Source organism: Siniperca chuatsi, linkage group LG14 (genome assembly GCF_020085105.1).
Source record: "Siniperca chuatsi isolate FFG_IHB_CAS linkage group LG14, ASM2008510v1, whole genome shotgun sequence".
Lineage (NCBI taxonomy): Eukaryota > Metazoa > Chordata > Actinopteri > Centrarchiformes > Sinipercidae > Siniperca > Siniperca chuatsi.
The window spans coordinates 15,001,314-15,123,209 of NC_058055.1; the positions used below are offsets into that span (position 1 = coordinate 15,001,314).

General features: G+C 40.5%; 9 protein-coding genes across 28 annotated transcripts; 3 read left to right on the forward strand and 6 right to left on the reverse strand.

Annotated features, from left to right (window-relative positions):
- The first annotated feature begins 5,293 nt into the window (after window positions 1–5,293).
- Window positions 5,294–20,130, forward strand: supt20 (SPT20 homolog, SAGA complex component). Of its 3 annotated transcripts, none has more exons than XM_044222315.1 (24): window positions 5,294–5,411; window positions 5,915–6,010; window positions 6,183–6,218; window positions 6,384–6,509; window positions 7,057–7,183; window positions 7,292–7,395; window positions 7,693–7,809; window positions 7,975–8,028; window positions 8,398–8,537; window positions 8,729–8,885; window positions 9,335–9,391; window positions 9,526–9,603; window positions 10,524–10,693; window positions 10,790–10,822; window positions 10,933–11,044; window positions 11,406–11,511; window positions 12,237–12,392; window positions 12,991–13,303; window positions 13,386–13,498; window positions 14,147–14,202; window positions 14,670–14,780; window positions 15,981–16,071; window positions 17,837–17,925; window positions 19,221–20,130. In XM_044222315.1, the coding sequence occupies exons 2-24, from the start codon at window positions 6,008–6,010 to the stop codon at window positions 19,365–19,367; spliced, it is 2,496 nt and encodes an 831-aa protein (XP_044078250.1). In that variant the 5' UTR covers window positions 5,294–5,411; window positions 5,915–6,007; the 3' UTR covers window positions 19,368–20,130. The 3 variants fall into 3 exon arrangements, with proteins under 3 accessions (XP_044078250.1, XP_044078248.1, XP_044078251.1); XM_044222313.1 differs by having other exon boundaries at window positions 5,295–5,411; window positions 13,383–13,498; XM_044222316.1 differs by lacking the exon at window positions 17,837–17,925 and having other exon boundaries at window positions 5,296–5,411; window positions 13,383–13,498.
- exosc8 (exosome component 8) lies at window positions 20,117–23,931 on the reverse strand. Its single transcript, XM_044222320.1, has 11 exons — window positions 23,844–23,931; window positions 23,336–23,372; window positions 23,115–23,178; window positions 22,940–23,013; window positions 22,796–22,841; window positions 22,226–22,331; window positions 22,056–22,101; window positions 21,863–21,959; window positions 21,455–21,575; window positions 21,259–21,365; window positions 20,117–20,332 (listed from the first exon to the last, which is right to left on the reverse strand). The coding sequence occupies exons 1-11, from the start codon at window positions 23,858–23,860 to the stop codon at window positions 20,214–20,216; spliced, it is 834 nt and encodes a 277-aa protein (XP_044078255.1). The 5' UTR covers window positions 23,861–23,931; the 3' UTR covers window positions 20,117–20,213.
- alg5 (ALG5 dolichyl-phosphate beta-glucosyltransferase) lies at window positions 23,220–30,480 on the forward strand. Of its 3 annotated transcripts, none has more exons than XM_044222317.1 (10): window positions 23,220–23,408; window positions 26,677–26,845; window positions 27,310–27,356; window positions 27,612–27,680; window positions 27,817–27,909; window positions 28,006–28,119; window positions 28,223–28,282; window positions 28,382–28,533; window positions 29,297–29,382; window positions 29,849–30,480. In XM_044222317.1, exons 1-10 carry the CDS (start codon window positions 23,235–23,237, stop codon window positions 29,962–29,964), a joined length of 1,080 nt encoding a protein of 359 aa, XP_044078252.1. In that variant the 5' UTR covers window positions 23,220–23,234; the 3' UTR covers window positions 29,965–30,480. The 3 variants fall into 3 exon arrangements, with proteins under 3 accessions (XP_044078252.1, XP_044078254.1, XP_044078253.1); XM_044222318.1 differs by lacking the exon at window positions 23,220–23,408 and adding an exon at window positions 25,042–25,370; XM_044222319.1 differs by lacking the exons at window positions 27,612–27,680; window positions 27,817–27,909.
- Window positions 30,481–34,783: 4,303 nt separating this feature from the next.
- Window positions 34,784–41,461, forward strand: smad9 (SMAD family member 9). The gene is made up of 8 exons (XM_044222229.1): window positions 34,784–34,937; window positions 36,790–37,310; window positions 38,135–38,350; window positions 38,603–38,863; window positions 39,028–39,138; window positions 39,429–39,650; window positions 40,289–40,545; window positions 40,863–41,461. Exons 2-8 carry the CDS (start codon window positions 37,115–37,117, stop codon window positions 41,004–41,006), a joined length of 1,407 nt encoding a protein of 468 aa, XP_044078164.1. The 5' UTR covers window positions 34,784–34,937; window positions 36,790–37,114; the 3' UTR covers window positions 41,007–41,461.
- Window positions 41,462–41,544: 83 nt separating this feature from the next.
- LOC122888169 (regulatory factor X-associated protein) lies at window positions 41,545–44,429 on the reverse strand. The gene is made up of 3 exons (XM_044222230.1): window positions 43,735–44,429; window positions 42,837–42,947; window positions 41,545–42,484 (listed from the first exon to the last, which is right to left on the reverse strand). Exons 1-3 carry the CDS (start codon window positions 44,161–44,163, stop codon window positions 42,380–42,382), a joined length of 645 nt encoding a protein of 214 aa, XP_044078165.1. The 5' UTR covers window positions 44,164–44,429; the 3' UTR covers window positions 41,545–42,379.
- A 918-nt stretch (window positions 44,430–45,347) lies between these two features.
- Window positions 45,348–97,003, reverse strand: dclk1a (doublecortin-like kinase 1a). 8 transcript variants are annotated; one of them, XM_044222223.1, is made up of 18 exons: window positions 96,697–97,003; window positions 96,193–96,266; window positions 95,698–96,093; window positions 94,646–94,995; window positions 78,847–78,946; window positions 78,201–78,269; window positions 74,455–74,562; window positions 65,043–65,137; window positions 56,824–56,905; window positions 56,060–56,232; window positions 55,398–55,517; window positions 53,579–53,725; window positions 51,319–51,452; window positions 51,036–51,113; window positions 50,810–50,906; window positions 50,607–50,687; window positions 50,387–50,500; window positions 45,348–48,087 (listed from the first exon to the last, which is right to left on the reverse strand). In XM_044222223.1, the coding sequence occupies exons 3-18, from the start codon at window positions 96,056–96,058 to the stop codon at window positions 47,800–47,802; spliced, it is 2,397 nt and encodes a 798-aa protein (XP_044078158.1). In that variant the 5' UTR covers window positions 96,059–96,093; window positions 96,193–96,266; window positions 96,697–97,003; the 3' UTR covers window positions 45,348–47,799. The 8 variants fall into 8 exon arrangements, with proteins under 8 accessions (XP_044078158.1, XP_044078161.1, XP_044078159.1 ...); XM_044222226.1 differs by lacking the exon at window positions 96,193–96,266 and adding an exon at window positions 50,086–50,159 and having other exon boundaries at window positions 96,697–97,002; XM_044222224.1 differs by lacking the exon at window positions 96,193–96,266 and having other exon boundaries at window positions 96,701–97,003.
- A 3,953-nt stretch (window positions 97,004–100,956) lies between these two features.
- ccdc169 (coiled-coil domain containing 169) lies at window positions 100,957–106,451 on the reverse strand. 3 transcript variants are annotated; one of them, XM_044223319.1, is made up of 8 exons: window positions 106,010–106,451; window positions 105,827–105,909; window positions 105,502–105,612; window positions 104,467–104,507; window positions 103,490–103,588; window positions 102,905–102,958; window positions 102,341–102,417; window positions 100,957–101,449 (listed from the first exon to the last, which is right to left on the reverse strand). In XM_044223319.1, exons 1-8 carry the CDS (start codon window positions 106,084–106,086, stop codon window positions 101,260–101,262), a joined length of 732 nt encoding a protein of 243 aa, XP_044079254.1. In that variant the 5' UTR covers window positions 106,087–106,451; the 3' UTR covers window positions 100,957–101,259. The 3 variants fall into 3 exon arrangements, with proteins under 3 accessions (XP_044079254.1, XP_044079256.1, XP_044079255.1); XM_044223321.1 differs by having other exon boundaries at window positions 105,817–105,909; window positions 106,010–106,074; XM_044223320.1 differs by lacking the exon at window positions 102,905–102,958.
- A 153-nt stretch (window positions 106,452–106,604) lies between these two features.
- On the reverse strand, window positions 106,605–113,560 carry sparta (spartin a). 2 transcript variants are annotated; one of them, XM_044223312.1, is made up of 8 exons: window positions 113,328–113,560; window positions 111,617–112,449; window positions 109,785–109,979; window positions 109,095–109,251; window positions 108,637–108,831; window positions 108,297–108,458; window positions 108,088–108,178; window positions 106,605–107,324 (listed from the first exon to the last, which is right to left on the reverse strand). In XM_044223312.1, the coding sequence occupies exons 2-8, from the start codon at window positions 112,421–112,423 to the stop codon at window positions 107,066–107,068; spliced, it is 1,866 nt and encodes a 621-aa protein (XP_044079247.1). In that variant the 5' UTR covers window positions 112,424–112,449; window positions 113,328–113,560; the 3' UTR covers window positions 106,605–107,065. The 2 variants fall into 2 exon arrangements, with proteins under 2 accessions (XP_044079247.1, XP_044079246.1); XM_044223311.1 differs by having other exon boundaries at window positions 113,180–113,559.
- A 229-nt stretch (window positions 113,561–113,789) lies between these two features.
- Window positions 113,790–117,504, reverse strand: ccna1 (cyclin A1). 6 transcript variants are annotated; one of them, XR_006380754.1, is made up of 9 exons: window positions 117,236–117,504; window positions 115,863–116,021; window positions 115,535–115,754; window positions 115,335–115,450; window positions 114,973–115,199; window positions 114,584–114,788; window positions 114,346–114,459; window positions 114,118–114,273; window positions 113,790–114,011 (listed from the first exon to the last, which is right to left on the reverse strand). XR_006380754.1 is itself a non-coding variant. In XM_044223315.1 (9 exons), the coding sequence occupies exons 1-9, from the start codon at window positions 117,236–117,238 to the stop codon at window positions 113,960–113,962; spliced, it is 1,173 nt and encodes a 390-aa protein (XP_044079250.1). In that variant the 5' UTR covers window positions 117,239–117,504; the 3' UTR covers window positions 113,790–113,959. The 6 variants fall into 6 exon arrangements, 5 of the variants coding, with proteins under 5 accessions (XP_044079250.1, XP_044079251.1, XP_044079248.1 ...); XM_044223315.1 differs by having other exon boundaries at window positions 114,118–114,251; window positions 114,584–114,731; XM_044223316.1 differs by having other exon boundaries at window positions 114,118–114,179.
- Window positions 117,505–121,896: the final 4,392 nt, after the last annotated feature.

The following is a 121,896-nucleotide window of genomic DNA, read 5'->3' on the forward strand; positions in this document are numbered from 1 at the left end:
AAATAGTTTAAATGCATAAAATGAATAGAAGTGAGCTATTTAATATTAATTTGCATTATCTGTGTTTTACATTTAAATTGTTTCAATTTTGTTTCATTTCTATGTTTCCATCTCCTTAACTTTAAATATTTACTTATGATCAGATGTGATGAGCAGATGTTTGTTATTTTGTTATAAAACGGTCAGCAACACGGTGTAACACATCGTAAATTTTTAGTTCCTATACTTGCACCATATACTTTGAAAAGTGACCTCCACCAGATAATTATTTTATCTGATATTCTGCTGATTTTGAGCTTGGGCCGAGGTAGAGGTTGTAAACTCCCACACAGCTGCAGTCCTCATCTCTTCGCTCTAGAGAAAAAACAGACTGAGATGGAAAAGTCTTCTCTCTCACAGTTTCCAGGTCCCTCGTCCATCAAGGTGAAAGAGGCATGAAGGAGAGACTAAAGAGTGGAGGGAAGGAAAGTAAGAGTAGATGTAAGTGCAGTATATTTATGATGATGCCAACTGCTTGTCAACACTGGGTTACGCATGTGTTTCTGCCATCTGCCATTCCAACTGGACACACAAGTTTGTCTGTGCCACACAGACACACGAACACACACCCTGCTATATTTCATGACCCACTGGCACATCCTAATGCCTCATTTATGTCATCTCCCATCTCCCTTTTGCCACAGTGTGTGTGTGTGTGTGTGTGTGTGTGTGTGTATTTTTCACTCACAGCTCATCCTGGACTGGAAAAAAGTAACCAGAGCTCATGGCATAGCAAAGTAATGACTGCATCTGGATAAAGTCCCTCCATTCTCTCTATAAACAAAACAACATGACTCTTATTGTGAAAGTCTTCTTTTTTTAGGGTGAGTGATCTATCACGCCTCAACACTTTTTGAATTTTAATGCCTCAAACAGCTTAAGCTAAAAAGCCTGCCACATGACAGGAATTTGGAAAGTCATTTGATTCTTTTTTCCCTGCTTATTACTAATCTATGATATTATTAAAAATTGAGTTGGGTTTTTTTCTTTATAAAGTTTTTATTCACTTTAACCATTGGCCGATGCCCACATCCAGAGCAACATTTTTGTTGTGTGCGTAGTTGTTAATACAAAGGCAAGTATGATTATTTCAAGGCAAGAGAATATTTAACGACCAGTATATGTGATCTTCACGATATTCAATTTAGGCATCTTTACCGTCAAGCACACCTCACAATATCCACAGCAGATGAGAGAGGAGACTGCTACAAACAAGACCATTTCAAACTGTTAAAAACACAAGAGAATTTGTTTAAAATAATGGTCACAGACAGTATTTGGTATGCATAAAAAAGCATGGTATACTTACTTGAATAAGCACTGCACACACTTATTGTATTCTCTATCTACACGCCCATACAAACTAAAATAGAAAATTCCTGTTCCCCTGAGGTCTTGACTCTGGATGCACTTATGAAAACCAAGAGTAATTTACATTGTAATCAAAATGCTGTTTACATAGATGTCCCAGACAGTAAGCCATCAGCACTGGCCACTTGCCACCTTTACCCTGCCAGAGTGCACCTTGGATGAGCTGAATAATTGATTGCAGGTCCTAATTTGGAAAAAAAGCTTACTTGAAATCCCCAAATCCTGTATGTTTCTCCACATGGCTGCAATGCAGGAATTAGGTTAAGGGTTCATAACTATTCGACTGTCATTTTTAATTTGTCAGGACTGAAAAAAGGTATGAAAAAAGTCTCCACACATTGCCTTGTTCTGAGGACAGCTCTTTGATATATATTGATGCTTTGATCAGTTTGTTAATTTGTCCAGGGCACCTTCAGTACCTAGAAGAAGTAGTCAAAAAGTTGTGCAGACAGATTTTTCCTTTTGCCTTTTCAAGTGTAGTCTCAAGTAGTATCCTTCTCTGTTGTTGATGAGGATGTTAACTGCAGGTAAGGAATGCCATTTGATAAAATCAAAAGAGAAAAGATATAAATGGCTGCATTTATCTAGCACTTTTATCAAGAAGGGCTTTTACGATTTGCCATTCACACACACACACCGATGGCGAGCTAGTGTGCAAGGTGCTGGTCTGATTTGGGGTTCAGTGTCTTGCTCAAGGGCATTTTGACATGTGGTCATGAGAAGCCAGTATGGAAGACTATGTTTCTCAGGAATACTGCCATGCACTTTAGTCTCATATATACTTTTGTTTTGTCTTTTCTCCATTATGCTTTTCTTCAATACAATGTCCAACTCTCCAGCTGTTCAGCATTATACACTTATTCATTCCAGGTTCCAACCAAGCACAGTCTTCATTGGTGAAGAGATAAAGAATGAATTATTGGGAGGGTGTATGTCAGTTCAACACTGCAGCCTGGGTCTTTGGTAATGTCCTGGATGGAAACCAGTCATGGTAAAAAGCTGCAAAGATGATGCTCACTGGCCAATGTGAAACTGACTTTTTTCTTCACTCTTTTTCTTTATACACATAAACCCATCGGTTTGATTATGGGAAAGTGGTGCTGCTATGATCAAACAAGTGATGCCTCATTTCTAGTCAATTAGTTACTTAATAAAGATTTGAGTCAACTGAGAAACTTGCAATACTGAGGCAAATCGAACCATTTTAATTTGCAACACATGGATTCAAACTAACTGTGGCCACATGAAATCCTGTCCTTTATGTACAGAGGAAAAGCTCTTACAAGCTTACATTTTGAAAGGTGACTGACCCCAAGCAAGCCCTGTCATGTATGTGGACTTTTAGCTCTTGAAAGAAAGGATGTGTGTGTGTGTGTGTGTGTGTGTGTGTGTGTGTGTGTGTGTGTGTGTGCGCAGCAGGTAAGGACTGGTCCTAACTGAGCCCCACCCAGAACCTTTCTGCCCTAATGAAGGAACAACTTTTACTGCTGAGATGTTGATGTTGAAAGAACCCTTTGCTTAAATAGCATCTTATTCCTTTTCTGATGATGTTTTCAATTCAAAAAATGTTGTTATTGACAAGTTTAAGCACTTGTTAATCTTATCAATAGGCCTTTGCAGTTTATTTTATTTTTCACTTTCAAAAAGCTAGAAACATTTCTATCTAGCATTGTGGTCAGTGATCTTTATGTTTGGTGCATTACAGCCGCTAAAAAGAGAGTGTTTAAAGTGAACTGCAAATGCTTGGGACAAGTTTAAACCTGTATCATCTAAACCTGTAAACCTGATTCATTCTCTGCTCTCTGGATATTTTATACACACCTTTATGGAACGAAAAAATTAGAGATAATGTCCTCAAAATCTGCTGTAAATGTCTGTTGTATATTATAGGCACAGCGTTTTGTCACCTTTATTTGGAAGTGGAAATTTCAAATTCTTACAAATCTACTGAAGCCAGCTACTACTGGACTGCTGGACTGTGGCATTCAGCCTAATGAATCTGCTATCCTGCTCTTCCCCCTACTGTACAATTATGGGACTTCAATCTACCAATATGTATACATTGTATATGCTATGGACTGAAGTTAAGTAAATAGTTTTAATCAGTTGTTTTCATCTTTCAAATGTGCCAAAACTTAGCCTATATACTGAACAAAAAGAAACACATTGTTTAATAACTATCACTGCTCTCTCCTGGGTCACTTGTCTCCTACCCCATCTAATCTTTTACCACCTTCTTTCTGACACTTCTTCCATAAATTTGTTCTTACATAATTTATTTTATTCATTGCCCCCCTTTAAGTCAAAACTAAAGCCTACAGCATTACTATAACTTTGTGTGGCAGAGGACCTTGCTATTACTGACATCCTCTATATCAACAGTATTGGCTAATCAAAACTTGCAAAGGCTAATGTTTTTATTTTTTACACATTAGGTCTAATTAAGATGCAGAATATGAACATCAGTTCCATTTAGTCATTTATCCTGTAATTGTTGGTGAAGTGTAATATCTGAACTGTTTACACAGCAGTCACAATCCAGCTGACTGGTCTTGGATTCTTCAGGCTATAATATCCATGCTGCTGACTTGGTTACTTTTATTCAGGGTCAGCAGGCCAATTAGCCTCTAATTATTTGCAAATCAATCATTATTCATACTCTGATAGCCAGGCTATGATCTCAATTAATTACCTTTGGCAGTCTGTTTATAGTCAACAGTGAATCCAGGTAGCATGTCAAATACATTAAACAAAAGAGCTTCCCAACAGACCCAATGAGAAACAATATAAAGACCAATGGAAGCTCATTGCTTTCAAAAAGTGAACGTATTGATTGAAGCTTCTGATGTGCACACAGTATCAAAGGCACAGAGCAAAATATGAACATCAGAGTGGTTGTAACAAAACATGCATTACATTATAAAGACACATTAGATGGGTATTCGTGTGCATTACACTTCTTTATGCATGCTCCCTGATGTTCTGTGTGATTTTAGAAAAAGGTGTACTTGACAGAATCTTTACATTTTTTTAAATGAATTCCAGTTGCCTTTATCGTATATTAAGGTCAAGCATGACCAGATTACTCTGCTATGGCCCTGGGCAAAAATATAGCTGCTGGGCCCCCAATAACCCCCCTTTCCCCCTGCTCTTAGTATAATGTCTACAGTTTTTCTATGTTGGGATACTACCTGTCTCCAGATTTGCTGTGTGGTATATGATTAAAGACATTATTTTAGGAATATGCAACATATAAGCACAAAGCTTAGAGATAAAGGTCCTGAAACAATTTTGACACACAGGCCCTCTTCAAGACAGGGCTTCAAGAATGGTTAATAAAACAGGACTCACCCTTCTCATTGCCAGCTGTTATTGTGCTTTAGTGGTGCACATTCCCAAACAAACATTAAATTAAATTAGCATTAACTAGATGACACACAGTAACCTTGAAGCTCTCAGAGGTTCATTTGGTAATCCAACCTTGTGGTCAAGAGCCCATATCTGCAACTTATTCCCTATTACTAAGTACTATCATGTGTTTTGTATTGTTTAGTTACTTTGTTGTTTGTTTTTTATTTAGCAAACTGAACATCAAATACTATCATAATTTAAAATAACAGTAAGTGGTTATGGTGGGGGTTTTTTAATTAAGGGTCAACTGTTACGATTCAGAAGAAGTTACAAAGAGTTTCTAAGCAAAATACCTTAAAATACTGTAGAAATTTGCAAATTCTCCCTGAGAACGAGGCCACCACGTAACTCGCAGTTAAAGTGTACAGAAAATTGTCTCCATTTATCAGGTATGTGTCAACCTTCAGTTGTAAAATAGGCACTTACTGTGGCTCCGCCCACCGCTGCCCAAACCGGAAGTTTAGCTGTTGTTGTCACACTGGAAGAAAATGGCTGCTGCTCCGACTTTTTTTCAATGAAGACACTGATATTTCAATTTCATTTCGTTTTCTGGCATTGGAGCTACAGTCGACCGCTATGCAATCTAGAAGGCAAGTCCATCCTGTTCGTTGAGATTGACGTCGCTTTATCGGTTTGTGTCTCAGACGACGTAACATCATTAGCGTAGCTAGTAACTTACAGCTTGCCCACTAGGAACGGGCTAGCATGCTAACGTTAGCCATGTTAGCCTCAACGGTCAGGCATCAACGAGCTTGTTGCTATTCAGCCACTCTCTTGACTGGGCTCACAGTCATGAGAGTTTACTAACCTGAGCTACGCAGTTTGATCGACTCTAAGACATAGTGTGCATTTATTTATTTTGCTGGAGCATTTGAAATATAACCAACGGATGAAACAACTTAGATTAAACAGTTTCGCTCTTCAGTCTTCTTAGCTGTTTGTGTGTGGCATCTGATTGAGTGCCAGCCAGGCTATTTGGCATCGGTACTGTCTTAATAATCTGCCAGCCACACCGAGTTTATCTGTGTTAATTTATCTGTCTGCGTTTGTTTGGCCGTGCTTCGTGCAATACGTCTGCGGTGTTGCTGTGCAGGGTGTGAATGGTCACTCTAAGAAGGTGACAGTGTGGGGCAGAAAGGACAGCATCGTCTACCGTCACTCGCCTTGCAGCTGGCGGTGGACCACAATGGTAAGTTTCATCTCTTTCAGGTCATTTATCTCTATATATTCAGTGGACATCCACAGTGATGTTTTATACCAGATAAACCTTCACCAGGACTTGCACAGCTTGATCTATTCTTTACCAGTTTGGGAGTTCCCATTGTGACTGATCTGTTTCATCTTGCTCTTATTCCCCAAAGCAACAAGTTTTGGAATATGCATTGGATCGAGCCGAGGTAAAAGTCGTTATTTCAGTTTTCTGTTTTTGTATAAAAGATAAATTAATAGCTTGTACTCACATGTATCCCTGTGCACCCATTACATGCACTATGCACTGTCCATGTTAGTCAGGCACCATCTGTCCCATCATTCATTTAAACAGCGTATTATCTGTTATTCAGTACATTGTTGAAAGTGCTCGACAACGACCAACCAAAAGAAGAATTTCATCCGGCGGGAGGAAGAGTTTGTATCAGAAGCTCTATGAGCTGTACATGGAGGAATGTGAGAAAGAGCCAGTGTTGAAGGTTTGTATTATGCAACCTGACTCTCAGTTATGACTAGGTAATTACGGGAATGCATTAAAACCTTGTTCATTCCAATCTGTAGAAAACGAGTGGGGGAAAATGTGATTTTTGGAACATTAAATTGTGTTGATAATGATTTCTAAACATGCATGCACAGGTCAATTGCATGAAAGTGTTTCAAGTGCATAAAAGTAAAGAATAAAAGTAAGAGAAGCAAGAAGTTATATATAAGCGATTGAACAATTTTCCAGCACTGCATTTTTTACAGCATGTCTTTTTCTAATATATTTGTACATTAGCAAATGCATGTCATATATTTAATTTTATAAAACAAAACAATGGCAATGCCTTGTCTGTTCAGTTGTCTTTTAGAAAAGCATAGTAAACCACTACCTAACAGCTTTAACTCAAGGTAAATGGAGGTGGAGAGAAATAATAACATACTTTTCTCACATAGAGTTGGCATGGTCATAAATGTGTGAGATTTTTGTTGCTAATATGGAGGATTTGTCTCTTATGTGTGTTTTTGTTTGTTGTCTTTCTGAAGAATTTGAGGAGAAATGTGAATCTACTGGAGAAGCTGGTATCTCAGGAGTCTGTATCATGTCTGGTGGTCAACCTATACCCTGGGAATGAAGGATATTCTTTAATGCTCAGGGGCAAAAATGGATCTGGTAAGAGAAGACAATTCAACAAATACATAAGTCTATCCAGTTGTGTGTTTCTAATTTGTGTACCACAATTGTTTCATCTGTAACATTCATGTTTGTTTTGCTTTCTAGATTCTGAAACCATCCGTCTGCCATATGAAGAAGGAGAACTGCTGGAGTACCTGGATGCTGAGGAGTTGCCTCCTATTCTGGTGGATCTGTTGGAGAAATCACAGGTGTGTATGCGTTTATGCACATATACAAATGTATAAATGTGGATAAATCATTTAGTCGATGTTTTGATTTGCAATGATTTGAATGTGAGGTTACAGTAATGCAGGTATTGTGAAGCATACTCAAAGGCTTCACACATGTTTCATATTTATGTCTTAAATGTATAAAGAGACCAAGGCTATGCAGGGTTTCTATTCTTTATATCTTAGAATAGTTTCTTATTGCTTTTTGCTTAGTAATCTATTCTCCCTTTTTGTACTCTCTGTTGGTTGATGTCTGCCATGTGCTATATGTCTCAGGTGAACATCTTCCACTGTGGCTGTGTAATAGTAGAGGTGAGAGACTACAGGCAGTCTGGTAATACCAAGATGCCAACCTATCAGAGCAGACACATCCTGCTGCGGCCAACCATGCAGGTAAACCAATGGAATACATGGGAAAACCTATCTCACACATAGGCCAAAACAAATACTCCAATACTATTTGAGCAAGTATGATTATGACCTGGAATGAGTGAAAAAAGTATTAACTTACAGTTGATCTTTAACTTAAAAATGCTGACTTGTCCTTTTGCCCTGCAGACTCTGATCTGTGATGTCCATGCCATGACCAGTGACCACCACAAGTGGACACAGGTAAGATGTCACATTCACTATCTCAATGAGAAACAAAATAATTAATCCTGCTTCATCTGACACCTCACTGTCTTGATTTGCCCTTTCTTTGTCCCAGTAATTGACACATGTTCTCATTCAACACAGCCTGAAACATTTTGTTGTATCTAGTCATTTACAGTATACCTAAATATCGTATTTTTTTGCAGCAAATTCTAATTATATTGAATGTTTTTAGTAAGTATTAATTTTTATTCCAGTGAAATACATCTACATTGCCTTAGCTAGTAAAATGTACTTGACCATAATAGTATGCAGTCCTCCCCTGTGTGTCTTAAGTCCGTTTAGCATCAGCACATTTTCTGTAGCCTCTGTTTTCCTCTGCTTTAGGATGACAAATTACAGCTGGAGAGTCAGCTGATTTTGGCCACAGCTGAACCTCTGTGCCTGGACCCCTCCATTTCTGTCACCTGCACAGCCAACCGCCTGCTCTACAACAAACAGAAAATGAGCACTCGCTCCATGAAACGGTACTGAATGCACTCACGCACTCTCCAGGGTTGAATTCAGTCATGCCAGGAAAGTAATGCTCATGCATGAATGTTTTTCTTTTTGAAATGGAAGACGTGAAAATCAAAGCTCTGTGATTGTGAAAAGAAAAAGTTAGCGAATGAAGCAACGGCCTTGATCATTTTAAGACACATAGCTTTGTGCATCGTAGGTGTTTCAAGAGGCACTCTCGAGCTGCACTGAACAGGCAGCAGGAGCTGTCCCATCTGCCCATGCCACCACAGCTACGACTCTACGATTACCTACAGAGGAGGAAGGAGAGGAAACCTGCTCCTGTCATAGACCTGAAGATCTCAAAGATCGGAAACGTAAGTTGTCAAATAGTGGGTGTGTTGACAAGCATGTATACATTGTTTATATAAGCAGACAAATATGAAGTAGACTGAGGCTATTTACTATTTGGTAGATCTCCTCCCACATGATGAAAATTGTTTACCTATTTGTCCACCCACCTGTCTTTCTATCACGACACTAATCACAGTGAAATGACACTTGAGGAAATGTTCCTTCCCACGATTGTGTTCAGCCATGTTATAATGTATTCTAATTTCCCTAAGGGAGTCACTAAAATAATAGGTGAAAACAAGCTGATGTTTCAGTTCTGCCTCTTTTCTGATTATTGTTGAGAAAAATCTCTTAACCTACTTCAGCACAGGTCAGTGCTGTCATAGCACTCTCTCGCGTGTTTTTGCTCATACCTCCTTTTTGTTTTTCTCTGCTGCTGTCGTCCTGGCTTCACGGCTGTCATCACTTGCAGTGTGTTGACATGTGGAAGCAGAGCAACTGCCAACTAACTGTACCGAAGGAAATTGATGTAAGTAGCTCAATGCTCCTCTACAATGCTTAAACACTTGAGCCAACACCACTTAAAACCTATTCAACTCATAGTCTGGCAGTTATAATATAGTGCATAACAAGCCAAATGGATTTGTTTGTGTTTTGCTCTAGGTGGAAAAGTATGCTGTGGTTGAGAAATCTCTGCAGTTGGAAGATTCTCAGCCCACTACTGTGATCTGGCCTGCTGAGGTAAGTGTGACAGCAGCATTAACACTCTCTGAGGATGCAGATCAATGATGGCTGTTAGCTATTAGTAATAAGTAGGGAGTAGTTGTGTTTAATTGTGTAATGCTTCATAGGAAACAAAGTAAAATGGGACTTTATTGTCCCTCTGCATTGTGCAAAATTACCACACAGCCTCTTGGTTTTGTACTCAGAAATACTTTTACTTAGTGTAAACAATGAGAAAATGTGTGAACTCAGGAAAGATATCTCCCAAGTGGGTGAATAACCTTAAACTGATTCCTTTTTGATAAACCACAAAACTGCACTAAATGTGAAGCAGTTCTGAATTTCACACATGCCTCTACTATTCTGGAAAAAAAAAGACCATACTAGACTGCAGTTAGACCGTGTTATTTTTTCTGTCCATAAATGGTGCTGGACTCTTGTTGACATATTTCCAACATACTTCATCCCTTATGAAAGTCAATGAGACGAAGGGTAATATTTTCTGGGTATTTGGCCATAAAACAGGTGGTGCTATGCACAGACAAGGTCACAAGGCAAGGCCAGTTGCTAAAGCGAACATTTATGTTTGTGACTGCACATTAAACGATAGTTCGCCTTTCTCTTTGCAGTTACAATTCACCCTTGCCTCTCTTTTTCCTTCCTCCTTTGCCTTTAAAAAATGTCTTTAATGTTAGATAGAGTCAAAATATTCATGGAAACCAAGTCAGGAATACTTTTTCCAACATCTGTCATGCTGTCTGCTCAGTCACCACAGTCTTTTTAGACATTGCCACAGTTCTATGACATTTCTCTCACCACAGGAACCAAAAACAGGTTTTTGCCCGTTAAGCAGAAAAAACATGACACCACTGAGCTTTATTTTGCATGTCATACAAACCTCTTTCATTCAGCTGTCTTTGTCCACTTTGTTTACACAGGAAGTTGTAGATGACTACACGTTTGAGTGTGAGGTGGGGGGCCAAGCCCAGAGGACCAAGGTGTCTATCTTCCAGGCAATGGGAGACCCGCTGGTGTATGGGAAGATCTACTGTGCTAAAGAACCAAAAGCAGAGGACGAGAGCACAGACCTAAAGCTCATACATCCCCCGTAAGGACAGTCTGTGAGACAAATTCAGTGTGCATGTCTGAAATTGAAATGCCACTCTGAATTCACTCGTCTTCGTCTCTTTTGTCTCATTCACAGCTTCCTCATAGGCTCAAAGATAGATGCAGACCGGTGAGTCACCATGTTTGCTTTTGTTGAGAATCTAATCCTGTCAAATACAGTTTTTAGGGATATATTGTTGGAGAACATGGTATAAATTTTGTGTTACGTCTGTTGCATAGGTTTCTTACTCAGTACAAAGGAGTGTATGAAAGAGATGTGAAGTGTCAGGTCAAGATGTCCCATAACTCAGGCAGCGTGGGACAGGGGCCTCCCTCCCCTAGCAAAGATGAGGTAAGTACTGCCTTGCTGGGATGTAAGAGTTCGTGGTTGCTCCGGGATTATGGAATTTACTCAAACTTTTGAATAGAGGTTCAACTTTGCTGCAACTAATTCAGCTGACATGGGGGGGCTTCATCTTACCTTATCTGATAGCTTTTTTGTTGATGAAACAAAGATTAGAATTTTCCTTCATGAATTTAACTTTTAGGGTAAAAACCATTATGTTTTTGAAGTATATTGAGCCCAGTGAGCACTCTGAGTTAAGGACTGACTGTGCTGTTGTGATTTGCAATCAGCATTGGTGAGAAAATTACTTTTGTGTTACTGTCGTGATGCACTGTGGCTAACAAACTGCTTTAAATGCCATCTGCAGGGTGATGGTATTTCTCCACTGGTCCAGACGTCTGTTTTGGGAAAAGGGGTGAAGCACCGACCCCCTCCCATCAAACTGCCTTCAGGATCAGGCAGCAGCTCCTCAGGTACATCTGCTACTTCTGACAAAGATAAAGCACAAACGTGTGGTGGCTGTACATGATTCCTGAGAACAGTGTGGTAGAAACTATACAGAAAGAAAGGAAAAAGGGGTAAATAGCTTCATTTGTGTAAAAATCTCCCTGTTTCTATCTGTGTTACTCTTTTCACCCAAAAGAAATTGAAAGAACCAAATTCACACCCTTTCTCGTGGGGTTAGTTGAAATGAAATCTGGAAATTGTAGAAAATCATAAACCAAAGTAGACATGACAGGTTGTTGGGAAAAGGGTGCAAACAAGCCTTAAATGGCAACAAAAAAACTTATGGACTGCATCAAACATAATAGTTTGATTAACTCTAGCAGCACATTAAGTGTCAGAGGTGGATTTTTCCTTTCATGGGTAGCATTAAGGGTGCTGGGTGATACTGAGGTCAGGTACAGAGGAAGGACTGACCCCACTACACCTCTGGTCAAGGTAAGGCTCAAGTCCAGGAGAAAACCGTATTGTCCAATCTTTGTTGTTTCAGTTTGGTGTGAAGCACAAAATGCACAAATGCCAACTTAGACAAGACTATAAACTTCTTAAATATGAAGTTATACAGTTATATGGTTATAAATATTATTATATTCCATGTGCCTCCTAACCAGGGTGGATCCAGATCTATTCAATACTCCCTGTTTGTTATTATGAAAAAGGTGCAGTAAATATCTCACTCCTCTTTTTTCATCAGGTAATCCATATAGTTCACAAACCACCAGTGGTCTACTCAAGTGCCCTACGCCCCCTCCAGCCAAAAGCCAGTCTCTAAACAGGAAGCACTCTATGGAGCTGGGCCAGGTGGGCCTGCTGTCGCCTGCCTCCCTCTCCCCTATGGGCTCCACACAGAGTGAGTCCTGCCGAGTCTGTCTAACTGTTGGGCTGCTTGCTTTCATCAGTCACAGTTGTGAGAATAAGTTGTACTGGAACGTCTTACATCAGCTCTCTTTAAGCCTCCCAAGTTTCCAGATCTGGAAATATTTCGACAAATTATGAAAAATGAACTTGACAAGGTTCCAGGTCAGCACAAAAAAAAAAGCATAAAACTACTGAGACGTATCCAAAACTTGACAAGCACACGGAATATTGCATCAATACAAGCACTTTTTCATATAGTATTATGTATTCTGACTAAAACTAGCTGCTATGCAAATTGACAGAAAAGGGGGTGAAGTTTAGGCATGACAAGAGCCACATAATTTAGATTAAACTTTTCAGCTGTTATTCAGGAAGATTAGCTTCCATTTAGCCAAGTAGCCGTTGTTTTAAATTTGCAGTGCCAAAACAATTAATCATCTAGTCAAGCACTGAATTGACAGAATGAGTGTATAATTTAGTCATGTTAAGCTCTTCCTTACAAAACTTTATAGGTGTTACCTGCTGAAAAGTACCTCTCGCGCTCTATTTCTCCTCTTTTTAATTGTTGTGTCTGTTTTGACCCATTTAAGGATCGGGGACCCCCAAGCCATCCACCCCCACACCCACCAACACGCCATGCTCGACCCCACACCCCGTCGATTCCCTCTCTGCTCCTCTCTCGGTGACCCCTACCCCATCAGACCCTCCTATGGTTCAGAGCCAGTCGCAGCCTGCCCTCCTCACACCCTTCACCCAGCAGCAACTGGCTCTAAGCCAGCCCCTGCCCGTCATGACCATTCCCCTGCCCACCATGGGTACGTCCATTACCACGGGAACCACCTCGTCGCAGGTCATGGCCAACCCGGCAGGGCTCAATTTCATCAACGTGGTCAGCTCCGTCTGGTAAGAAAATACATCTCATCAACACTGTCACTTGCTGGTCGCTGTCACTATTCATGACAATCCTGTACTGTTTGTGTAGCAGTCCTCAGACTTTGATGAGTGGCTCCAACCCCATGCTGGGTCCAGGCCTTAACCTGAGTGGAATCCTGCCACCTGGAGGGCTGATGCCCACCATGCAGTCAGCAGCACAGACTGGTAAGAGATTTCAATCCCATGTCCCCTTACTGAATGTATTACTATAATCGGTTATGAGCAGTCAGTCTCCATATGACCAGACTAGAGACTACCCTCCAAATGAACTCCCCATGTTCTTTTGCATCCAACCTACTGACATGTCCTTGAGCATAATAGTGAATTCCAACTCAAGGACATTTTGAAAGCATAGAACACACAATAGCTGCTCCATGAATCAAACAAGTGATTTTATATTAAAGAGACTTTATTCTTTTAGTCCTGTATAACAAACATCAGAAGGCTTTACAGCCCCTCAACAACATTTTCAGACCCAGCTCAACCTCTCGATGGAAAACTCTTCCAAAAAATCTTATTATGTAAAGAGAAAAATTGGAAGAAGCAATTGAAAGAGAGATCCACCTTCCTTGACTGGCTGGGTGTGCAACAGGAGTGGTAGGTGTAAAAAAGACATTTACAGAAAATGAACAGTAAGTTGTAATAATAAATGGAAACATGAGAGGTTTACAATGTACAGTAGTTTTAATAAAGTCCAGTACTAATGTATGTTCAAACCTAGTGGGTTTAATGAAAAGAAATAAGTTAATTTAGAAAGTGTCTGTTTGTCTGTACTATTCTGTCTGCTGAACGTAACTCTGACTTGTGTTCCAGGGAGTCCTTTTGGCCTGAACAGCAGTGCTGGGTTGAGACCATTGAACCTACTGCAGGTATGACTCTGCACCAGTCTGTAACACTGTTAGTAGCATGCACTGGGTATTTGTTTGACATAGTGACTGTCCTGATCCTGCACCTATGTTACCACACCTGGAATAGCGTTGAGCTGTGTGTGAATCAACTGCACAGCTCAATTTCCTCACACTTCCTTTTCTTGCACCTCACTGCATATGCCATGTAGTGAACACCGTTTATCAAGTCGTTCTAGTCTATATTCTGATAGTGGTCGTGGTCTAGTTACCCTGTGTTGTTTGATTGCTTTGTTAATTCTCCCGTTTCCCTCTGCTCTTGTCCCTTTTTGCTTATATGTGCATCATTCCTTTCCCTTTGCCTGTCCTCTCTCCATCTCCGACCCTTCCTTCATCCTCATCCTCATCTCCCTGTCTGTTACTCTCCCACTGTGTGTGTGTGTGTGTGTGTGTGTGTGTGTGTGTGTGTGTGTGTGTTTTTACATCTCCAGATCCCCACTGGTCCTCTCATCTTTAACTCTCTGCAGCAGCAGCAACTGTCTCAGTTCTCCCCTCAGCAGAGTCAGTCAGCCACCTCCAGCCCTCAACAGCAGGGGGAGACGGTGAGACACACAGTCACATTTGCATGCACAATGCAAAAGAACCATATTAATATTATTTGATGATTCCTTCATTCAGTAGTTGGGACAGCAACAATGGGATATTGCATATTGTGTTGGATTAAATCGGGTATTAATAATGTTTAGAAAGATTTATAGTGTCCATGTTTGCACATATGTAAACTAGGTAACACAATATAGCAAAATAGAAACTTAACGATGTGTCCAGAGGAATACATCTTGGAAATATCTGACCACATTTCCAAAGTGTTGGGAGTTCACAAAAGCACAGCAATTTATTTCATAGAGAGACCAAAAAATATGTAATTACCTGGACTCTGTATACCTGTTTGTCAACAAAACTGAGCAACCTAGCTTGGTTAGAGCATTGATAAGCCTAGGACCACTGTGACAGAACCAAAGTCAGTCAACACAGACTTTCATTACAGACTTAACAAAACTGGGCTCTATGGCAGAGTGGCCAGAAGTCCAAAAGCAGACTTTAGCCACAATGGAAAATTACTTCACAACTGCTGCGAGACGCTCTTTGTCATACAAGAGCAAGTTTGAACAAATCTGCAAGGAATAATGGGAGAAATGCCCTGAATCAGTGCTGAAGTGATACTAACATATTCAAGAAAACGCTGAGAAGCTGTAACCACTGCCGAACACCTCATAACCAACTAATGACTGGACCTGCTGTTCAGGACCCTCTGATGAGAACTAGCAAAATCAGTATCATCTTTTAAAACATCTTTTCAAAACTTTGTTTTGACAATGTCATTTGTCTTTTTACTTTTTTTGATTTTGTGCTTATCTCTTACTTTTCTCTTTTACTTTTTTCTGAACAATGTTTCAGCAGTTTCTTGCTTTGTAAAGTCCAAAAAGATAGTGGTGTGCTCAGGGTAGGTAAAAAGGTTTGAAATAAAAAAAGTTATGTGCTCGCACATATAGGAGCAGGAGCAATGTGGAAGTTATAATTTAAAGGTTTTTTTTATATCTTTTTTATATCTTTGTAGATTTTGTAACTTTCTTTTGAGAAGTGCTATAAAAATACAGTGTTGAACATTGTGGTGAGGCACTGCATACATTACTGCTAAAGTCTTTGCAGTCCAAAGATTTTGTGATGGCAGTGAACCAGTGTGGGTGGCATTCGTGTGTGATGACCTCACTGTCTTGTGTTACCTTTGACTTTCTTTGCAGGGTGACCAGGGGTCAGATCAAAGTTTAGGAAACCAGCAAACAGCAGTCATCAACCTGGGAGTCGGCGGCTTTATGTCTCCACAGGCCGCAGGTATAACCCACATACATACAGACAGACATACAAATACACATTAAACCCACACAGATTTCTCCAAAACATTTCTCTTTGTTCAGTCCCATAACCTGTTTCAAAACAAATTGACACCATGCCACTAACTAGTACTAATAAGACAAGATTTACTAATGTATTCATTATTGTAATTACTGCACATTAGAACTCATAGTCTGTAACTAAACATGATCATTTTACTGTAGTTAGCCATTGTTCCTCTCAATGGAGCATGTAACAACTGTCTTCCACTTCTTCTCTGCTACATTCTCTTTTTTTATTATGCCTCTGCGTCGTGGCTGGAGGCATTATGTTTTCGGGTTGTCCGTCCGTCCCATTCTCGTGTAGCAATAGGAATTTCTTCAAATTGGCACAAACGTCCACTTGGACACAAGGAAGAGCAAGACAAGAATTTGGTGGTCAAAGGTCAAGGTCACTGTGACCTCACAAAACCCATTTTTGGCCATAACAAGAATTGATGACCATATTTCACAGTTGGTGACACTTTTGACTCATAGGTCAAGGTCACTGTGACCTCAAAATGACCTTAACAAACATGTTTTTGGCCATAACTCAAGAATCGATGCGGTAATTATGACAAAATTTCACACAGATGTTTAATGATGAAGTGATGACATTTTTTACCCAAAAGGTCAAAGGTCAACTTAACTGTGACATCATAATGTCCTGGAAAAACACTTTTTTGCCATTATTCAACACCATAACTCAGGAACAGAAAGGGAGATTGTGACCATATTTCATAGTTGGGCAGACACTGAACAGGTGACACTTTTGACTCAGAGGTTGAAGGTCATTGTGACCTCAAAATAGGTTTTTAGCCATAATTTAAGAATGAATTGGGCCATTCCAGATTTCACACACATGTTGACTGGGAACGACACAATGAGTAAACAATAACTAGCACAGTACAGGCTTTCCTCCATCTCGTCCATTCTGCCTTTCACTTCTGCCTCATTCTGAATTTCGAGTGTCATCGGAATCACATGACTGCAAACAACGTATTGGAGCGCACCTAGCTAATCACGATCCTGTGAGTGAGTTTCACTTACAGCTCATAGAGAGGCTTCGCATCTAACAATGCCAGGAGAAAACAAAAGCACCGCATTTTGTGTAGCTATACTCTAATCAGTTCAACAATGTATATTTACTGGAATCATACATATGTATCATCAATATAGTGATAACTTCCAGTTATCCAACAAATACACTTTATACCTTTTTTATTCAGTTCCTTCCAAGTATTTATTACATATATTATGAGTCTGGACAGACATGGATGTAAACTGCAACTTGAATGGTTGGCAGAGGCAAACAATCGCGGGGCGGTAATTCTAGTTTTTCCTCTGTTGTTTTTTGCCCCCACCCTTATTTCTTTCCCTCCTGCGCTGTCTTCCTGTCCTCCTTCTGAACCTGCCCTGCTCACTCACGCCTTTCCACCCCATCTTTGCTATTTGCCCATAATCCACTTAAAAATGCTCATGCACACGGTCATTTACCTGTGCTGTTGGCCTCCCTGCAATGTTCCCTCTTTTTGTCTTCTCTCTTTAATTTCATCTCTTTGCTTGTGTGTGGTTATGCACCACTGAAACCACTCATCAATGTCCCCCTTTTGCCTGTATGTGCATTTTCTCTCTTCATACTTTACTCCATTCCTTCTTCTGCTTCCCTCTCTCTTGCCGTCACATCCTTCCCTCTGGGGCTTCCTCTCTCCCTCCTACCCCCTTAGTGCTGTCCCAGTTGGGCTGTGGGCTGGACGGGTCTGGGCCCCCGCTGCCTTCTCCAAGGCTTCAGCAGCAGCACCAGCCACAGATCCAAGTAATACAGCAACTTTAACATCTATATACACATATACATGTTTGAAGGACACTGATACTAGATTCATCAGCCAACTCTCCATGCCTTTATTTAGCAGGCAGGTATGTGTTGTGCTACACTATAAACTGACAGGGAATTAGATAAATTAACTTTATACTCTGTGTTAAAATCTAAAAAAGACAATAATTTCTTCATCTTTCTTTACACATAAGTTTAGCATTTTCATCAGACCTGGGTAAAATTTAAATGGATTTTACTTACAACCATGTAAGGCTAATGAAAATATATTTTAGTGTAAATCTTCACTGTTTTATTAAAATTTGCTTTTTATATTCAGTAAAAAAATATCTTAAACATTAACTAAATAACTCTTTATACTTTTTTTTTTTTTTTTTTTTTTTTTTACTTCTAATGAATAGTTGTAGTTAAACTCTTTCACCCCAGATCTGATTTCCATCAAAAGCCTTGTGGAATAATTTTTTTCACTGTTGTAGATCCACACCATTCACTCCATCTTGTGTGTGTATGTTTGGTTAATATGTTGTTTGACAAAGCTCACAGCAGTCCCAGTACTTCCAGCAACCCACACACCAGAGCTTGTGGCACTTCCAATGGCAGCAACTAACAGCGTGTCGAACTGGGAGGCATGTTCTTACAAAGCATTTAGCTACAGGATCTGAAATATTGTCATGGGGTACATACTGTTGAAATGTTGCTGACTGCATCATGACAGGTTAGAGATGATAGGCTGTTACACTGTAAGCATGAATGGTAAGGTGTTAAAAGTTTTTTTTTGCCCAGTTGAAGTTGCTGACTTACTCCAAGCAGAAAGCACGGTTGCTAAGCTGCATGTCTGTTTCTGCAAGGACCACAGCCAATAATTTGTGTCTCCAGAACGCCACTGGTGCTGCTTGACTGTATCCTGCCTCACTCCCCAACACACCCCAACCTGCCCCGAATCTGTATCTCTTCCTTCTTCTCCCTCCCCTCTGCAACCCATTAACCACTCTTCTGTGTTTCTCCGCACACTCCTCCTGTATGTCGTACCAGGCTTTAGCTCAGCTTCACTAACCCATGCCACTTATAGACATTATATGACACAAAGCATTCTGCTGGTAATCTAAGATATAATTTGATTCCAGTTTCAGTGAGAGAGGCTGCTCAACACTGGTGCCAGTGTTAACCATGCAGATGCTTACACATACCTTTAGGTCCACTGACAAAAACATGCTTTATGTTGCTTGTAGTAACGCACTGATATTTTTTGTTTCTCATCTTCCTTCTGCACTGGACAGTTGCAATTCTTGCAGCACCAAATGCAGCAGCAGCAAATGGCTATGGGAGCAGCAGCTCCTCAGGGGGGAGCGCCACGGCAACATACCGCCAGCCAACCAAGAAGTAAGAGGAAGAGGAGCATGCCACAGCCCCTCCCTAAGTCATGACGGACTAAAATTACACTAAAAAAATCCTTCCCCCAGCTACACAAGGACGTGAATGATCCATACTGTGCTCTTTGTCTGCCTCACTGTGGAGACTGCAGACAAAAAAAAGACTTTTTGTCCTTTGTGTGTGTCTTTTTCTAGCTGACAAATTTGTATGTAATGGTTGTCAGATGTTTTGGAGAACCAAAACTGTGTCCACCATAGAGGATGGGGTTTTTAGAACAGGGAGCCCTACACTCAAAGACCCTTAGTGATATTTTTAGTGATGAAACAGAAAAAGATGGTTCTAGTAGGTAGCGGGCAGGAAGACTTTTCTCTATTGGGGGGGGCCCGTGGATCGATAGGATCATGAATGCTCAGAGGATTCCTCATGAACCTGCCTCTGCTCGGTTGACCCCGGTAGAAACTGCCCTTTAAGCACGGATCCCGGCTGAGCTTATTGACACCAAATCCTCCATATAACCATTACATGTGAAAATGCAAATCTGATCTTGGAGTAGTGCCTGGGGGCAGCTCTCTACCTCTGTCTGTTGGAAGTCTTTCTTCTGTTAGCCATCTCGGCACAGGGCTCAACTGGGGACTCAAGATCAACATGCAAGACGGTGTACCTGCTTTTGTACAGCACATTTTGAAAAGGCATTTCCTTTTAATGAGTTCAGGAGCCATGAGCGTATTCTTACGAAACATCAACTGAGTGTGTTAGTGTGTGTGAGACATTTCTGGACACTGAGAAATAATTTTTTAAGCAGTCTTTGTCAGCAGTTTTATTGTTATTAAAAAAAGAATATATATTGACAGTGGAAAATACAGCTTTTAGATAAAAAAAAAAGTGTTGTCTGAGGCTCTTTATTTTGTTGTCTTCACACTATGTATGACTTTGTCAATCAGTTTCTGGATCTCTCTCTGTCGCGCTGTTGCTCTGTTGATACACTCCTGCAGCTTCTCTCCTGACAGTGACGTCCCACCTGAGCCATAGGGAAAGATTGTTAGCAGTGTTGTTTGCTTTGTTTTTTACTTTCCATTCAACCTCAGAACAGTTTTTATGATTTGTTTTGATGCCCACGTTCTGCAGGAGATCCGTTCAGGCATGTTTGTCAGTTTTACAGTTGTAACTGGGATGCAGTCTTCATTCTTCTAGTGGGTGGACTTGACGTTGGCAGTATAGGTAGACTTTGTCTCACTTTACTCATCACACACAACTCAAAGCTAGGTTTATGCAAAATGTATGATGCCAACACTGAAGTTTCAGTTGAGGTTAAACATCAGTAATATTCTGCTGTGAAACAACAAAATGGCTAACAATACCAACAACAAAAAACTCCAAACTTAAATTTCATTACAAATACATCACACAGTTTAAAGGTGCAAGTGAAGACAGAAGATGCATGACCACACACTGCTACCTCCAAAACTCTGAAGTCTTTGGTGTGTGACTTATATGTGCCATTTACTTCATATGAATCTCCATAGAAATTCCAATAGCCTTTAATGGAAAGAGATAGTGGTGGGAATCTAGTCTATAAAAAGGTTTTCAATACATTTAATAATTTTAAAAAGTAAAAAAAAATACATTCTACTACCTGCTTGACTTTGGCTTTTTAACCTGTATTGGCTGCTATTTAATCTCAGATTTAGACTTTTTTTCATATTCTTTTACTAAAAATACTGCTGAAATGCATAATAAATCCTATGATTAACTGGACTAATTGTAGAAATTGAAATACAACCTTTGTATTTTTAAACAAAAAAATTGGAGGGTCGATCAGCTTCTTCAGCCCAGGATTTTTGACAATGGGGAGTTCCTAAAGAGTTTTCCTTTGTGTAATCAATAAGAAATTCGATTCACACAGAGTATTTGCTACACAGGGAATCATTACAGACTGTTTCTAACCTGGTTTGTGTACAGAGCAGAGTCGATCTTCCTCATCTGTCACCACGGTGAGTTGAGCAGTCGACAGACTCTCCTCCTCAGCTGTGGGGTCTACGATCAGTATGGAGCTGCACAGAGAGCAGGCTAAGATTACAAAAGATGCACCTCACACTTATGATCACAGAATATTGTTATTATCCTGGCTAGACAAACTTACTCATCGAAGACACAAAAAGAAGCACCAACTGGATGTTTGTGAATATGTAGCCGTCGTCTCTTTTCTAAATTCACCTCTGGTGTACATGCCTCTGTGCTGATGGTGACCTCTGGGAGTTGTGCTGTGGGGAGCAGGGTAACTGTTAGTTAATATACTAATAAAAAGCATCTTACAATACAGAGATAGATCTCTTTGTGGCCAAGGCCATGAAGAATTAGTTCACTAAAAGCAGGAGGCAGGATAGTTGTGTGCATGAGACTGAGTATGTGCTTGAACAATACTGCAATAGACAAAAATACTACATATACAGTGAAACGCTTAAAAACAAATAATTGTATGTTTTGTCATTTCAGTTACAGTGAACTCTATTGCTACCAGTTTTTTTTTTTGTTTTTTTACAGCACATACTGTTCTTCAGGGCAGCCAGCAGGGCAATGATACAAGCATCCAACACGTTCCCATCATAGTCGAGACACATCATGTCACAGTAGAGCACCCAGCAGAGCTACAACCAGAATCAGCAGAATCAGAACCAATGACCCAACATTTACAACAATCACAATCTAACAGCACCAGTGTATGCGCATGATTCCTGATTTACCTTTCCTCTATCAATGCACAAGTCCTCTGTTTGTATCACTTCAGAGCTGCAACACCCATATAAAGAAAAACTTTGATTAGTAACAGCATTGGCAGGCATTAAGAGGTTAACACACATCTGAAGGTGCTGTGAAATGAAAACTAAAAAACGTGTATTAAAGTCTGTCACACCTTTCGATTACATCAGCGATGAACTGGCTGGCAGCCTGCGCCTGTTCTCCTGGTGGGCCCGGCCGAAACCGAGAAGAACACAGAGGCGGCAGGTCCACGTTGGGCACTAACAAGGATGAAAAGTGCTGCAGTCAGTGGCAGTTTGTTTGTTTGGATCCCCATTAACTGCTGTATCACAGTTTTGGGCAATGTAATCTGCCTACGACATACAGTTATAAGGAAGTATAAGTAATATTACTAGTTTCAATATCTAATCAAGGTGAGTCACACAAGGTGAAAATGAGATTTTCACATCTACTATATTTTCATAAAATATTAAATACAATAATCCAGACGTATATACCTGAGAAAACATGGTATAAATTGCCAGCTATTAAACCAACTCATTTTAAGGAATAAAATGCCAATTTGACAGTGTAAATGCAAATATGTCCAAAGAAAAAGTTACTGAATATCTGATATTTAAATCACGTGAAGTTACATACTAAAATAAAGGAATAAGAAGGAATAAGGGGCATATCCACCTGGTGTACCTTGCTTTAAAACACTTGACACCTACATGGTACTTACCAATGTAACCTTTCCCAGGTGCCTCAACTGTAGGGTTTGTCAGCTCCTGCAGATGAAGAAACACAAGAAATCAGTGGACATTTGTTTACCTGGTCCAAGTTCATTGAAATAAGGTTTTTAACTGCTGTGTTCATGATCATTTACCGCTTTGATCCCACAGATGACCGTGGTGTTTCCAACCTTCACCAGGGCTGAGCCATCTGCAGTGGATATGGACCCTGAACAGAGCAGTCAGACAGAGAAAATGAGCCCATGTAGACACAGTAATATATATATATATATATATATAGTTATACTGTATATCAGCACTGTGTCTCACCTATGTTCAGTGTTGTGGGTCTGAATTCCGACAGCTCCCGTCCATCAGGTCGACAGTTTTCTTTCTGAAAAGGGGACAAGTTTGAATGTTAGATGATTATATTTATATTCTGACACTGACATGAGTAATAAACAGGAAATCATAACCAGTCACTCAGCAGAACAAGCGTGTGTCAACTGTGTGCTGAATGTGGACAACTGTTGTGTGTTTTCATTACTGACCAGAAAGCTCCTGTGGTACTCCAGAGGCTCAGCAGTCCTGGAGTGTACAAGTTTACAAAGAAGGAAGGAGGGGGTAAGTAGTTATTGGCTTACAGAGACTGAAACTAATAAATAACGTTACATTTATCAGAAGTGACAGAACTGCTTATTCGCCTATAATTCAGAATTCGGTTACGTAACAGTGAGAACAAGGCAGTGAGAAAATCCTCATTAAATTGGCTAGTTACTGCTTCTGTTGTGCACTAGCTAACTATTCGGCAGTCAGAATTTCGTAAACTAAATATATCCACTAGCCTACAGCATCGATGAGCAGCACAGGACACAACTCTTTAGCAGGTCTGAATGAAGTGCGCTGTTTAAGGTTTGCCATGCGGATCCTTTATTTTTCTAAAAGCAGTCAATGATGAGATATAATCTAGCGCTACTGATAAATTGATTTCATAGCTGAGAATACAACACATAAAAAGTATTGGTTTCGGTGTAATAGCTACAGTTTAATCAGTCTTACTTGAACCCAGCCGCCATGATGTTTTGATTGACCACGTGGGTTTGGGGTACGTACTACGGTAGCCGGTAGGCGTAAATACGCCGGGGATCAAATGCGATTTTGATTTAAATATACTCCCACTTCAAAATCCAATTTCCACATGCAGGCTCTTTTATTTTGGTTTCTTATTTACAAACATTTTTCTCTCCTTTTTCAAAATAATTGATTTCACACAGTATAAATATCAAGTTTAAGAATTAATCAATTTTGTACTACTACAAAAAAAAAAATTCCTGGTATCCCAATTCCTGACACACTGAATACTTAGGCAAATGTAGTATTCCAGAACCTGCCCAAGAATACATGATGCGATACCATCAGCTTTTATACGGCTTCTGCAATTGGCAATGTATGCATTTAATATATAATATATATGCATACAGTAAATATACTGTATGTGAATCTTTTTTGGATTGATGTGGAACATGTATTTGAAATGCTGTGTGCAATTTACATTCAACTACAAAAAGAGACGTATTATTCTTTTTATCAAGTAAAATGATATTTTTTACCCATATGTAAATAGTCTTAAAGAAAACCAAGCACATCCCTCCTTGTTTATCCTCTGTGATTTGAATGGCTTTGTAAACACATTAGAACATTAGAAAACACTGAAAAACTAATATATTTATTATGAAATTGAAATGAAATATTTTTGTCCGTTTTCCCAGGAGGTTGTACAAGCTTTATTATCTTGATTATTAATTGTAATAACAGTCAAAAATAATGTGTAATGTGTATGTGTAGTTTCTTACTTGTATCATTGATTTAAGTGCCAGTAAAATTGAATATGCTCTGAGGTGTTTCAAAATAATTAGGATAAAGCAGTTATGGAGAAGGCGTATGCCAGTGCTGTTGTGGATCTGACTGATGAACATGCGACAATATAATACTGCATTCTGGTGTGAAAATCATTGTATGTTTCATCTAAGGTTTTATAAGTTGTCTCGGTTTTCCTATACTTCTTAGCCTGTATAATATGAAGGAGACTTAACACTATTAATTTCAAACCCCTCTTTTATCATTTTCATCAACTGATCAGAGTTCTTGCAGTTATTCCCACCTCTGGCCACTAGATGGCAGTGTGTTTGTCACTGCTGGCTGTCACGGGGCTGCTCGGTGTTCTCTTGCCTCCTCAAAATGATGATGTGTCGAGAAAATTGTCACTTCCGCGTCGCCGTTGTGTTCAGTTGTGATTGGAAGTGGAGTTCACTGAACTGCCCACATAGTAATGGAAATATAAGGGCTGTTATTTAGTGCTTCCACCTTCTAAACAATCTCGTAAGCTTGTATTTTCTTGTATATCCTGGGAAGTCAGAATACCGGCTGCGAAGCACGAAGCAAGACAAAGAGAAAGCAAGCTAGCTTTTTAGCTAGCTACTTTGACTGGTGGTCTGTCAGTGGCTGCAGGGTAACTCAAGGAAAATGGATTTCCTCTGTGAAATAGTTCAAGCCTTGGTCGCATTGGCAGCTCTAGGTTTCATTGTGGTAAGTAGTTATAAAGTTGAGTTGATATTGTGTTGGCAGAGATCTGTTGTAGCTTGTTTTAACTAGTGTTTGGTATGCTAGTGTGAAGCAAAAACTTATTTTGCACCCAGTGATTGACAGTATCTGTGACAGTGTGGATTTCCTTCTCTGTGTACCTTTTCCATGTGAGAAGTCCTTGAGCAATGTATTATGTTTAGGCCAGTTGTGAACTTTTAGCCTTATTTCTCCTGTACCTTCCCCTGATTTTATGAGTTTAGTTTTTCTTTCTGCGTTTGTTTATAAACACTAAAATTAAGCTGTTAATCCTGAGGACGTCATGACTTAAATGCTTAAAAGCAGCAGTAAGAGTATCCACTGAAAGGCGGAAAACAATATTCTCAAAAGTAGTAAAGCCTAGCATAATTTACATAATGAAAGAAAGACAAACATTTGATTTGATTCTGTATTACAGCAACATATACATAACACACTTGCCTAAAAAAGAAAAGATGAAAAACAAAAACACATCCATCCATCCATCACACAATCCAACATATGACATGCAAAGACAGCAAATGAAATAAATGAAGAAAAACAAACCATAAATAGTGTCACAGCCCAGGCTCTGGAGCTAGACAAAGAGGGAGACTGCACAAGATTTAAAGTAGCCTAATTTAAACAATATCTTATTTAAAACTAAGACAAAAACAAAGTAATAGATAAATCTGAAGTCTGTAAGTCAGTGGTGATTGCAATGTTAAATGCATGTGTGGTGTTGTATAGGCAAAACAAAAAGGAGAATCAAACCAAAGGGTAGATGATGAGGAGGAGTCAGCCTAAATAACCTAGGTCCAGCCTGTCCAGGTGCAAGACATGGGGTTAGATGGCTCCGCCCATCTCTACCTGCAGGAACCTGCAAAGGGAAAAAAGCACAAGACAGCAGGAGGCGCACTGACAGAGTCAGACAGTAGCATGCAACAAAAAGAAGGTGTACTGTATAAAATTGAAGAATGAAAACACTAAAAGTTGATAAGACTTATTTCTGGCCTTCCCCAAATCATGCTAACAACAAAGACTGCTGTGCCTCTGCTACATTACAGACTTTGGTGGAAGTTCTGACATGCAGATTTAGTTATCATTATTACACATTATATAAATAGTACATGTTCTAAAATATTAAATACTTTTACACAGCTCTCATCTATTCATTTCGTTTAAAAAAAAAAAAGAAGAAGAAAAATGTTTTTACACCTGGGTTTAAATACTCTAAAAAGTACCCGATAGCAAGAGCAATAAGAGCGCCATTCTCATATTTCTCCCATTTCAGGTGCTCGTAATAGCACACGTCACTGCCGGGATGGTGAACCTGACCCGCCATGAGCAGGAGAAATACTTCCTCACCGCCACAGGAGAGAAGAAGCTTTTCCCCAGCCTGCATGATCCCCATTCCAGGCAGCTCTCTGTAGTGATCCCGGCCTACAATGAGGAGCTCCGAAGTGAGTGATGGGGGTGTACACCCAGGTTTCTGTCAGGAACTTCTGCACAGTAATTTCTGTAGTGGGTGACCTGATGAAGTCCCATCATTGTGCCGTTTTGCTTGAATGCAGACACAGCAGACTATAAAAAGTAATAACCTAGTTGGGAAATAGCTATGTAATTGCAGTACACTGCACATTTACAGGATACATATAGACTGTATAGGATAGGGTACATTACAAGTCTGTGGTTTAAGGACCTAATATTTGTTTGCTGCTTCAAAATTCCTCCAGCTTAAAGCCAATAAATGCACAGTTTGTGTTGAATGACAAATTGTGCACCAATAACTGACTAGTAAAGCATTCAGTTACCATCCAGATTGGTGTAGTTTAAATCCCATAATCCTGTTCTCTCAGGCTTCATGTCACTGTGCACCTGCAGTAGGTTATAGGTGCTAATAGTTGTTTTGGCTGTGTGTCATTAGTGCCTGTGATGTTGGATGAAGCTATGGACTACTTGGAAAACAGACAGGTAAGTGCTCAGCCTCATATGGGCGGTGTTAAACTAAATCTTAATCATAAAAGGGACACAATTAAAAGAGTCTATTTTGAATCAATGATCTACAAAGAGAAGCAGTTTTATCATCCTCTGAAAGGCATGGTTGTCTCGACTAAGAGAGTTCTTATTGCTGGATCAGTTATTTTCAAAGGGGCCAGTAGGTGGCAGCATTCAACTTAAAAAGTGCCTGTTGTGAAACAGATCCCTCATGTTATTTTCTTACTGCAGAAACTGGACTCCTCTTTTACCTATGAGGTCATTGTGGTTGATGATGGCAGCAAAGACAAAACCACAGAGGTGATCATTTTAAACCTTTTTTTGGAATATGAAGAGTTCTATTTTTGCTCTGCTCACTTTTGCTTAGCTGAACATTTCAAAGTGACACCAATAGAGCTTTGAATTGTTAGTGAACACTGTTGTGATGTCCTGCCAGGTTGCTTTGCGGTATACTAGGAAGTACAGTGCAGATAAAGTGCGGGTCCTGACGCTGGTGAAGAATAGGGGGAAAGGAGGAGCTGTGCGGATGGTGAGACTGTAGATGTCAAACTACAGTATGTCTGAATGCAGCACAAAAGCAACAGAACTGAATTGAATTGTTTTTCTGTCTCTGTCTCACTTAAAGGGAACTCTGAGCTCCAGAGGGAAAGTCATTCTGATGGCAGACGCTGACGGAGCCACAAAGTTTTCTGACATTGACAAAGTGGAGGCTGGACTTAATGACCTCAACCCTAAACCGGTGTGGCGGCGCTCAGTTGTTGTTGTTCTGTCTCACATACATGTATGAATAATAGGCAGTTAGTGTGTGGCCATCCTAAACATGCCTCTGTCTGTACATTTAGGAGAACATGGCAATTTCCTGTGGTTCCAGAGCTCACCTGGAGAAAGACTCGGTGGCTCAGGTAAGTGTCTGTTTGTCTTTTTTGTCTGCTTGGAGACCAGAGTATTGTAGTCTATATCCGTCTAACCATTAAATAACCACTCTTGTGTCTCTGCCACAGCGATCTGTGTTTCGTACATTCCTTATGTATGGATTTCACTTCCTGGTGTGGTTCCTATGTGTGAGAGGGATCAAGGACACGCAGTGCGGCTTCAAGCTTTTCACACGTGAGGCTGCGATCAAGACCTTCTCTTCTCTCCACGTAGAGCGATGGTAAGGACTCGCACTCCACCATGGACACTTTATTACGTAGCGTAATGATGCAATGGGCTGTCATGTGCCTGTGTGTTAAAAGAGTAAACCTGCTGAGCTGTTCGGCTGGATCTTTGGAAAAAAATATTGTTTTATAACAACAAATCTGTCACTTATTTTGCAATCACTGAAGCATTTGTCCGTATGATGACACCGTCTTGTAATAAAATATATACAGTGGTGTGAAAAGGTGTTTGCCCCCTTCCTGATTTCTTATTTTTTTGCATGTTTGTTACACTTAAATGTTTCAGATCATCAAACAAATTTAAATATTAGTCAAACATAACACAAGTAAACAACAAAATGCAGTTTTTAAATGAAGGTTGTTATTATTAAAGAGAAAACAAAATCCAAACCTACATGGCCGTGTGTGAAATAGTGATTGCCCCCTGAATCTAATAACTGGTTGGGGGCAAACACTTTTTCACATCACTGTAAATAAGATTGGCTTGCCTAAATATTTGCCAACATTTGATTTAAGTCAGGAACTATCTATCTATCAAAAAATTAGCTAACAGTACAACAAATCTGACCAGACATTTGATGCTAGTTTTCATTCCGTGACCAGTTTTAAATACTCAGTGGTATGGACACAATTAAGTCAGTACCAAAAAACTACTGATGTTCCATACCCAGCCCGTGTGACTCCACCACTTTTTTTTAAAGCTGCAAAAAAACAGAGTTTTAATGCAACTGTTGTGGACTTTTATCTTTCTTCTCACAGGGCTTTTGATGTGGAGCTCCTGTATATTGCCCAGTGTTTTAAAATCCCCATAGCAGAGGTGGCGGTCAACTGGACTGAAATAGAAGGTAGGTTTTTCATGGAATATGTGGACATGTGTCTTCCCACTGTGCCACCTATCTGTAGTTCTATAAATATATCTGTTGAGTGTGTTTGCAAGTTTGTGATTGGCTGATTCTTATTTATTTTTTATTTATTCTGGTTATTCTTTATTTTCATTGTAACATTTTGTTAGAAAATGCATAGTGTGGGTGTTTCTAGCCGTTCATCTTTGAACTCTTCCAGTTTTGTTCTATTTTGCTTGATTTAGTTTGTCTGTTTTGACTGACAAATTTACTGTATGAGTGTTGCTTTCCTGTCGATGCTTCGCTCAATTTATAAAACATTTTCAGCTACTTACCTAAGCCTACTTAGTACTGCTGTGATGAAGTCTTTTCTGATGGAATTATTGCATGGCCTATCAGCAGTAAATGTCAACAAACTGTCATATTTCCATCACTTGAGAATAAAGTGCCTGTGCGTTTGCTCTGCCAGGGTCCAAGCTGGTCCCGTTTTGGAGCTGGCTGCAGATGGGACTAGACCTGATTTTCATTCGCCTGCGCTACATAACCGGAGCCTGGACGCTGCAGTCAAAACACAAGACTGACTAGCCAATCAGACAAGCCCTGGTATCATAAAGACAGCCTATGATAGGGCCATCAAACCTTTGGATGAGGTGGGATTAACAACTGTGTCCATCAGTCACTGTAATCAAGAACAAAGAACAAAGTACAGCACATCACATCCTTTTCCTTTCCAGACGTCATTTGATGTGAAATAATGACGCAGTGGCAAGTTCTTCAAGGTCCTGCCTATTTTATTTTATTTTTTATCCGGATTTGGGCTTGTGATGGCCACTGTTAGACGCACACTTCTGTTGCCACGGCTTACAGAATGTCTGTATGACTGATCCGTGTACTAAGTTACTTAATGTTTATTTTGTCATCTGTAAGTGAGAAAGACTTGTAGTGAAATGTGGAGGATCTGTGAATCTGTGTGTCATGATTCTGACAGGTAAAATGAATGTTATATGAGATTTTCAAAAGGCAGGGGTTGTATTTTGGAGGAAACAGGGCCATGGGTTGATGGGCTGGATGACTTGAATCAAAATAAAAAAATGTCAATGATTTGATTATCATTATTAACCTACTAATTACAGCTGCAACAATTTTTAATTAAAAAGAATTATTGATTAATTAGTCGAAATCAAGTAGTTGATCAACAGAAATATAAGTAATTTTTCAAGCAAAAATGCCAAACATTTGCTGATTCCAGGTTCTCAAATGTAAAAACTTTCTGTTTTTTTTTTTTTTTTTTGGTCTTAAGTTGCTGTTTAATGACTTGATTGGATCAAACAAAACATTTGAGCTCTAGGATATTGTAATGGGCTGTTTTCTGATATTTTATAGACCATACAGTTAATCAAGAAAATTATCGTAAGATTAGTTAATAATGAAATTAATTGTTAGTTGCAGTCCCGCAACAGTACAAAAACAACAGCAAACAGAAGTGCTTAACAAGAGGAAGAAAAAAGATAATTTATAACGATAGAGAAAATGTGATGTAAAAACAGTAAGGTAAAGGGCACAAACCACAAAACATAAACTTATCAAATCAAAAAGCCAAAGACAACTAATGGTTTTTAAAAAGTGCACTAATATGGCTTCTCTGAGACTGTGGGGGGCTGTTTTTGAGGGTCGAGGAGCAACAACAGCAAAAGCAATCGAATATAATGTGACAGGAACCCAATAGAGACAAGCTTAAACTGGTGTACTGTGTGATCTACATTTTGTATTTGTTAAAAGCCTCGCTGCATAGTTTTGGACCAGTTAAAGCTGAGCTAGAGAATATCTGCTGGGAAGATCTTACTTCTTTTCCCAAATCTTTAAGCTGAAGGAGTTACTTGCAATGTTACTTGTCTGTTTTTTGTTTTTTAAAAAAAAGCAGGACTGAGCAAGTGATTTCTCACAGAGCTCAAAATTTGCATTAGAATCGGGCGTAATCCAAAGAGTTTTTACACTGTGTTTAACATAGTTAAGTTGTATTATAGGAGTATTCTGTAATAGTATAGTAGCGTTATATAGTATTCTGATCTTCTACCAGTCAGCTTCCTGTCTCTTTGCATCACACACAAAGCCTCACCCTGCTAATGTAATTTTTCATAAAGTGCTTGATATCTTGCTGCAAAATTTAACAGATGCACTTATGCATCTTAACACACAGGGCGCACAGGGTGACTGTGCATGACTGCTTCCATCTTAGGTTCCCATATTGGGGACCAGGGTCTCTGTCAGGCATCCTTAAGAGCAAACTATGCTCAGGAAAATATAAATATTATTACTAGAAATCTGCAGGATCTGACTCCACTCAGTTTATTTAATTTGGTATAAAATTAGATTTAACAGCTAAAAAACCTCAGATGAAGTTATCTGGGATCAGCTGTATGAAATTTTATGGAGGGTAGGGGATTATCATGCATTTGGCCTATCCTTGACATGAAAGAGAGCCAAAGTCATCCCTTTGCCTGTCTCCTAAGCATCATGTAGACATCTTCTTGGAAAGCGTTTTTGCGGTCTGAGCAAATGAAGTTCTTCATAGTGCTGTTTTCTTGCGCAAGCCTGAGGTCTAGAGTTCGTGCTGATGCGGATGTCTCTGGGGCCCCCCGGAGCCCCGGGGAGCGCATCCTGTTTGAGCCCTGTCTGTCTGTCTGCCCTCTGCAACCAGACAAGACACAGAGAGCGCCAATGAATCATTATCTGGCTGCTCTTTTCTAGTTCCCTGCCTCGGAGTCAGCTCTTCAGTGAAAAGGTGACGAGTAAAAGATTAACATGAGGAATGTACTTCTCATGTTAATCTCAAGTCGTACCTTCACTGTGAGGAAGGGGTTTCACTTTAACTTCTATGTGTTGCCAAAAGAGATAACTGTAAATTGTAAGAACCCAAAGAAAGCACATGCAATGCTAGACATGACTCCCAATTTATTGTCTACAGGTGGGGTGGATGACAACGCTAAAACCGCATGAATAAACCAGTCATTATTTGTCTGTTTTCTTGTTATGCTCATTTCTAAAGCTTAAACAAGCAGCTCGTTTATAGTGTTCCTCGTTTTACCCTGGTAACTCCTCGCTCTCGGCTTTCCTGGCGTTCCCTAGACCAGACTTCGGACATCACTGGCTTTGCTAGACCAGCGCCTATTTGTGGCACACCGGCAGCTTATCCTGGTGGTGCATTTTGATGTTGGGGGTTGGGGGGGTCATAAGGTTTTTGACAGGATCCCCAGAGTGGTTTCACTTCGTGTTGGGAGTATTGTTATGTTCCGCAGCAGTTGCTGTAAACTGAAAATGTCAAACTTGTAGACTCACTGTCGCCAGCCGGGCTTGCGTCATTAACTGGACCAGTCACGGCACTCCCAATGAAGGATCGTGTCCATCCGCAATGAGAAAGACCTCTGTATGGCTCCCAACAATAGATGATGAAACAACTTCGATTTTAAGATTGGGGGGGGGGGGGACACCAAGCTTGATTTCACAACACTATTTAAATCGCGGTGAAGGACGGCGGATAGTCCCTCCTCCAGGCCATATTTTACTGTTGGGCTACACATTTTAGACTACAGGTGCACGGTGTGTGCGTGTGCGCGCGTGCACATGAAAGTAATAATAGCCGAAATAGCTATTTAATGGCAGATTTGACTAGGTCCCAGTTGGAATTGCTATATAACTTCACACGCTAATATGAAAGATAAACAATTATAGAATCTAAACTAATTTAAACATAGGCTCCCAGCACCTATAATCCAGGCTAAACACCACTGGCAAACAGATGCAGCCTGCTTTAAAGACAAAAGATAAATCATTAAATGGGCGCATGTCTCTTCCATCATCATTGTACTGGGATCCGCCTCCTTAATCCCTATTAATATTATACTATGATTATAATGTACCGGTATATGAGCAAAGAAATAACAAAGCATTAATAAAAGACAGGGTGGAGGAATAATACCAAAGGACGTACCACAGACATTTAACTTTATGAATGATACAGGTGTAACACAAACACATTGTAAAACGCTATAAGAACATTATGACGACTACAGCATTTGTTGTTTAGGGATTTCCGTCCATTCATGAGAATAGTGTGGAAAAGGGGAACAGGTGTGATAGTTTTTCTTCCCGGCCAACTGTGCCTGACTGGGAGACTGGGCATGGCTCAGGTGGGACCCACATACATACATACATGCGCGTTCGCGTACGCGCGTGCTGCTGCGGGGCCTGAATCTGAAATCCCTGAAATCCTGGGAAAGTTCCAGGAGGAGGAAGGCGGAGGGATCTTACATGCAGGCGCTGCGGTTCCAGCCAGGCTGACGCCGCCGAGGCTGTGTGGCGCTCGGCTGGGGCTGCTGGAGGAGTGGAGGCTCCGGGCTCTTCAAACCTGCGTCAATAACACAGCAGACTGCCAGGACAACACCGGAAGATAGTGCGACTATACCTTCACAATAAAAGCGGAAATTCAATCATTTGTAGTTTAGCTATGCGCGATGGCCCGCACGACCATTTGAGTCTGCCACAGGGAAAACACTGCAGTAGAAATGTAGTGATTGTGTAAATTTGCACGTAGACCCAATTGGTGCTCTGTAAAACTAGGTAAAAATATGATTATCAAATGTGCGATTTCCTGATGATATTCACTTAATAAGGAATAAGTATTGATTCCTAATATAACATTTATTTTATGTTTTTGTTGTCATTCACTAATATGTATTCCGGTGTGCAAAATCTTAAAGCTTTATTAAAAGTAGCATTGTGATTCCATTAAAACGTAAAATGTAATTTACACATAAACAGAATATTGAAGCAGAATTATATTTAAAACTGTTAAGGTTATTTTACTATTTTTACAAATATATATATACTGCAAACTTTATATGCAAGAAAAACAATATTAATTATTAGGCTACATAATTAATATAAAAAGTTTTAAATTATTCTCTAAACTCCATATTAATTGCAGCGTTTCACACAACCGGAATTTCTCGATTTTCTGATAACACACACAAACACAAACACACACACAATATATAGATTTTAAAAAAAAATCTTTATGAAGCTATATTTGGCCATCACCATCTAATGGGGTGTACACAGTAAATGTAGAATCATAGGCTAATATAACATCAGTTGAATTTATAGCCCACACACCTCTCTTATTTAGGCCTATTTATTTTTTGATGGTTTAGCCTATTTGGTAGGACACCAAACCAATTTTTTCTCCTTTTGTATTTATGAAATAATTTAGGACATGAGCACCTATACACCTTGCAGCACATAGCCTACAGTTTGTCAACAATGCTTTTATTTTGAAACATGCGACTGGATCTAGTTTTTATTGAGGCTGACTTGACACTTCAACGTCAATCCACACACGCTCACAGACACAATCCACACACACACACACACACACACACAAGCCTACATACAAACAGCACACACCTTCGTTACTGTAGTGTGCTGGCCTGATCTTCTACAGACAGGGAAGTCTCCACACGCACACAGCTGTCTGCGGTGCACTTGTTACCACAACAGAGGTGAGAAAATAAACAAATTCTGTATATTTCCAGGATTTTTTTTTAATGTCCTATGTTGTTGTGGATTTGTTGCCCAGTTAAATATTTAAGATAGTTGTTGTTAATTATTCGTAATCGTGTGCTCACTGGCGCTGTCGGACAACTTTTTGTGGATTAAATATTCTATTATTATCATACATTAACGTGATGGCTTTGGACAAATATAATGTTATAACTGAGTACAGATCAGTGATCAATAGATAGGTCTGCTATTTTGAGCACAAATGTAAGAATATATTTTAAAAAAATAGTAATTAGGGTTCTCTTTGATACATGTACTTAATTCAGTGGTTGAACTTAAGTTTATAGTGACATGTTGACTGATTTGCTTCTGATCACATATTGTACCGTCCGTCAAGGTGTGCGTTTAGACGTTAGGGCAGAACTTGGATTCTGTAGCGGGAAATTGACTTGTAGTAGTAGTAAAAGGAAGCTGGCGTGTTTACTTTTTTGGGAAGGGGTGTCCTGGTGATAAAGCATTAGGTAATTAGCCTATCTGAGCCTGCAGACTGAGTGACGCCAGGCTGCACAAGCAGCAGCGGCAGACTTGATGCCGCATTGAGCTTGTGCGCTTTTGCTGTCATTGTAAACCTCAGCTGTCTGTTTGTCTGCGGGAAACCAGTGTCGGTCACATTTCTATCAACAAGCTTAGGACATAATATATGCTGCTCACACTACTTATTACCTGTGTGTATTTTGAGATCCATCCATTGAAAAGTAGATTAAAGAAGAAACTAATGTGGTTAGTTCTGTTGTGTATTTTAGAATGATAGCGTGTCCAAGCCAAAAGCTGTGGTTACAAGAGCTTCCAATCCACCTTTATAGACTCTTTGCCTGCCAAGAGGGTTTTTTTATCTGCATTAGATGCGCATAAACAAACAGGCGTGCAGAACGAGCGGCTATAATCTAACATGCACTACAACAATAGGCTACTACACGTAGCGTAACGTTTCTACCATATGTGTCAAACATGATACTCTGTACCGCAGGGAGGTTCTGCTACAGGAGATTTAAAAAAGTAGATCACCACTATTGAGTCTCAGACATACTTTACTGTATGAATATTTGAGAAAAGTTTGAGAGGTGTATCAGTAAGATGGTGCTGCTGGAGTGATAAGTGACTAAAGGGTTGCGTGATTATGATCGGGACTCACCTAGGCTACTTAATTAAAGTGGAATTACTATATATTGCTATATCACCTATTTTTTACATGGACAGAAAGAGTCCAACACAAAAACAAGGAGAGCTCTCTCTCTCTCTCTCTCTCTCTCTGTCTGTCTGTCTGCCTGCCTCCCTCCCCCTCTCCCCTCCTGTCCTGTGATGTGTTCTGGCCAGACACTATGGCTCCTGGGCGTCAGTGGCATGATCATACAAAATAGAGGCCAGAAAGGACATTCCTCATTGTTGGTGAATCTAGAAATGAGCTTGGCCATCTTGCCCTGCTCTTTCTGAGACCGTTTTTGGTACTGTTTCATTTTCTCCATAGAGAATAATAACCTTGTTGTTCAGCTTGTAGGAGATCAGTTTGGTGCAGGCATGGTCTCTGTAACAGTGTCCTGCTGATACAGCCTCATTATCATGGAAATCCACCTCTAATGCCCAGATTGTTAAATATGAGTAGTTTTTGGTTATGTGGTGTTCAGTCTTTGATTTCACTCCAGACCATCTTATCATCTTAGTGACTCTGGCTAAATTCCCCTTACAATTAAATCCCAAGGTCTCTTTTCTGCCCAACCTCTGAACTCTTTCTCCAACCATGCATCTGTTTCTGCTAAATTAGCAGTTAATACTATCTCTCACTTCTCTTGCCAGATGATTGAAACTTGACCTGGATTTCTGACTGTGTGAGGAATAACCTTCCCTGCAGGAAGCTTTGAATCCAGAGCTGCCCGATCCTGTGCCTACACAGAGAGGAGATTTAGAGTTTGCGCTGCACTGGCGTGAGTTCAACTCTTCCACCAGCGCTGCTCGGAAGTAACAGCGGAATACAAAAACCAGCCTCTGTTTACACGGACTCATCGACTTACCTCTGTCCTGGCTTCTCATTATTTGCCTCCTCGCTCCTGTCCTCAAGGGAACTTTAATCCCTTCTACAGCACCCATCAGCTCATCTCGCCACCCATTTATCCGTCTCATAATGAACTCCTCTACCTCCATTACGTCCCTATTCTCCTTCACCAGCCCGGCGGTGAAGCGCCTGCTCGGCTGGAAACAAGGGGATGAGGAGGAGAAGTGGGCGGAAAAGGCTGTGGACTCTCTTGTGAAGAAACTAAAGAAGACGAAAGGGGCGATGGAGGAGCTGGAGAGAGCCCTCAGCTGCCCCGGGCAGCCCAGTGAGTATCACAGTGCCAAACATTCAGTAGTAGTCTAGGCCAGTGGTTCCCAGTCTGGAGGTCTGAACCCATGCAGGGGGTCACAAGATAAACCTGAGGGGCCTTAAGATGATTTACAGGATAGGAAAGAAGACAAAACATCCTTTTGCTACACAAAATAATGCTATTTCTCTGACTAATGTCTTTAATGTCTAATGTTTTGTTTGTTTCTTGTGAAAAACATAATACTTTTACCTCTCTGGGGTAAGAGAGAGAAACTCTTTGGTGAACTCACAACTAATTGACATATTGTGCAACAAAAGGGTGCAAGTAATGCTTTATTTTAGCGGTCATAAGGTTAAAAAGGTTGGGAACCACTGATCTAGTCAGTAAAGAGAATGTTTCAGTCCTGTTGAGGTTTGATTGCAACAGATGCCATTTGTCTGTTATTGCACAAGATCCAGAAACGTGCACTACCACTATTTTGAGCTGTTCTGGGAAAATTGTTAATAAAAGCTTGAAATGTGAAATTATACTAGTCTGATTATCATTTATGTTTCAGACATGATAAGAAAAATCTTATCTAGAGTGGCTTACACTGCCCATTTATTGTTTATATTCAACACCATCAGGTTAAGTGAAGATAGACATTTGGCACAAGTAGATCATCCCAGTAATAAGCTGAGCATAGATGCAGTAGTAAATACTGTTGGACTCAGAAGCTTCAGATGAGCTTCTTGCAGTTGCAGACTTCCATTTTAAAAGTGCACGAGAGGTTGTAACTGTATTAGAAATACTTTTCATACTGCTAATTTCTGTCTAATCACCATGGTAACATCCTTCAGGCAAGTGCGTGACGATTCCTCGGTCGCTGGACGGGAGGTTGCAGGTGTCCCACAGGAAGGGTCTGCCCCATGTCATCTACTGCAGGGTGTGGCGCTGGCCTGACCTGCAGTCCCACCACGAGCTGAAAGCCCTGGAGTGCTGCGAGTTTCCCTTCGGCTCCAAGCAGAAGGACATCTGTGTCAACCCCTACCACTACCGGCGCGTGGAGACTCCAGGTACACATAGAGAACATTTTCTTAATCTTCTGTTAAAAAAAAAAATAAAGAAGGTCATTGCTGAATTTTATTATCATTACAGTAAAGCTTTTGTGGGTTCCAGGATATCTGATCTAATAAAGTGTTCCCAAGCCAAAAGGATTTGCAGTAATATGATCTTTTATAACAGCATCTGGCTTGCTCTGGGTCTCTCTTTGTCTCTGTTCTCTCCCTCTCTACCTTTTTTCGTTCCTTTCTCTCGTCTCCTCTCAGTGCTGCCGCCAGTTCTGGTCCCACGCCACAGCGAGTTCAACCCTCAACACAGTTTACTGGCAAAGTTCAGGAATGCCTCCCTGCACAGTGAGCCTCTGATGCCCCAGAATGCCACCTTCCCAGACTCCTTCCCTCCGCTGCCCTGCTCCTCCTTCTCCTCCTCCTCCCCTTCTTCCTCCCTCGCCCAGTCTCCCACCTCACAGAGTTACCCCAACTCCCCCAACAGCTCTGCAGAGCCCGGTAGTCCATATCACATCACAGGTAGGAATCAAAACAAGCAAGCTGATACTTTTAAGTGTGAAATAGTTTCACCATTGTTGTAGCAGATTCTGACATCAGAGTCATAAACCCAAGTCTCTCATGAGTGTACGTCAATTACTTTCCCCATTTATCCTCTTCCTGTGATTTGTGACATGCTTTTCCAGCTGAGACACCCCCACCTCCGTACAGCATGATGGAGACAAGCCCTCAAGACGATGTGAAGTCCAGCAACTCCACAGAAAGCATCAAACTCACATTTTCCGCTCCGCACATAGGTAAGGTCACACAACCGGACATATACAGAAAGTAGAAATGCATAAAATATAAGTAGTATTTATGCATAGTAAGTAACAAGAAATATATACCATGAGATGATGTACTGAAGCATCTATTCCTTAATGGCTCTGGTTGTATTAGCCACTATAGGTAATGTTGCAAATCAGTGAGCAGGACTGCTTTCTGACAGAACTATATTTACAGGATTTTTTGCATCAATGTGATAAAGTATCTAAAATTAAATATACCATAGGACAGAGTCTTTTATCCATAATATCCACTTGTTTAGATTTACGGCCCGTATGTTACGAGGAACCAGAGTACTGGTGTTCCGTAGCTTACTACGAGCTCAACAACCGGGTGGGGGAGACTTTCCACGCGTCGTCCCGCAGCGTCTTGGTCGACGGCTTCACAGACCCATCCAACAACAAGAACCGCTTCTGCCTCGGCCTGCTATCCAACGTCAACCGCAACTCCACCATCGAACACACACGCAGGCACATAGGCAAAGGTAGGCTGGACGACTCAGTTCATATCAGGACACATTCTTTTGAATCATTTCTTAGTGGGTTTCTTATGAACTGTACCCGACATACATTAGGTGGAAGCAAAAACTGAGGGGAGGGTTGTTTGCAAAACACACAAAATTGTTTTTAAGAGATTCCCAGTGTGTGCGTGTGTCTTTGTAAGCAATCACATCACTTCAGGCTTTACACTCAGCGTGTCTCCTTGTGCTGAATCCTTCAGGCCAAATATTGTTTTTTCTCACGGTAAACGAGTTTGGAAAGCCAGCCTTTGTTGGACAGACATCAAGCGGCTCTGGGTTACAGTAATCTTCACAGACACTACTGACAGAGAGACATTCCTCATTTACAAGCATAGATGCCCTCGTGGTTTTCCTCTGGCATATTATTGTTTACAATGAAGTGATTGAATATGTATATCTTTGATTATATGTTTGCTATGTTTTCTTAGATGAAAGAGTTGTTTTTATGCTCTTTTGACATGCTGTGACATTTTAAGCATTTGCACCACAGTAAAAGGACAAGGGTTGCGTTTTTTTTGTGTGCAAAATTCTATACATTCAAGTTTACTTGGTCCTGACTTTATCATTTAAGACTATAGGGTTTTCTCCTCCATTCTTCTCAGGTTTACACCTGTACTATGTAGGCGGCGAGGTGTACGCAGAGTGTCTGAGTGACAGCAGTATCTTCGTCCAGAGCCGCAACTGTAACTTCCAGCATGGCTTCCACGCCACCACCGTGTGTAAGATCCCCAGCGGCTGCAGCCTCAAGATCTTTAACAACCAGCTGTTTGCCCAGCTCCTCGCACAGTCTGTTAACCACGGCTTTGAGGTCGTCTATGAGCTCACGAAGATGTGTACCATCCGCATGAGCTTTGTTAAGGTACTAAGCTTTTTTGTAAAATTAAATATTTGGGGATATGTGACATGTAGCAGCAGAAATGCAGTTGATGATCATCTTTTTGCCCACATTTCTGCTTGATACCTATATGGCTTAATAAGAAGGGCTGGATATCCACTTCAAGTTTCTCACCATAACCTAACATGCTGTTATATTGACTTTAATGTGCTGCTGAGCATGTCAGATCCTACTATAGACAAGGTGGGATTACACTTGTTCACTTAGCACCTATTCATTTTAATAGTTCACTGAACTGCCAACATGCGCAGCTGAGATTTATGACTGTGTCCTCTCTTCAGGGCTGGGGTGCTGAATACCACCGTCAAGATGTGACTAGCACCCCCTGCTGGATCGAGGTACATCTGCATGGGCCCCTGCAGTGGCTGGACAAGGTCCTCACACAGATGGGCTCCCCGCACAACCCTATTTCTTCAGTGTCATAACATGAACACACACACACACTTTTTTGTGTGTGCTGTTGGTCCTTCACATAGGTAGTCATAGATCTGAATGTTCTGCTATGTCCAGGTATTCTGTCCTATGGTCCCTCTCTTGACATCTCAAATAAAATTACAAAAATATGTTACCCTCAGCTTTGTCACATCCTCATCCTGAATTTCATTTAGCTAATTTACAGCTCATGTAGTTAAATGTTCCTTAATTTCAGTATATGATAAAGCCTTTATCCTCTCTGTTTTCATCGGGACATTAACTGCATTCCAAGATAAGAAAAATTCAGATATATTTGTAGGTACTCAAGGACTTGTGTTTATTATGTGTTATAAATGTTATTATGGTAGTATGTACTGTATTTACATGTGTTGACTAATGTTTGACTGTATGTACTGGTTGCTTTTAACTTGTTACATTAAAGTTGTTTTTTCTTTAAGAATCTAAATTTTTATAAGATTTGAATTTATACAGCTATGTTTCCTCATCTTAAAGAACAAAGCATCACATTGCAATACAAACACACAGAAGTTTCTCAATGATAGCGTCGTCATTTTACTCTCATATTCACAGCTCAGGGTATACACTTCAACTGAAAAACACAGAAACAACATACAGTACATGACTTCTCCCTGCCACTCTTCAACACAAAGCCAGCAGAGCCAGAGTGACCAATATTCATCCCACCAAACTTAATTTGTGTTCCTTTTTGTATACAGTTAGAGGTTACTGTTTGCAACAGTTTCAGATAAACAAGGATATAAAATCTTGTGTTAAAAACAAGTCCTGAAAGCCCCACTTGACAGAGTAGAGGCTACAGAGATGCATAACACAACTGATTGTCACATGTAACATCACTTCATGTTCAAGAGGAAACATTAAAACACACAGAAGATCAATAATTCATTAACAGAAAACAGCCTCAAAAGTATCACATAAGTAAACACACAAAGAAACTGTAATGTTTAACGGCAATTATGATCCAATGCCTTCATTATTATTGCCACATGAAGAAAGATAACAGAAATAATGTAATTTGGCAGAGTAACTAAAAAGTAACTGAAAAGAAATGTTGGCTTGTATTTAGGAAATTATATTTTCTAGGCAGCACCAGCCATGGTTTGATTACATGTTCAGTCTTCCACTTCAGAAATTCACGCCTTTTGAGGGATTTATGTGTGTTAATCTAGTTTAGTCCACCATGCCTTTAAAACATCCCATGATTACCATGTTATTCTTTCTTCTGCATGGCTGTCTGGCTTGGGAAATTCATGTTTACAGTGTATGGTTACTATTCATTTATGCATGAGGTGCCAGTGTTTCTTCAGTGTTCTCTATTCATCACAAATGCACTGACCGGCCGGCGTCAGCAGCCCTGGAACTGCTGCTGTGATTGGCTGCGGCCCTGTGTGGCCAGGAGCTGCTGCTGCTGCTGCAGGAAGCTGATCACCTCTGGACTCCTGAGCAGTGACTGAAGGACACACACAGACATTAATTTTCAGAGCAAAATACAACAACAAATATTTCTGTAGATCCGATGCCTATATGTCTTTTTCTGAATAAATGAGGGGAGAAAAGCAACAAATGCAGATGCTTTCATACAAGATGGGGGCATTTTCCTGTCATGGCTCCACTTCTTCCCTTAACGGGAGGGGTTTGACGAGTATGAAAATGACACTAAACATATGGCAAGCAACACTAACTGTCCTGGAGGGTCATGGTGGCCCTTACAAAGATGCTTTATGTTGTTTTTTCCTGTAATTTGTCACCCATCTATAGTTGCATCATGGCAAAATCAGTCCATCTGACCAGCTACAACTCACCAGTCTTTTCTGGTTGAGGACCTGCTCTATCAGGGAGGGTCTGGCTGGCCGGTCCCCCATAGCACCCAGACGCTGTTTGTTCACAGACACAGGCCGCTCCTCTGAGTTTTCCTGATTAGCACAAAAAAAGACAAAAACAAGCAATTAACTGGGGGAGTTTTGTTTGTGTTGTGGTTCAGTAAAGTCTGGAAAAACAGGGTCAATAAGTTCATCCCTGGTAATGTAAACTGCACTGTAAACTGAGGTTGCTCTCAAATTCCTTTCTCCTCCAGTCATCTACATCAGTGATTCCCAACCAGGGGTACTTCTGCAGTTACTAAGTGGTATGTGGAAAAATTGTGACTCTCAGCTAATTTGAAAAAGATAGAAATTATGATTTGATAACATATATCCAGATATTTGTGTTTAGGAGAAAAATCAACACACAAGTAAGATTACACATTTGTGTGATGCTGATCTTTATAGTTACTGTCACAATAACTTACCAACTATGGAAGTCTGCATGCCTCAGTTTTCCACCAACCTGAATCAGTTTTAAGTTGAGTAAGACTGCAGAAAGACTAGTTAGAAAAAAGACAACAAAAAGGCAAGAGTAAAGATACTATAAATGCTTGAAACAACGACTTTCTGTCACTCCAAACGGCAGTAGTACAAATGCAAACTTGGCCGAAAACTACTAAAAAAATACCATTGAACAATACCATAAAGCCATCCCATATATCAACGGGGTATGATAAACGAGTACGTATGCCCATCTGATAGGGCTGTGGCGGTACGTCGGGCAAAAAAGGTTGGGAACCACTGATCTGCATGTAGACATGGGTTGTAATAAAAGTCTACTTAACGGTTTGTATGGAATGTCTCTAAGTATGAAAGTATCTATGAAGCTTAATCTTACATCGAGTTTTCCACTAGACATGGCCTGATCACTCTTCTTCTTCTTGTACTTGTCTTTGTACATCTTGTTGCGGTGTTTTTTGCACATCCACGGTTTCCTCTGCTTGGCCACCTGCGTTGTGGTCTCCGTGCACCCCTCATAGGTGCACTGTTTGGGTGCGGTGTCGCCCTCCGAGGTCTCCTCGTCGTTGAGCTCCTCCGGGCTGGCGGCGCTGTCTCTGGGATCTGAAGTGTCCAGAACGTCGCTCTCCTCGTCCGGATCGTCCATATCGTAGGAGGAGACGTTGTTGTCTGGTTCGTGTGGCGTTATCACATTTCTGCTGTCGACTACTCCGCTCTTACTCACGTAGTACCTTTGTCCGTCTTTAGTGAGTAGGAGAGTCGACTCTTTGTCCTTATTTGCTGATGCTGAATTGTCATCTTCGCTCATGATTGCGGTGAACAAATATAGTGTAGCAGCAGGCTAGCTAGCTAACTACCATCCCTTTGCAGTCAGCTCACGTTAGCTAATACAGCTATTAATTGACATTTGCCCACCATGTGTCCTATAATATAGGCGTAACTGCTTTATTAAAGCGGTATGTCATAAATACATCATGGTTTGGGAAATAAATCTTTTGATTTCTAGCCCGCTACCGTGATACTTCCACAGGTTTAGCCTGTCACTGCTCTCGCTGAATTTCGATAACAAGGATTTTCTTCTTCGCTGCCTTGGTTCCATGTGTTACAATGACCCCTAGTGGTAAAATAACACATGCATGCTCCTTACAATATGCTCTTTTTGATGGTAATAAAATATTTTACAATCTGACAGGAGAAATTATGCATGCATCATTATATTGATGAGTTTCAGTTAGTCCTATTATAACCCAAATAATCAATACCAAACCAACAGCGACACATCTGCTGTTGGTTATTCAGGCAGTGGTCACATGCAGGGCGACCATGTTCTTTAGGCTCATCACACTGCCAGCAGCCACCACTGAAAAGAGTTCACTAAAATGACTGAATGCATTTTCAAGTGCAACATTTGGGAAAGCTGAAAGTTTAGAAAGGTGGATAGCTTTTCTGGAGGCAGAGATACTTTACAGTTACCAAAGTGTCACAGAAAGTGTTGGCAGATGTACAATGTCTCCACTTGGTATAGTGTTCCTGCAGGTAAGAATAGAAATACACTGTCAAAGTCTGGGAATATGGCTAGCAAGATCATAGGGAAAGCACAGAGACAGCTGTCTGAGAGCCAGTATTTGCTCTGTAACACATTGAAGAGTTCCTTATATTCTTTTTTCATTAAATTTGCAAGCCCTCCTCTGGAAGGGAATATAGGACATAGGGGGACAAAGACATTTTTATTATCTGTTTTTAATGACACGTGCGACTTCACAGTAAGAGCTTTTTAATGCAACCGTGGTGAAGCCAAAATAAATTTCCATGGAGAAATGGGCCTTAGAAAGTTCCCTCCACTCTATCATACCACCCGAGCACCTGCCCTGTCAAGTACATCAAATTTTGGATCCCACGTCTCTGGCCACAACTGTTGTGGGATTCACATCTCAAGTACCACTCAAGTCAAGTGCCACCCCAGCAGATAACAATAGCAAAAAGAAGCCTTAGTGGGATGATGTGCATTTATTTGACAGGACACATTTACAGTTAAATAAATCTGTATGAAGCAAACTCAGATTTTGGGATCCCTAGTGGTCTGTGCCCACATGAGTTGTGCATGTCTGGCCAGTAATCCAGTCATGCAGCAAGAGGACTGCAAAGCCACTGAACTCTACAGACTGAGGTTTAAAAATCTTACACTAACTAAACACATTAAATCACATTAAAGCTCTACAAAAGACACAGACAATTTGTTTTTTGAAACATGTTTTAACTATTACTATTATTATTGATAGACCATTGTTGAACAGAGGTACAGGTATTGGTATTGCAAAAGATTGTAATACTGTGGTGAAGCTGTGAGAGCACTTTGGTAAACCACATGTGCCCATGTGCTGGAGAGAGTGGATTTCAACAGCACAACAAATTCATACTGATCTGGTCAATATGGCGGCACATTACTGTATATGTGTGATGATGAGAATAAATACAGAAACTTACAGACAACAGTGACGACTACAGGGAGATCATCTGTAAAAAAAAAAAAAAAAAAACTGAAATCGCTCTGCATTTCTCTCACTCCTCTGGCTTCTCCTCTCTTTTATCTCACATCAGTTAGTGGAAATCCCTTTACCAGTTGCTTTTGCAAAGGAAGTGACATCATTCCCAGTGTCTGACAAGAAGCAAAGAGGGTGGTCTCTTCTTCTACTCTAGATTTTTCTTTGTAGATTCATCCAGGTGGCACAACGTCAGGTCAAAGTGGTCTTCTTCAACTCAGCTGAATTGTTTCATTTCGACCTGATGATCTCCTCTAGATAATTTTTTTCTTTGCTGACTGACTGATACACATATATGACTGACTGTTATTTTGTTTGATTTTTACAGTTCTCATAGACTTACTACTAGTAAAGAAATATACTGTATTGTGAACTATCAAAATAAAGGAAATTATGTTATTTACATAACATATAAACAATACTTCATCACGAAACTGTTTTTTATAAGAATAGGCTACTGTATGTCTGTCATGCTTCCATCTGAATAAATGAAGCCATGAATGAGGTTGTACAGAGCTGAAATAAATCCTCTTACATCCATTGCTGCTTACTGCTTTCCAAGAGTGCTGCTGGTTCTCCGGCATCCATAATGTCTTTCTCTCAGACCTGTTTGACTGCACTTAGACTGCAGTACTTTGTGCAAATAGACAACCCTCATAAGCTGTTAATTCTATACGTTTACTACCTAAAACATTTCTCCAAACCCATACAAGTGGTACACCTTGCCTGCAACAGTTTTACCTTTCTTTACTTCTGGAATATGTGGATGAAATATGCCTTTAGTGTTGGAAAAAAAATGTAAACAAGGCTTCCTATGTGTACATGAGCATCACAAAATAACCAGATTGAGATGATATCAATACATAATGATTGTGAAAATGTGTGCATTGAGGAAAAAAATGGTTCAAATGTTGAGTTTTGCTACACAAGCACCCGAATGCTGCTGAATTTTGTGTATCAAGATGTCATGAACGAAGCAGTTAACAGAATTACAAGGAGGAATCAAATGCACCATTATTGTCTTAATAGCAGTGTAAAATGTAAACTGTAATACTGCAATCCGACATTACAGGAAGGCAACGCCAGTACTGTGTGGAGCACAGAATTATAGCACAAGTGCTGTCTTTGATTTTCATTTATCTTTTTCAATGAACACTGTTTTCAACACATTTGTAAGAAGAACTCCTTTCTCTACATACTGTAGCTTTCCCACGTTACAATGTTCATCAAGTCTACGGTAGCGTACTTCAAAATTTCTGAGCTCTACTTCTACACACTTTTTCTATTCTTTTCGATCCATCAAGCTCTGAGGACAAATCAACAAAATGATATCCTTTAAGAAAAAGGGAAATACATATAAAAAATGCAGTGAATAAAGAATGAATAAATAAGGTTCAATAAAACATGAACATTGGTCCATATTCTCATATTGCCTTGTAGAGCTGCTCCACCATAAGGAAGTTTCCATGTTGAGCCCGGATCATCACTGTAGGGTAAACAATACTGTCGCCCTTTCTCGCTCCTTGAGCTCTGCAACATGTGCTCAGATGAGAGAACGTTAAAAAGAAATAAATGACCTCATTCTGCCTTTTCCCTCTTCCACATGATCTTTGTTTCTTGTTGCCTCTTTAGTCTTTCTCCCAACCTCTCTACCCTCTTTTTTGTCTCTATGATCTTTGATCGATCTCTCCTCCAGGTTTGGAAAGATGGATTCAGGAAAGCTAAAAGTTTTCTCTGATTTTTTTGTTTTTCCCTCCACAGTTTTTCCCCTGTTCACCCCCAGCCTTAGATGAGAGGCTGTGGGGAAGCTGACGTCTCCTCTTCCTCCTCCTCCATATAGAGGGAGGAGCTGGATGAGGATTTTCCCTCCTCGCTACCTCCTCCTCCTCCCCTCCGCATCCTCTCTAGAAGGGCGAGTTGGGGGAGCAGTCGATACTGGCTGAGCTGAAGGAGATGTCATCAGAGTCAGATGAGAGGCTGGGGTTCGGGGAAGGGTCAGGGCAAGTGTCAGGGGTCAGAGAGTGAGGGGCCACGGGCAAGCCAGGGAGGCAACTGGGAGGCTCTGCCCGTAGTGTTGTTGTTGTTGATGTTTTTACTGTTGTCACCGTCGGCATCATCTGCAAAGGCAGTGGCTTCACATCCGGGTGGCATCCTCGTCTGAGAACCTGCCCCTCCTTATCAAGAGGGGTGGCCTGAATGAGGGAGGAACAGGAGAACATTAGGATTAGATCCCCTGATGCAGGGTGCACAGTGAATAATCCAGTATGGAGGACCAGGAGAGCCTTGAACATGTTCATCTAGTTAATAATTGATATTTAATTGGACAGTCAGAAGAGGGATTAACAAAAGGAAAAACAGTAAATGAATGAAGAAATTAAACTAAATATAACTATCAATGAAAAGATCAATTAAAATATATTTATCAGCACCTAAATAAGAAGTGGAATAAATCAATTCAACATCTTAGTTATTAAATTATTTTTAATTAGCATTTTTATTTCTAATTCTATTCTGTTGTTTCTGCATTAACTTTTCCTTTTCCTTACTTTGCTTTAATTTTAATAGCACGCATCGGGGCGTTTTTTGATTGTTTGTTTGTTTTAAAGTGAGACTAACTTTTGAAAAGAGGAAATAACTTTTTTTTTTGTCTTACATATGAAAAGTCCATGAGCAATAAAACACACCCTTGCTCAATTCAATACACTTAGGGGATTTTCTCCCACAGTGTTACTTGGTCTTGGTCTTACCTTATAGTGGCTAATGTTAGCAGACTTTAGGTAGATATTGCTATGAATCTGACATTACTGAGATTAAGTTCACTTGATTTATTTCCTGCCTCTGGTCCCATTCTACTTGGAGCCTAACTCAAGACAATCTTGGGAAATTAAGGTAAATCCAGTGCGCCGTCATGGTGTAATTGCTACTAGTTGCCACAGTGGCCACTGTCCAGCAAAAGTTACATAGTCTCACTTAAAGTCAAAATTTGGGTTCTTACTGCTTTTTACCGACACTAAACATCAGGATTGGCTCATGATGCCTTAAAACCTGCTCAAAAATGTAGGCTACAAAAAAGTGAGTGATTGTGGCACTCTATAACCAGTTAACGGCTATGGAGAGCTGGCATATAAACCGAATTTTGCCAAAACAAGGCCCCTGGAGCCCTGGTATAATCAATAGCATCTGTAATCGAAAACTAAATGGAAAATTAATATCAAATAGGCATATCAAAATGGAAATGAAAAAGAAAATCCATTGTAGTCCACTGTAATTTCCATTTTGAGTTACAAATGTATTTTAGTATTAATAAATCTATCTTTAATTATATGAATTGCTTAATTTTGTTATTTATGATCTCTTTTTAATACTGGATCAGATCATTAAATGGTTGTGTCTATTAATACATTCCTTTGTTATTAATTTATTCAAGTCTGTTATTAATTCCTCTTGCCAATGTCCAATTACTGTAAATATCAACCAGTGAATTTATAACTATAAACCTTTATAACCATGAACCTCTAGGCCCTTCATAAATCAATGGTGGATAAATTCACACAACAGGAGTTGGGCAATGGGAGCTGAATAGCAAGCCCTGGTGTTAGTAGGAGGCAGCCAGGTAGGGAGCATGAAATCAACAAAAAATCACTGCAATTGACTGCGACAAACAAGGGAGCAGGGTTATTTGTTTGGAAGGCAGCATTCACAAAGAAATTGTGCAAACAAAAAGTGACTGTTACTCAGTGAAATCTTCAGCAACATCAGTTACTTACTTTGCTATCAAAGAAATCTGTTTTGTAGTACATGTTCAACAGAGACATTTAGGAGAAACATTCATAAGGGTAATTTTAACTTGCACTTCCTTATTCACACATTCAGAAATCCAGGAGACACTGATATACAGTGACACAACATAGAGGACAAGGCCTTGGCAAAAGACAGACAACATTGATGCATGTACGGTATGAAATATGTGTTTACAGCGAGTGAGGGATGAAAGGGAAGAAGCAAAAAGCCAAGCACAAAGACCACAAAGCAGAGACAACATGAAGCTGTCAAAGTAGCACAGCAGCAGTCAGTCAGCAGGGCTGCACGCAGGGAGACATCAATTTCAGCGACACTATTTTGGTTTGTTTTGATTTCTCGCTGGTTTGTGACCATCTACCCAGTTGTGTCTCTATGGTAACCTGGCGTACCTTATCCAGTACATGGCCGGGTGCTGGTAGAAATCCAACGACCCAGATCTCTGCATAGAAAAGCTGTCATCCAACTGAACACAAAGAGAAACCAGCACAATCAATCTAAACACCAGTTCATTTCAAAACAGAAACACCAAAAGACATAAACTTCACTCAGAAAGTCGTATCTCTCTGAAGGTTGCAGAAAACTGCAGACCTCTGCATAAACCAATTCAACCTTGCGTGATAGCTACAACTTTAACAATCTGTCAGACGAGTTGGTTTATGGGTATTGTAGTTTCTAGTGGTAGTGACTTACAGAAATGACTGACACTCCTGCAGTGGTGTCGTTGACCTTCGGACTGGTGTTGAAGTGCTTCTTTATCTTCCCTGCTACTGACAACTGATGATCATTCTCACATAGACCCTCATCCTGTATCGAGCAAGGGAGGAGAGGAAAAGGGGTTAATGTTTATGGGAAAATATTGCAACTCAACAGATGTGATGGGCCCAATGAGCTCAGTTAACGTTGCACTTACAGTGACCCAAGGGTGCTCTAGCACCTGGAGGGCAGTGTATCTCTGATCCACCTCCACCTCCAGCATGGATCGAATCAGCTCCTTCAGTAGCAAACAAACATTGGTGAGTTTTTGCTCCCTCTATATAAAGTGGCTTTCCTCCAACACGTGGATCTGTTCACAATAAACACAAACAGACAAAGTCCATACAGACAGATATTCACCTTGGCTGTCTCCGACACGTTGTCCCAGTACGGTAGAGGAAATTCTAGCTGTCCCATTAGTATCTGATCAAAAAGCACTTCTTGATCATCACTGCTCCTGCAAACAAAACATTTCCAAATGAACGTGTCTATATAAATAAAACACTGCTTTGATTAACATTGTTCACAGGAGTAAAGATATATAGTGGAATTTCACTTGGTGGAGTAGCTCTTGCTGTTAGCTTACCCTCGGAAGGGTGGGAAACCACACAGCAGGATGTAGGTGATGACTCCAGCTGCCCAGATGTCCACCTTAAGGCCATACCTGCACAAAGACAAAGAAATATGATGACTTCAAGGCAAATAAAGAAAAAGTTACTATAAACATGCAGAGCAGCATCATTCCTTTTAAGACAACATTTCTTAGCAAGAATACAAAAGATTTAACAGCATTAAGACAATGCTCATACATTGGCCATGGCCTGTGTCTGATTCCTCTGTAACCTTAACTCTGTTACTGATGCTCTTACCCTGTTTCTGCAATGATTTCAGGTGCTACATATGTCGGGGTCCCGCAGACAGTGTAGAGGGGTCCGTCCACCACAGTCGCCAAACCAAAGTCTCCCAGCTTCAGGCTTTTGCTGCCATCTGCATGCTCATACACCTAAGCACATAGAAAATGCACATACAACGCAATGCTGTTAAAAGTAGGATCTTAAATGGCTGCAATGAGATGAGTATGATCCGGACTGTGAGGCGTAACAGCTCCTCTGTCTGCAGCTGCATTAACAGTGCTTGTGAGTCTTGCTGGTGTGTGAGAGTGTTGAATGCTAACTTTCCTAGAGATAATGTGTTTGTAATTCATCTAAATGTGTAGAATTTGTATGTGATTATAGCATGTTTCAGTTTTTTTTGGTAGAAAAATGTAACAATCCCAGGGATGACTGATGCAGTCTCAGTCCTTCATTCTCAGTGTCCGCGGGTCAAATCCATGGGGGGGTTAGGGGGTAGCGCTGTGCATTGCTATCTGCTTGAGCATCTTTTTTGATAGAACCACTGGGGGGCATGAAAGTCTGAAAATGTTCAAATCCTACACATAGTGGCTTTAAACAAGTACACACTTCCAGTTACTTGCAATCAGCAATGCACTGCTGAAAAAGTAGTTCAATGTACTGTAAATGTTTGTGTATGTGTAATAGGGGGTGGACAAAATGATAGTGGCACCTTATAATATAAACAAACTATGACCTTAAAGCTGTTATAATCCATATTTTATGTTAACAGTTGGTCAAATTACTACATGTATGTGAGAGTTGCTCTTAGAGATGCACCCACAGAGAATTATCACCCAACTCTGCTGTTCCCCTCAGCTCTACGGAGTCTTGTTTTGGTTTTATGGCCCACAACTTTACTCTCACCACTCTCATAGTGTTTTCAGCAAAAAGCTCTAATACTGTAAACCAACTTTACGCTACCTGCCCATCACCAAACGACAGTTAGCGACTAGCTGGTGAACACAGTGGATCATTTAGCAGCTAAAGAGCCAGACATTTCCCTCAGGAGTTGGTGGAGACCAAAAACAGAGTTCAATTTATTTTCAATTTTATTTATATAGCGCCAATTCATAACAGAAGTCATCTCATTGCACTTTTCCTATAGATCAGGTCTAGACTGTACTCTTTATAATATTATTTACAGAGACCCAACAAATCCCACCATGAGCAAGCATTTGGCGACAGTGGCAAGAAAAAACTTCCTTTAAGAGGCAGAAACCTTGGACAGACCAGACTCAGACTCGCCGCTGCCGTCTTAGAGCTAAAAAGAGAGTGATTGTATTGGACTTACATTTGCCAGGTGGACACAAACATGACTCCAAATAAATGCTAGTGTTGCTCCGTGTCTGCTGAATGAGTAAATAGACTGATGTGTAAATAAGAGTGTTTGCTAGCATATCCTTGTTGCTTGTTGTAGTGCCCTCAAGTGGCCAAAAAAACAATTAATGCAGGTTTAAAAATTCACTATAATGAATAAATTCCGTCTAACCAAAATTGTGAACATTGCATATTTTACGGAGGTAATACTTACTGTAAGGCTTTCATACCGTGTCAGGTGTTTATTTATTCTATTCTATTTATTTATCTATTTATTTTGTCCACCTGCTACATGTGTTTGATGTGATCTCCATATCAGGCCTTTAAGGATAAAGAAAGCGGACACCATTGTGAAGCTAATTGACAAAGAGCCAACACCCAGAAGGGTAGAATTTCTCTTTTGGCAGCCCGCTCAACCTCAGCACTTCTTATTTAATTGAAACAGTTGGAGAGCAAAGAAGGGCAGACAGAGTAGAGGAAACACAGGCAAGGAAGATATGACACTATCTTAGGGCAGTAGGGGTGAATGTGGCAACAGAGGCCACTGAACTAGCTTTGAAGTGGAACATTTCTAGAGTCTGTCTGGTCCGACCATCACTTGTAATGAGTGATTTGGGATGGTAGAAAGGGAGGGGATGAAGGAGGGGATGAAGAACAGTAGTTGAGGGAAGAGGAGGAGAAGACAACGAGGAGGTCGACAGTAGGGAGGGAAGGCAGAAACGAGAGAGGCTGGAGAAGGAGTGTGCGGGAGGTGTGAGGGCAGCAGAGATGACTCATCTCTCTCCTCTATGAGTCCAGAGTGAGGGATATTACTTCACTGTTCATTCAGAAAGGAGGGAGGACGAGACTATACTGCAGCAAGTTAGATGAGCATGTATACAGAATAGACACATGCTGACCCCACTCTGTGTGAACTCACCAGCAGGTTTTCTGGTTTGATGTCTCTGTGCACAATGTTGAGGCTGTGGAGGTATTTGATGGCGTTGGCCAGATTGTAGAGCATGCCGCTGGCGTCTCTCTCTGTGTATCTGTTGGCAGAGGTGATGGCATCGAACAGATCTCCCCCCTGTTGGGCAAATCATGATGGACAGGTGGGTTGTCAATATTAGGAACAATGTAACAGGAGTTTGTTTGGTGTTTTTACACACAGAACCTGACAGATTCCACTTCCCAGTTTTCACAGTTGCTCATCTTTTCTGCTGAAAAGAGTTTTTGACTAGAAAGTCGATTTGGTAGCTAGGGTTTTCGTGTGCTCCACAGCTGGAGGGGTAAACTGTTTCCTCATTCCTCACCTTGGTTGAAACATCTCATCCCCCTGTCTTTAATATTTCCCTTTCATTTAAATTTTTTCCTTTAATTCGCTTTTCTCTCAGGCTTTTTCTGTTTGTCTCAGTTTCTCACATTTTTCATTCTGTATGAATCTCACCCTCCTTAACCCCCACCCGCTCTCTCTCTCTCTTTCTCATCCTCTCTGTGTCTCTCTCCCTGAGTGGACTAAGTAGAACAGAGGCTTAAAATAGGGCTGAATCTCTCTCTCCCTCTCTCTCTCTCTCCAAGCACAGACTCAGACACACTGTCAGCATCCGACCTGCACAGCGACAGTTATTTAAACATGAGAGCTGACGAATGCCACAGCTCAGCCTCAGTGCATTTGCATTTCTCTCCCTCCACTATATAGCCAAAAGGATGTGGACACTCAGACATTACACTTGTACTGTATGAGACTGTTGAACATCTCGTTCCAAAAGTGTGGACATTGATATGTTGCTATGACATCCTCCATTATTCTTTGGATGCTTTCCACAGGATTTTGGAACCTGGCTGCAGCGAATTTTCTCCCATTTAGCTACAAAAGCATTAGTGAGGTCAGTCATTGATGAAGCAAGGGTCACAGTTGGCATCTCAAAGGTGTTGGATGGGGTTGAGGTCTCTGTACAAGCCAGTTAAGTTCTTCCACACCATCTTTGTAAAACCATGTATTTATGGGTGTTTGTCACATTATAATAGGAAAGGGTCTTGCCAAAACTGTTGCCAGTTTCGCCTTAATTGAAACTAAAGGACTTAGCATAAAACAGCACCAGGCAAAAGGACACCAAAACTACTGTATGTGTATACCATACTTTTGGCTATATTTTGTACCATCTCTCTCCCTCTCTCACCCTTTGCCTCCCCTTTCAATGCATCCATCTATCACTCTCCCTCTCTCGGTCCCTGTCGTTCTTGAAGTTACTCTTTCCACCTCATTCATCCACAGCCTCCTCTCGATCCTCCTACTCTGGACACGCTCACACGTACACACATTTCCTCCACAGATTGCCTCTCATCTATATTCTGTAGTACTCTACACCACAACACCAACAGATGGATCACATTCCTGGCTCCTGAATTATGCACAAACATTTCTTGACTCAGAGAGCGAGAGAGAATAAAGAATGTGAACACACGAGCGCTCAAGGCCACAGACCGATTCTCTCAATCCCACACTGTGTGACTGGTTGGAATTCATTATTAGCTTCACCGGTTGAATGTTGCTGCTCGGTCTCTGTCACTGTTTCTGCCTCCCTGCTCCTCTCTGTCGCTCTCAAATTGGAGATAATGATCACCGGCATATATAGAGACCACATCCATCCATTATCTTAATTTGGCCAAATATCCCAGCCTGTCCATAACAAGAGCAGATGACGCACCAACACATCAAAATAAACATGTAATTACAGTATACAAACATGGCCACACACCTTGACCAGCTCCATGACTAGATAAAGTTCATTGTAAGTGTCCACCTCCTCTATGAGCAGGACGATGTTTGGATGTTTGACCCTGCGGAGGATGGCCACCTCGTTCTGGATCATGTGTTCCTGGAATAAGAATTGAAATGGATTTATAGCCTTTTATTAAAATAATAAAGAGTAACGTGTGCTGTGTTGCACCTTTAGCCACACCCAACAGTGATGTCACAGTGTACTGACACACCCTGGAGTACACTTCTACATCACTGCAGCAAGATGAGAAGTTAAACCACTGGAGGTCAGCGAAAACAAGGTTTTCAGATGATGTTAATTTGCTCTTTACGTGACTCCAGATTAAGAGACATGTAATCCTAAAAATGTTGTTGAAGGGATTTGTTATTGCATCTCCTATTATACTAATCCTGCATAATAAATGGGTGCACCGATGAACTGCAAACTGTATATGTTTCCATCTGCAATCAAGATAGTAGTTTCTGTTTATGGGTTGAGGTCATTTTCGTATGTATTAGGCCAATAAAACAGAATTTAATTATTGAAAACATGTATTGCACAGAGCTTAAAAGAAGGTAGAAGGTAGTCAGTATTTCTACTTGAGTAGGCTAGCCTTGAACAATACTCTTTTGCCTTTGGAGTCATAGTTTGTTGTTTACCTTGCCTCTGCATTTGCCCTTGTTGATGATCTTCAGAGCGTACTCCCGTCCTGTGGAGTGCTCCACACATTCCCGGACGACTGCAAAGTTCCCATCGCCTAACATGCGTCCCACCTTGTAGCGGTCTGATATGTAGGACGGCACAGCTGGAACCTCATCGACTAGAACTTCAGCTGCAGGGAGGAAGCACGAGGTTTAGAGCAGCTGAGAGATTCGAGAATGTAAACCAGTTTACACTTCAGTATGCACGTGTCTTCACTTCGGTTCACTGTTTTGTAAACGTTTTCAGGCCGATAAGGATTCATTGTATACACACAGGTAGGTACAGAGAAGAGCCTTGTTAAAGCATTTACTGCAGCAACTGTAATGGCTAATAAAAATTAAAGTTCCGTGACTCAACTTGAACAATAAAAGAAATTAATAATGTTCTTGGTATTTTTTTTTAGTTCAGATGAGTGGCTGTTTTCCTTCATGAAGTTTGCCAACCTTTACAAAATTTACCAGCACATCATTGTTTGTAGTGTTACAGAGTTTTATGGAGTCAGAGAGGTGAAGAACAACACCAGAGGAGGGGAAAGGTGTGAGAGAATGAGGTGATGAGAACAGGATGTACAAATCAGAAGAACGCAGAGACTGGAGAGATGGGGAAGAGAGAGAGATGCATCAAAGGTCATGAACATGATTCAGACATGCATGATATTTGCAAGTATCACTTGCCCACTGATGGACAGATGGGACATTCTTATAACAATAATTTTCCTCACCTTCAGTAACAAGTCCATCCCCATCTTCCACTGAGCTGGAAACTTTAGTGGAAGACAGAGAGGTAGAAGAACCCTGGGACCCCTGCAGAGAGGGAGAGGTGTAGACAGAGCAGGATGGCAAGAGAAAAAGGGGGAGACAATTATTTCAATCGGTATTATTACCAAAATAGTTTGGAATCCACTCTACACTCAACAAAACACGACAGTCCCCTTCTTCTGCAATCCCAGCTGACACATATCCGTATGTCCAAAAATAGACAAAAGGACATTGTGCAACTCGTCTCATCCTCAGAACATCCTTAAGTCTGTCTTTGTGTTTGCATGTCTGTCTGTTGTATTGTGCTGCCCTGTGTTATGTGTACACTGTGCTCACAAAAATAGCCAGAACAGATTTACTTAAGCTACTGAGCTGAATATAAACCAGTTACTTATTCGGCACCTGTGTGTGTCCACGGTGGACAGACGACTGCAACCCAATAGGCTCTCCTCTCGCCTCTCCATCCACAGAACGTTAGGTAATTCCAATCTAATTGCACCTTCCTTTCACTCCTCACTACCACCCTTAATAAAACATAAAAACACAGATTTTGGTGACACTAATAAAGGCGGATGAATACTGCCTTTCATCTGGTCGGTAAGTAGGAGGTCATTAAGGGGAAAGAGAGTAGCTGAGATGTAGCGTCTGCATCTATCTAAAGACAAAAACTCATTACGCCCTCCACCTCCTAACCTTCTGTCTGGTTGTCATGGAAGCAACGAGGGTGGGGAGCGAGGATCTAGTCGGGACTGTAAATGAGAATCTACCCCTCTGGTATTTCTGTCTTTTCTCCGCTCATGTCCATTTTTCCGTTCTCTTCTCCTCCAAAATCTGTTGTTGGCTTCCAATTTTTTTACTACATTTGGACAATTCAATTATGCTTCCTTTGTGCTAGCAGGCACCAGTCAGGACGGTCGGTCTCTTCATTTGTAAGATGAACATTTTTCAAGTGTTTTCAACATCTATCTTTTCTCACTTTCTTTAGTCTTCTATCTCCTCCCCCTCTGCTCAAATCCTCTCTCATGCCTCACAATCAGTCCTGAGGACACAGCAGTGAAAAATCTTTGTGGTTTGTGGGTTTCCAGTGCTCAAATAAATTCCTCAGGTGCAGCTGGCACGTGCAGCCCGGCCAGTAATGGAAGTGGACGCCATCACAATTTCTCTAAAATATAAGCGGAGCCCCCTGGCAGATGTGAATAATTAACAAGTGCAGTTTGAGCTGTAAATGGTCTGCGCTATGTTTATGAAATGTTGAACCCAAAGAGAGCGGTGCATCAGCAGTTTGTTGGCGACCACCTCTGACTAATGTTGTCTGGCTGATAATACATTTTTCTTTCATCTCTCATTTCACTGCAGGTGTAGTATTTTTGTATGCTCTCTCGTGATGAATTCATACCACATTCACACATTAATATGTCCTGACTCATTAGAGGAGATGAGATCAAGAAAGTGTTGCTGAATTAACGGATGCTGGCCATTGTTATTTCATGGAATTTGAAGCCAACAACAGCAAGCATTAGCAACAGGGTCACGTGTAAAAGGAGGTCAAATTTGGCATCAAAGAATTTGAACAATACATTATTATGGCATGGTAAAAGATCACAAAAACAAAACTTCTTAAAACCTTTGTGTTAAATTAAATCTGATACCATGCTTCTGATTTTACAAAGTGGGTTTTCAACAACAGTGCAGATCTAGTCAATGTAAAAATGCTTGGTGGGAACTGATCTTGGCCATGTGAAGAAAAATATGTGAGCAATAATCCAGCATGCATGTACAAAAAGGGGAGCAGACCATATTCCACAAAATAAAAGTATTTTTCATTTGCTTTTAATTCTTTCACCCCAGCCTCATGTGAACCTCTTATTTCTATGGTGTCCAGTCAGACTGTGATACAGCCTGGAGAGCTCGCTGTCCTGGCAGAGAGGGGAAAAGGCAACCCATCGTAATGACTTAGATCTGAAAACTATTTACAGTGCTGAGCTGCCGTATATCTCTGCCCAAGTAGCTGTCAGCTCTTTTACTCATCTCTACTGCTGTGACCTGAAAGCCACCCAGGTGAATGTAGCTGTGAGTCAGGCTGAATTTGGTTTATGTAATGTTGTTTTTGGCCGGGCACTCATCCCGGAACAAGAAAACCCACTTAATGCCCATGAAGGTGATGACCCTACTGTGCTTTATCTACAAAAACATCCTTCTTCCGCTCTTTTTTTTTTCATCCCGACTCGTATATTTACCTCCCTTGTGTCCTTATCTCAGATCCAGCCCTGTCCTCTACTCGCTTTCTCATTTTGCACCCCTATCTCTCTCTTCCTGCCACAGAGGGAAACAAAATACTGTTGCTATGGAAACTGCTCACAGAGAGGAGAGAGGTAGCTTATGAGACTTCCAGTGTGGAGACAGAAGTCTATATATGGCCATTTCCTGTCTGCGGGCTTGGAGGTGGGTTCAACCTTCTATGAACATTGTGTTTCTCTCCTTCCTGTGTGAAAAACTACGAGACAGATGGAGTGACAGAGTGAGAAAGAGACAGAGAGAGAGAGAAATGGAAACAAAGAGACAGGAAGAAAGATGTATGGAGTCTGGTCTGGTTGATATTGATCATTAGATTTGTCAGGAACTGTCTTGTTATTGTTAGACCATCCAGTTTTCTCCCTGTTGCACAATACGACATACATTATTCCTAGTTCTACATCGCTACACTTTTGCTCTGGCTATGACTCACACCACTAAAAAAAAAAACACACCTTTTACATCATTCCTGCAGCCACTGCTCTTCAAACTCGCAAGGGCAACACTCAGCGACTGAATACTGATCAGTGCATAAATGTGAACTATACAGGATGTCCATGATTGACCTTAAACGTGGAGCGTGATCTCAGAAGCAGATGTGTATAGCATGATTTATTCTGTGGTTGAAAAGAACTGTAGAATTCGGCATTAAAAATGCACCACAGATTTGCAAAACCAACTTAAGCATAATGCGAGCCTTGTCCTTAATGCAACTGTTTGAATCTGATTACGACGCAAATCCTAAAGCCTTCTTTCTCCCCATCCCTCAGGCTGAGAGAGCAGAATCTCTTCTCCAGTAGCATTTCTTGTCACTTTCACTGTCACGCAATATCCAGCAAAAGCAGGATTTATTGATGTTTGCTTCGGAGGAAAAATCTAATAAGATTTGATAGAAACAGGGTACTTTGTTTTGTCCCATGTTCCTACTCTGCCTCTCATAAGGACACAAGGTACAGGAGATAATATTTCTTGGCCCTTATTTTGGTGTCTAGACAGACAGGAAACATAATCTATTTGACTCTCATCTGAGGAGATCAACACTGTTTGGAGATTCTGTCTCTCTGCTCTGCCAGTTGGATACAGGGAAGTTTTCTAATCACGATCCTTATGGACTGCAATCCCGGGGAATCACAAGAACGTGATTAAACGCTTCAGGGAAAATAAAAAAAGAATAAGAGGGAGACTTGGGCTGCCTCACCCAAAAAAAAACCCATCCAGAACAGAAGCAGCGGGACAGGGGAGATGAATGCACGTCTGGGACTGCGTTTGGGTTGTAATCTCTTCTCTGCTCTGCTGAATACAGACATAAGTTTAACAAAGGAAAACCTCTGATAAACAAGTATAAGAGGACAATCATCATCATAATCATCCTCCATCTACTGGAAATGATCTCTGTATTTGTTTTTGTATGTGATAAACATGTTAATCAACACAAATGAGGAGCATGAGAGGAAAAAAAAGAAGAAGTGCAAACTGAAAATGAAATGACAATGAATTTAATGATGACATCAACAAATGGAAATTAATACATTAAGCAAAGAAAACAGAAACAAACAAATGAGCCAAGAAGAGCTGGCAGCCTCACATGACAAAATCACAATGTGTAGATGATGGACCAGGTTATCAAATATAATTTGCCTGTAACTAGAGCCCACAGGCAATTTTTCATGTTTTCATATCTTACATGAATGTAAATGATGTAGAAGAATACCCTAATGCCCTCTGCAAAATGTAATGTTACCGATTTTTAGAAGCATTAAAGATATGTAAATATGAGCCGGATTTGAATCATTTGAAGGAATAAAATGCTCAAGAAACAAGATCTTCCACAGTTTCCTCATGTGCTGCAGCCAGTCTTTTTGGCAGGTATAGGAACAAAAACTGGACAAGCCATCTAATGACATCAACACAACATTAAATAAGAAATATAATACAACCAAACAACAAATACAATCTTTAATAATGACACACTCACATGAATGAGATGAGACAATAATTACCAAGTTCATAATACACACGTCCTCTCTCTCTCTCTCTCTCTTTCACTCTCTCATTTGTCTTCTCGTTCTCTCTCTCTCTCTCTCACACACACACACACACACACACACACACATAATTTAATTATGAATCACCCAACACAAAATATGGACGATAAGAACGAGAGATGGAGCATGCAATTCAATGGATTATGGACACGAATGACTCAGTGGTGAGAGGAGGAAGCAGGTGACATACTACAGTTGACAATTAGCACTTTCTTTCTCTCATACACTCACACTAACAGTAACCTGACTGTATCACAGCTATTGTATTGGCATCATAGACCTTCTGTTATCTTGCCTTCAATCAGTCAGTCACTACTCTCTGCGTATTGTCTGTTTTTTTAAATGATTTATTTCCCTGTCTATGTTTTTCACATCTAATGAGCAAACAGACAGTGAACAGATGTGACCTTGCCAGCTCATTCGATTCATCTATATGTGCTTTAGAGTGGATATTGACAGAAAACAAATGCAGGGTGTGTGTCTGCGTGTGTCTGTAGGTTTAATATAAAATATTAAAGCAACATGAATATGGAAAGCTAGACTGCTCTTAGTGAGGCGAGTGGCCCTGAAAGGACTATTAGAAGTGCAAAGGAGGAGAGGGGGATGCATGACTTCATGAATGTAGACCATTCTTTCATGCTTCTGTTGCAAATTCATAAAAATGGGTCATACTAGCGTGCACCAAATGTATAAAACACATTTTTTCTAAAGCATACACGAATGTATAACTGATTCTGTGTGCAAATGCTCGGTGTGTGCGCGCCTGAATGCTTGCAGCTATGTATGTGTGAAAGGGAAAGGAAAAAAGCCACATTGCAACGCTATGTCTGTATATTCTGCTCAGGGAAATACGCTGTGATGGTCTGAGCTGTGCGAGCAACCTACATCAGGCAGCAAAGTGTTTAAAGTGTTTAAATGCAGGGTCCAACGAGGTGAACTATTTAAATGCAGTACCCATAGTAGGTCAGTGAGGCTCTGTGGCTGCTTAGCAAATAGATTTATGGGCGCTTGCAATGCTTTACTGGCTGAAATTTCAAACAGATTTCAATCATTTTTGAGTCCCAGATGTTCTTTCAAGAATGCAGATGTTAAAATTCCGGTTTAATTTTAACGAAAAAGGGATAATTTCTGATCATTGTTTGGTTAAACTGAGTTATGCATTTTAGGCGCAAGCGTGAGAAAGGTACTCACTTGCCATTGTAAGCATAACAATAAAAGGATTTGTGTGTGTGTACTCTATGTTTCTGATTATTCATGCACATTTACACAGATGTGACACAGAAGGAGAGAAAATGTGCAAATATAGTGTCAGAGACTTGGCGCCTACTTGTCAAAGAAGCTTAGAATTCATCTACAAGGGAAATGATGGAATATAATTTACTCCCTGTGAAGTTAATACCCTTTCATATGGAGAAGTGAGAAGGAGATGGGGGGGCTGGCGGGGAGAGGGGGGGGTGTAATGAGTGAGAATGCGCGAGAGATGGACTGAAATGAGGAATCAGAAACTGTCAGGGAGGGAAAGGACAGAGGCAGAATCGCTAACAGGGGTGGATAGGAAAAGTAAGAAGTGGAGGAGAGAATTACACCATCATATAGCTGGAGTGTGAAGCTGCAGAGTGAAGAGGAGAGATAGTGGCCTCTGAGGCTTCCTCTCTTCCTTCCAGCCAAGCCATTGCAGGCTTAGTATAGAGTGCCAGCAAGTACAAAGAACGGGAATAATCTCTTGTTGAGAAATACACACTCAACTTGTGAAACTCTGTAAAACTAGAATTTAACAGCAGTATCACTGAGGTCAGAATTGCACTACGAAGCTAATTTGTGAAGGCTAATGTTTGGTGAGAAAAGTTGACAGAAGCAAAAAGACAGGCAGTGTGGTTGAATGTGGAGAGGCTTTTTTTCTCCACTCCTTTTCCTCATTACATCATGTTAGCCCTCCTTCACCTCTCTAACCCCCGAAAGAACGGAGCTGCAGAAACTGAGCACTGTAATTGTCTACATTAACCGCCCCGCATGTATTCATTCAGAGAGAAGTAGACAGGAAGAAAAGAGAGAGTATATAAATGTGTGCACTTGCCAACCTTTTTCCCTTTCAACACTGAAACCTATGGTGACCCACTTCCATTATTCAGATGATTGTGGAAGCTTCAGTGCAACTTGTTCTGTTCTCTGTGGCTACAACCCAAATCTGGTATGTTCCTGTTGCCCTGGCTGACCTTCATATCGCATCAATATAACCTCATCACTGATAGATTCAGAAGCCTAAGGGCGAGACTCTCCACCATCCATTAATTCTTCCTGGCATATCAAATGTAGCACGAAACTGAAGTTACTGAGCCTAAGAAATGAATTCTTTATGCTATGCTAATTTTAGCGTAGACAGTCACTCACACACATAGCCATACACACTCATTTATGTATAGAAATAATTCACAAACCATTTTCTTTGTGTCCCATTAAAAGGTATTGACTCCAACCACATTCTTGTCTTTTATTCCTTAAAAAAAAGGTTTGCGCCTGCACCAATAAATGGCTAAATAATTACAAAATAAATCATAGCTACACTCCTGCTGTCAGGTAGAAAATTGGTACACACATGCAGCAGGTCTCAGCCATTAGGTTCACATATACTGCTGTGTCTGAATGTAAAAGGGTGAGGTGAGTGTGTGAGTGTTTGCTTACGAGGGAGAAGGAACTAAAATCGGCAGCAGGCTTAGAGCTCCTGCAAATTAAAGAGCTGCTGCAAGAAAACAGGGTCTGATTAGGATTGAGGCAGATATTTTCAGCTCACCATCATCACTTTCAAGGACTGGATTAACAAATACTTTGATCTTGAACACACACACACACACACACACACAAACACACAACACCCTACACATTAACTCAGCCTCTCTAATGTGGAATTCAAGGTTTTCCGTTTGAGTTGCATGCCCCCTCTCTGCACAGTAGTATTTTCTCTATAGTAACTGCCAGCTTTACAGTGTACATAGTGTGTTTGCATCTCAGATCCTCTTTCTCCCCTGTTAGCTACAGAAAACAGGTTATGACTCTCAGTTTAGATGTTTAAACAGGGATTTTTTTTTAAACCCAGACCAATGACAGAATACATGACAAAAAATAAACAATGGCTGAAATAATCGGATTTACTAGTATAAAATGTGTTCCATTCCTTTCATAGAAGGACATTTACAAAATGACATGACTTGATACAAAAGTCAATACTGATTGGGATGTTTTTTTTATATATAAAATGCAATGCAACACACTGCTTGGTGGCTAACAGAGGATCCAAACCAATTTTTGCGGGACAAAAACAGACTTGAAGAAGCAGGCTGCTCACAAAGCCAATCAGTCCCCATCTTTAGATCAGATATTGAACAAATTACTGATAGAACTCCAAAAGTCACTGATAGCATCATTCACTGTTGATTCACTGTAGCTACCAAAGGCAGACAGAGTTCTCGATGAGGAACAAAGAGCTATGGGTCAGCATATGTGGGAACGTGACAGAAAATCAGCATGAAAGGAGGAACTGCCCTTGAAAACTAACACTGGATAAGAGTTGTAACATTAGAGAATCCTAACATGAGCCTGCCATTCTTGGAAATCCTAGATCGGCACTGCGTGAGGTCAGAAGTCAACGCCCCACCCCCTTCTGAGACACTAAAGACGTTGGGATGCTGAGGTTTCTTCATATTCTAGCGACTCTAAGACGTAGTCGGCCTATGCTCAGTCACGGCTTTGTCCTTTTCCTGAGAACATAGAAGGAATGTGTTATAGATTTAGTGCCACTAAATGTTATGGCTGACTGTGTATGTGTGTGTGTCTGTGTATTCTTGTCTTACCCGGCGTCGGCTGAGGCTGCCTGGGCTGGTCGGGGAGGGGCTGGGAGATTTTCCCGAATGAGGAGTGGACAGCTGACTGGCCAGCGTCCCATTCACTGGAGGGAGAAAACGAGAGAGAAAATGGAGCAGGGTGGGTGAGACGGAGAGAAATATTGAAATAGATGATCCTTTAAATGTGAATGCATGTTTTTTAGAACAGCTATATTTCTGAGCGTCTAGCAGCAGCCCACATTTCCGCCCTCAGCATCCATCCATTCACATGAATGAGGAAGAGGAGGAGGAGGACAAGAGGGGGAGTAAGAAAGAAAGGAAAAGAGCACTTAAGTCCACACTGATCTTTTTTTACTTTAGCCAAAATACAAATCCTGTTGCTTCAAATCTCCCTGAAACAAGCCAATCATACCTAAGCCTTTAAACATATGTGCTCCGAATAATTACAGCGTGTTCCAGGTTTCAAGTGCATGACTGGAAGGCAACATACAACACCAGGCTGTCCTCATTTTCAACCAGATCTTCTATTCAATGCACTTGTGACCTCCGCTCGGTCTACTTTTCCAGCTGCAGCACAGCACAAAAAAAACCTAGCGGCATCACCTCATTAAACAAGAACATTGGATTAATCAACACTGCACCCGAGTCCTGTGTGTGGTCAAGCAAAAGCCAGATTCGTAAAAAGCCTAATGGCATCATTAACCTGCACACAAAACATGAGCCTGTCTTTCATCTTACTGAAAACATGGGTTATTGTCTCTTGGCAACAAGAGACCTCAAGGTTGCCCTAATTGACCTATAGGTCGATGAAACTGCAGTAATTGGAGAATACAATAAAATGGTAACTGAAACAATTGCTTATTTATCAACAGAGATTCAACCACAGTGAGTCCAACTGGAGGTATATGTCTTTTTTTTGGGGGGGGGGGCTCTTGGTGCCTGCAAGAGGCTGATAAGGAGCTCTGAAAATCAGCTTCGATGGTCTGGATGGTTGAACTTCAACTTGTTTTTTTGCTTTTGGGGTGGTGAAAGGTATTTTAAGTACCTAGATATGGCCAATAATGCAACTCTTCCATAGTTTTTAGAGGGGGTCTAAATTAAAAGATCCAGTGCCGTGTAGAATAAAAAATATTTTTTTCATTATTAGATCATTATTATGTCATTATTTTATGACATTTCCCAGCCTTTTAAAAATCATAATCTTATCACTTACTGCCATTTCCTTTGGTAGTACTGCTGCATGTAAATAATATTTCATTTGCAGTCTCCACCTTATTAAATTTTCAGAGACTAACCCTCTTGGTGCACCAGAGAAGTGAAACCTGTGGGAGCAAAGTGGTCCAACCTTCACTGTATAATGTTTATTCCCTTGCCGAGATCAAAGAACTTTCTGAATTATTCAAGACAAAGGAGATAAAGCCCCCAGCGGCCTAAAATAGCACCGGCTGCCACTGCGTTACACAAGTATTTTTCATTTTCAAAACGCGCCGTGAAAATATGAAATAAAGAAACTGCTATTGTTTAAGCAATTCCTGAACATCTTCATTGATGAAATTCAGCATCAGCGTTACGCACACGGACAGAGGGTTGGGCAGACACTCCTCCCAGTTACACAACGACAAGCATGAACATTTAAAGACATCTCTCATTGACTTCATAGCCTACTATGAAATCACAGCACGGCACTTCGCAAAGTCAATGATATTCAAAGTCACATCCGCAGTGACCGGGAAACAACCCGCATATATCCACATATGATCCGAGCAGGAACAAATAAAGTTGGCGCTGTCGGGGAAAATGACAAACGCAGTTTACATAAAAAGCCGAATCAAATGGTTGTGGTTTCAGGTTCCTACCTTCCACTTCCAGCATGATGAAAAACACAGTGATAATCCACAGCGGGGCAAAGAGCAGAAGAAGAAGAACAACACCTCTGAACGCGCTCCTTCCGAGTGTGATAGTAAACTGTGGTGAATGGGAGAGACGGAGCTGCGCTGTACTACACGGAGAGGCGGAGAGGCTGCTTGCGCAAACTGTGACGCGCACCGGGGACAGAGAGAGCGAGGGAGAGAGAGAAGGGTAGAAGTAAAAAAATAAAAAATAAAATTACATCTATAATTCTGATATTTTTGCGTGGCTTTTTTACTTTTATGCCAACATTGAGATTTAAAACTTGAACTGGGAGAAGGAGAGACCATTGCATATAGAAAGAATGAGGAATATAGCCTGAAGTATATAACTCCTGCAGTTAACTGAATGCAGAAATAATCGGAAACATCAGTGGTGCATGTTTTAGAAAAGGTCAATCAACAAAAGTTGAAGCAGCTGTATAATGGTAGAGCCAGTCAGCCATTAATTAATCATAGGGCTTGTGGTAAGATCCTCCTGTCCACATGTGGAGGTGCCCTTGAGCAACACACTGAACCCCAACTTGCTCCTGATGTGTGTATATGGGATGTAAGTTGCTTTGGACATAAGCGTCTGCCAGATGAATGTAATGTCTTTCTAAATGCATCTTGCATCGATGGTGAACATTCACACACAAAGAGAGATCCGTTAAGGAGCAAGATGCCAATTTGACCAGAATGCACAAAATAATGGTGTGTTTCAGCTTCTTTCACATGTGCTGTGTTAAACACTATGGTGGCACAAAACTTCACAAGGTAGCCGTGCAGTGAATATGGAAAAGCACCTCATGTGTCTGCCCGTCTCAAGCTGTGTGATGTGCTGGATGAGGCTACAGACTGTGATATAAAAAAACTAAAACATAGCCTCACAGTGATTGTGGAATATACCGAGTAGATATGCATCTAAAATTAGGCAACTAGTGGCCTACCAGGAGTTCTAATATTTCTGTTTTTATTTAGCCTTTACATGTAGTTGAAGTAACACCCACGAGTCAGTTCAAGCATTTTCTGTTGTAGTTTTGGTATTGTCACTTCCTGGTTTATTTTGTAGTATTCTCTTTCCCTTGTGTGTCTTGTGTTTTTACTTCCTGTCTGTGTTTTTCCCTCCAGTTTTGATTGTTGGTCCTCCCTTGATTGTTGGCACCTGTGTCTTGTTATCTCACCTCCCCTAGGGTATTTAGTCTTGGTCTTTTCTTTGTTCATTGTCGGATCATTGTTGTACACATGGTGTTGTTCCTTGCTGAGCCCTTGTCTGTGAGTTTATCTTGGATTCTTTGTTCTCCGGTGGACCTTGTTTGGATTTTGGATTTTGTCTGCTCATTACCTGTCTGCTCACCTCTGCCTGTTCTTGCCTGCATTCCACCCAACAATAAACACGGTAGTCATCCGGCTACTTCACCCTGAGACCGCTTCCTTGTCATCTGCTTTTGGGTCCACATACCTCCATACAGCACCCCCTACGACATTTTCAATGCCAAAGTAGAAAACAACAAGAGTCTACAGCCATGTTAGTCATACCAGGCACAGTGGTGCTAATCAGCTAACTAACATTTACTCATTAGCACTAACGCTAAACACAAAGTACATCTGAGAATGAGGGGAATGATGGAACATTGCACCTAAATACTGCAATAGTTTTGCAGGTATTTGGTAATAGACCAAAGTATTGCACAAATTAAAACTTTGACATGATGGTGGCTATAGATAAAAGGTAAGGGATCACCAAAGTTATTACCATTCATCCTCTGACAATCCATCCAGTTGTTGAAATATTTCAGTCTGGACCAAAGTGGTGGACCAACCGACAGACTGACAGACCAACATTGTCATCCCTAGAGCCATGATGCTAGCGTGGCTAAAAATCCAATTTATGCAACACTAGCATGATAAAACAATGCATAAACACCGCAAGCACAAATCTATTATGTGCATTTTTTCAAAACAAAATACTGTTAGCGAGTAACACATTCAACACATTAGCTGTGAACAAAAATAAAAGCTACAACTATGGCATATTTAATATTGTCAGAATGACTGACAAATTTTGGATTCGTCTTAGGAATGCAAAAGCAGTTGGCTGTTTTTTTTTCTTCTTCTCTGTCTTGGGAAAGACTTAATTCATAATAACCTTAATGGATCTTAATGATGGCCAATCACATTCTTCCCTGTACATCACATGTGTATATCGTCACACCTTTATTTTAAAGAACCACACCTTATCATACACATACTGTATAGTAAAAACGGAACATTAATAATGACAGACATATGGTTCTTAATATAAACATATGATAACTTGTGGAAGTTCATGCATTTTCTATTAGGGCTGTCAAAAGGTATTCTGGGAAATTCAGCACACAAAATCAGAACTATGCCTCATGACATGTTTTGGTACAATTGCTCCCTTATAACAGACAAAATACAGTCAAACATCACAAATTTATGTTTGTTGAAAGTACATACGAGTGTCAATATAATGCTGTTTCATAAACACAAAGCTACCTGGGGGTATCTCATTATCTTGCCATTAGCGCAAATATCAATACTGCCTTGGCTATGAATTTGTTTTTCTTTCAGCCTCTGTTATTTGGATTGGTCTCTGTTATTGTTACGCTCCCTTTGCTTTTCCGTTTTCAGAAAGTATATTTGTACCCTTCATGAGTAGGTTTTATAAAGCAAGAAAAGTGGTGAAGGCTGCTGACATCATGCAATCACAGTTCGAAGTGTCACAGCTGGCAGCTGATCCTCTGGAGATATACTGGATTTATTTGTGGGTCGGCTGCCCTGCACACTTCACCATAAAGCCTCTCCCGTCATACAGAGTTGGTCATGACAGAATGACAAAGGTGAGACCCTGAAGTATCAGAAGTGATGCTTGCTGACACCATCTGCAGTTCTCTGTTAATTTTAGCTGACATGAGGCATCAGAGGAGAGCAGAGAGACAGATGGCGAGACAGGGAGAGAAACTATGTCTGAGTGCAAATTGTTCTCTCACATTATTTTGGGTCTGTGTGTATAGGGAGGCACTCAGCTGGGGTTGTGAGATCATTACAGAATGAAGCTCGAGTGATGACAATGTCAACCTGACACGCAACAACCTGCCCACACACACACACACACACACACACACACACACACACCAAACAGAGAGAACGTAACGCCACATCAGACCCTCCACAATTTGATCGTGGATACCTTCTTTCAAGATGTCTTGAAAGACATCAGTCACCTTGACTCAAACTGTGCTTAATAGTTGAAATTTAATCACTCATCGATGGTCGGTCAGAAAAAGTCAAGATGTAATTTGTATCTTAAGATTTAATACGTTGAAATTCATAAAAGTATGATGCATTTTAGTGTCACGTTTTCATTCTATTTGATGCTCCTCGTTTATATCAAAATTAATATTTGATAACTGCGTAATGATGAGAAGCAAGCATTAGACCTATGATTCATCGACTACATTAGACTGAGACCTACAGTATGATTCACCTACCAAACATACCAACAACACATACATCTCTGTGCTTTGATGTTTTTCAACAAGAACAAGGAAGGAGAGTTCAATTCTATCCGTGCTGGGAAGCAGCCTGATAAGTTGTTTGTTATTACTGCGTTTCTAAATTGATTCAGCATATTTCTCAGAAGGCTCGTGTTCTTGAAGCAGACTAGATGAGACAAGGTGTTCGTGTAGTCTGATAAAACATTACTAAAGATAAAACACATTGACTAAAAAGATTCACAGTCCTTTTCGTTCAATCACCTGACCGTTTTTGAGTTTTATCAGCAATTTGCAACAGAAATCTTTTCCTTTATTTTACACCTTTTCCTCTCACCTTTGGAAATATATGTAATGTTTTACATTGAAAGTTTTTACACATATGTCACTGTGTTATACAGTAAATGGGCAGAAGTACTCACAACATAACACAAGACAACAATGAGGAGCAGCCAGACACATAGAGGGACACCAGGTGGTGTTTGACAGCACATGTGTTGTGTTACATGCTCTCTCGCTCTCCCCGTCTCGCTCTCTTTCTCTCAGACATAATTCACGCTGCCACATCTTCTCTGTGCAGCTCCTCCAGTCCAGATTATTAGATGTGATAAGGAATATTACTACTGCCTGTGTTGGCTGAATGGAAAATTAATATGGGACTTCAGGGCTGCTTTCAGAACACCTGAAGACCTACAGCAAGGTTTAAAATTAATAGCATTCTTCATTGTGCTCTCTCCAAGTGTGGACGAGAAATAATAGAACCCTCCTAATGCTGGTTTCTAAATATCAATAAATAGACAGAGCTTTCTTCTCTGGTGTCAATACTTTTAATTTCATTGCCAAGATCTCTGATTAAACGAGTGTAGCTGCAATTAAATAACTGACAAATGCAGAGATAAGACAACATTTTGAATAATTAATCAACTTTCATCTAAATGCAGCCCTAAATGCACAGCCCTATTATCATATTTAATACAACTAACACAGTGATGCAAACCAGACTGTACTGTTTTAGGTGGAGATTAGATTGGAGTGTCATCAATTAAGTGAATATCTTGGACCAAAGGTCCATTAGACAACATTAAGATGAAAGGCAACTCATATTTCCTGACAGTAATTTTTGCCTTGATGTCAGAAAGCTGTGCATACTCAAAGAGGACCCAGTGACTCGAGGTTTAGCACCAGAGGACATCAACAAAAATATCAAAATTGCTTGATAAATATTTGCAAGTCACACACACACACTCCAGATGAGGCAGGAAACTAGATTCACTTGTCGTTTAAAACATTTCCACATTTCAAGGAAATGTGTTGTTGATGCGAGATGGAATCCTGGTTTGGTCACAACAACTTTTTTGTGTTAATTGAATAAATGTTCAGTCTATAAACGCTCAAACAATTGTGAAAACGCTCATCAAAATTTCCCAGAGCACAAGTTGCCATGTTCAAATTGCTTGTTTTCTCCACCAAACAGTCCAAAACCTAAACATATTCAATTGACAACAATATAAAACAGAGAAAAGGAGCAAATCCTCCATTTTGATAGAAGATAAAACCATCAATGTTTAGCAGTTTTTCTTGATAAATTATAATCAGTTAATCAATTATCAAATTGTTGATTCATTTTCTGTAAATTAATTAAGTGACTAGTCATTTCAGCAATAGCATGATTTGATACTGTTCAGAAAACACTAGTTCTGGCAAAAGACAATTGTTATATTGTTTCTCAAATATTAAAACCTCAAGTATTAAACTTTTACGTGATAATAAATTGCAAATAAATCACAAGTGTAAATGGCACGTTCTGCTTGTTACATCGAATCATAATACCACTACAACACAGTGACTCTATGAATTTTGTAAATCGTTGCACTCATTTGTCATTTCTTTCTCATATCATACTCATGTGAGATTTCTTTGTCTTTTGTCTTTTAATTTGTCATTATCAGTGGTGAGACTGGACCCCAGTAAGGCCTTCTTGTGAACACATTAAACAACAACAGAATGGGCATATCTATAAGCCATGGGATACAGCACGCAGTATCAGCTGTTGTTGACTATTAACATAATTCTTGGAAAAACTGTCCTCAAGGGAAGGGGGCATGGTGTGCTTTTTAAGTGTAAAACAACTCCTAAGATAATACTGACTGTGAACATTATAGAGTCAAAAGCAACAGTGTGTCAGTCAGGGTCAAACAGCAGATTAATCAATTATTTTTCATTTCCTCCTGTTGCTCCACTCTTTTGGTACAAACTGACAATGTTTTAGGTAACAAATACAGTGTGGTACAAAGCAGTCAACAGCAATGCAAGAACATTTGATGTTAAGTAGCGGAAGCAGGCGCCAGAAGGGGAACATTTCTCAGAAGTGAAAAACGTCGGGACGGTCTGACTCAGGGCTCCAGCGAGGACCGAGCGTCAGTCAGCTCCATTCTCCACTGCAGGCCATTTCGCAGGAAGTCACTGCCATACATGGCTGTTACAGGCTATTGTGTCTGTAGCTACATGTGCCTGACTGTGCTATGTTTCCATGGCAACCAAGGCGAGTCAGTCTTTTTCTTCCCCCGTCTCAGTCTCTTGTTTATTCTCTCTCTCTCTCTCTCTCTCTCTCTCTCTCTCTCTCTCTCTCACACACACACACACACACACACACACACACACACACATTAGTTTACACCTTCATTCCAGACTCGCTTCAGCCAACGAGATCAGATAGTGTATGACTCACTCTCATAACCTTTTTCCCAAAGTTTTCAAGCCATCAGCATCCAGAACTTTCTCAGTTCACCCTAGCTGTTTCTCTCCTCCCCTCTTGCTTTTCCCTCTGCCTCACCTTTCCCTCCACAGCTCAACACAAAACATATTAACAACTGCTGGTTTTCATTCTGAAATGCTACATGGCTGTTTTGAGGTGAAACATACATCATCAAAAAAAGGGTGTGTGTCTGTGCATGCTTGTGTGCTTCAACAGCAGGTGGAACAGCTTCTTTCTGGGGAGTTTCTGTATGTTGCATCACCCATTGAATCATCCCCAACCCAATGGGTCTCTGTGCACTTAATTTACAAAATAATAACAGTGAGGATGAAATGTCAAGTGTGCTGTTGCATAACTAGGTGTTTTACACACAGCCAAAGCTCAATCTGTGCAAGCAGGAAAAGATTGGCCTGATATTCGTTAAAGCTCCAAACTAATCACCAACTCCCCAGCAGCTTTGAGCCAGAATGAATGTTCGCCACATACGCACACACACGGGTGGATGAATGAAAGCTGCATTCAGTTGTTAGAATTAATACTGTGTTTTATTTGAGATTAAAAAAAAACTTTTCCTGTTGCCTCAAAAGGTTATTTTCTTTTTTGAGACATTCATAAAGCATTATTATCAGGCACAAACAAAGCAGCAGGCACCAGTGCAAGCTCTCACCATTTTATTACAATTCATTAGTATGTCAGGTGAAGAACGGCTTGTGGGGAGCTGCAGGATTGAGTCACCAACCCTCTTCTTCCCCTCTCATCTTCACTCCCGCTCCCCCTCTCATCGTTTGCCTTTTTTCTCTACTCCCTTGTGATATCATTCTCATTTGAATTCATATTCTGCATGTAAGGAGACACAGCTGACACATGCACACACACACACACACACACACACACACACACACACACACACACACACACACACACACACAGTAAACACTGCCAGACACTCCGCAGAGCTGTGATTTCATTGCAGTGTTTATTCATACTGTTTTCATTTGCTGCGACACTGATTGAGTAATGAGCTAGAAAATACTAAGCAATCACATGAGAAAGTATTAGGATACAAACAACTCCCAGCTGTGTCCATCAGGTCTGAGATACTGCACACACTCTTCGTGCACAAACACACAGATGCATAGATACACAGACACACACTGCAATAACTTAAAGGACAGTGACACCATGCCAAACTCCACTGACAAATGGGTTCCTTGAGAGGAAGAGGAAAAAAGAAAGAAACTTATTCTATATTTTCTTACCAGATGCAGGGGACTTGCTGCGTTGTGATTGGACAACGGTCCTGGGGGAGCCTCGGCTCAGAGAGCCAGACATCTTCCCATAGTTCACTGACTTCACCACACGACACTCTGCAAGCACAAAGACAAATCAGACAGAGGTGTTCAGGTACTATTTGAGGTACTCAAATTCCTTCACTTCATTTATTGATCCACTCAAATAGTCTCCAAAACTTAATCCAGGCAACAAATCCAGGGCCTGTAGTGTTTAAATCCAAATCCAAACAAGGTAGCAACTTAACTACATGTGAAGAAAGAGAAAACTGCTGCTTGCTGTTGGCATACACAAAATGATGCACTGATGGAGTGAATATTAAGTGTGACACTGTGACATGACATTGTGTTCTGTGACACACACACCTAAATAAAAAGCTTTAACACAATAACATTTGAGCATTTTGAAACACATGTCAGTCCTGTTAGACTGAAATTCAAATTTAATGGATTTCTAACCAACTATTCTTTTAATGTTTTGATTGATTTTGACCTTTAGTCACGCAAGAAAACACCAAACCACTAATGTATCAACACAGCTGTAATTGGTTTTACATTCAGGTCCCCTGCAAAAATGAGTTCTGACCTTCACTGGGCTCCCTTTCCAAACGCAATTATTGTGGAGCTTCAGAAGTGACAGCTATGACTCATGGAGGTCTGATATTTTACAGGCACACACTCCTGGTAAATGAGACATGTGACGGTACTCACACACCCTCCCTGCCTCCTTCATCCCCAAAACTTTGCTCCTCTCCTGTTCATTAACCCAACCCCATTATAGCTCATTACCATTATAGACCAGCGGGAAGGGGAAATTATACAGTCTGCCATGTGTGAGTGTCTTCGTCTGCACGTGTGTGTGTGTGTATGAGAGCATGGGTGTGTGTCTGTCTCTGTGTGTGTGTCTGTGTGTGTGTTATTTGCTTGTGTGGCGTTGTGACCCAGTGATTAATGTACAATGCAGAGTGTTAACATGATGACAGTGTGCCAGAGCTGAGGCAGAGGCGATAATTATAGAGATGCTGAGAGGAGGCGAAGTTGTCTGCAGCTCTGACTCCGACTGTCTCTCTGTCTGTTTCGTTTGTCTCTCTGCTTTTCTGTCTATATATTTCTGCCTCGTGCCTCCTGCCCTCTACCTCTTGCTCTCTGTCTCCCAGGGCATGAGGAGGTGTCAAATTGTGCTCTCTATCTTCTGGGACAGAGAAAATATTATAGTGTGTGTGTGTTTTGTATTAATCACTTCATGTGGGGTCAAAAATCTGTTCATACGCCATGTGGGGACAAAAATCAAGTCCCCACAAGGTTAAGCATTTACCTTAGGGTTAAGGTTATGGTTGAGGTTAAGGTAAGCTTCCAGTGAATTAAGGAAGTATTGTAAGTCTATATAATGTGCTCAATGTAACCAAAACAAAACTCAGAGTTCATTTTAAGAACGAAAAGTAAGATATATGTGGAGACTAGGCAGAGTAAAAAAAAGTACAGTAGCATTTAGCTTATTCAGATGGAAAGCTTAGTCTGATGTACAAATTCTATACTGTTTTAAAAATGCTGATTTCACCACAATTACATGCAGTTTAATTAAACCAAGTTTCTCCACAATACACTATTAAGGGCTTTCATGTACTTAGTAATGAAATAAGTAGAGCAGGGTCATATCTGATGTCTCCAGCTGTATTACATTGCCTACTACATCGATTTCAAGTAGGTGATACTGATTTAAAATAAAGTATGTTTTAACCTATTTTGAGCCTTGAAAACTGATTTTGGTGAAAGTTTAAGTGAAAGTCATAGTTGGCGAGGAGCCCCTGAATGCACTATTAACAACTGCCCAGCATGCAATGGATTACAATGAATTATGGGAAACTGAGGGGGCATAAAAGATACACTCTGTTGGCTCTTCTGAATTCAGAAAAAAGAATGCCACATTTTTCAGCCAGATTTGGATGTATTCTCCCATGAACTTTAAAGACTTTAAATGCAGCAAGAAAAAAGCCCTAAAATACTCCAAAATGGACAGAGACGCAAACAGCAGGGAAAACACTGGACAAGTTTGTGGTACTGTTTTGGGTGTTGGTGTTCACACATGTGCAGTCTGCACCTACAGTCACATGCACCACTGTGGCTATACAAATGGGGAAAGTAAAATTTGAGCTTAACTTGCAGACCATAAGAGGTGCTTCACTTCTTGCCTATAGCTGGTTACTATGACAAACCGCTATCATCAATCATCAGTAACTAATGAAAGTGCGGATACCCTGGAAACTTGTTCTTTAAATGCCTTGTTGCATGTAGGAGGTTGTATTGTGGAGAAGAGAAGGTTACCAAAAAGAAATTGGCTAATGGAAACAGCTACCCATTATATTTTGCAAATGAAAGGAGAGTAGTGGGGAAGACAGAGAGGGAAAAAAAGATACAAAAGGGGTAAGGAGGTAGAGGTTGGCGACCCAGGTGGGATGGATATTATTTCATGGATGAAGGGATACAGGGGAAACAAATGAATTGAATAAACCTTTGAACAAAAGCCAATGCACACTCATTCATGTAGGAGACAGGAAGAGAGATGAGAGGGTGAGAATACAGATGAGCGCTAAATGGCAGGAGTCTTCAGACAGAGATGCAGAAGCAGGAGACAGAAAGCAAAACACAGATGGGTGAAGTGAGGACAGAACGTATCCTCAGTAGACCGTGGTGGGGAGACAGGCAGAGAAGAGGAAGAGGAACAATGGTACAATAGGTTAGACAATAGCTTAAGTGCAGCGGACCCGTTCTTCCAAGAGGAGAGGAGGAGTGGCAAAAGACAACGTAGCGCAATGAACTGGACAGCCTACACAGTCCTCTGCCACCTGAACCAGGGAGATGTGTCTGATATACAGAGAAGACAGGGGGTACTGTGCAACTGAAAAGACATGATGAATTGTGGAAAAAAACAGAAAAAAAAGAAAACAAGAAAGAAAGAATAGATGTTTTTTACAAGTCAACTAGGAGAGTATGAAAGATTTAAAACAAAAAAATAATACACAATAATACACAATACAATACAATAATATGTATTTCCTTTTTATGTATACATTTATTGTATTATAATTTAATGAAAAACACATGTTAAAATGACAACTATTTAGCTTTTTGTCTTTAATAACTAAATTGTTTTTTCATTGTGACATGCCACATTAAAATCGAATCCCAACACAGAAAACAAAGTGAAGAGGTGTACTGCATTTGTCTCCTTTGTCCAGCAGAGGGCAACATGACTTACGCCGCACCCATGGTTCTGCCCCCAAGCTGTGATTGGACAGTTGATTGTTTTTCATTTTGGCATTGACAATGCATCGCCATCTCAAAAAAGAAACAGCTCCCTTGCACAATGTGGCATGGAAAATTCATGTCACAATTAAAAACAATTCATTCAGTTATTAAAGACAGAACGCTAAATAATTGTCCTTTTAACAAATGTTTTTTCATTTAATTATAACACAGTAAAGACATACATAAAAGAGAAATACATTTAATAATGTGTATTGTATTTCAATTTATTCAGGCATTTAAAATCTTCCACAGGAGAGAGCCATATTCTGACTAATAAACAGAAAGTAGGACATTAATTTGGCCTTGATATAGAGTTATACAATTTGCTAGCATACTGTACTCATAACCACATTTGGTTTTAAAAGAAAGATATTTATAATAATAATTTGATAATAAATATATTTTCCTACTTGTCCACCAGGGATGCCATTTTGTGTTCTGCTCACATTTGATGTCTATGGGATCAAGTAGCTGTTTCCCTGAAAAAGGTTGTAGGGAAATAAAGTTTCTCCATTGATGAGGGTTTAAAACACAGTACTTGCACACGAGCATCCAAACGAATACATTATAGTCTAAACTTGTAAACATGAAGTGGAAAATAATCTAATTTCACAGTTAATAGTGAAATTAGTGATTTTAAAATTATTTCAATTACAAGGGGTACTGTAGATTTGATTAATCTTTGAAGAGGTCTAGAGGTGTATTGCTCTGTTGCTCTGGTTGGACAACCTTTAAATAGTCAAATTTTTGTTCACTGCACTGAACTACATGGCAATGTAAAACTAGCATTTTGAAACTAATTATTCCCTAATTTTTAGAATTATTGAAACAACAGAATAATGTATCACAACAACTCCTATTTTGTCTCAATGTGATTGCACTAAAAGATAAATTGCTCAACCCTAGAAAATAGCACACACAAAAAACAACTTGTAAACAATCAGAAAATACACAGCTGGTAGCAGGAAGGAAAGGAAGAACATAAGAGGGGCAGACCGAACAGTCAAATGTGAAATGTCAGCATGGAAATGTCAGAGGAAGTGCTAGTCGTCTCACCACTCTCATCCAGCATCAAGTCATCTTGGTAGCGGAACTTCTCCGGTCCACACGCCACAAAAATGTCCTCATCGCCAAAGAAGTCTTGCAGACACGACACCTGGAAATTCAGACACACAGATGAGTTAAGTTATTGTTTTTTCATATCCTTTATTATCCAGGTCAATTGAGCACACTTATTCTATTTCAGCTATGCTTAATACTTACACAGATGGCAGCTGCCAAGAGCAATGACAGCTGCAGATTTTTAAATGACAACTCTCTAGTCAGTCGTCTAGTTTCCTTACATCTAGGCTACTGATACTGTGTACATACACTGCATACTATAAAAGACACTCACATAGTCGCACACTAACACACTGCTCTGCACTGCACATGCTCACAAACGTTCCCTTCCTGTGCTTAGTCAAAAAAGCACATGCACTGAGCCCCAGGAGATGGATACGGAACATCAGGGGTCTCTGCATGTGCGTGCTTGTTTTTATTTTCATGCATGCTCATTGGCATCTGTGAATATCTGTGCGCATGTCTGACATGTCCCTGAGCTGCAGCGCTGTGTTGTTTCTGCAGTTTATCAGTCTATTAGCGACTATAATGAGACCTTGCTGACTCACTCATTTGCTAATGCGCTGCAACACGTGCACCGGACATCTAGAGAAGCAAGTGGGGGGTCTGTTCCCTGAAGACTAGCATCTTATGAATGGTAATGAGTAACTAACTAAATAAAGTAAGAAAGTAAGACAAGAGAGGGAGAGTGCATATATGTGCAACAAAGAGATAAAAAAGTGATGTGAGGGTGTGAGGCAGAGAGAAGTTGAAAATATATAGATTACTGTTGAATAAGTACACAGCTGACTAAGTTTATATCTGACTCATAGAAGAAAAAGAAACACCATCTTGGTGAGTCACTGTCATTCTTCGACAGACTCCATACTGTGAAGGTAATACCAAACCTACAGTGACATGCTGGCAGGCATATATTTAAAAACATTGAGTCACTAAATGCAACACAACAGGAACTGGATCATTAAAGAAAAAAGGTTTTTTGGTCTTCAACCTAAGCTCTTAACATGTTCATTCTGTGTGCACAAGACAGATGTTTGCTTTTTTAATCTGTTAACTCACCCTTACTCTGCTAGGAAGAAACCTCAGCAATAAGGTGTAAAAGAAACACACAGCTGTTCATTATTATTTATTTGATTAAGTCGACAGCTAATTTAATATCTGATCTAAACTCTGCATGATTTACTCAAACAACTTTAATTACACCCCACAGGCCAACCATACATTTCAATCCCAAGCCATCAATATTCCAAATCATATTTCACGATAGGCAATGGTACAGTCAGAAAGGTATTTACGGGAAGACAATAGTTCATTCATCAGCTATGACAAATCTCCCACCAAAACCCTATTAAGAGCTATTACAATTTAGGCTGCATGCGTGTCTAGCACCGCCTGGAGTTAACACATAAACACAAAGCTACCGTTATTGCATTTTCATGGCAATTAACATCCAAGAATCCATTTAGATTCCTATTAGCCACCGATCAACACTCCAAAAGAAAATCACAGCTGATATAACAGCATTATCAACAAAATACCCAATAAACAGCGAAGAGGCTATTCTGTGTGTGTGTGTGTGTGTGTGTGTGTGTGAGAGTGATGATGGAAGTCATCCTGCTTTACCCCCCACAGACTCTAAATGAGCCAACGGGGAGACAAAAAAAAAGTTTAATCTCAGACACAGACTCTCTAAGGAGTATGGATCGTTTTCATTTAACTTTTCAAATCAAGGCTCGGCATCTGCGTGTGTGTGTTTGTGTGTGTGTGTGAGGAAGCGGTATTATTCCCGTGTCATAACAGAGTGCATATTGCTTTGTTCCCTGATATCCCCTGATAGTGTGCTGGTGATTATTTCAGGGGCGAGCGGCCCAACGTCCTAACAAGATGGCTGTGATACAGATGCTGGTGCTGTTAACATTTCCCCAGTGAGTCAGTGCTGATGGGTAGCCTTGGCCACTTCTCTCATTGTAGGCTACTGTTTTTTTTTTCCACTGTATTCTAACAATATTTTCATCTTTATATCAATTTTATATTGCTTAGGGTTCTATAGTATCTGTTGTGTCCACTCAGCACAATAACATTTTTAAACTTTTAAAGTTTTGCAAGATTGTGATTAATATTGCTTCTTAGCTGTTCTTGGCTCAGTTAGTATCTGTTGCCATATATTCATAGACAGGCTCGCTTACAGTACCTCAAGCAATTTGAAGATGTCACCTTGGGCTCTGGTGAATAGTGATTGGCATTTCTCATTATTTTCAGACAAAACCATTAATTTATTGATAAAAGTTGCAGCAGCAGGAATGTTTTGAAATGTGGCGCTTCAACAGAATTTGTCTGGTGTTTCCTTTGTCTTAGTTATAAGTTACAAAGATTAGCTGTCATTTGTGTGTGTGTGTGTGTACAGTATATAAAGTAATTGTTACAATTGTTACAACTCATGTACAAAAGTATATAAGTCCAAAGTGTCAGTAGGCCTACCTCAAAACTGCTCTTAGATACAGTACATCAGTAAACCTTCTGTTTAACCACACAGACTGTGCGAAAATGGCCTTTTTTAAAAGATGCTAACTCCTTAGCTGACAACATTATACAGGCTGGATGATCTACAGAGAGTGGACAAAATAAAAGGTACATTAAACTATATAATGTAAACTCTCTAGTGAACTCTAGTGAACATGTGCATCACAACGTCCCAGAGCCCTATGTGACATTAATGACATAAATTGCTCATTTAGTCCAACCAACAGTCCAAAACCGAAAGGTATTAAACTTTACAATGATATAAAACAGAGAACAGAAAAAAATCCAGAAGAAAATCCCCACATTTGAGAAGATGGAACTGGCAAATATTTAGCATTTCTGCTTGATTACTTACATGATTAATCAATTATCAAATTTGTTGATCAGACTAATCGATTAATCTACTAGTTGTTTCAGGCAATGGAATGATAATGATTTTTTTTTTTTTAGAAATCTTTTATTTTATTTGTATATTTGAGGATATATTTCATCAGCTTGTGTTCTTTTGAAAGGTCCATGCTTTGTATTCACAAGACACTCATCCTGTTGAAAGCTTTGTTCCTGTCAAAGAGTATTTTTGTTGGATGGGAGCAGCTGGATGTGCGTTTGCTGCTCTGAGTCTGTCTGACCACGTCCTCAGGCCAGGACTGCTGCTGCTACAGGAGTCAACCAGGAGGAGGTTGCTGGAATGAGGCCCTTTGAAGTTGCTCATCCCAAGATAGAAACTGTAGCACACCAGAAATGTCGGGTAAACAGGGAGGAAAGAACAGAATGTAATGAGAGTGATGAGGACAGAAAGAAGAATCGGGAAAGGAGGGGGAAAGTGAGGGGAAACAGGGACAGTCTTCATGTAGGGCACCTTTAAGCTGAAGGTAAACTAATTTGGAGCAACACATAAACACATACTGTATACTGAGAGGGGTGTGAAAAAGTATGGTTGCCATGGTGATAATGCCCTCTAGGCATTGGTGCATGGCTGGTGCGTGCCACTGACTGCATACTATAGAGAGCTCCATCATTCATATTTTATCTACTATGGGCACGATACTCTACAGAACTGTGTCATTCACACAAATCCACACAGACACACATACAAGTGGCACATGGCATGGTTTATATTGAAATACTCGTGCAAAATCTTGCAAAAAAGATGATGTTGGGAAGAAGAAGAGCTCTCCTGAAACGCTCGGAGAGACAGGTGGACCAATGAATGAAGGAGAGGAGAGGGAGCTGGTAAAGGTGAAAACAAAACAAAGGTGAAAACAAAAACAGTCAAAGATGAAACTGACTTGCCAAATCCCCCGAGTTAGAGAGGAAGCAAACAGAGGAAAACGAGCGATAGAGGAGGAGATCTATTCCTGTCTGCTGCTCCGAGTCCTTCTCTGAGCCCCAATGACAAAACAAGCTGCTTTGATGTCTCTGGTGCTCCGTTCTCACAGAGAACCAGCACGGTTACACAACATCCACCGCTGCTAAAACAAGGACAGGAAGAAACAAACTGAGAAACAGAGGGACTAAAATAAGATGATGAGAAAAGAGCAGAGGAGTGTGGAAATTAGCAATTTCATAACCCTGCCATCACCTCTCACACATCTTTATTAAAGTAGGAGTTGGGGCTCTAAGACTGGGTCACGATGATCAAAGCACTTGCCCACTTTAAAAAAGGATATTTAAATTTAAATTTTGGTTTAGAGCAAAACAAAATCAAGGCTGCAGGAGCAAGGCAGAAGGTTGACAGGTTTAGGGATTGTGAGTCACAACTCACATGCCTGACAAACTCCAATCCCCTTCCCTTATTGTTCACTGACACCATGACTGACAGGTCATCAGGTCATCATCTACTGTAACATGGTGCTATACATAACAAAAGGGGAAAAGGACATTTGTTTGGTATTTAGCCATTTTCAGAAATTACAACAGTCAAACAAGAATTATATAGAGAGGCTTGTACAAAAAGATATTACTCCACGACCAAAGATGTGTGACCTCTTATACAATAAATGTGACCATGTCCTCCTGAAAATGTCTTATACAACAAATAATAATTCACTATGAATATTTCTCAGTAAACCCATTTATGTTCTCACTACGCCACCTAGTGTAGAATCACCAAACACCTACTAGCGTGTCTGCTTCACTCTTTCCCTTGTTTGTTCTTCTCTTTCTTTGTTTCTTTGAGATTAAATCCAAATCACATTTAAGAAACCAGCTGGTTTTGGTCAGATACGGAGCTGCAGGTTGGCACAACGTTGCTGCAAAAGTGGATCACAAACTGAGACAGACAATCACTGCCACCACAGGATGGCACTGTTTAATAACCACATAATGTGGACAGATTTACATGCCATTCCACACAACAAAAATTCAACTACCACCAGAAAAGCAGGGTGATAGACAAGCTAGATGTCAATTGCTCTGACATAAAGTAGAGCCATGTGTCAAAATGATGTAGACACACTCACCACATGGATTTTAAGTCGAGGATCAAATAGAGAAAGAGAGAGATAGGCATGGACAGTTTTATATAAAGAAAGGCAATGGTAAAGGGGTAACTTTTGACTCACATGAAAATAGGCTGAACATTTTGTCTAACAGAAGTTTGAATATCAACAGCTTAGTTGAGTAAGCCAACCACAGCAGCAGATAGATTAACACATTTTAAATCTGGGTCTCTATCATGTCATGAGGGATGACTGTGGAGCTGCTGTGCAGAGTTTTGGTTTGGATGCTTGGGGACGCGAGTGGAAATGTGTGGGAAGAGACCAACAGCTGTAACAGTAAAAAAAAAAAATAAAAAACAAGCCTACAGGGACACAATGAACATATACTGTTTAGAGAAATCTTAGCTTTTTGTGTACAAACAGTCTGTGTGGTTCTCGCCAGCAGCTCCTCTGAATCAGCTGCTGGGAGATCAGCGATCAGTGACAACACTGCTCACTCTGCTCATTTAGATCGGCTATTTCTGTCTCTCCGTCAGATTTTAGGTCTACTTGAGGACTCATCTGTCAGCTCTTCACTTTTTAGTGGGAGTTTCTGACAGCCAATTGTGTGAGGGCACATGAAAGCGTATGTACCTCTAGAAAATAAGCAATAGAGAGTTTAGTTAGTTACAGTTAGTGCTGAAACAATTAATGTCATTGATCATTGATCAACAAAAATAAATATTCGTCAACTATAATAATCGTTTATGTCATTTATCAAGGAAAAATTGGACTGTTGGTTGGACAAAACAAGACATTTGAAAACATTACCACCGGCTGTGAGAATTTGGGATGGACATTTTTTACTATTTTCTGACATTTTATAGACTAAACAACTAATCAATTAATCAAAAACTGACATATAAATCGATAATGAAAGCAATCATTAGTTGCAGCCCTAGTTACAATACTCTTTAAAAAATGCTGTGGTAATGTAATTTAACTGTATGTTTTATGCTTGGTCTCTGACAAGAAACAGAGGCATTTCTCAGAGACTAAAACAAACAGACGGCTACATAGCCAGAAAATAATCGCAACAGAAAAAGAGGTTGGAGACTCAACCACTAATCTCCAGTGCCACAATGGACTCACAGTGGTTACACAGAGGACACGGTGAGGTCAACATTATTCTGCCCACAGAAAGACCACATTTTGGAGGGACGAGCTGTCGCTGCACTCTGCCAGGGGAGATTAGCTCAGTGGAGCTGTCCGCGGTGCTGAATCAACTGCAGCTGGCCGACAGGGCATGCCGTGCTGCTCTGAAACACTTACCACACAGGGACCGAAGAGACAGCCAGGCAGACGGATTGGATGGACAGACAGATGGATACTGAAAGACAGGCAGACTGACAGAGTAACAGATGGATGTATTGATACAAGATAAAGGGAGACAGAAACAGAAAGGGCAAAGCATTTGTTGCAAACATGCCGAGCCTCTGAGGCAAAGGACTAAAAAGGAGCAAAGGAATGGAAAAAAAAAAGAAAGTGACGGAGCTTTAATATTTACACAGCAGTGTGTTGGCGCTGCAGCAGGCATCATCAGTGTTTCAGACTTGCGGTAAGGACTCAGCCTTAGTACATGGTGCGCATGCTCTACCAGGTGAGCTACCTGGACACTCCAGCACATACCCACTTTTGAAAAATGTTATTCACTGATATCCATGATGGCCACTTAAGAGCCCATAGACCAATCTGAGCCCAGTACAGTACTTAAAATATGCTGTCAGCTGGTACTGAAGGCTCTGTAGGGTTACAACCCCTGAAAGCACAAACAAACCCCTTGTCACTGTCAGGAATATATAGCATGTTAAAATATCTGCAGAATTTATTCACACAGAAGACACAGAAACAGACAGGCAAAGAGCCATGCAGGCTGACATGGTAGAAAGGTAGACAGAAATCGATCTGAAAGAGGCAAGAGGGGAGGATAAAACAATCTGCAACCCGAGGGAGAATTCACACACTGCATGACCTCCTGCTGCCTCAATCAGCACACTGAACAAAGCCCCATTTTAATCAGACAACTGACAAGGGATGGGAAATGACAGAAAGGGAAATGAGGGAAGTCAGGGAGAGCTAAAAAACAAATACAAGAAAAGAGATCAGCGGTGACGTGAGGCCAATTAACTGTGCAGCGGGCTAAGTGGGTAATGGTGTTGCTGTGTTCACCTCAAACCAGCGCAGCAGACTGCCTGCCTGCCTGCCTGGCTGGCTGCTCTGTTGCATAACAACTTATGTAACAGTTTCCGCTCTCCACAGGGGGATAGCTATCTTTCTATTGGAACTGTATCTGTGTTTCTCTCAGAGTGTTAGTGTATTTTCCTGTCATTCATGTGTCTAAAGGGAGCCAAACTTTTTGCAACCACGAAACTAATAAAAAATAAGGAATCTTGCAGCGCTGTTCCCATAAGGACATAAATCGGACACATTCCCTCAACTTCCATTCCCTCGTCCGAGCCTTTTCTCTCCAGTGTTTTTTAGGGTCTCCTCACTTTTAACCTCATCTCTCTTGTCGCACTCAACATCTAATTTATCAAGTTATCTCATGCTGCCTTGCTTTTACCCGACTCTCCCTCTCTCCTCTAACCAAAATCCCCCTTTATTGATCTCTCTCCCTCCTTCAGTCTGTTGGCTTTAATCCATTTTTAAGGATGAGTGTGCATGCATGAGCGTGTGTGTGTGTGTGTCTGTCTGTGTGTGTGTTTGTGTGTGTGTGTGTGTGCATACAAATATGTGTGTGTGAATTAAGGAGCTGAACGTGTAAGTACACAGGTTACTAGAGTAAGCAGACAGAGGAAGACATACATAAGACTGTATGAGGAGACAGCAGGAGGAGGGTGAGTGAGTGAGTGAGTGAGTTTGTTAATATGTTTGTATGTATGTACGTATGAATTAGGGCTGCAACTAACAACTGTTTTCATGATCGATTATTGTGCTGATTAGCCTTCAAATGTCTTGTTTTGTCCAATCAACAGTCCAAGGCAAAGTAGACCAGCAAATATTCACATTTAGGAGCGAATTTTTGGCAGTTTTGCTTAGAAAAATGGCTCAAATGATTAATCGATTATTAAAATAGTTGCTAATTAATCTTTGACAATCGACTAATCAATTAATCAACTATCATTTCAGCTCTGATAAGAATACAACAAAGGTTAGCTCTGAAATATGGCGAGATTTTACCTCCCTATGCTATGGACAGGATGGAAAATATCTGCAAAGAAAATATGACTCCCTGCAATAACAGAGTGAAGGCAAACATGCCCTGATTTCATATAAATAAAACAGTTTTGATTATATTACATATATTATAATATATGCAGTACATGTATACTTTATATATTGCATTTGAAAACTGGCAAATAGAAGTAAAGTGCAATACGAGGTACGCTTAGAAATGCCAACATGCAGACTAAACAAAGTTGACCTTTGAGGTTGATATTGACAGACAGACAGAAATAGAGGAGCTATTCATGGCTAGGACAAAATTTTAAAATTATTGTGGGCAGTGGTGCTTTCTAGCTATTTGGGATTTTATTTTATTTGAGGTAGTGTTCTTTGTAGTTGCAACTCTACAGATACAGGAATTTTCTATTAGTTCAAAATGGCACAGTACAATAATTTTGCTATGTACTGTATACAAGTGGGACAGTGTACAGTACATTCAATTTTTATCTTAAGATGGAGCAACATCTAAGGCATTTGTTAACAAAGGACAACACTTTTGCTTTCCAACTGCCTTGGAGAAGCATTGTTCCTTCTAATGTTTACAACCTGGCTTCTCAGTGCCTCCCTCACCGAGTCATGATTAGATAAAACCTCTGACAGTCGAGATATGTCAGACCCGCTCTCTAAGGAACTAAAAGCACGATGCTGGGAAACATTCTTTCAAATGCAGATTCAGTTGAGAGAGATTAGAGAGTGAGTGAATCAGGATATGCATGAGTCAGACAGTGTGTGTGATGAAGTTGTGGTGTGACTAGGTTCTCAACAGTCTGCCAGTGCTGGAAACATCTGCCATCGATCCTAATTTGGCAGCAGGTCCTCAGACTACAGACAGCCCTCCAATCTGCCACAATCACTCACACGCTGGTAAACAGACACACAAGCTAACTGACTAAAACAAAGAGACAGAAAAACAGAAAACTATTCTGAAACAACATGTCCGAAATAACCTGTTTATACACAAAAACAGCAGTTTATACTTAGGATTTCTGCTGAGGAATGTTCTTCAAGCCATTTATTATCAATGTTATTTACTGCAAATGCACTGTATAGTAGCAAATACATTGTATACTAGGTGCATGATACACATTCACACACTCTCCTCCATACACACACACACGATCCTGTGCTGAGTAGCTGTGACTCAGCAGATCAGAAAGAGCAGATGGACTTTGCTTCCCACAATCCTCCTATGCAGAACACAAAGTGACATCACCAACATACAATCCATTAAATAAAGATTAAAAACCAGCTAAATGCTTTGTATATGAGCAGAGCATAATCCCTGCACTTCATAATATGCAATAATTTTAAGTGACGTTGCTGTAGCACCCTTTCTATAGACCCTGCAGAGCTGGACACAGGCCAAAAAGGAGAAATGAGACAGGGAGGGAACAAAACTAGGAAAAAGTGAGAGACACTGAGAAAAAGAAGAGAAAATGAAGATGGGATGGTGTTGCAGAGGGACACACAGAGAGACGGAGAAAGGGGAAAAGAGAGGAGAGAGGGCGAGACAGAGAGTGGGGGAGAGAGAGCGATGCCATATGTTGCAGCTCTTGGATTTGGGGGTGCATGCCGAGTGTGCTAATTAAATGAGGACTAAATAACCGTTAAAACAATGGCATGTTGACAGGAGAGACAGACGAGAGAAAGAAGATCAGAGGAAGCATGGACGGCTGATGGACGTGAAGAGAGCAAATTTATTGATAGGAAGAAAACTAAACATTATATAAGAGGAGAAAGAATGACGTAGATGGAGAGAGAAGCAGAAACAGTAATGGGTGGAGAGAAAAGAAAAGAAAATGGGAGACACAGAGAGAAGAAGGAGGCTGCAGAGAAAACAGAAGAGGAAGATAAAAGGATATTAAAAGCTCTTCAGTCTTGCCAAGAAGGAGAAGAACAGGCCAACAATGCGGTTTGAGAAGTGAGAGCTGCACTGCAGATAGTGAACAAGTGGTTCAACCACACTCTTCTCCTACATATAACCGCTATTTAACATGTGCCATTTAATTAGCACAAAAACATGCCACAGTATTATGAGTGTCATATATGAAAGGGGTGGACAAAAAATGCAAAAAATAATAATGCTTCACGGAAAAGGACATGAACTCTAAAGTAACTTAACAATTAGGAATGTTGCTACAACGACTGATCGTATCAAGTTGACTGCAGCATAGGTAATGGCAATAAGCACTTCAGTATGTAAGTTTTCTAAGCAACATGAGACAACAAGCAGCTCCAAAAATGTCAACTAATCGGCACAATTTTCAGATGCATCAGTCCGAGAAAAAAAAAGGTAAATTATTTGATACATCAAGAGGAGAAGTCTCAAAACTCCTGTCAAGATACTTTATGCACAAAAAACAAGGAATTGAGTCTACAGCCATGCTAGCCGCTCTGTGAGGCACAGCAGTGCTTAAAGCTAAATGCTAATGTCAACATGCTAATAATGACAATGCTAACATGCTGATGCTAAGAAGGTATAATGTTTACCATGTTCATTATCTTAGTTTAATGTGTAGCATGCTAACATTTGCTAATTAGCACTAAACACAAAGTACAACTGAGGCTGACAGTTTGCAGGTATTTGGGCATAAATCAAAGAAAATAGTTCATTCAGTAACTGTTGAGACATTTCACTAAAAGCCAAAACCGACAGACTGAGATGGCACCCCTAAAGTCACGTCGCTAGCATAGCTAAAAACTAGAAGAGCAGTCACAACGTGATATGATGCATACAGTTAATTAACATGACACCGACTGTACGTCCCACCTTTGTAGCATTTATTGCAATTGTGATTTGGTTATGATGCTGGGTTTGAGACTTAAAACTTTTAACAAGTGGGCATTTACAGTAAGAGGCAGGGGGGTCTAATGAAAGATGCTATTGAGTTGCATTATGGAAATTGTAGTATTCAGTGTTTTTGGAGCTTGAAGCATACTAGAGACAAAAAGGTCAGGGTATCTCAGCTTCTTCGATTTTGTCCATCCTTTTTTTTATCTGTCTCTTGTGAGTCCCCTAACTTTATGGAATTGCAATACTAAATCGCTGGAGTCCCCCTTTAAATGTAATTTCTAAAACAAAAAACTGGGCAAATAAAACCAAAACTACCTGCATAGATACCACGACAGAATTATGTCTGAAAACGTTTTGGCATTTGGATGAATTAAAAGTGTTTACATTGTTTTGTGCAAGCTCTGTATTTTTAGCATGCATGGTCACTGAGGGAATCATACCTCTTGCCCATGCTGAACCCATTGAGATACATACTTAAAGAGATCATTAATGATACTCACAAAACAGAATGCAACCAACCTTAGAGATGACTACGTGGCATCACTTCATGCAATGGCTGATAACTTAATGACTAGCAATGCATGAGCAGAAATCTAGATCAGTCCATTAAAAAGAGTGCATGTGACTATCGGTGCCTAAGTTTGCATGAGCCTTGCAAGGCTCAAGGCTGGCAGCTGGGGTCCGACATAGTGTCTGTGTGTGTGTGCGTTTCTGTGTCTGTGTGTGTAAACAGAGCTTAGATGTATTAAGAGGCCAGCCATGTCTGTGTCTTAAGCCACTTACGGGTCATATATCTTCTTGATCAGACCAACCCACCTACACCATCCCACCATGCTACTGTATGACATCACAGCAAGTCGGCCGGTTTCTAGGCAACTAGATCAAATCATCATAGAAACTGGCCAAGGTGAAGAGCTTGCCGAGAAACATGAAGTTGTGGTAACCCTAAAGAAGAGGGGATGGGGCTAAAAATACCACCTATCAGATACTGTACAGTGTGACTTGAGACAGTGACAGAATCAATATCGCAGTGGGGGTGGAACGTGATATATTCTTTCTCACTCAGTTGCTCGTATTACAGACAGAAATACAATATCCAAAACGATCACAGCAGAGAAAGCTCCCAGTGGGCAAAGTGAGTATAGGGCACATATCAGATGCACACAGAGACTTGTTCACAGCCTGTCATATGTCGTCTCCTCTCTATCCCTATCTCATTATTGTCAGTTCTCCCAGAATACTGCCAAATAGTAAATGCTATAACATAGTTTTATAGCAAACATGCATGCGTATATACTGCAGATTGGTATTGAACCTGAATACTTTTTTGGTACCGACTTAAATGCGCTCGTAGCAACGAGTATCAAAAACCATCAAGGCACAAAGGTGGCATTCATTTATAATTTTGCCAGTTATATTCTGTATTTTATTTGGGCAAAGTTCTTGTACGACTGCTTGTGTTTAGACAGCATTTAATATTTGTTGAGTTTGGGTCCCTTTGTAAAATAAAAAAAGGGTATGGCAGAAATATACTCCTCAAAGCAAGGTATCACAAATATAATAATATGTTTGCAATACAGAAACTCAGTTATCATATTGGCAATAGTATTGAAAAGCCCTATTACACACTCACAGTCAGAAATGCAGATATATACACATAACACACACATAAATATAGGAGGACTGACAGTAGACTGTAGCTGAAAACAGACTCTCAGTTGAACTCTTAGCCCAACTTCAGATACCAAAAACATAATCTATTATTCATCTCAGCACACTTTCGCTGCAGTATTTTTAATGGAATTAAACTTCTGAAAGAATAATGAAAATAATTAAAAGTAATTGTGTAACAAAATATCCATGTAACGGTCCTTGAGAACAATTGACAAAGAGAAAGAAAAGAAAAATAGGACTGTGGGGATATACATATACATCCTGCCCCACTGTCTCTGGCCTCCTTACAGGGGTTAATGAAGGGAAGGAGCCTAAGCTCCGGTTCTCAGATGCTCTCTCTCTAGGCTCTGAAGCTCTGCTGGGACTCAACGTAACTGGCAGCCAGGCCCAGAAACCTACTTCTGCCATAGGCTCAATGACTGGATCAGCTGATGGCAGCAGCTCACACACACACACAAACATGTGCGTACACATGCATGCACCAGTACACACACACACACACACATACTCTACTTAACCCTTAAAGTAACCTTATCCCGATGCGCACTCAGGTAATTACCTTTTGCACGCTGATATTCAATAATGTATAGTCAAGTGTCATTAACATACAGTTTGTTCAGTCGTTGTCCCATCTCTCCCATCTTCACTCATCCATATGTTATTATGATTTTGATTTTTTTATTCAGATGTATATAGACAGTTCATGTAATTGTTGGTTCATTATTATTTCATAAAAACAGGTTTGATTTTGTCATACTGCCTCTCTCTCTCTGTAATGGCCAAGTTAACATGGATTAACCACATTTCATCGGGGGTTTAAATTTGCTACAAGCATATCTAGTGTTTTCTGAGACCTTTCACCTTTTCAGACACAGGAGGCTGTTCAGGTCTGTCCAGGATTTCCTCTCATGCATGAAACACACATGGACGCTCTCAATCCTATGCAAAGGTGCTTCGATCCATCCAGTCTACTAAATACTCTCCAATCTGTTTCTTCATCATTAATTCCGATCTTGCTTTAGAATCCCTCTTTCTCCCCTTTTCTGTTCTCTTAATAAAATAATCACAAACGCAAACTCTCCCACATGCATTAACACACGCATGCATACACAATCACACATAAAAATGAGAAGGAGTTGGTTCTGCACTCAGCCCAGCCCAGCCAATTTGGCAGTGAGCGTGTTACCATGCCTACAGGCCTAATCAATAGCGTGTCTAAAAATAGCATAACCATACTACTCGTACTTCCAATCTCAGAGGGGTGAACTGGGCGAGAGCAGCATTTATTGTGTAATCTCCAAGATAACCGTAACCAATGGCAACCACAGAGTTAGTGGGCAATGGACATTGTGCAATAGCATGAGTTTAATCCCCAGCAGGAGGGTTCTAAAGGAAAACCTGATCCTGGGATTTTATTGGCTGATGCTTGGATCTAACAGCAGGTCAGATCAGGAAATCTGGAATGACTTCCTGCTAGGTTAACAGTGGATCATTAAATAGACTGCATGGCTTCAGAGACAGGACAGCAGGCCAGTGCCAACACATAAAGAATATTCTTTAGAACTGAGATAAATGGTAACACAGAGTACTAAAATGGCAATTAAGAATGAAAAGCCCAAGGGGCAAAAAGTATATTCATGAGAATGAGTCACAAATTGGCCATTTAGGAGATGATTATGGCTGTACGACACAAAATGGCAGGACGCCCTTGACGTCAAACACAATCTGTTTCAAAATAATGGTGTCATTCTGATGCTACTGCCAGGGGAAAAGTGGTTCTGTGTCGCTACATTCAATAACTTGGAGCTACAACATGACCCGGAGAGAGGCCGGAGAGATGGGAGCAGACAGACAGACAGACACAATGATAATGGGGGATGACATGAGAGATGGAGAAGTGACATGAGAGACAAACACGAAGAGACCAGAGAGCTAAAGCATGTCACAAGTATAACCTGAAAGCCTGATATGCTGGCAGAGACTCCGTCTTTCTCTTTGTGCCTTCCCTTCTTTGACAAACACACAAACATGAACATGTGCCAGCACAGAGAGAGTGTGTTTGAAGTCATTCAGCTGCAGTGCAGGCCAAGTTCAGTGCCATTTCTACATGGGGCCACCTCATTTTAGTGCTGCAGTGGAGATTATGTGCATGGGTCTATGCATCCGTATGTGTGTGTACAGTACTGCTTTAAAGCGTGTTCTTTTTATAGTGTCTCCCTCCACAGCTGAGAGAGGGAGCTGAATAGGTGGGTGGACTATCAAGGGGGCCAAGACTCTGATTTATTTCTGTGTTCAGAGGCAAAGCTCTGGCACGCATCGCTACAGCGTGGGTGAGAACCCAGACTCCATTCATAGATTTCTCTCATCTTTACCCTCTCTCGACCTCTTTCGGTCTCTTCTATCGCTCTTCCTCACCACAGCTCCGGCTGTGATCGGGGACACAAATGTTCTGTCATTCATAAAAGGCTCATGAAAGAAAAATGAGTGTGGTCATGAAATGTTTTGCCATTTTGATCCTTCTATCAGCCTGCTGATCTTTATTTCCCCTCTTCAAGCAACAACAATGCAAAACCACCACCTTCATTAAAAGAAGGATGGCTAAATCTTTCTATTGCACATAAAACCATATCCAAAATAGCAGCAATAGAAAAACTATCTCTTATCTCAATGTCTGGTCTATTTCTCTCAATGGAACCACTCATCATGTGTGACACCTGCAACAAAACATCAGCTCCAACTGACTGCATTACCAGCGATGGCATTTAGACTAAGCTTTGTAAACATTTAGAAACACTGTTACCATGAATGCAGGCTAACAATCAGCAATGCCAGCCATGATAAAAACCAAGTCACGGATATGTCTGATGTCCTCTAATAGCACGAAAAGGTGTGTGTTGTAGTGTTGCTGGCCACAACACTAACAATGGTTATAAATGGGCTCCTTATATTCTACAGTTATATAAAAACATTCAATCTTGTGGTTTTTCTGTGTGACACTTTCAGTTCACTGATAGCAATGATGATTTTCTGGATTTCTCACCAGTTTGCCCTCCAGCGTGTAGATCTTCTTCACCACTCCAGAATCGAGCTTGATGGCATCGGTGATGTCAGTCAGGACTTGTTCATAGGAATGGGCCGTTTTCTTGTTCAGCAGGATCCTCACAGCTTTGCGGGGCTTCACGCCGCTCCGCACCACTGTCACAAGCTTTGGACGTATGAAGTCCTTGATTTCGCGGCTCTCGGGGGCGCCGGCCATGGCACTGCCCAGGGAAGGAGGCCCACGGGAGGACGCCGCTGAGGCCTTGACGTTCACTGACCAGTTGGGATTAACGTTTTTTGTGTAATCCAACTTTTTGTACGCTTCGATGGAGCTGCACACGTAGCTGTCACCTGTTGGGGTTAAGGGGGAGGAGGGGGAAAGCAAGGAGAGATTACTTACAAAACAAATTAGAAGAAATTAGATGCACTTTAGAAATAACAGGAGAGATGAGAATCTCTAATGAGAGAGAGCAAATGGTGAAGAATGTGAAAGAATACAGAGAAAGAAAGTAAGCAAATACAGTAGCATCGGCTGGCTACTTTGTTCTGTGCAACATTTCTTAACCAAGAAACAGCACTATTATTCTAGCAGCAGGCAGCATAATACATTGATAAATAGATTAAAACTTAAAAAATATACTGATACAGGATATTTTGAAGCTTGCTTTCCTTCCTGCTTTTCAAGTATATATTTTTCAAATCCCATACTAAAGATGTCAATCAATTTATAGCTCTTCCCATGTCACTTCTTAGAGAGTAAAACAGATCAAGAGAGAGCTAATCTGAGCCCAAACATATGCCTGTGTCACCATATGGCCATCAAATGAGAGATATAATCTTCATAATTATAATCTGCAGTGTGCTTAGCCATTTTTATAGAGCAGTGACCATAAAAAATATCTCGTTGAGCCTGATTTCAAACCAGCCTGTAAATGGATGCTAAGGCCATGAGTCCAGGTCGATGAGAGGAACAGTCCTGCAAGGCACTCTGACCACTTAAACCTGCAAACTGAAGTGTAGTTCCCCATGTGTGCTGTAAGGCTGTATACCCACCTTCTACCAGCTGGTCAATAGTGGTGATCTTCTTGGAGCCATCCAGGGTGTAGATGGTGCGGACGCCCTGGGGCAGGTTGACGTTGTCGGACAGGGAGCGGGTCAGGTCCGCCAGCAGGGCGTCAAAGGTCCGGAACCTGTCTGTGGAGATGGCGTACACTATCCCATTGAAGTATCGGTCTCCGTTGCGGTAGAAGCGGACCTTCTTGGCTCTCTTCTCCGCGGTCAGAGTCTTCAGGGTCCGGGTCCGGTACAGGCTGCAGTGGGCGCTGTGTGTGGGACTCAGCACCCCGTTCATCTTCGCACTGGACCGGCTGTGTCTCTGACCTTTGTCCCGCTCGTCGAAATGCTCCATCTCCATCTCGATGCCGAGGCTCACAAGTATGGCTGTACTGTCTGGGGAGACAAACAGGAAGATAAGGCTGCGGTGAAAAGTTTTCCCTATACCGAATAAGTAAACAAAAACGAGAGGTACAGAGGAAGGAAGAAACCAACCGAGGAGAGGTTTGGACGGCTGATAAAGTAGCCAGCCGGTGTCCGTCGCTGGTGCGCTGTCTGAAAATAACCTCCTAATGACAGATTAAGTACTGTTAAGCCGAGCAGTGGACAGCATGCTTCATGACGACGCAACACTATCTGTCACAGTGCGCGTGAGTTGTTCCAAAGCGCAGATGGATGGAGAGAGAGAGCGGCAGTCACGAATCGATAATAGCCTATTCATTTCCCTCTTCATAAATATTCAGAACCTCCGCGCGCAGCCGGACAAACAGCAGCCTTCAGCATGCCCGACATAAAACTGCGACCCCAAATTAATTAATTATCATTAAACAATTATTAAAATATGGCAGATATTGGCTGTTGTTTCACTTTCTTGTCCCTTGATCAAGAGGAGTGATGCGTTGAAAAAAAAACAACGTGAAGTATGTTTTAAGACAATGATGCAAATGACAAATTAAAGAATGAATCACTTTTACATCGTTTGATAATTGACAGGCTTACCTACACGACCAATTAACGCTTCTGTGACGGTCACCTCCAGCCTGACTGATGTTTTATTTCCCAACCAGATGTGGAAAAAGAGTTCAGTGAGCTTGTCGCTGACACTGGATGGTGGTAACGTGTGATCCTATTCTGGCTGCAGTGAGCCCCCCACCCCCTGTGCGTCCCTTTGTTGTCCAGTTGATGTGCTCCACCACCAAAACACCAGTGTGTGTGTGTGTGTGTGCGCGCGCGCGCGCGCCTAGTGAGCAAGAAGCAGGCTGGACTGGAAATAAACTATAAGTAGCAGCTGCTTCCCCTCCCATTCTCTTTTCACCCACCTTCCTCTCCTCCTCCACGTCATTCTGTCGTGATTTTCATTTAGCGCCCCCACCCCTCATTAGGATGCAAACCCACGCTTCCCACCCGTGCTGGGGATGCTGCTGGTCCTAACCACCCCCCCGACACGAGTCGAGTCCCTCTTTTCGTTTAAAACAACATCACTTTGCGAAAGAGAAGCAAAAAATTTATAAATTTTATTTTTGAACCTTTCAATTACAAAAAAATAAATTTCTGGAAAATGATCTAGTCATTGTAGTAGAATCATCATTCACACCTTAACTGATCTTATGTATTCATTTCACATACATGCTATATGTTTGTGAATGTGAATTGATTTTCATCAATCATGAGGTATATTTTGGTGTGTAAGGGTTAATCCTATCTCATTAAAACCTTGAGACTATAAGCACAGAGCAGCTTTATGTTTAACCCACAAGAATATTTGCACGTGAGATGTTAAGTAACACAGTTACTCCAGTGTATAGCTACACCAGGGGTCTCAGGGCAGCTGAAACCTAAAATATAAGATTCAGACAACAGAGCAGCTTTCGCAGTGAACCAAATGCAGTGCGACAAGTAGGATTTTTACTCACTTCCACTTAGGCCTATTTATTTCTTGTATGAAGTATCAAGTGGGATTACATGTCTAAATGAGTATAACACATTATGTTTACTCCATAAAGCAACATGAAGGGAAGGAGCTGAGAGCTGGAGAGGATGCTGCTGTCTCATTATCATAAGCTTGTTTCTTCCTATAAGCTCGAAAGTTTGTTTGCATGTGATGGCAGGAAATAGTCTCTCTGAGCGATGGAAGAGATACAGACCACTGACCTACATCCTGGCCTCCAGAGACCCCCCAGTTCCGCTCCATCACCACTCCCTGATGAACTATATGTGTGTGTGTGTGTGTGTGTGTGTGTGTGTGTGTTACCCAGCATTTATCTGTGTCAGTGATGGTGAAAGTTATAGCCCCAGTCTCTTATAATACTGTCCCTCTCCCATTGTATTTACAGTGTTTAACAGGTTGAAGACATTGTTTTACATGTTTACACTTTATCCACTTTCTTTGCATTCATGTAATGTTTGTGACACTTGTTGCTTGTTTTAAAAGGTCACATGTCATCATACCATCCAGTTCTTTTAATCCAGAATTTACATGAATATAGCAGACATTTTAATGGTCAAAGACAGTACGTGATTACATCTTTTATGACTGCTTCCTTGCGCAGACCTGTTTTTTTGACTATGTGCACATGCATGCATCAGAATCTGTGACAGCAACAGAAAGAAGATTAGATTTTTCTATTTTGGGGAGACATACACAAGTGTGTTTCACACACTGAGGTCCTGACAAGGTGTTCCTGTCTAAATTAATCCTGGGGAAACAGGGCACCTGTGGGGGAATGTGTCTTTAGACCAGCGCAAGAAAGATGGAGGACACGGCAAAGGACTTAAAAGCAGGACCATGGTCTCATTTCCATTCTTAATGCCTAAGAATCTGCAAGTCAAATCTGATATTTGTCAGTGTCTACCGGTATTCAAATAACAAAAATGAAAAATGGATGAAATATGCTTTGAAGTTATTGCAACTTTCAAAGTAATCAAGCATACAGAATATAATAGAATAACTAAGGCTATCAAAGTGTCTTTGCAGGCACATTTTATTTTATTTGTAAATGTAACTATGCAGAGCTCATTTAATTTGGATGGGACAGTTTTATGATCTGCTATTCCTCATAAAAAAGGACAGAGATCTTCTCTCAGAAACTGCAACTTTTTGACCATAAAAGTTGTTTCAGACACACTAAACAAACACAAGTAAAAGCAAAAATTTGCGCTTATCGGCTAACGCTCTTCTGTGAAGTGAATGATAATAAACACAAAGTTGGAGCTCATTAAGATGTGGATATATGGACTGAAGATTCATATTGTGGCGAATCCCATCTGGAATAATTCTGAAAATTAAATCTGTCTTAATTTCAATGCTCAGGAGAGACATTTAAAAACCCACCCACTCAGACTGTTGACAGATGCTACAGTACAAAGATACTCTTTCCATTCTATCAGTAATCAGCGCATCTTTATGCTACAGTAATGTCTTTACAATTTCACACAACACAGTATGTGAACATAGGGACAGCCGCGAAGGTCCATAGTTGACACATCTTACAGGTTTTAAAACAGTCTAGTCAATTCACATGCACATTTAGTTCAAGTGCATGCACACACGCACACTTGCAAATGAGTCTCATATACACACACATAGCATACGTATGGTGAGTACAGAGAGAAGAGTTAGCATGGGCAGGCAGCAGTAGTGTGATTCATGGTGTTTTGACAGATACTGTAGTGATTTGTCACCGTGTTTCACCTGTCAGCAGCAGATATCTCGGAGTGTGTAATTCATGGGGCAGGGTGCAGTGAGCTTGTGCATGAAACAGAGAGAAAAAGAGAGGAGGAGGAGAGAGAGAGTGGTGTGCTGTAAATGTGCTCACTCTTTCATAAGGCAACATGGACTGGCTGTCTTTAAATTAAGTCATTAATCTAAGACAAACAACCTGTCACTGCAGCACATTTAGGATTGTACACCATGTCAGCCAACCATATCAAACATATGAGTGGACGCACAAATGGAAAATACTCTAAAACAGAATTCACACTGTACTGTAGGCCTACCAATGAATATAGACAGTAAAGTCAATACCAGCAAACACAAACAAATGTCTCCTGGAGCTGGGAATTGATGATTAAGATTTGGATTGATGATGTCATCAGGTGATAGTTTTTGGAATTGGTTTATTGAATGAATGGACCGATAAATTAAGGACCGACCCTGTGGGATCATAGAATATTTAAGATATTACATCCAAATATAGACCTTAAAGGTGTAAATCATAAAACGTCCTCATATCCATCATTCAGTCTGTGCTGATGTCTCCATACATCTTCACTACAATAACATCTTTATTTTATTTACAATTTTTTACAATCTGATGTTCAGCTTAGGAAAGACTCGGTTTTGGGTGGAGTACTGCTATCAGGTACATTCAAAACCCAGATTTGTCACTAAAATTATAATATTTTTATTAATTCATGTAAGGAAATTTTGAAATTTTCTTCACAGCAAGCTGAAGGTGGTTGATCATTCAGTGCCATGCTAAAGGACAGTTCAGCTGGTCTGATGCTTGTTGATACCAGGGCTTGATCTTTGCCCTTCTAGTTAAAGGCCAGTTCCCTGGTCACTACAACACACTGCCATGTCGGCCTTGGACATAAAGTCGTAGAATAGGTAATGCATAAAGATCACCTATGAATTACTCTTTTCCTGTAACCTCATTGTCTCTAAACCCAATTTTAGGGCACAATCCATGAGCTAATTAATATGACATCACTGTAGCTACAGACCAATCAGTGAACAAGGAAGATAAAGCTAAAGGGACAAGACAAAATGATGAATGCATGCTGGTTTTGCCTATAAGACCACTCCTTTGTTATGAGATATTGTTTCAATTCAATGTTTTGAGGCTGACAAGAACCAAACCCATCCTCCACACTTCTTCACAAACACAATTGAAACAGCTTCTGGCAATTTTCCTATTCACTACTGCAACTCATGGATACAGTTTTCTTCCACCTACATTTACAAAGGCGGTCAGTGGGTGGAATGGGGGTGACTTGTTGCTCTGTGGATGAACCACATATGGAGAGAGTGGTGGATTGTTGGTGCTACTTACATAATGCAAGTCGTAGGAGGTGCTGTGAGAAAAAAATTTGCAGTGACACCAGAAATGTCAGACTCAGCAGGCTTCTGGCACATTAGGAGATGACCTCACAACACTCAAAGACTGTAATATTCCCCCCTCTTAAACATTTCTCCTCATGGCTACTCTTTTTGTTGAAACAAAGAGACGTGTAAGGAAATAATAATGCCAGACTTCATTATAAATGCAACATTTTATACCATGACATCAGTGTAACACTGTATTTGCCATTGACTCTAAAATAAACACTGAATTACAATACTGACAGTGGCACATGGGTAGAAAACCTACACAGGAACTGCATTGTTTCCTCACAATCAGCCTTTGAGAAATGTGAACAAAGCCACAGGAAGCTGAAGGACATACATTCTTGCACTGAAAATATAAGTATATGGCAATTTTCTACTGCAATCATTCTAGCATGCACAGAAGAGAGCAACATTACCTCTTTTAAAAAAATCGCTATAACACCAGGTTTGGGTTAGGGGTTGTGTTTCAGGTAGTACTTTAAGGTGGGTAACCTTCCCCTTTGGGATTTCTTCTCCTCTCTCCTCTCTGCTGTTGCTCCACCACCACCACCTCCTCCTTTCACACATACTCCTCCTCCATCTTCTTCTCTCTCTTTTCCTTTCTTAGAATCAGCCTCTGCCTTCCTGCTGGTCTGCTTCTCTCTATTAAATCAGAAAATATAGTTAGTTTAGCAGACACAAATAGCAGATACACAATGCTTTCTATTAAAGTGTCTCAAAGAGCTGAAATAACACTGAATTTCTCAATTCAAATCCTGCAACAATAATATTCTAAGAAGACACATCTTAGAATTTATTCATTTATTAATTCTGAATTAATGTGTCCAGCATGATTACTTTATTAGCTACAAATCAAATCAGTACACTAACTGCAATATTAAGTCTGATGCCAAAACAAATCAATTTACACAGAAATTCCAAGATGATATTTACTCACGGTATGTCACATAGTAAATATAGTTAAAGAGTCAAGGAGGTCTATAAACTGATTATAGTGTTTTGTGCATAAAATGTTAAATATTTTGGTTTCTCTGTTATATGACTTTGTCTCCCTTCACCCTGAGGGCACACTAGAATATTTTCCATAACAATTGTTCCCTTTTAGCATTAAAGCCATCACTCAGTGCAGCTCTCTACCAGCTCTCTTTAAAGTGTTTCAGTTGTAACATTAACTTTAAAGCCAAATTAAAAATTTAGTTAAAAGCAATACTTCGGTTCTGTACTTACTGTGTGTGTATGTTTTATTGTGATCTGCCACTGGACTGCAGATGAAAACTGCTAACTCAGGTAAAACTCAGCATGTATTACGTATTTGTGCATGGTCCCTTATAAATAAATCCAATAAAAAGTGAACATAAAAATAAGCTGGTATGAAATTAAGGCATTCAAAAAAATGTTACCTTTGTGAAGCTTAGGATGTTCTGTTTTTTAAATTAATTCAACTCTACAGTCATTTTTGAGGCCATAGTTTGTTCCTTGCACAGTGGTTCCTATTATTGTGTCTATCACCTGTAAGTGTTGTGCCTCACTGACCTCCTGTGTTTGCTCTCTGGTGCCCTCCGTGGCTGGGTGGTGTACTGTCTTCTTTGGGCTTCAAGGGCGGAGGACAGCTGCGGCAGCGGACAATTTATGAGTAAGTGCACTCCATCCACATAAACATTGTGTTTATGCTTTTTTGTTTACAGCAGGCACGAGCCAGTCACACGCTGTCACATGCTACTTCAAATGTAAAGATTAGTTTCTAAAATGTAGAGAAATGCAGTTGAATTTCCTTTCAGTCCTGCAGGAACCGGTTGTGTTGCAGCATAAGGCAGAAAGTCCTTGACTCACTTTTTTGGTTGAACAGAGTCTCACTTATTATATAACAGGAGAGAATAGCACTAGAGAATGAATGCGAAATTATAACTAAGCCTGAAAAAGAAGTTCTCTACACTGTATTGTCCCCTTTTGTAGCACTTAACCATGACAACTATTTTTCCGTGTGGCATATATTTAATATTCAATGATTAGTAGTCAATAGGTTTGGTTTGAGAGCTACTTGCTTGACTTGCTTAGTTATGAGCACTGCTGTTGACATGGATGAAAGGGAATGCTTACCTTAGCAATTTCTGAAAGGTATGCCCGCCTCTCATCATTGGTTTTATGAAATGCCTGATTTTTAAAAGAAACAGAGGGCTATATTGTCACATTTTTGCATTCATGGACTACACTTGTTCTAACAGTCAGTAATAATCTGTCTGCTCATGGTGTAGTGCTTGTTCTGTGTTTGCTGCAAGTGTGTATTTCAGGAGGTCTTCAGTGTTAATGAGCAACAGATTAGAACGTGGATTACTGGCTGCACATGCTGCGTGTTAAACCTTTATTGAACTAATATCTCGCTGTTTGTTGAGCAGAACAATAAACAAAGAACCAAGCCGCTAAGCTAAGAGCATACTGGCCTCATCGTAGCAGTACAGGACAAAGGTTAGGGTTCAATTTTGTAGCGATGGCTGCTAAAAAGAATGCAAAACAAAAATATCAGCCAAATCTTTTTTAATCCTTTGCTAATGAAGGTAATTTGTTACTGAAATATTATCACCTGATAAATGTAAAGCTGCTTGTCTGAGAAATAATAAAACTAAACCAGCAGACACAAAATCCCTCTAATTGTGCTCTGTCAACTGGAACAGCTGAGATCCACACCTTTCCTTCCTGTTCAATTCTGAGATGACAGTCCATCAGCTGACTCTGGAGGTCAGACTTCTCCTCAGTCAGGAGCTTCAGGCGCTGTCTCAGTGTTTCCTGCCGCAAAGCGTTCCCATTAATTAGCAACATTCATAACAAAGAGGCCACAAATTATAAAGGTGTTGCACTGCTTATGTCTAATTGCAGATCAATTTGTACTAGAGTTATTCTGTGCCATCTACTAGGATCGGATAAAACAATAACAGAATAATTCAGGCAGACAACATGAGCACAAAAATGGATTAGGCTCATACATTATTCAATAATCAAATAAACACATTGGAGCTGAGACATGGTAAGGCTACATGAGATTTCTAACACAGAGCAGAGCAATGAGACTTGGCATATATCTGGGTTTGGAACAGTTTCCTTCTTCTTCATGTGCCCCAAAATAAGCAACTGTAGTCAGCTTTAATGAATACCACCATAAGCAGTGTGTTTAAACATGTAGCATTTTACCAATTCTTAAGAATCAGTCTGGTGCTTGTGGATCAGCCAACTGCTGAGAATTTTATTAATAGTTAAATATTACAGTTACATAAACGCATGCATTTGAATGTGGGCAAATACATGAATGTGTGCATTAAATGTATATTTTACTCATCTTTGGAGCTGTACATACTGTGACATGCTCTTGCATTTGCATGTGGTGTGCATTTGTGTGTGTGTGTGTATGTGTTAAAGCATTGTAATTAGTGTGCATTACTCTCTCATGGTTTGTAATTCCGTGATTACAGTGCTGTGATTAAACTCTGGTTTGTTAGGCCTGCATCAACTGGAGGATGGAGAGCAGCTGGCATTACAATCCTCTCTGGCTTCTCCCCTCATTCTGTGTCTCTGGCTCTCTCTGCTGGTAAAAAACTCACTAAATAACACCAAAACGACAAAACAGATCAAGAAAAAGCTTAATAGAAAATTGTCATGTTTGCACTCACTACTGTCATGTCATCATAAGATCGAATGGAGGCCAATCGATCTGTGAAAAACAAGAGAGTGCGTGTGAGCATTATGAGTGCATGCATTAAAATACAAACTTGCTTGAGTACTTGAATAGTCTTCAACATCCCTCCTCTTTCTGCTTTCAGAGCAGACAGAGGAGCCATTTAACACTCAACCTAAGTTCCCCGTTTTTCAAGGTGGCCAAGCATTAGCCCTTAGCTGCTTCATGTACTGTAGATCTTGAGTTTGCCCGAAAGTGGTTTTGGTATTTAAAAGTATTACTGTAGATGTATTGCAATGATGCCGCTCTTTGTGTGGAGAAAGTAAACCATACTGAGGTGTTTAACTTTTGTGTTAAACTTGATTTAAGTTTATGGATTCCAATAAGACCATATCCCATTAATGCATGTTACTAACTCGACATCTTCTCTCTCCCGTAGTTTTGTGCTTTATCGTCTCTCTCCTCTTTCCTTCTGTCGCTTTCAGCAGGTATTTCTGCCTCCGGAGCTGCAGAGTCTGGATCTTCTTGTGGATGTTCCTACTCAACAGCCACTGCTACAATTATTATTATTAGTCTTAGTATTATTATTATCAATTATTATTACTATTATTTTTGTATTAATATTATTACAACTACCATTACCATTACTATTATTTTAAATCTCTGTGGAATTTGCATTGTGCTACTGTATGTTCTCGTTCCTGTCTCTCCATATCTCTCCCGTCTCCCCCTCTCAATCAACCCAACCGGTGGAGGCAGATGGCCGCCCACCCTGACTCTGGTTCTGCTCGAGGTTTCTGCCTGTTAAAAGGGAGTTTTCCTTGCTTCCGTTGCCAAGTGCTTGCTCATGGTGGGAATTGTTGGATCTCTGTAAATAACATTATAAAGAGTACGATCTAGACCTGCTCTACATGAAAAGCACAATGAGGTAACTTCTGTTATGAATTGGCGCTATATATATAAAATTTAATTGAATTGAACAAATGTACTTCCAGCAAAAACCCCTTTAAAAGCTGGCCTGTAAACTTACCCATGGGGTTTCCTCGTAGGTCCTCCAGTCTCTCGTGAATGAGTGACATCTGTCTTTCCAACTGTCCATTCAGCTCTATCTGTGTCTCATACCTCGTCTTCCACTCATTTCCTGGCACACCAGAATAAACAGAGGAAAGGAAGGTCACACTGTAGTCACATTTGGGGCAGGACACATTACAGACAACAGTGAAAACTGACTGGGCTGATAGAAACCGGTGGATACCAGCTAAGCTAAACCTTTGTTGGGTAACAACTTGCCACTGTGGGTCGAGGTGACAGATATATAACTATAGATATATTCTAAAAAACATACCAAACCTCACCTTCCCCATCAACACTGTGCAGTCTATCTTGCAGTTCACACATGGTACTCCGCAGATCAGATACTGACTCTTCAAGCATTTCTCTGTAATCAAGAGCCAGACGATGCTATTTTTGCAGTGGAAAATAACATTTCATCTCCTTGATAATTTTACAAGTAATACATACACTTCAAATAGACTTACTTCATTTCCCTCTCTTGCTCAAGTTCTGCCTGAAGGCGTGTCAAATCGGACTTGCTGTAGTCGCTATTTCCAGTCATGTTTGAAGAACTGACATCAAACTAAAGAAAAGTTTGTGCCTCAGGGTTTCCATGGAGACCGCAGCTTCCGGGTTTTTCACGCGGCCCCGGACGTTATGGCGCAGATTGGAGGGAGGTTTGAAAATAAAACCTCCTCCTCGGTTTGATATGACAATACACGAATAAATAACTAGTAAATTACATATTCTTTACATACAGTAATTTTGCAAACAGCCATTTTATGAAGCTCATTTCGCGCTTAATTAGGCCTGAAAATTGGCTTCCTTTATTCCAATCTCTTAATTCAACATTAATGGCCTATGAATGCCGGTTGATTTATCTTGCAGAGTATCTAATTACAACTGAAAAACACCATGCAGTTGGAATATGTCTGTGTGTGTGCGTGTGTCTGTGTGGAAGCAAAAAAAAAAAAAAAGCAGATTTTGCATATATATTTTTGTTTTGTTTTTGCTCCTCTATAACAACACCTTTCGAGAAACATCCCATATGAAAAAAAATCTAATAATATCTAATAGTTAAAATGTGCAGTTTGTTTTTTATGTACATTTGGGTCCTTTACATTATTATGGCCACTTTCATACAGATCTCAACATACAGGTGGTCAATCTATAAGTCTACCGTTTACTGGTAGGCCTATAGATACTGAATGTTTTGTCACTTACAAAACATCCACAAAATATATACATATAAACATATAATGACATGGCTAAAATACTACCACAAATTTACAATCATATAACACAAAACAGTGTAGCCAACCTTGACCAAGAGAGAATTTAGTATAATAGTATTAGAAAATAGTATTTAATAAAATTGCAATTTGCCTTAGGCCCATATTTTTGGCTCCTTGTTTTACATTCAGAAATAATACAACTAAATATCTACTCCAGAAATAAGTGCCCTATTTCCTTGTACGAATATGCAAATGAGGAGTTGATCCGTCAAACTGACAGAAACCTTCAAGCAAAGCATTAACGTCCTATTTTTTCAACTCTTCCACCTCCTTCTGCACTTCCTTCCCATTTGTCTTTGCTTGATGTTCTTGTTTCTGCGCCTCCTGGCCCTCAGTTTCTGCTGGCTGTCCATCCGGGTTTTTGACCATGTTCTTGGCTGTCTGCTTGCCTGCAGTCTTCAGGAAGGCTTTGATGCCTAGATTGTCAATGTTGCAGGCAGTCACACCAACATTGACCACTGACTTGAGAGCCGTGTCTGTGGCTTGGCCTGCATCGTCACCATACCTTCACCACAAATAATGTGGTGGAGTTAGGGAAGAGTGGTTTGGTGTAAGAAAATAAATGAGGATGTGTACAGAATTGAAATGCTGGAGCAATGTGATATTGGTACTGTTGTCATTCACATCAACACAGAAAAACAGTCATATTTCACTTTATAGCAGTTTTATTAGTAACAAACCGGAAAAAGGAGCTACAGATAGTATGAACAGCAAGAGCAGCACCACCCAACACAAGCAGACATTTAGCTGCAGTTAACATACCTGTAGACAGACCCAGAAAGACACACACACGACAGAATCTTAAACTACATCAAGTCAAAAAAGAACCCAAAACACATACTTTATATGTCCAGATATAAGTGAATCAAAGAAAGTCAGAGACAATTCTGTGTTAGCTGTTGCGTTAGATTTCGAACATGTCTTATTGAGGCTTATTTTCTGACTTGATCTGGGTTAATGAAAGAGTGTACATGAAAGGGTTGAGCAGGGTCAGTTGTTAGTTCACAAGTCTTTGCCTTTACTCCCCCGTGCAGTCATATGTTTCTGGGCATGTTTATTAGATTCCCTAAGCCCCTAAATCTGAAAAGAAGTAGGCGTGAAAGTAGATCAGTTTCCCAACGCACCAAGAAGAAAGCAACATAGTAGTGCTGTTGTTTAAAGTGACCAAACAGATTCAGAAACAGGCTGGAAACAAGATCTACTATAGTCTATTAAAGATCAGAAAATTGCTAAATAGAGAAGCGGAAATGGGAAATGTCAGAACTTACTTGTGCTTCACAATCATGACAGTCTCTGTTGTAACACTTTTGCCAACAAGCTTTGCTCCGGTCTCCAGACTCGACCAAATAGTAGAGAAACCTGATTTCAATGTAAATTAAAATTTTGTTAGATAGAGCTAATGATATGACAACAGTGTAGGACAATGTACAAGGATATATATAAGTGATAGTGTAACTTCCATTATACTGGTACCTACCTTGTACACTGCTGACTGCCACAAACTTGGCTCCATCGAAGTTAGAAGCACAGCCATCTTTGCTCTTCTTCATAGACTCTGGGACCAGCTTAACACCATGTTTCTTCACATGGGGCGCCACCTTTTCTGCCACGTGTCCTGCCACTGTACTCACTCCATTAACTGTAAATATACAAAATTATACAGTAGAAGCATACATATAGGTATATAGCCCTATTACTCTACAGTACAGAAGACTAAAGAAAAAAAAATTTCTTCAGCCATGTGGCCTTGTATTGTTTTTATGAATGATTATACCCTGTGTGGGAGGATTTTTAGTCCTTCATATATTGGTCCTTACCCAAGAACTGGCTGACTCGCACAGCACCCCCAGTGGCCTGTCTAGCCACCTGCAGACCTTTGGTGACACGGGGGCTGACCTCTGAAGGAGTTTCCTCAGGCGTGATGTGGTCCCGGATCTTGGCTGCTCCTTTATAAATGGCCCTACTAGTAGCCTCTGCTCCTTTTACAAACTCTTGACTCAACTTTGTAGCGCCTAAAGACAGAAATATGTTGGATGATAAACGTACACTGGCGATATCATTGATTGTTGTGTTGTCAAAATATCTACTACAGGCAAATTAAGAAACGGGTTGGACAAAATCTTCCTTGGAGAACTCAATCCTTTTCAGAAGAGATAGATGCAATGACAAACAATGCCCTCTAGTGGTCATTTTTGTAGACAGATGAACATCTACTGTATATACCGTCTGTGTACAACACTGTGTAGTTTATTAGGATTCACATTTACAAACACACCTGACAAGATTCCTTGTGCCATCTTCTCACTCCATCCAGGAAGTGGTGGTTTTTCCTTCTCCTCTGTTGGCACAGTCAGTCCTGTTTGCTCTGTCTGGGGACCAAGGGGGATTTTCTCACTCAGGTCGAAGACCTCTGACTCTGCCCCCTCTGGACCCTGTTAGGGAATCCATTAAGTCATATGCTAAACAGTTATCATGAAAGGACACAAAGTAAGATGCTGTTAAAATGTGCATACACCCGAACAGGTAACGTACATTCCTGTGAGTCATGACTCGGCTGGCTAAGAATGTTTTACCCACAACATAACAGCTATTTTGTTCCTCCTAAAGTGTCAAGCAAGAAAAGTGACATGTATTGTATGTCTAAAAGCACCAGTGCATTTAGTGTTGATCACATCACAAAATGAGTTTAAAGTTTCAACAAAACAGCAGCATGGATGTTTTTGTTTAGACAGCAAAAGAAGAAAGATTATTTTAAAACAATAGCAACAGATTTTTACCCTATGAGACACTGGATTCTACAAGAAGGTGTACAATTATCAACTATTGTTTAATTTCAACACCGCCACCCAAAACCCTCCTTTTCTCTCCAAACACAGACAAACACCATAAACATATTGTTCCAAAGCATTGACTCCACCCACATGCATACCCATCTGTACATTTGCTCCACACAGTAAAGACTCACCTGGACCCTGAGTTCAGTGAGCTGCAATAGGAGGTCCTTAAACATCTCTCGGTCAGCCGCAGGCAGTTCGGAGGACAACACTATGCCCACGTAGGACCCAGGCGTCTCTGCCAAGGAGTCAGGGAACATGAAGATCCCAGAGGTAGCCAATAGCACTGGAGTGTCTGTTGTCAGTGGGTACAGCCAGTCACACACCTTGAAAACACAAAGACACAAAAATAAGAAGGTTGGGAATGATGAAGGCCTCTAGGTCAACCATGTACCATCATTACAAGAGGTTGCATTCATTTTAACTGATAACCGGTTGTAGTTGGTTTCAATTAAAACTAGTGATATACACTTCACATGCACGGTTCTTTGCAATAACCTCAGCTCTTTGAAATTAGACAGAAAAGCAGGACATGACGGCTTCTGTTGAGTCCTTATTTGTTTCTCCAAGGGGCAATTCATAAGATGTGAAATGAAAACCATGTCCAATGCTATTTTCCTAAATTAAGTAACAGATGGTTTCTTGTGAGGCCCAAAGGGTTAAGTCAGCCTCTTTTAAGGCAGGAAAATGCATTGTCATTTCCCAGAAAGCCTTTGGACCCAATGTTTTCCCCTCTCAAAGACACATTACAGGATTTTAGCCCCATCAGGACTTATGTCAGTCATCCACACGGACATAATACAGATACAGACTTGCTGCTGCGTCGTGCCACTGGTATGCCACCTGACAGAATGACCCCTGTGAGGGCGCAGGACACTGACCAGCAGCACAACAGAAGCGCAGAGTCATCTGTTAATGGGACCATTGTGTTGCTGGGAAACAAAGCAGGACCAGAATACAGGAGAGCAGCCCGCCAGCCTGGTCTGGAGGGAAACAGTCATGGGTTGCACTGCAGTACACAGTGTGGCATAATACGTGCTTTGTAGAGGTGCCAGAATACATTATTGTTGTTTTATAAGTTTTATATTGACTCAATACAAAAACCATCACACAGAAGTAGCAGGTTGTCAGAAGGCTTCACATGAATAGGACACACACACAGTCAGAATTCCAATAGTTCTATTCTATTAGCATGCTAAAACTGATGGAGACTAAGCAACTGAGATCTATTTCAGATTCAGATTTGCAATGGGCCAGCTCAATGTTATCAATTTAAGCCACAAATATATTAAGTTTCACATCACTCAAACAAACACTGTTAGTTTAGCATCTGGCCAACCAATCTCATCTTCTACAGTTAGAGTGTAAAGACAATCATGACATTGTAGCTACATGTAGAGCTGAAATAATTAGTCAATTAAATCGATTAGTAGATTGACTGAAAATATTTTGATAATTGATTTATCGTTCTTGTTCATCAAATGTGAGGATTTTCTGTTTTTCACTGTTTTATATCATTGTAAACTCAATATCTTTGTGCTTTGGACTGTTGGTCAATATTTGAGGACATCACCTTGGGCTCTAGGAGATTGTGACAGGTGTTTTTGACCATTCTCTGAGGTTTTATAGACCAAACAACTAATCGATACATTAAGAAAATCATCAGATTAATCGTTTCTGAAAATACTCATTAGTTGCAACACTAATTATAATGTCCTTAATCAGTGAACAAATTCAGTACAAATAAGTACAGGTCAGAAGAAAAATGCTACATCCAAGTCAACTTTTAAAGCTTTCAGTTTTATCATAAGATGTGCATGTGTTGTCAAACTCAAAGTGGACACGGGATACATGTATGAGGACCAAGACAACACCAGCGTAGTTTGCTGTTCACACCTACATACCTATAGGACACACAGCCAAGGAAAATGCTGATACTTATTATAACATACTGTATACTTACATGTAGAAATGCTGAGGGTCTTCCAGCAGTGGAATCCTTGTGCTGACTGTCAAATGCTATGATGCGAAGGTAGCCTGGATAAGACAGGGAGCTGACCTGCCCATTTGCTTCCACAAAAAACATCTGCACCCCAGCGGGGATGAAAAGCAGCTCGTTTCCATCTCCTCCTGCTGCCGCTTCACCAGTCTGCTTTCCTGACCGGAGTCCGCCTCCAGCAAGACCATAAGCTAGACTGCGGTGGCCGACTGTTGGCTGTGGTGTGTATGCTGGAGGCTGGTCCCCTGGGTTAGCCATGGCTATAGTTCCTGGAGCCGCTGCAGGGAGCGTGAGTGTGTGCGGAGCAGCAGGGGAAAGAGGGCTGACAGGGGGTGTTTTTGGATTTGGGGTTGTGTTCTGGGCGGTAGCAAGTATGGAGGGGTATAGATGGTGGAGGGAGCTTTGGGGAGGCTGAGTGTTTGGTGCCAGGTCTGGATAAAGATTGGGAGAAAGATCCGCCAACAGGCGGCCTCTCTGGCATCCTGTTGTCAGCTGAGAGATCTCCAGGTCAGAGAGGTGGGTGTTGACAGTTCTCAGAGTGTCCCTCATCCTCTGCTGAAGCTGCCTGGCCGTGTCCCAGGCCGCTCCCCGCTGCCTCTCCCCCCCAGTGGGAACCTCCATTCCTTGGGTAAGGTGCTGTCGACCTTTCCTGTAATACAGCAGGGCCTCCCCTCTCTTCCCAGCCTCTTCCGCAGCCAGCCCACGGCTCAGAGAATGAAACGCCAACTCATACTGGTCCTTGATGAGCAGCAGCTCAGCAGGCTCAGCCATACTGAGGAGTAGATGGGATCCAGAGACTAGACAGGACAGAACAGAGGCAGAGAGGAAATCAAGAGTGCTATCTCCAAAGTGAGACAAAAGTTGCATCTGCAGTTTCAAGGTTTTTACAGTATTTTATAGTAATCCTAAAAAAATATGTAGATAACTGATAGTAGTCATTGGTCGGTTGTTTTTTCTACAACACACCAATATTAAATATTGAGTTATTAGTGGACTACAGTTTGTTTTTAGGCTTAAAAGTTTTGAAAATGAATACTTCAGTTAGTTGGACGGGAGAGAGTTGGGATTATAAAATTTAAAATAAAACATGAGTGAAGGATGAAGGGATCAGTGAGACAGAGGGGAGAGTGTGTACCTGTCACCGAGATAAACCAGGTGTGAAAAGGAAACGAAAAGAGAAGTTGGTGGCATTCCTTACTGACATAGTACTCTGAACGCATTACGGCAGGGTAAAGGAGTTAATGTGAAAAATCTCTGTAATGTAATTGTTGCTTTCGGCTACAAAAGGTTATTAATAGCCTGAGCTAGCGAACACATCAGGTTTTACCTGAACAACAAGCCTGTATGTAAGCTTTCTAAGAAGTCCTCTCTAGACATGAGATTTACATTTAAAATACCAGAGTTTACACTTTTATTCTTCATCTCAGTATCAAATGTATCGAACAGCAAATGACTGGTACCTTTTCAAACATCACTGCCTGACCATTGGGCAACAAACGACAAAGTTCCAATTTAAATCTGGTTTACCTTGACAGCCAAACTTTAATATCCCGGGAAAGCAAAACGCTAAGAATAAATACGTGGTTCCAGAGTCCTTATATCAGTTATCGACAGTTCTTCTGTACTTTCATAGATGTGAAATGTCTGCTCTTATCAACGTGTTCCCTTCACTCACTGGTTTAATCTGGCGCACCCCCAGCAGCTACACACGAGCGTCAAACCAACCAAGGTGACAAAAATGGCTTCCGGCCAACACTTTCAAAATAAAATCCATAGGCTTCACGTTAAAACCTAGTAATCAGTCAAGTAAAAAATTATTTAGAAGGAATTTGAAATAAATAAAACGCATTTACTTTAAAAGGTGTAGTAATTAGATGTCCTATTAACTATAACCTATTCACTCAGGGACATTACATGTAGCATTACAGTGAGACATGAAATGTGAAAAATAAAGCTCATACATAAAGCTTGAACATATTTTAGAATCACTCTAAAAGATATGGAAGATGCTGTAATTCATGATTTGGAGACAACATCATTCTGAACAATATAAGTATATATTACAACTGATGATGTACCAGCTTTGAAACCTTTTGCATGAACATCTGCAAGTATTAAAATTCTGTCAGTCATGAAGTATGTTTTATTTTTAAATAATTTATTGTATTTATATATACTACAAGAAAAGAATCTCAAGGTAATAAAGTGTCCAGAGGGGTAGAGTGTGTAGAATCAGCTGTGTTTGTTTTTTTTCCTCAATCTAATTATGTTCTGGCAGAAGCTTCAGAAGAAGGGTGGAGCAGTGATTCATAGGAAAGGCAGAACAGCAGGTGGAGTGATCCATGAAACACGACAATACCTGTAAATGGAGAGATAAAAGACCTTCATAAGTTGTTTGTAAAGTTGTCTCAATGTATATTTTCAAAAAAAAACAAATCTTTAAAAAAACATAAACTATGCCTTACATTGAACTCTTATACTTTTCCCTGGTGGCCTGTTGTGGTCGACTCTCTGCACTGATGTATAGCTGGTGGAGATCAGCCATGCAGGGCACAATTTCCGCCATGGTATAACCAGTAAAGGCATATAAGGAATCGGGCTAAAATATGAAAACATTGAGCCTAAAAAGTCATATTTGGGCTTATTCCTTGAGAAATCCTCATAAAAAGGGACAACGATGTGGACAAACTTACCCAGAGAGATTTGTTTACAGTGTAGGTGGCCAGGCAGTAGGCTCCAGCTGCCACTATAGATGGGGTGTAATGTAGGAATGGATCAATTTCCAGCAGACTTAACTCTGCTACATACTAGAGGCAGAAAAAAACACATCACCAAATCAAAATATGATCAAGGGACATGGAAAACTGTAACTTCAAAGGCAGTGGGCATAAACCTATAGTCTGGCTGGCATTTGGCTTTGATTTTGCTCACCAGTGCAAGGTTCTCTGTGTTGGCACAGACAGAGTGGATGGACATGAAGAGGCGAAGGAACTGGTTTATTGTGGGGGCTGCCATCTTGAAAGCCAGCACTCTTAGGAAAACGTGCTCCATCCGGACCAACTGCTTCTTAGTGTAGGTGCTGTCAGTGATGTACACAAACTCATTCAGCTCAGGAGGGAAGATCTCCTCATATTTTCTACAAGGTGACAGATCAGGTGACATCAGGTTGTAAATTGCCATCAATCATCAGTCAGTCAGAGTCAGTGCTACTCCATGAGGTGGATTCTTATCACGACCACAAAACAGTTTTTGATCAATGATCAAATCAATGACTGGATGGGAGAAGTATCAAATCTTTAGAAACACAAACATGTGCTTACGCAGCAATCAGCAATGCAGCTGTGCCAACCAGCTGCAGCTTGCCCCGTTTCACATATGCTGTCCAGGAGAGAAAGCGGTCCAAATAGTTCACAGCAAGGTGCAGAGTCTCCGAACGAAGCTTGTATTCCTGGACAACTTCCACCAGCCAGTCCACCAGGATGACCCGCATGTCATTGGTAATCTCTGGATGTTTCTCTAAGTAGCCTGGCCTTGGCCTGAACCTCATCTGGCATTAGAAACAAAAACAGTTTTTCCAGTGAATAGAGGAGCAAAACCTCATAACTACAATGCGTTTAATGCTGCCCACACACAGTAATACGAAAGAAATGATTCATTGCTCATAGTTCAGATAATTTCGCACTTCACTCTCCCTCAAGTGCCGGTGAATGTCCTCTGAATACTCGGAAACACACAGCAGCTGCTCTGACATCAGGGATTCATCTTGTTCAGACTGCATAGAAGCATCCTGGCATGAACCTACAAGAGTAAACAAGCAGTAGGGTAAAGAACGAGAAAAAAGCCTTCGTACGTGGTAGATGTTTTTGTATTTCCCAAACTCACTTGAACTCAGCTCCAGCAGGAGTCGCAAACCTTCATTTTGCAGGGCAGCAGCTTCGGCATCTAGGTAATAGCTGCCTGAGATCACTTCTTGACCAGAGGCCGCAAGAACAACTTCACAAGCCTCTTCAACATACACATCATAGCTGGAACTGGAGGGACAGTTGAGGAAGGTGAGCTGGGAGCTGTCTGAGATCGAACTGTGTTTGGAAAATTGGCTTCCCTGTGGAGAAAAATGAGCCAACAAGATTGCCACATTAACTTGAAATGTGAATGTTCTAAGAGGGGAAATTTAATTGAAAATCACAAAATTTGTGCCTCCGCCGTTTACCTGGCTGAGGGATCGACCACGCTGCTCATTTTCTGACAACACGCCGAGCACTGTGCGCTGCTTGGCCCGCTGGACATGCAGTGCATCTATTTTGCTTGAAGGTGGGAAATTCTCTTTGCTAGTGTGACTGCCACAATGGGCATTTGTGCTGGAGTTCATCTTTAAACATGGATATGGTGAAAGATAACTTTTTTTTTTTTTTAAAAAAAGGTGGCCAACATGGTGTAGAGGTACATAAATCATTATGTATACACCTGAAAGATGTACCATATTATATTGCATTCGTCAGTTGTCAGTGGGCCTGTGGTTCCCAACATGGAGTCAGGACCCCGAAAGGGGTTGCAAGATAAATCTGATAAATCTGAGGGGTCCCAAGATAATCAAAATGATAGCAAACATGGGGGGGAAAATCACTGGTACACAAATTATGTAATTTTTTCATATTTTCAAATATTTGCTTTTTATTGTAAAATACTAGATTGTTCTAGCTCTTCTGGCCTCTAAAAACTATTCAAATTAAACAATCTGACCAAGAAACATCACTCATAGCAACACATAAATATATGCACCCTGTAATAAGCAATTAAGAAGACATTGCTTTACTTAAAGGGTCACAAGACAAAAAAGCTGGAAACCACAGCAGCAGGGTATATATCAGATATATTGGTTTATGGCTGCCCTGACCACAGAACAGCATCTAAATAAGGCCGCAACTAACAATTATTTTCATCATTGATTGATTTTTCATAATTCACCATTTTGTCTATAAAATGTCAGAAATTGTGAAAAATGCCATTATACATTGCCCAGAGCCCAAGGTGACAAGCTTTACTATAACACTGTACAGTATATGACAATAGATAGTATCAAATCATCACACTGGGACCAGTGAATGTTTGGCAATTCTGCTTGAAAATGACTGAAATGATTAATCGATTATGAAAATAGTTGGCAATAAATTTTCGATTCATTGATTAATAGTTTAAGTTCTGCACCAAAAACAGACTTAAAAAAATAGAGAAACAAAACTAATGAGTCGACTTCTACTAACATGTACAGGGAAATGTTCTCTGTTCCCACAATGGCAAAAAAAAAAAGATTTTTTTTAGCAGTGAACATGTAATAAATTTCAGTAAAGTGCGAAATGGGGTGGACAAATCTATACTAAATTCTGAAGGTGTCAGAAACATAATTACCATGGTTACCAGAATATATCAGTGCCCATCAAGTCACAGACACACAAGCTAAGACCAACGACGTGGAAAAACAAGGCTGCAAACTTCAGTGTTCATCACAGAGCACAGCCCAACAGTGGTTTTCTGTGGGTTTCAGATATAAAACAGGCTATCATCTGTTCCTAACAGCAAACTCACCATAATCAGGATCAGCGTAGTTAACAGTTTAACGTTAGGTTAGGAAGGTGGAAAAATCATCGCATTCCACTGACAATCTAAACGGAGTAATTATCAGTAAATGTCTTATTTCTCGCTTATTTGGAGACAAACAGCGACCTCTCGCTGTGTTCAAGCGACTTAAAGCAGCTTCCTGGATGTCCGATGTCGCTTCAGCGGGGGGCTTTTCTTCAGGTTGCCTTGTAAACTAATCAGCTGTTTCCTCCGAACGGCTCTCTGTCCAATCACGTGCCCGAACGCAACAGCTGACAGTCGACGACGTCGTGCGTCAGGAATCCCTCACTGAGCTACAATGAATTAAAATGAATTAATTTCCTATTTAAACTAATAAGGGCTCTGTTTTTACATTGCTTTTGCATGACAACCTCAAGTAGGCTACAAGTGATATTTTTCTTAACTCTGCATAATGTGATGACCCAGACTATGGTATGTAGTCACATTGATACTCTAACTTTCCGCTGTTTGCACTTAGGCAGAAGACAAACAGTATTTGGATATTGTTATTAAATAAAGTTTTACATAAAACGTTCACTATTAAGCACAGATATGCTACCCCTGCAATAAAGCCCTCTCTGAATACTGATGTCAGAAATGAATGCTGCTTTTATAATGTAGAGAACTTATTTAGTAGCTGTCCACATACTGAGAAATTTTGGATTTGAAAAACAAAAGAGCAGTGAAATGCATCAGATACTTATCTGAATATGCTATTTTAACTTTGTGACATCCCTGCATTGTAACCTTTATGTAACTTTATCAATTTATTTTAGTGTTTTTTGGGGAACTACATATACACTACATGGAAAAACCAGGTTTACACAGTTAAATAAATTTAAAAAAAGGAAAATAGTCAAGACATTTGAGGACAATAAAAAAAAAATACATATTGGACAATAAGGGGGGAACAAGTCTATGTAAAAAGCATCATGTTTTGTCTGAGTGAAGAATAACTTGCTGAGCACCTGCAAGTTCTACATTGTCCATCAGATGGCAGGCTTTCTCTTCAGTAATAATTGTCTGATGTTTCCATCTGCAGTACATCAAGCAGACATTTGACATGTTGTTATGTCAAACATTTTAGGGCTAGTCAGATTATGTAACCAAATAGACGCAGGGTCTAACTAATCATGTAGCTACAACCCCAAGAAGTCAAATAACAGGAATAAGTTTGGATAGATTTATAACTGACCATATGACATTCTGACCCTGTTAAATCTCATTTTAAAAATTACCACAGCCTTTGCTCACTCAAACTCCTCAGGGATGGAGATGGTGCAAAGCAGTGAAATATTCCGCTGATTAAAATACCAAAGTGACTCTTACTCAAAGTAGTATCTTTCTTTGCCTGCGAACCAAGTGGAAGTTTAGATGCCAAGTTGTCTGAAATTATCAATATTATTGTTATGATGATGATGATGATTATTATTACATCTTAGTCAGAGCAAGAATTTCAGGCGGCAAACTACAGAGTCAGGTATGGGAGCTTGGGAGGACCCAGGAGCATTAAGCACAGTCCTGTCATGCTGCTGCTGCTACTGAGTGGCTCCAGTAGAGCAACAGGGGATTAAGGATTCCAATTTGCAATCTTTTGGTCACAAGGCTGCTTCTTGAATCTTCAGTCAACCATCACTCCTATACTTTCCTGACGGCTGTATTTTTGATGGAAGGCTGTTGATGTTTTTCATTGGTGTGCTTATCATTGTGTAATGTTCTACTCTCCTCCTCTGAGCAGAACATTATATTTCACTTCAAATCAGATGCCCAGATATGTTGACTGTTGAGTGTTTCAATCCATCAGTGAGGAAATCTCCCTGATCAAACATCATACGCTTATATTAGGAGACACATTTTCCCCTAAAGAGTTCATTGTCAAGCAGTATATAAGTTACCCCCAGAAAAGTGTTGGCTGACAGGAATAAAACGTTGATTTGCCAACTGCCAACATTTTTGCCAGATTAAAACATAGCACTTCCACTTTGAGGTTAATCTAATCAAATCATCAAACATGATGCATGTAAACACTACTGTCATGCCACAACAGAGGGACGGCATTATCTTTTTCCGAGATCATATCACTTATTCAAACATCGGCAACTTGTTCTATGACTTTGTTACCATTAAACAAAATTTAATTCAGTTAAAGTTGCAATGATAATGGTAATTCCATCAACAGTCTAATAATATAATGCAATTCTGAGAGTATAATTCCATATTAAAATAGACTTAATGTTATTTAAATAATATAAACTGCAATAAAGGCGTAAATGTGTGTGAAAGACAAAAAAAATTTAACTGCAGTGTAATCTCCAAAAACTTCAAAACTATGCGAAATTAAAATCCATAACAACTAAATAAACTTTTAAAAAAAAACTTTAGACTACAAAAGGCCACTTAAAACTCCAGTGTGTAGGATTTATTGGCATCTAGTGGTGAAATTGCAGTTTGCAACCATTTGAATACCTCTCACATCACCCTCCCCTTCCAAGCATGTAGGAGAAACTAAGGTGGCCACAAACTCGCAAAAATGTGAATGGCCCTATCTAGGGCCAGTGTTTGGTTTGTCCGTTCTGGGCTACTGTAGAAGTGTGGCGGTGCAACATGGCGAGCTCTGTGGAAGGGGACCCACTCCCTCTGTAGATAAAATCGTCTTATTCTAAGGTAATGAAAACACAACAATTCTTATTTTCAGATCATTATACACTAATGAAAACATGCTTATAAATATTGCATTCCATTTCTGCTCCTCCTAAAAAGAAAAAAATAGATTTCAATGCTATTAGCCCCAGGTGCCAAAGGCTGGGAGAAACAAATTCCAAAAAAAAGAAGGATGAAAAAAGACAAGGTACAGTGAGTAATTGTTTCTCTGACAGATAAGATGCATTGGAACTTTGTTCTACTGCAGAACCAATGAAATATCCTCACCTATTTGGTCCAGTAGAGATGGGAGATAAGGTGGCCTGCTGTGGCTATTTTCTCCTCTCATAATAGAATCGATATCTGTTCACATTGTGCTGAGAGGAGGAACTGAGCAAACACACACACACACACGCATTCATACTTCCACACAACAACACAAACATGGCATCTGCTCAGGGGACACAACGTCTCTCTGTCTTTTTATCCCACTTCCTCATTTCCGCTCAGTCCCTAAGCAGATGTCGATTGCTTATGACAGATAGCATTGGGCTGCTGCCATTTCATTAGCGTGATGTATTGCTGGTGACAGGCTTAGGCCAGATGGGCTAGTGGTTTGAGCATCACCTCTAAAATACTGTGCCATCCAGGAGAATCCTCCCAGCTGAGGGTGGACATCTCTCAGCAGCACCCTCATCCATTGGTGTTATCCCTGTTGGAGACTGTCTCTCACCCTGAGCACAGAACATTTTCTCAGTGTTAGTTCAAAAACAGCAGAAAAGACGAAACAGGAGGATAAAGAGATGAAAAGGCAACCTAATCTGCTGAGGTTTATCCATGTTGAACAGGCATTTTCCCATCACCTTTTGCAGGAATAGAAGCTGATTAACTGATCATGATTCAATCCAAATTTAAGAATCACAGTCAAATGAGTCTCGTAAATCCTCAAAGTCAGATTTATTTAGCTAACCTGCACTGGCTCCCAGTGTCTTTTGGCATTGATTCTACATGTTTACAAGGCTCCTCCTGACCTCCTCTTGTTTCTTCACTTCATTGTAAAGCACTTTGAGCTACACCCCCTGTATGAAAGGTTCTATATAAATAAAGTTTTATTAGTATTATTATTATTATTATTATAAGTGGCACTGTTTTGGGATATCTGGTTACTGATGGCACATTTAGATGCCAGCAGAGGTATTGTTTACCTGCAAACCTTCACCTCCTGACATGACTAATCAAGGAGAGAGTGAGTGATTAACCAGCCAGGTTAGTAAACAGTTTGGGAGAACACAACATCATAACCATCAGAAAATAGTTACATAATCGGCTGATTGCAACTTTTATTGGCAGCTCAGGCAGATTACACTTTAACTACTGTCTGTTCCCATGAGAAGTCTATTGTACGTTGATATCTCCGTAGTCCGCTCTTCTTCTCCATCTGTTATGTACTGTATGTGTGTGTAGGATAGACAAAATAACACAAACACCCCATGGAAAAGGTCTTAAACTCTTCAGTTCTTTTGTTACAGTTATATAAACTGCTACAACGATGGGTCATGTTAGGCTGAAGGCCAATTAGCAGCATTTATTGGCTCTAAAAGAGAGCTGGCAATCAACACTTTGATGTCCAAGTTTTCAAAACAACATGAGACAACTAACACAACTGCAACGAGGCCAAATCATCTGTGCCAAACTGCAGGGGCATGAGTGAAGAAAAGGGCAAAATAATTTAATATGTGGAAGAGGGAACAAATTACATCAAATATGAGGAGTAGCGATCACACACGTTAAAAATAACTAACCGGCAATTTATCTATCCATATTTCTCATTGTCTGCAGTCTGGAGGTCAAATTGTTCACCCAGTCTTTGTACTATAACAATGCTTTATTTAATGATCCTCATGTAGATCAAAGGACCTTTTGTTGGGGAATATGATGTGGAAATTTGATGCCAATCTACTCCATTAAAAGGCCCATCACTGTAATGA

Excerpts from the sequence above, each read along its gene's own strand:
- supt20 (XM_044222313.1), top strand. Across the intron at positions 6,510-7,056 it reads AGAAAGAGCCAGTGTTGAAG|AATTTGAGGAGAAATGTGAA; the intron begins GTTTGTATTATG and ends GTCTTTCTGAAG. Across the intron at positions 13,499-14,146 it reads GCAGTCAGCAGCACAGACTG|GGAGTCCTTTTGGCCTGAAC; the intron begins GTAAGAGATTTC and ends CTTGTGTTCCAG.
- alg5 (XM_044222317.1), top strand. The coding sequence starts at position 23,235 with ATGAGTAATAAACAGGAAATCATAACCAGTCACTCAGCAGAACAAGCG. Across the intron at positions 28,120-28,222 it reads ATGACCTCAACCCTAAACCG|GAGAACATGGCAATTTCCTG; the intron begins GTGTGGCGGCGC and ends CTGTACATTTAG. Across the intron at positions 28,534-29,296 it reads TCTCTCCACGTAGAGCGATG|GGCTTTTGATGTGGAGCTCC; the intron begins GTAAGGACTCGC and ends TTCTTCTCACAG.
- exosc8 (XM_044222320.1), bottom strand. Across the intron at positions 21,960-22,055 it reads TGTGCATTGATAGAGGAAAG|CTCTGCTGGGTGCTCTACTG; the intron begins GTAAATCAGGAA and ends TTCTGGTTGTAG. Across the intron at positions 21,366-21,454 it reads TCTTTTTGTGTCTTCGATGA|CTCCATACTGATCGTAGACC; the intron begins GTAAGTTTGTCT and ends CTCTCTGTGCAG.
- smad9 (XM_044222229.1), top strand. The coding sequence starts at position 37,115 with ATGAACTCCTCTACCTCCATTACGTCCCTATTCTCCTTCACCAGCCCG. Across the intron at positions 38,864-39,027 it reads TAGTCCATATCACATCACAG|CTGAGACACCCCCACCTCCG; the intron begins GTAGGAATCAAA and ends ATGCTTTTCCAG. Across the intron at positions 39,139-39,428 it reads ATTTTCCGCTCCGCACATAG|ATTTACGGCCCGTATGTTAC; the intron begins GTAAGGTCACAC and ends CCACTTGTTTAG.
- LOC122888169 (XM_044222230.1), bottom strand. The coding sequence starts at position 44,163 with ATGAGCGAAGATGACAATTCAGCATCAGCAAATAAGGACAAAGAGTCG. Across the intron at positions 42,948-43,734 it reads TGTCTAGTGGAAAACTCGAT|GAAAACTCAGAGGAGCGGCC; the intron begins GTAAGATTAAGC and ends TGTGCTAATCAG. Across the intron at positions 42,485-42,836 it reads TCCTCAACCAGAAAAGACTG|TCACTGCTCAGGAGTCCAGA; the intron begins GTGAGTTGTAGC and ends TGTGTCCTTCAG.
- dclk1a (XM_044222224.1), bottom strand. The coding sequence starts at position 96,058 with ATGGAGATGGAGCATTTCGACGAGCGGGACAAAGGTCAGAGACACAGC. Across the intron at positions 56,906-65,042 it reads GCAGCCTCAGCCGACGCCGG|GGGTCCCAGGGTTCTTCTAC; the intron begins GTAAGACAAGAA and ends CCCTCTCTGCAG. Across the intron at positions 55,518-56,059 it reads AGGGCAAATGCAGAGGCAAG|GAACACATGATCCAGAACGA; the intron begins GTAAACAACAAA and ends TTCTTATTCCAG.
- ccdc169 (XM_044223319.1), bottom strand. The coding sequence starts at position 106,086 with ATGACTGGAAATAGCGACTACAGCAAGTCCGATTTGACACGCCTTCAG. Across the intron at positions 102,959-103,489 it reads GAATTGAACAGGAAGGAAAG|GCATTTCATAAAACCAATGA; the intron begins GTGTGGATCTCA and ends TTTAAAAATCAG. Across the intron at positions 102,418-102,904 it reads ACCTTTCAGAAATTGCTAAG|CTGTCCTCCGCCCTTGAAGC; the intron begins GTAAGCATTCCC and ends CCGCTGCCGCAG.
- sparta (XM_044223312.1), bottom strand. The coding sequence starts at position 112,423 with ATGGCTGAGCCTGCTGAGCTGCTGCTCATCAAGGACCAGTATGAGTTG. Across the intron at positions 108,832-109,094 it reads GGCACAAGGAATCTTGTCAG|GCGCTACAAAGTTGAGTCAA; the intron begins GTGTGTTTGTAA and ends TTCTGTCTTTAG. Across the intron at positions 108,459-108,636 it reads GCGAGTCAGCCAGTTCTTGG|TTAATGGAGTGAGTACAGTG; the intron begins GTAAGGACCAAT and ends GTATATTTACAG.
- ccna1 (XM_044223313.1), bottom strand. Across the intron at positions 115,755-115,862 it reads GTGGTCGATCCCTCAGCCAG|GGAAGCCAATTTTCCAAACA; the intron begins GTAAACGGCGGA and ends TTTTCTCCACAG. Across the intron at positions 115,200-115,334 it reads GGCACTTGAGGGAGAGTGAA|ATGAGGTTCAGGCCAAGGCC; the intron begins GTGCGAAATTAT and ends TTCTAATGCCAG.